Source organism: Pipistrellus hanaki, assembly GCF_964339955.1.
Source record: "Pipistrellus hanaki genome assembly, chromosome: 7".
NCBI classification, from domain to species: Eukaryota; Metazoa; Chordata; class Mammalia; order Chiroptera; family Vespertilionidae; genus Pipistrellus; species Pipistrellus hanaki.
In genome coordinates, this window is record NC_140509.1 from 69,594,718 (window position 1) to 69,725,173 (window position 130,456).

The following is a 130,456-nucleotide window of genomic DNA, read 5'->3' on the forward strand; positions in this document are numbered from 1 at the left end:
CTGTATAAATTACATGATTACATTATTTGGTCACCCTTTTTGCTCCTTTTTTTTAAAAAAAAATAATAATCAGGTTATTACAATGGCATCAGTACTACTTAATCTTATTTTAAAAATTGTATTAAGAGCAAATTAAAAGGTGAACAGATCCCGCTTAATGATTCCAATATGACATTTATATTCTTCTTTTTAAAAATCCTCCTTGAGCTCAGTGGAACAGAGCAAAGAGAAAGTGGCTTTTTTTGTTGGATGAATCATTATCTGTAAACAAAAGAAATCTCAGTTCCTTGCTTTCAAGACTTTTTTGTTGTTATTATTGTTAATCCTCACTGAGGATATTTTTCTATTGATTTAAAAAAATTTTTTTTAGAGAGAGACTGGAAGATAGGGCGAGAGACAGAGCGAAACATCAATGTGAGAAAGACACATTGATTGGTTGCCTCCCACATGCAGCAGGAATTGAGCTTTGAATTTGGAACCCTTCACTCTAACCACTGAGAGAAACTGGCTAGGGCAAAATACTTTTTGTTTCTCTGCTTAAGATTATTTCCAAATTATCTAATTTAATGGTGTAATTGTCTTTTATATAAGGACAATACTATTTCGAAGGCATTATTCTTTTTTATTTTATTTTCTACTCAAACAATTATTGAGGAGAAACAACACACAGGGACACACACAGGCAAACACACTACAGTGGCACAATTTTATCTGTTGAATAGCATTCAAGTCCCTGCTTTTACGTGAGTCCTCAATTATACCAAGTTCTCCAGACACTTAGCTTCTTTGCCCTTGTAATTTCTTCGAACTAATGAGGGCTGTTAAGAAAGTAGTTAACAGGAAGAGGATAAGTAGGTTTCTTTTCTTACAAATAGCTTTCCAATAGCAATATTTTAAGGGAATAAAGCTAAGTAGTTGTCTCCACTTAAATTATAATACACAATGAGAGGATCTCAAAAAGAATGAGAACACTATAATTGAATAGTTTATACTGACATTCTCTCACCCATTCCCCTAGGCCACTCCCTTTGACCAGCAAAGAGGCAGTTCTCTTTTATTAAGATTCTCTTGTGGGTAGTCACTTCAATTCCACACTGAAACCATCAGGGGAACAGACCTTGCTTCTTTCTCCTCATAATAACCATCATACTGTAAAAAAAAAAAAAAAAAAAAAAAAAAAAAAAAAATTGCATTGGGCAGGTTAAATAGCAGAAACATCTCAAAATCTAGAAAAATAATGTGATGATAATGATGATGACGATGACAATAATGATCGGCCTAATACCTCGCTAACAATTTTTTTTCCTATATTTTTGCGCTGCACACATTTAGATTATAAAACAATCTTGTATTTTTTTTTCTCTAGAAAGACTAGAAATATAATTAAATATTCCCTCTATCATGATAGATGGAAATGGAGGGATCAGAAAGCTTTCTTGCAATTTCATCCTACATTACTGGGTGATGATACATTGGAATCTTACTCAGGCAGTGATCAGGAAAATCCTGGGAAACTCCAGCCTGTTGCTAACACTGGGTATGGACTCTCATGGCTCCAGCCACAGCAGATGGTCCACTTTGTTAGGTCTTTGCTGTCCCTCCTTCCCTCTGGGAAGTAGTAATTGAGATTGTGGACAGAAAATTAATCTTAAATCCTGGGTCATAGTGGCCCGCAGTAAAGGAGATATCTCCTTGGTCTTTCTCCTTGTGGTCATAGTTAGGCTCCAAGAATCTGAAGTTGTATCTGAGGGCCTAGAACGATATGAAAGTATTGCTGGCAGCTTGCTAGTCCCACTGCAGTCCCAGTACCACCCCCAGATTGTAGAGGGTGGCCACAAGCTAGGCAGTACTTCCTGCCTCCTGCTCATAGACACAGCCACTTCTTCTTCCCTAGCTACTCGGAGAACACAGCAAGCCTTAGAATAGGAGCAAGCGAAAGCCCCTAAAGATTAAGCTTCATTAACAACATGGTAATTCATAAGCCCTCCTCTGACCACAGCTGACATCTTTTTGAAGGGTGTCTATGTACATTGCCAAACAGACCATGAAAGCATCTCTGTCATAGAATGTAAGAAGGCAATTAGCATAACATCCCTATAAATGAGCTTGAAATCAGTTCAGAGTTTTGGTATCGTCAAAAGGAGATATGCCAATGGGCAGACTGAAAAGGGTGAGCAGGATTGTAAATGTAGAAATGAAGACAATTTTTTTTGGGGGGGGAAATCCCCGGCAATAACTCAACAGTCTGACAGACTCATCAACAGGGCTTCAGTGGTTTATGTTAGAACAGGAGGTTGCACTGGAAAGGAAAGGGAAGACCAGCATGCACTGCCACCGGGCTATTGGTCTGCTGTGAAAACTTCTCTTTGGAAGCTGGACACAGAGAGGACAATGCTTTCTAATTGGCTGAGAAAGAAGTCGATGCTGGGGGTGGGGCAGCATATTGCACAGTGAGGATCTCAGGCAGGGGACAGCAGAAATGAGAGCATGTAAGGTGTTTCAGGGAGCACAGGCCAAGTCCTGATCAGTAGGGCCATGGGCATACCTTAGGTGAGGCAGCCAGCACCGTTTAAAGTCCAGGGACCTGGGACAGGAAGGAAGAGCTCTGGCAGCTCAAGAGAGAAAATGGGCCCCAGGAGAGCACACTGGAGTCACTGTCAACCCAGGGTCTCCTGGCATGCCCGTGGCATGTGTTTAAGATGCTAGGGAGGCAATTGCTTTCCTTGAAGGCAGAACATCTGTTGGTGCAAAGTGACCAGAGGCTTTGCTTGTGCAACACACTGTTTCCTGGAATAATCCAGACAGACACAAGAAAGAAAGAGATTTTCTCACTTGATAAATGGAAGCTATCAATCTACCTAAAAATAAAAATCACCATACCTAAGATACCATTGGTGGGATTTAGGGGAGCATCAGGTGACATGTTCTGAACTGTCTCTGTATCTATTTATAGAATTCTCCAGGAAAAACTACCTACACTAAGAGTCACCTGGTTCCCTTCAGACTAAGAAATGACCAGCAATATGGTCCTCATTCTGCAACCAACAGCTTCTAAAGGTGGTATGCTATTGTTCTGTTCCCCACCAGAGTCAATGTTGTTTCCTTGCTCTCTTGGTCAGCCAGCAGAGGGAGTAAGAATGATAAAGTTTATACCTTCTAAACAAAAATGTAAATTAAATAACCCCTAGGCTAAGATTTTATAACAATACACAAAAATAATGATCGTGAAAATACCTTTATTAATTTTCAGGTGCATAAAGATAGCCCATTCTTAATTTTAAACAATGTAAAAATATAGAAAATAGACAACTGAAGGTTTCCAGTTATCCCTATCCCAATAGATATTGTTTAACAGTTTGACTTATATCCTCCCTCAATTTTTTCTATCCTACATAATAAAAGCCCAGTGACCAAACAGCAGAATGACCAGAATGACTGGTCGGCCAGTTGCTATGATGCTCACTGACCACCCGGGGGCTGATGCTCAATGTATCAATAAGAGTTGCCCCCTGGTGGTCAGTGTATTCCCACAGCGGGGGCACCACTCAGCACAACGGTGGTGGAGGGAGCCTCTCCCGCCTCTGTGGCACTGCTCTGAGCAGTGAGCTGAGTGGTAAGAAGTAGCAAACAGGCAGGCATTAAGGAGCAAGGGATCTGGACTACAAGAGGGATGTCTGACTGCCGACTTAGGCCAGATCTCTGTGGGGAATAGGCCTAAGCTGGCAGGCAAACATCCCCTAAAAAGTCCTGGACTGTGAGAATCTTCCCTGCCCACTTCCCTCCCCTCCCCCCAGTGCATGAATTTTATGCCCCTGACCTTTAGTATAGATATAAACATCTATAGCTATACCTATGCAACTCAAATTTTCCAGTTTTTCAGGATATTTGGGCCATGTTTTACATTAATATCCAAGAAAAATAGCTTGAATCCCCATTCTATGTAGATGGAGAGACATTTCATGTTTATGAGCTGGAAGACTCAATATTAGGATGGCAATTCTCTCCAAATTCTCTATTACTATTGCAGAAGACTTGCAGAAATTGACAAACTTGCCCTAAAATATGTATGTTCCAGGAAGCTTTCACAATTTAAATGAATTGCTTAGAAAGACTTCATGTTCAGAAATGGCTACATTCAAGACAGGCTGTTGGTTGACCATTGGCAGGGAGAGTTATGCATCCCAAGAGTGATCCTGTGGTGTCATCATAGACAATGGAACCACCTTTCTGGGCCACACCAAGAGGCTCCATTTCTCTTGATATCAAAGGAAATTACTAGCCTCTTCTTGGTAACTATAAATAAAAACACAGACTTTTTTTTTTTTCTTGCTACACATTTTACTTATCCATTTATTTTATTTTTTTGAGAGTAGCTATCAAAAAGTGATCTAGTAAATCTAACAATTAAGGATCAATAAACATAACCCAAGACATTCACTTTTTAAATTTCCAAAATTAATGACCAGTTCCAAATGACTCCTTAGGGCCATAGACTTGTGCTTCAACTTGCGTACAGATGGGGCAGTCATCTCAGAACTCTTTCAGATTTCCCCATTAGGTCAGGGGGCAACGTGAGGCAGCGAATGCTTTGCCAGTGATGTCAAAGCCTTGGGGGTAGTCTGCAAGTCTGAGAGGGGCTTTATTCATGCAAGCCAAACTCAAGTCACCACTCAAGGAGACAAGGGAATGAAAGGTCTGTGTCTCATTTCAGTGCGCTCCTTGATCCCCAAGAGTAACTGCCTGTAACTGTACTTGCAGGCGTGTCTGCCAGAGTTGGTGAAAATGTACACTTAGGGTTAAAGCTGCTGGTTTGGCTCGTCTGCTGGAAAATGATGTTAAACCCAGCTCATCCAGGAAGGGTGGGTGGGGCCCCTTTACCCCATCGCACTCTCCCTTGGCCTTTGATGTTATTTGTCCTGGCCTCTGCACCTCTGTGTTTACGGTTAGCGACATGCTGGATGGAGTAGACTACTTCTCTCATGGGAGTCAGCCGAGACCAACAGGACTCTGTATGCTTCTCATTACAGAAGCATGTTTTAAGATGTTTTTGTCTGCTTTCCTGTATGTCACTCGTAGTCACTTTTTTACTTTTCTTCCCTTCCCTTCCACTTCTCTGCTGATAGCTACTTTCAGAAACAACCCTGCCTTTTATTAATGACAAATGGAATGTAAACAATGGGTACAGTTTGGAATTTTTATCTGCAAATGTGAACTAAATGGACAAAAGGAATCAATTTCAATTTCCTGGAATAGAATATATTTGCTGTGCAGGAACAGGTGGCTAGACTGATTCCCATGGTTATGTTCTAGAGGAGTTATTTTTAGGAGTGAAGTGCAGTTTTACCTTTAGGTTTTTATTTATCTTGTTTAGTATGCACTTATATGGCACATCCTGACCGTTGTAAGTATAAGTTCATGTAATCATAACAATCCTAGAACTATTAATTTTATCCACATTTTATAAGCGATGAAACAATGAGGCACAAAGTTAGCTAACTCTCCTGAGTTTTCATAGCTGGCAAATGGCAGGGTTGAGATTCAACTCCTGGTCATTCACTGCTCCAAAATCAATGTCGCAACTTTAAAAAACAATTGAACCTGTATCTTGTTACCTATTGGTATAATCTGCACGTAGCAATTAAACAGGAAGGAAGGGGGAGAGTGAGAGAAAGAGAGGGAGGGAGGGAGGAAAGGAGGAAGAGAGAGAGAGAGAGAAAGAGAGAGAGAGAGAACAAATAATTGTGATAATTGTGTGTGAAGCAAATGGAGTAAATATAAAACAGGAGGAGATGAAAATTTTATATAACAAAGCTAACTCAAAAGGTCATACCCAACATTCATTTGAATGATTGAAAATTTGCTTCCTAATAAATTAACATAATAATTTAAAACCTATGCTTCAGGGAATCACAACAAAATGCATCAGCATTTCAGACCTTTGTGAACATTAAACTCTAGTCCTGCTTAGAATGAGACATCTCCCTTAGTTTTGTTTTTTACTCAATAATGTTGTACATGCTTTTATTATTTCCCCCCCATTTGTTTCTTTAGTGCTTGGACACATTATTTCTTTATGATGGTTTAAACTTTGTGTCTTGGCTTTGCTGAAAGTGTCTTGATGCAGTTCTCTCTTATATAAATACTCTTCCCTCAAATTTTTGCTTTGTTTTAGTTACTCTCCATGTTCTGATAATTCTTACCACATGGAGCAAAACATTTCAACACTATTTATTTAGGCAGATGTAGGCCCTTATTGTGCTCTTTCTTTTGAAAGAACTCAAAATAAGAAAGTAATAATATTTCAAAAATGGTTTTATATTGAAGAAAAATGTGTCCTAAGACCAATTCAAAAGGAAAAACAAAAACAAAAAAACGTGCCAGGTTTTGAGTACCTATAATTTGATTCTTTATCTAATACTTCTTGAGTTACTTAAATCACTAAAATTCAAGGTCCATGATAGAAAATATATTTTTTTAATGAGTTTTGTTCAGCAAGATATCCCCAGTGTCTAGAAATATGGACACAGAATAGGTTATCAAAAGGACTTGTGAATAAATGAATAAAATAACATCCTGGAAAGCAATTTAAATGTAAATACAAATTTCAAGCAAAGATATTTAAAGGGATTAATATTTATTGGGCTGTGTAAACATGATGGTTTCTTAGAAAGGTTTGGCTTCAGAATACATGTCAAATTGTTTTCTGTTTACTTGTTTAGAAGCTTTCATGAAAATCAACTGCTCTTATAATTATTGGTTAAAATATAGAAGCTTGTAAATACTGCTAGCTACTCACAAAAGGCTGAATAAATATATTCATTATAGAATGTATACTGCAAACATTTCTATTAATTTACTCAATTTGCTTCACATACAAATATTTCTATTAATTGTAAACTGGTCTTTTCTATAAAAATTACAAGTTTCTTAGATTTTCTGATTTTAAAGTTCTGCTGTTCCCCAACCTAAAAATTTTCCCAAAGATGCTGATCTTTCTTCTTACTTTAAAAAAATATATATATAGCCAGCACCGGTTTGGCTCAGTGGATAGAGCGTCGGCCTGGGGACTGAAAGGTCCCGGGTTCGATTCCGGTCAAGGGCATGTACCTTGGTTGCGGGCACATCCCCAGTAGGGGGTGTGCAAGAGGCAGCTGGTCGATGACTCTCTCTCATCGATGTTTCTAACTCTCTATCCCTCTCTCTTCCTCTCTGTGAAAAATCAATAAAATATATTTAAAAAAAAAATATATATATATATATTATATCAATTATATATATATATATATATATATATATATATATATATATATATATATACATACATACATACATATACACACAGTATATATATATTATTGATTTCAGACAGGAAGGGAGAGTAAGATAGAGAGATAGAAACATCGCTGATGAGAATCATTGAGTGGCTGCCTCCTGCACGCCCCCCACTGGGGACCGAGCCCGCAACCCGGGTATGTGCCCTTGGCAAGAATGAACTCAGGACCCTTCAGTCTACAGGCCAATGCTCTATCCACTGACCCAAATCAGCTAGGGCCTGACTTTCTTCAAACCAAAATTGCACAGAGGGTGCCTTACATATCAAATATCATGTCTCACATATGCATTAAAATTTTATTCTAATCGTTAACTTTCCTTTTCAGGCTGGATCTTAGGTAAACTCTACTATATCATCTCTTTGTACTAGCTTGTCTTCCTTCTCATATCTATGTTAGTTGTGTAGAGCTGTCTTGGTTAATCTATTTAAGTCTCTGTTTTCTGTTGGAACATCCCAAGCTTCTGCTCTCTTGATTTCAAAATTCTATTGTGAAACACCAAAAATGAGCAAAGTTAAGGCGATGGCCATAAGCAATGGAGAGTTTCCTTGAACACAGATGTCTGGAAAAGGGGGAGATGCTGTGGGTTGAGGCCATGTACTTGATGTTGACAGGATTCTGACAGCCTGCTGTCACCCTTGTCTCTCTCATTTTTACACATCTCCCACTCTTCTGACTCATTCAGTGGGGTTCAATCTGTTGCTTCTTCCTAGTTCTCTCTTTTTTCATTCTTGGCCACCAAAGGAACATACAGAATCCACACTAATTTAGACAGCTTGAAATTGTTTTAAATAATTTAAAATGTAAAAATTCTATTCAAATATTTCATAGAAAATGTTCACAGCTAATATTCTATAATGGAAAAGTTTGCTTTATCCAGCCTTTTGTGAAGAACTACCAGTATTTTCAAGCTTCTGTATTTTTACCAGAGGCCCGGTGCATGAATTTGTGCACCAGTGGGGTCCTTCGGCCTGGCCTGCGGGATTGGGTCGAAACCGGCTCTCCGACATTTCCCGAGAGGTCCCAGATTGTGAGAGGGCGCAGGCCAGGCCAAGGGACCCCACCAGTGCAAGATCAAGACCAGAGAGGGATGCCGGAGGTTGGCCAGCCAGGAAGGGCCCAGAAGAAGGCTCCAAGGCATGTCCAGCCCTCTTGCTTGGTCCTGATTGGCCAGATTCCAGCTTAAGCTAACCTACTGAGTGTCTGCCCCATGGTAGTCAGTGCACATCATAGCAACTGGTCAATCAGTCGACTGTCTGACCCTTGGTGGTCAGTGCATGTCGAGTGAGCAGTTGAGCATATCATTAGCATATTATGCTTTGATTGGTTGAATGGCTGACCAGACAACCAGACACTTAGCATATTAGGCTTTTATTATATAGGATTAGAGGCCTGTTGCACAAAGAGATTTGTGCAATAGGCCTTTCTTTCCTTGGCTTCCAGCACCAGTTTTCCTCTGGCACCCGTGACCCAGGCCTTCCCTCCGGCCAGAGTCTGCCATTTTTGTCTTTGATGAAGACTCAGGTTGGAGTCTGCCATCTTCATCTTCGCTGCAGACTCCAGAGTCTGCAGTCTTATCTTCACTGTGGCACTCCACTCCTGTAGATCCCTTTGTCCCCCACCCACCCTCTCATAGTCCTGCCCTGCCTGACCACTCGTGCTTGGAGCAGCTGGGCAGCCACCATCTTTGGCCTTCTAATTTGAATACTCACTCTGATTGGCTATGAGCATAGCAGAGGTATGGTCAATTTACATGTTTGTCTATTATTAGGTAAGATGCCTAACATGTTTAAGGTAAGTTCTTCATATTAGAGGGGTCATAGATCATTCAGAATTGACACTAAATACCCTATATAATAAAAGGGTAATATGCAAATTGACCCTAACTGCTGAATGATCAGGGATGACTGGTCACTATGATGTGCACTGACCACCAGGGGGCAGACACTCAACATAGGAGTTGCCCCCTGGTGGTCAGTGCACTGGCTAGAGCAGCTGCAGTGGCGGGAGCCTCTCCCACCTCTGCAGCAGTACTAAGGATGTCCAACTAACAACTTAGGCCCACATGGGGAGTAGGCCTAAGCAATTAGTTGGACATCCCCTGAAGGCTCCTGGGCTGCCAGAGGGAAGTCTGACTGCGGGCTTGGCCCAATTCGTAAGTTGAACATTCCTCGAGGGATTTCAGATTATGAGAAGGTTCAGGCCAGGCTGAGGGACCTCCCTCCCCCACAAGTGCATGAATTTTTGTGCACCAGGCCTCTAGTACTTTAAGAAATCATTACCAAGTGACTTGTCAATTTGCCTAACTTTGCTGCCCTCAAATAACATGCATTTCAACACAGTGAATTAGGGAATGAAAATTAATGTTCTTTACTCAGTATTGCTTATTATTTCCTTGGCAAATGTATTGATCCAGGAATTTCTGCAAGACTGAATTAAGGCATCATTATTAAAGAGGAAGGAAGAACAGAGCAGCAGATGGTTCTGATTTCCTGACTCCTCTTTGTGGGAGGCAAAGTGATCCCTAGGTTAGGCCAGTCCCTTTCTCCTATATGGATAATCTTACCTCATGAGATTATTTTTGAAATATTTTCAAACCAATACATTCTTTATGCTAGTCAAAAAAGCTAATAGCAGTATTGAAGTCACAGAAATGTTTTGATTTCTCTGGTTTATAACCCAAATCATGATGTTTTACTAGTAGTCTCTTAGATTTTTTTTAGATTAGTCCTGTGATGTAAGTAGCAACAATAAATCATTATTTGCCTATTTTTTAAGAACATGTTTCCTGTTTAAAATTAGGTTTTCAAAATATTTTATATCCACTTACTGGTTAATACTGTAGTCACAGGGTGAATTATCTAGATGGTTTCACTCTGTAATTTCACTAGGAGTAACATAATAAACCTGCAGTCTGAATAAATATGATCCTGGCAATATTCTCCATAACTTTATTCTGCTGGGAATGCTCAGCACTGATTATACACTTAAGAAAGGGAGCTAATTACTTATTTTTTTCCTTATAAGACATCTCTCATTTTATTTTGCATGAAGTTTAAATTTTCAACATGTCTAGCTCTCCTTTCCTTCCCATCTGAAAGAAGAATGGAATAATAATTACTATTCCCCTTAATGAGAATAATTCACTAACTTTGATGTGTGTGTGTGTGTGTGTGTGTGTGTGTGTGTGTGTGGAGAGAGAGAGAGAGAGAGAGAGAGAGAGAGAGAGAGAGAGAGAGAGAGAGAGAGAGAATAACAGAAACATTTTTTAAAAAGATGACTCATGGGAGACAACCAAGATGGCAGTATAGGTAACTACTTGCTGCCTCTCACAACCACATTAAAACTACAACTAAAAGATAAAACAAATATCTGGAACCATGGGAAAGCTGGCTAAGTGGAAGTTCTACAACTAAAAGAAAAGAAAAAAGCACATTAAGACTACCTAAAATCTAATAAATTGCAGCTGGGTCAGAGAGCTCCAAAGCTTCCAAAAGAAGGCCCAAGTCCCAGCAGCAGCAGCCTGCATTGCTTCAGAGCTGGGCCTCACCTGGGCACTTCCAAACCCCAAACAAAGAGGAGGAATCTGCAGATCTCTCTGTAGTTCCTGCGGTGGCCTCAGGCAGTGGCTGACTTTGCACCTCCTTGGAGATCCAAGAGCCAGTGTACTCAGTGGTGAGTGTGAGACCATACCAGATTACAACTCTTCCCATCCAGAAGTGACACACTTAATGGACAGATTCAGTGAGCACCAAAGCCCCACTGAATTAAGTCCTGCCCCATAAGGTTGTCTCCAGCACAGCAGTTCTCCCATTGTAGATACAGCTTGTCCTCATAGCCAATTGGCCTGGAGGTCAATTCCTCTCAGTGATACCAACAGCAATCAAGGCTTAACTACAACAAGATTGTGCACCCAGCCCACAAAGGGGTACACCAAGAGTGTCCACCTCAGGTGATTGGGGAGGCTGAGCCACTGGGCTCTATAGGACACCTAGCACACAAAGCCACTCTACCAACACAGGGAAACAGCCAAAATGTGGAGACAAAGAAACAGATCACAAATGAATTAAATGGAGGAAAGAAAACTATTGGATATAGAGTTCAAAACCACGGTTATAAGGTTACTCAAGAATCTTCTAGAAACCTTCAAGAAATTTAGTGAGACCCTCAAGGATATGAACAGGACCAATCAGAAATTAAGCATACACTGACTGAAATAAAGAATAATATACAAAGATCCAAAAGCAGACTAGAGGAACCAAAGAATCAAATCAAAGATTTGAAATACACCCTACCAGAAAAGCAAAAAGAAAAAAGAACCCAAAAATATGAAGATAGTGTAAGGAGCCTCTGGGACAACTTCAAGCGTACCAACATCCGAATTAAGGGGGTGCCAGAAGAGAGAGAGTAAGATATTGAAAACCTATTTGAAGAAATAATGACAGAAAACTTTCCCTATCTGGCAAAAGAAATAGACTTACAATTCCAGGAAGTGCACAGAACCCCAAACAAGAGGAATTCAAAGAGGACCACACCAAGACACATCATAATTAAAATGCCCAGGGTAAAAGACAAAGAGAGAATATTAAAAGCAGCAAGAGAAAAACAGTTACTTACAAGGGAGAACCCATATGACTGTCAGCTGATTTCTCAACAGAAATTATGCAAGCCAGAAAGGAGTGGCAAGAAATATTCAAAGTGATGAATAGCAAGAACCTACAACCAAGATTACCCAGCAAAGGTATCATTTAGAATTGAAGGTCAGATAAAGAGCTTCACAGATAATAAAAAACTAAAGGAGTTCATCACCACCAAATCAGTATTATATGAAATGCTGAAGGGTATTCTTTAAGAAGAGGAAAAAGAAGAAAATGGTAAATATAAAGATTATGAACAAACAAAGTGACAACAAATACATATCTATCAACAAGTGAATCTAAAAGGCAAGTGGATAAAAAATCTGATGTACAGAATAAACTGGTGAATATAATAGAATCAGGGGCATAGAAAGGGAGTGGACTGACAATTCTCTGGGAAAAGGGGATGTAGGGAGTGCAGGAAGGGATTGGACAAAAATCATACACCTAAGGAGGACAGTAGAGGGAGGGTAAGGAATTTTTGGGGACAAAAAGAGGAACAACTATAATAATCTGAACAATAAAGATTTATTTAAAAAGATGACTCACTTTATTCAATTTCACTCAAACCCATTTCCCCTCTTCACATGAAATCCCCATCATAACCTTTTGACATTAAATTTTTATGTCCCATTGCCATAGGACCACTTTAGTATATAGCTTCTCTATGGAAACTCAGTAACCACATACAATTTTTGATATTTGTATCAAGAAAAGGTCCAAACTTCTGTAGCAATTTGGCTTTCTGTGTTTTTGTTTGTTTATTTACTTGATTTTAATAAAAATACTACAGAGTTGCTTGATAGGAGATGTAAAATTATTTTCCAAAATATATGTTTATGGTGTTAATAATTTAATATTACAAGAAATTTCTTCCTTCATAGTTGAGAGAAGATCCTGCTGCTTTTGCTCTTATATAGTTGAAAAGCAATTGTTCCTCCAAATGAAGAGAAGATGCCACTGGCCTCATAAAGTTTTATAAAGATTAAATTCATGTTATATACCTTCCATACTCAATAAATATATTATTATTCTGATTATCATTATAATTATGATTTCTTACTCCTAAGATAAGCAATATCTATCTTCTAGTATATCCAGTTATTCTTTATTCCTCTGGTGTCTCAAAAGCTCACCATTAGAATTGGTTTTATCAAATATTGACTTCAATAAACATGTTGGAAAAAGGAGTGAAGAAGAAGAAAAAATACAGTGATATTCTCCCCCAAATTCAGGGCTCCGTAGAAATTACCCACCTGTCATGCTCCTGTATTATTATTATTGATAGTTTTAGTCCTAAGGCTAATTTTATAATAGCCTGGGGTTTTGACAGACTGTTTGGGCAAACTACTGTAAGAGAGGTGACAGCTATTGTCTGGTTAATTTTAGCAGTGGCAGTCAATCTAATTATTTAGTTTAAAATTTAGTCTTTTGTTTAATTATCTAGAGTAAGGTAAAAGATGCCTTTTAAAAACCAAATTGCATTTATGTAAGGCTAGTTTAATTAGTCTTTAATTTCTAATTTGGATTTTTAAATGTGGAAATTTTCAGAGTTGAGACTAGAGTGTAGATTTTAAAATGAGAGGAAATAAAATCTTGCAGCATAAGAAACAAGCACACTCGTTTTTTTTCCTTATCCTAATATTGATTAGAAAGTTCCATTGCCCTTTTTAACACTTATTCTCAGACTATGTCTTATTATATTTGCCAGTTTCTATATGGAAAAACAATTGCTAATTATTCCAGTTTTCCACTTAAGGGAACCTCTTTTCATTATGCATTATGCCTAGTAATAATTGTAATGACTTTAACTATGTTTTGGGTAATTAAATTTTTATATTTATAGTTCTAATTTTTATGTGTGTTTTTTAAAATTATAGTACATAATTACTTTAAATTTTTCCAAAACCACTTGTGGAATATTAGAATCAGGTAAGTGTGGAGCTAAATTTGTATTCAGTTCTGATGGTGGTTGCTCATTTCAACTAAGCACATGGACTTTTCTTTAAATTGATAACCATCTATAATAATAAAAGCATAATTAGAACCGATGTCCTTCCAGACAAAGCCAGGGCTGTGAGGGAAGCCCAGGTCCAAGGTGCTGGAGGGAAGCTGGTGCCAGCAGCTGGGGGAAGGAAGGCCTACTCTTGCACAATTTTATGTGTCGACCTCTAGTAGAAGTATAAATTCATTGAAGCAAATCTAGTTAAATGCCAAATCAACTTCATAACCAGAATGGTAATGTGTAGGGAGTCTTATGCTTGGGGAGAATATCACTGCATTCACAATGCCTTCTTCCACTCTGTCTTTCTCCCAAAATGTTTATGTAAGCTAAAACTTGCTTTCACCAAATACCAGTGGTGAACAAGAGACATCCAAAAGAATAAATGTTAAGAGGAGAAAATGGAAGGAGCCAGACATTGTTGTCAATTGCGCTAGGCAAACCACCCTTGTTCCTTGTATCTATTTACAAACTATAATAATCTTGAACAATTCACCTCTCTCCAGGACTTGCTTTCCTCATCTGCAAGATGAAAGCATGGACTAGAGAGAGGGTCCCTACGACTCCCTTTAAGGCTGACATTTGCTGGGACCAACTCAGCACTATTATATCACTCCTCACTTCTTCTCCCAGAATCACTGACAGCTTCATTCCCATAGAAGAGAAATTTGTCAAAATGTTGGGGACCTGGTTATTTTTCATAAACATCACTCTGATAAAGAGCACAATGCTGCTAGGGCCTATTGCTCTCATCAATACCCAAGCAATTTTATAAACATGGATTTACAATAATATAGGCTGACTACTACTCTATGTCAGTTTCTTTCCTACCACGTTATCCATATACATCATGGCTCCTTAAAAAAGAAAATTCTTACAAATGATCATTAGTGATTTAAAAAAGTATTATTTTTTTTCTTCCCATACTTAATTTAAGTTCAAACAGCTTTATTTCAGAATATATCTTACAGATAATACAAAAGTATAGCTTTTGCACAGAGAAAGTGGTTTGCATAAGAAATAAGCACACACGTTTGCTTGCTGTTATTTAAATATATATATATATATATATATATATATATATATATATATATATATATATTTCTTTATTGATTTCAGAGAGGAAGGGAGAGAGAAAGAGAGAGAAACATCAATGATGATAGAGAATCATTGATCGGCTGCCTCCTGCATGCCCCCACCCCTGGGGATCAAGACCACAACCCAGGCATGTGCCCTTAGACAGAATCAAACCTGGGACCCTTCGGTTTGCAGGCTGATGCTCTATCCAGTGAGCCAAACGGCTAGGGAACTTGCTGTTATTTTCATACTAGTGGCCCGCACATGAATCTATGCAGGAGTAGCTCGCTTGCCTCACCTGGCTGCCCCACCCTGCCCACTGCCACTCATAGCTCTCTGCCACTCGTAGTTCGCTGCCCCCCTCTCCTGTTAATCAGTCATTTAGTGATGTCGTCATGACTAATTTGCATATTACCCTATTATAAGTATACATGAAAGAGACTAAGAGTGATTTTCAATGACAACTGGCATTCAATTTCAGAATAATTTCAAGAACTCAGTTAAGCCCACCTCACTTTTTGGCTAATAAACATCAATGTACAATAGATAGCATCACCTTTATCCACACCATCATCATCATTAGTATCATCCATTATTAAAATGAAGAATATAACATTGGGTTACTAGTGGATCATAGCATCTTGCTCATGTGAAAAAAATCAGCCCTATTGAAAGAATGTTTCATGGTGATGACCTGGTGGCTTTAAAATTTATATATTTTTTATTGGAGTTGAGGTGAGAGCTAGAGAAATATGCAGTTTAAAAAAAAAAAAAAAAAAGGAAAGAAACCAAACTTCTATTTTTGGCTTTTCTGCCACTGACTCATAGCATTAACTTGAACCAGTCACCTATCCACACAAGAAGCAGTTAAAAGAGGAGAAAGTGAGAAAATGCCTCAGCTTTCCTATTTTAATGTTGGAGACCTGCTGAGCTCACTTATATAAATATTTCTCTTTGAGCTGCCTAGAAGACAGGAACTTTATAAATATTTAGTATTATTGTTGCACCTTAGGTACAAGTAGACAGAAAATTATGATACTCCCCTATTTACACAAGTAACTTATTTCAGACAATCTTAGTTCATTCATACCAAGCAACTGTGCATTGGCTTGTTACTGTCTGCTGGACTTTCTCCCCCCCACCCCCACCCCAACCCCCCAAGTTGATGACTGTGGAAACATAAATAAACCAAGGGGAAGAAGCTCAGCATGGGCGCAGTCACACTGGCTGATTCAAAGCTGTGCATCAGAATGGGTGAAGATTCAAAATAAACATTACATTCAAAGTTCCTGATCGAAAAGTGTGAGAAAATGATTCATTTTAAGAATGAGTAATTGAGTTGAATGTTTGGAATTTAAATAAAAGCTCACTGAATATCTAGTTTTGCCTACTCTGTTTCTTTTTTAGATACACATGGAGAGAAAAAAAAATCCACAAAGATATTGCAACTGGAATTGTAACTCCACTCTGTTTCAAGTGGAATCTTAAAAAATTAATTCGCCTGTTTCATTACAAATCATTGTCCAATAGACTGTTCCTTCAAGGCTTTGATGCACCTAGGTTCTCGAAGGATGTTTTCAGAATATACTCAGTTATTCTTGGATGGTGGAATTTAAGGTGATTTTTTTTTTTTTAGTTTACTTTTTTATTCATACTTAAAAATCAATTTCTTTAACAAGCAGCAATGTTTGTTAAAAAAAAAAAAATTGAAAACCCTTACCACTGATTTCTTTTCTCTGCTATATACTCCAAGCTTTTTTTAAAAAAAGTTTTTTATTATTGAAATTATTACACCTGTCTCCCTTTTCCCCCTCATTGTACCCAAAGCTTTTAATGGATCTATGCTTTCTTTACAGATTTAAGACAAAGCAGTTATATGGAAATTAACTTCAAATTGGGAAACTGAGACCACCATGCAATTGAGTGGGGAGTTGGTTTTGACCTAGGGAAGCCAGGCTGCTTATAAAGCATATTTGGAAAACATGTTCTTTTGTTTTCATTTACTGAGGTAATTTAAACCAAAACAGAGTGTGTCTCTTGAGTATGAATTATGCTAATAATAGTCTGTTTGTTGACCAGTTCTTAAAACGATTATATAATTTTAATATTTCTTGAGCACTCAGGGTATTTTAGATGCAATTCCAGTCATAGAATAACAAAAGACAATCCCTTCACGCTCAACGACCTAATTTTTCCTAAAGAAAGAATAAAAACCATCACAACTTTCTCTTTTGTAACTTTATATATCATCTTCTTTCATATTTTTTGCCTCATACAAATGCAGAAAAGAATATTCAATCATATCTGGGAGCCAAGATTTCTCTCCATAACCCTCTTCTTCCAGAAGGTTCAGGAAATGCATTCAGTCTTCCTACAACTGTTATTAAGCCTCTCTTGCATACTGGTCCCTGGTCTTGACAAAGGGTTTAAAACACAGAACCGGAAGCTGTTCCTGACCTAAAGAGTCTACTGGAGGGAAAGGAGCACACAGACAGACACTGAAGACAGACCCTTCCACAGGAGCCACCTGGAAGGGTGTGAGGAGGAAGGGAAAATACTTCAAAGAACAGAGGGGAGAAGAGGCAGTCCTGACAGAGAGCACAATCTGAAAAGGCGCAGTGATGGGAATGAAAGAGCAGGACCCTCCTTTAAGAATTCTCAAAGTAGTTGTCATGCTCTGGAGGGCAATGGGTGAAGGACATAAGAAGGCGAAACTTGAACAGTAAATGAGGGTAGAGTCTAGATGTAAATTTGGGATTCGCATAAGGAGCCCCGGGAAGCAGATCTGGCCATGTGTTCCAGGCTACTCTGCTAAGAACAAAAGTAGGGTCACAAAACAAGAAGTTCACCTTTGACCACTTCGGAGTAACTTAATTCCCTAAAATCCTGCTCTCCCCCCGACCCCCCCTCCATGGTGAGCATTCTTCTTGACCTCCATGTCCACCATTTGTTTCTCTCTCTTTATTCTTTTCTTCATGGCTGGAGCCAGCAATAGAGTCCCTGGAACCTGCAGACACTCAGTTCTAAGGTTGTAGCTCTTAGGTTGCAGCAATTGATGCTGCTGTCCTAATGTCTGTCCAGTGGGCCCGGTGGGTTATTGATAGTTCATATTCTCAATGCCTCCATTCTTTCAAGGCTTCCCAGACTCTTGTTTCTTGCCCTTTCCCAAGATTTCAACATCACTCTTCTCTGATGTTGGCCTATTGTCCCTGGCTAAAACTAAACCCCTTGGTAACTCTTGGAACTTCCTGGTAAGCAGATCCACTTGATTGTTGTCTTCCAGACACTCAAATATGCTGGAATCTTTGGGATAACACAGTGTTAATCCATGCTGGGAAAGTTATGGGGTGGGGGAAAAAATGGAAACAGAAAACAAGAGAGAGAGAAAGAGAGAGAGAGAGAGAGAAAAAAAAAAAGAATCCACTGAAAGATGTCTTGAAGAAAATGAAAAGTATAGGTGGTGTGTGTGGAGCCTCTGAGCCCAGAGTAAATGGTGCATATTTGCAGTATTCTTCTTGCCCACATTTTTTTTTTCATCTATCCTCTCATATTATTTTTCCATTTTGTATATTGTATTTTTGTAAGCCACTTTGGGACTATTTTGGAAACATGGCAGAGTATAAGTAGAGGTAATTGATGCTTACCACGTTGAGCAATTAGCCTTCTGAAGACAGGACCGCTGTGGTCAAAGGTAGAGGCAAAAACACTTTTTTTGATAAACACCACGAAGGCCAGAACTTGAAACAGCAGGAAAGAGAAATTTCAAATTAACATCTAACTGCCAAATGGTGCTTTAATCACGACCTACTCTGCAGATGGCAAAGTAGTCAGGCAGAATAACCCATCCACCGAACCCGGGTGGAACGCAAGCATCAGGATGCTGAGCACTGAGGTCAAGAACAAGACTTTCCTGGGACATGGGGCCCCAGCAGGGTGAAAGGGCGAGGGAAATGAACTGGAGGCGAGTCCTGTCCCTCCTCTGGGTAGGGTCACCTTGGCTGGGTACAATGGCTCCTGAAAGTCAACAGCAATGGATAGAAAGGCGTTCAATAGGGACACCCCCTCCTCCTCTCCCTTGGCCCCACGTCCCTGAGCGAGCATTACCTCCTCCTCTCCCTCTGCCTCCTCCTCTCCTTCCAGGACGCCCGCGCTTTCCCTTCCCACCAAATCCAGACCTCGGGGACCCCATCATCGGGGTACGGGGCTGCAGGTGGCCTGGTGGCCAGGGAGAGACAAGGCGAGAGCCGGCAGGACCCGGCCCGACGGCCGGGAGGGAGCGCGGGTGCTGCCCCTCCCCGGGCGGGGGGCGGGGGGCGCGGGCGGAGGGCGGTCCCAGGCCGGGCGCACGGCGGCCGCCACCCTCCCGCCTCCTCCGCCCGTTCGCCAGTCGGCGGAGCCCAGGTGCCTGCAGGACGGAGCGCGGAGGATGTGCGGCCGGTGGCTACTCCTGCTGTGGGCGCTGCTCCCCGGCGCGGCCGCGGGGGGCTCGGGCCGGACCTTCCCGCACCTCACGGCCCTGGACTCGGAGGGCAAGTACTGGCTGAGCTGGGGCCCGCGGGACGCCCGGCTCGCCTTCCGCCTCGAGGTGCGCACGGCCGGCTACGTGGGTTTCGGCTTCTCGCCCACCGGGGCCATGGCCGCGGCAGACATCGTGGTGGGCGGGGTGGCCCAGGGGCGACCCTACCTCCAGGTAAGCGCCCCTTCCTTCCCCAGCCCCGCCGGGTCAGCGCGCCTCCCGATCCCCGTCCCGTCCCGTCCCAACCCCAGAGCGGGCGCGGGTGCCAGGACCCACCACCACCGGCCACCGGGACGGCCGCGCAGCCCCACGCACGCTCTCCGTGGCCATCAGCTCCCGCACCCGCACCCCGGAGCCCAAGCCCGCGCCCCGCGCCCCCTCGCGCCCCGCGCCCCGGTGCCCGCGCCCCGCTCCCAGCTTTCGCCCCGCGAAGCTGAGCACAGGTTGCTCCAGGCAGTTCTCGGCTTCTGAACACCTCCCTGTCCTCAGCACCCAGCGGAGTGGACCTGCTCTTGCCACCTGCCACCTGCCGCGGTCCCCCTCTAGGAGAGGGGACCCGGCGTTGGGGACTTAACTGACGGCTCTCAGGGTTGGGGGGGCAGAGAGTTTGAAGCCCTTGGCTGGCTTGCTGCCTGGGGGTCGGGGTGTCTGAGAGAACTTCCCAAATCGGGGCTATTTGGGAAATCCCAGGCGAGGTGCCAGCTACTTCTTCAGAGGGATGATCCCTTAGGATATTGCTAGTCTGAGAGCTGCTTCTAAAGATCTGCAGAACCTAGAGCCCCAGGCAAAATCCCCTGTGAAGAGGCAGAACTTTTTCGCTTACTTAAGTAGCTAATAGAGCTAATTTGACAACTGGCTGATTGTTTCCAAAGAGCCTCAGGGGAGCCGTTGTCTATTCATTGATGTCTTTATAAACAAGAGGAGAGAACTGTGAGATGACCAGAGTGAGGACGCAGTGAGAGGTTCTCTGGAAATCTTTGTTTATTTAATCTTGACCAACATTTGGACATTTTTCGATGGTGACCTAACAGCGTAGTGGAAATACACCCGTTGTTACTTATCAAAGTTTATCCAGAGAGCCTGCCCTTTTGCTAAAAGTTCCTTGATTCGGATAAAAACTCCAGATTGTGTTGGCATTGTTTTAGGCTTTGAGGATGTTAAAATTCAACGCACCACATAAATTTCAATGTGCATTTCTCAAGAATCGTTTTCCTGGCTTCTAAGTTTGATTTCTGCAATGTTCTGAAGGACATGCCATCAAATGTGAACCCTAATTCTGGCACTGAGATACTCACATTGGCCGGAAATAAAGAAAATGATAGCAATTAAAACTTCATAACCACCCTCTTCTCTAAATTTCCCCCCATAAATTAATTCTTTCTCCCCAAACTAAGTACTCTACAACTCCAATAAAATAAAGTTTTATGAGGACTGCACTCTGTTGAAGTCATTGATGTATAAATTTTCTTCTGCTGCAGCATCTCAGACATTAAATTTGTAAACCACAAATTTGACCCCAAACACAGACCTCACTAGCTGAATAACTTAACTCTCTTATAATGGGAGTAGATAGATAGTACCCGATATAAAGAGCTTTATGTTGTGTTGTTTTTTCAGGGCGGTAAGGGTTAAATGCCCCTTAATTATTCTTGCATCCAGGGGGACATAGTAAATCTTACTAAGTTAATATCATAAAACAGGGTGTGCTATCAAAGATAACTTGATATTGTTTTTCTCAAATGAGTAGCATTTCTAGAAAACCCACTCAATTAGATATTAAACACCAGGCCAGGAGTAGAATCCTGTTTCAACATGCCATAATGGGCCCACCACAAGCGTAGACTTTGTTAAACTAAAGAGTATTTTCACACTGCTGGTGGTTCTTTTATAAAGATTGCATAAGAATTAATTAAGTGCTATTTAGGTTGATTTTGAACCATAGAACTTTACTTAAAATAATTAGTGAATACTTATCACTATGAGATAAACCTTAAAATGAACACTTTTCCAATATATTTAATGAGCAAGAAATAGGATTTTCCCCTCCATTTTTATTCCTAAGAGGGGGAAAAAATCCTTATTTTCATGAATAAAGATAATTTTGTTAGTTGCCTGACATTTTTTACTATTTCATTTTCTTAAACAACCTAATCATTTTAGGACATATAAGTTACAACAAAATTATGCTAATCAATTAAATTCAAAGACAATTTTATTAAAAACTTGTAATAAAATTAAAGACATTAAAGACCAAGCTGGGTGATTCCATTTTCCAACAGTTGGCATTAAATCTACTCTGTATAAATTATTTGAGAGTCTTCATGCATGTGATAAGGGTATTCTCTGTGACTATACCCGAGGTGAATAGTGTTCCTAATCATAATATATGCGATTCCAATAGTAGACTTTGGATTTTGTGTAATATTACTTCCAGGAAGAACAGACTTTATGTGAAACAATGATACTAAAGCACCAGCTTTTGGGGCATCTTTGCGTGTGCAGCAGCTCCTGGTAGTGGGAGATGGTAGCAGGCTGTATGATAACCTAAGATGACATCCCAGTCACCTCCCCTGTGGCTTATTTGATTTTATCCTTAATTTTTTTTAAATATGCTTTTTAAACTTGATGAGAGAGAGAGAGAGAGAGAGACATTGTTAGTTGCTTCCTGTACACACCTTGACCAGGGATTGAATCAGCAATCCGGGGATGTGCCTAACTGGGAATCAAACCAGCAACCTTTTGGTCCATGGAACAACTCGCAACCCATTGAGCAACACAGCCAGGGCCATGCTCTCAAGTTTTACAGACTTGACTTTTAGATTTTGTTTTGTTCTTTTATTATTCTGAATCTTATTTTTCTGATTATTTTAACTTCTTTTCAGTGGAATGGTAACTGCATAAGAATAAGTTCCAACCAACCAGGTAAAGAATTGTTGGCTAACTAGATGTTACAAATCCAAATGCCTATAGAGGTTAGAGAGCAAATGTGGAAGAGTGATGGGCTTGAGTGGAACAAGCAGGATGTAATGCCACAGAGTAGAAGTGATTGAGGAAACCAGAGTTTTTGCAAGTGAATTACTGTTATGTGTGAATGGAAATGAAGTATTGCCAGTTCTACTGGATTTTTTTTTTTTTTTTTTTTTTTGAGACAAGACATAAATTTAACTGTGTGTCTGTGCATTAAAATCGTCTGACTGCTAAATACTGGCCACAATTCAAGTTTGTACAAAGCACCATGCAATGTTCATATGCATACATGATTTCCATTCAGATAGATCCTGTGGACAACTTAGTCTGCGACCACAAGAAAAAGGCTAATATTAATAAAGAATCAGCCTCAATTAGGAGATTCCATGAGAGGCAAAGAGGTGGGTTCCATTTCCTTTCAGGCCAGGTTTATTCTGATCCAAGCACACATTCTGTCCATTATCAGAGGGGCCCTCACCTATTGTTTTGATTATTTACTGGTGTATAACAGACCACCCTAAAATACTGGCTTAATCCAAGGATAACCCTTACTTTGCTCACAGATCTGCAGTGTGAGCACAGGGGCTGGGTCACAAGAGTGAGCATCCCAACAGGCCCTGTGGAAACTCTACAGCCTTTTCAACTTACTCTTTGAGTGCTGTAGAGTGTCTTCTGCTGTAGTCACTGTCCTACAGGATGCAAGAGGGGACCGAGACTCTACCTCAACATCACGTTGTATGGAGATCACATGGGGATGAAACATAGAAGTGTGGCCATCTTTGGGATAGACATTCCCCCACACCCATTCTACAGACTTGCCACCTGTCTACATGCATGGACTCTCTTCACACTGTGGAGATTTGGAGACAATGTTTACTTATTCACTTTCTTTCCTTTGCATATTTCTCTCTCTCTGCCTCTCCCCCGCCTTCCTCCCGCCCACACACTACTCCACTACTATAAGAAATTAGTGGACAGTTGATAATTTCTCCATTGTCCTTCTGTTCCATACCCCTTCGGCTCACCCCACCCCCCAACCCTCAAATGAGTTCTGAATCTCCACAACCCATCTAGTTCCATGGTTGCCAATCACCCAATGAGACTACCTCCAGAGGGCAGTGTGATATTTGTTTGTGGGATGGTGGGATGAAAACCCAGCTTTAGTAAATCCCTTAAAGGGCAATGGACTTAACTATCCCCAGAGAGGAGACATGAGAATTTGCCCTGCCCATTTTGAAACACTCAGATCCTGTCTGGAGATATTTCCTGAAATGGTATATCATAACCCGGTCCTATCAGAATGGGGAAGAGAAGAGAGAAATGTGGTTGTGAAGCGAAGCCTGTCTTAGTGTACACCATCAGATAAATTGTTCTGGAGCAGCTTCCACTTGGGGAAATGTTGCTCCTGGGCTGCTGCTGAGGTCTCTTTCTGCACCATCTTTCACAGAATTGCCAGAGGGGCGGGTTGGGGGAGAAAGCGGACCTTCTTTTGGCACTAGCTCTTGAAAACCTCACGATTTTGTCTCAATGAGTTAACTCAGTGCTCCCTTCCCTGATGGATGGTGTCCTTTCCGTGTACTTTGCCCCTCTTTGACACGGAGCAATCCCACCCACCGGAGCCACTTAGCAACTGCAAGTCCCCATGTGAGGCAAGTGACCTGGGCTGATGAATGCCCAGTTTGTGCGAGTTAGAGAAGAGGGCAGCATTGTCGGATGTGCTATTGAATTTGCACAGAAATTGATTCACTCTTCCTTTGGGGGGGGTGGGGGTTGTACATCGGCATGGAGGCCGAAATATGTGTCATCATTTGTTACAGCCTTGCTTGTTGGCTGCGTCTCACACTGAAGCCTCTCTGTGCTGAGAAGTAAGTCTGCATTCAGCAGCAGGGTAATTGCTGCCCGGCTGTTCACTGAGGGGCTGAGGAAGTGCTTGAAACCGATTTGAAATCACAGACAACAGTGAGCACTCTTTGTGATTAACGGCATGCTTCTTTTAAGTGCGCCCCAGCCAAGGGCAACAAAGAAGTGTTTCGAAAGCAAATTGAAAAGCGGTAGGGAAAGATGAAGAGAGTGTGCAACCCTGCCACAGCTGGGGGGTGGAGGGGTGGGGGGTTGGGGGGGCTTTGTAAAGAGTTACTTTTAAGTCTTTGGATTATGCCCCCCCAAACAGCCAGGTGAGGAAGGGACTTCTCCCATGTCGTGTTTTGTGCATTAGTAATATGGACACATGGCTAGAGTAATGCTTGACACAGGGTGATAGTCTTTAGTGTGTGGTTCTCCCTGGCAGAGCAGATGCTTTCATGCCAGCCCGAGGACACCCCCAGACCTGAGAGCCAAGGGAACAATGCACCTGCATTGACTGGCAGAGTTCAGGGCTTCAGGCAACCAACGGCAATTTTTGAATTCTTGAAAGGAGATGCAAGATTCCACTTCAAAGAAAGTAAATGGTAGTTTATTGATTCATCATTTGTAATAGAGCCCCATTAAAATAAAGTTGCTGGCAAAAGGGACGAATTCATTATACATCATCATGTTTCTGGAAAGGTTTGATCCGTGTGTTAAAAAAACAAAAAACACCTGCATGCAGATGCCACACAATGCTGTTTATTGTAACTTTAAAACAATAATCAATACAGAACATTTAAGAAGAAAAAATTTTTCTCCAAGAAGCCTTTTCCAAACCCATGTCTTTGTAACTTGTTAAATTCTAGAGTCGACAAAAAACACAAAAGCTACTCCTAAGGACGGTATTGCACATTAAGTAGAGAATTTTGCAAAATAATTTCAAGTAGTTGATTTTTGCTAATTCTGAATTTGGAATTATATAGCTGAGTGCTATACAAATAATGAATAGACCAATTTAGTTTACTATTGAAGTCTTCTTATTGATCTAATGTAAGCAAAAATTATGAGAAAACCTTCAAACAGTTCTTGCTTTTACAGGTAAAATATTGATGCTTTATGTATTTACTAGAGGCCTGATGCACAACATTCATGTACTCAGAGTTGGGGCGGGTCCCCCAGCCTGGCCTGTACCCTCTCATAGCGTGCGAACCCTGCAATTGATTGCCCCAAAGAGATAGGCCAGAACAGCCACCAGGCCCCACCTCTGCTTTGTGCACAGCCATCTTGTGACAGCATGAGGGCACCACAGCGTGATGGCGTGAGGACCACCTAGGCTTTTGTTAGTAAGATTCTATGCCTATCAAGAGCTCAGAGTTTGGTTGATTGGAGTTACATCAAATATTACCCTCAAATCTCCCAGTGACCTCCCTCCCATTTTAAAGGTGACAGAACCAAGTTTGGGGAAGCTATTAAGTAAATGGCTTGTTGCCCACTGAGTTCCAGCTTGATGTTTTTACAGCAAGGAAACTGTAGCTGACAAAATAACATATCCCAGTTTTCCTCCTGAATAGTGAAAGAACATGTGTAGTAAAATATATTTTTAAACAGATTGGTTACAAAAATCATAGTATTTTTGATATTTTTGTTTCACTATAAATGTCATAGTGTACATTTCTATGATATGATTTTTCATCATTGAGTTCTTAATGTAACCAACCAAACATGATGGTAAGTCCTTAAAGTATGTTATCTCATGTAATTCTCACAGTAGCCTTGTGATGTCTTATATTTTCTATTCTGTAGATGTATAATCCTTAGCTTCTAGGTCACACAGCTTTGTGCCTTTTGCTATTTCAGTAAAGTACTCACCTATAGACAATGAATGTTGGAATGCTCATTCATTTATTTCATCAATATTTACTGAATGTTTATTGAACAAGTTCTAGGTGCTGTAGACATAGCATTGAGTGAGATGAAGTTAGTGGTATTGTGGAGCTTATATATTGGTAGAGGGTAGGGGTAAACAAATAAATAAATGGGCAACAAAAATATCAGAAAGTAATAAGTGCTGTGCCAAGAATCAGAATAGGGTGATATGTTAAGGGCCAGTGTGGCTATTTCAGATAAGGTGCTTATAAACAAAACATGAAGGAAAATAAGTATCCCAAGTTTTTAAGGTTATTTTCAAGATTAATCATAGTGTTTACAATTCAAAATGCTATATACGATGCAGAAGATTGTCTGGCAATGGCATCAAAGAACTCAGCAGACCTTGAATATAGGAAACTGCCTACCTGGAGGAAATATAATTAATACTTTTCAAATGTGTCTGAACCGCATGAGCTCTCTTTTTCTATTTCTGTGGCATTGTTACACAAATGTTTAGTAAGCTCAGCGAGAGTCTTCCAAGCTTTGATCTAGAGACTTGGTGATTTTATAGACGTTTTTAATACTAGGTGTGAATGTTTTTCTCTTCTACCCTGTGTTCTTTCTCATCTTCCATAATCTTAGAGAGCTTATAGATTTTGAGACGCTAGACCAACAAAACCACATGTGTCTGGGGGAAGATTTCCATCTTTGAGGCAGTTGTTAAACTAAAATTTTCAAATATTAGTTTCTTAGATAAAAATAAATTGCTAGTTTTTTCCCCCCTCCCCTGGCAAAGTCCATGCACTGAAACTCACTCATACAAGGAAACTCATGGTAGATAAAACTCTATAGAAGCTAGGCCTCCTGGTACTTTGGATACCTTTGGTCAAGGCCAACGCAGATTGATGCTGTGGCAGATTAAAGTCTGGTGATGGGTAGTCAGAGCTAACGGTGAACTGATAACTGGGAAAAACTGATAACTGATAACTTTCTATGTCAGGCATTCTGAAATCTGTCTTCACATTAGAATCACTTGGTGTCTTTCTAACTTTTTTAATGTCTGGAAAATCCTTTCTCTTCCCCATGCCAATTAAATCACAATCTCTTGGTGCGGGGGAGGACACAGACATTAATATATTTGTAAGTTTCTCCAATGATTCTAGTGTACATACAAGTCCAGGAACTACTGACCTTGTGTGGTCAGGCTCTTTGGTAGGAGTAAGGTGATTCCTTTGTGGGCCACGTGGAGAAGCTTGGAAGATCCCAGGCCTGGGGCACGGAGATCCAAAGCAGGACTCCATGCAAAGCAAGCTAGAGAGACCATGTGATGTTTGAAGCAAGAGCTCACATTTGGTATTTAAGATTATTTTGTAAAAACAAAAATAAAGTGGTTTCCCTGGAATGGAAATAATTGTGAGATGAGTTTAATGAATTGATTGATAATTCTACATAAATGAGTAGCGATGGAAGAGCTGTGGATAGTGATGTATTTCAAAATAGGCTGAACCAGAAATTTCTCTCCTCCTCCCAGCCCTCTACCATTCTTGCACACCTTTAGTCAGTTGTGCTGCTGACTATCTAAGCAACAGGAATATTGCCTACACCAAGGCTAAAATATATGTCATATATGATCACAAGGTATCAGTGGAACATTAACAAAGGGATGTCCCAGATAATTCTCAGCCTGTATTTGAGCCAAGAAAAGTGTTCTGCTCTAAAATCTTTTATTAGAATTAACAATAACAAAATGGACTCCATTTGTATTTGGGGGGAAAAAATTCTCAAGTGTTTCACCAGTTATATAAACACCTAGCCTTTCCCTTCCCACATTCTCTAAAGGTTAGTAATAAGCAGTGAAGTGCCCACAGCTATAGTTGCAGGAGGGAGAAAGAGGCAAAACAGCAGAAGCGGCATGTAATTAGTATTTTTTTACAAGTTGATGGCTGCCACATCTTCCGAGGTACCAGGAACAAGTCCATGTGCTTGGTAGGTCCCCCCCAAACACCTGCTGGATAACTGCTAAGCGGTTAAAAGCAGGAGGTCCTTGTTGAAATCCCAGCACAGCGTGCTGCTCATTCATTATGTTGCTCTCAGCAAATTCCTTAACCTCGCTAAGTTTCCTTTATGAAGAAGGGAATCATGATATCTAATGCATGGTTTTGTTGTTTTAAACTTGACCCTCTTGCCCGTTTTACTTACTTACTTATTAAAGTGTAGTTGACATACAATGTTATATTAGTTTCAGGTGTACAACATAGTAATTCAACACATATATTCCTTATGATGCAATCACCAAAGATCTAAAAGCTATCAATGACCAAAGTTATTACAATAATATTGACTATATTCCCTGTGTAGTTCCAGTTATACAATAACTGGAGAGATAATGTAACATCATGCATGGGGGTTTTGTGAGGAATAAATAAAATAAAATAAATGAAATATTGGCACATTGAAAGTACTCAATAAATACAAGATACGATATAATGAATCCCTTAGTAAAATGTTGTCAGAAGATTACATGTCCTCAGAAGTGTTCCAGCTTTTCAACACGGGAAAAGGTGTCTGTTAAATGTATAGATGGGGGAGATTGATAGAAATTTGGGGGGAAATTTGAGGACAAACTTTAAGCAATTGGTTTGTGAGCACTTTGCAATCTCTAACAACTAGAGAGTTTCAGTAATCATAGGTTATACTGACAAGATTGCACTTTCTTTTGCATTTGATTTGCGGGGCCAATCATTTGGGTAGTAAATAAATGATGCATCTAATGATAGGTAATTATCAGGGTTTCTTATTATGTCCTTATAGAAGATGGACTAATAAAGTTGAATTAGTTACAATCATAGGTATTTAAACATGCATACCCAAAATATGTTGATAACAACTTGGCTACATTAGGCTACAGAATGAGGACTAAAAAAGAAAATAATATTTGAAAATAATGAAAGGAAACTAGGTTAAAAGTTCAATGAGAACTTAAACCGGTTTGGCTCAGTGGATAGAGCGTCGGTCTGCGGATTGAAGGGTCCCAGGTTTGATTCCGGTCAGGGGCATATACCTTGGTTGCGGGCACATCCCCAGTGCGGGGTGTGCGGGAGGCAGCTGATCGATGATTCTCTCTCATCGATGTTTCTAGCTCTCTATCTCTCTCTCTTCCTCTCTGTAAAAAATCAATAGAATATATTAAAAAAAAAGTTCAATGAGAATTCAAATAAAATTAAATATTTGGTTTAAAATGGTTGTGTATGCACAAAAAGTGTAAAATTGGACTTAATTTGAATTCATTTTTATATGAAAAAGAAATAGCTATTAGTTCATTTTAAAGTCAAAAGATATGCTTTGTAAACCCAGAGATGAAATATTAGCCTGCAAACTCTACTTCTTATATCAAGGGAAGTAATATTGATATTATAATACTGATAATATTGATTCTGTACCAGGTTAATCACACTAGAAGAAACCTTCTAGAATAACATTTTTAAAGGATGTGTGTGTGAACAGGAGATGTCTATACAGGGGTTACCAGGGTGGTTGAAATATCTGGAAATTAGGTACAAGAGTAATGGGAAAAGGCTGGTAATGTTGTACCTGGAGAAATGACAATTAGGAAAAACACGATGATTGTTTGAAAGAGTGGACAGTCTTCCCCAAGCCTAGAAGGAAGAAAAAAGACCCAGTTAATATACATAAATGGGTAGAAGATATTAGCTTTATATGAGAAATACATTTCTGACTTAAAGGATTTGCTTTGTGAGAGTGTAGGTTTATAAGCTTTGTCACTGAAGGCATTAAGTACTTTGATCATCTCTTCCTAGCCCTTCCTCTCGGTAAACAAACAATAAAATATATATTTAAAAAAAAGAAATGTTTTTGAGAGAAATCCTCCTTTGGTGGGAACTAGGATTTAGGTAGCCTTCAGGTTATCTTCCAACTTGAGTGTGATGCTGAAAATAATCTTACTCCACATTCATGCTTTTAGGTTATTCAATAAATTTATAGAAGGGAAGACATTAGAAGCTGTGAAACTGTCTTGTTTTTAACCTGCACGCTCCCCCGACTGAATAATACGTTTTATTATGGTAGGGACTTTGTCTACTATACTGTACAATCATGCCTTTAGCCTTACAAAACAGGCTGAGGAATAGTAGTCACTCAATAAAATATGTGTTGGAAGAAAGAAGAGGGACGGAGTGATGAAGGAAGAAAAGAGCTTTCTTCTCAAAAATTTATTCCTTGCGTAAACTGGTCATAGACAATTAAGAGATGTCATCTAAAATTTTCTAAAAATTATGGTGATGGGATAGGACAAAGGTATTTCAATAGTAAGGTCTGAAGTTACTTTTTTATTGAACTTTACTGTTAAAGAGTCAAATTTTAATTTTTCACTGTGTGTCTGATACTTCTATAATTTTAGAACAGTATCAAGTTATAATAAAATGAAGATGAGATGATTGTGGGAGAGAATTAAGGACGGGTATTTTCAAAGGTGGCACTTACAGAACAAATAGATTGCTCAGGTGGGCCCCTGCAGGGCACACACGCTAACAGTGCTCAGATTTTGGCATTCTGAGAGCTGTTTAACTGATCAGTTTTATTAGAAGTGGTTTTAGGAGGCAAACCCCTTCCATTCTGACATTTTGTTCACATTTCTAAGATTAGGGAATAAATAACTTATTCAAACCAGTTGCTCTTGACATTCTGAAGATTGTTTACTGGTATCTAGTTTGTTTACAGTTTTATAATATTTTAGGACCAAAGATTCCCTCTACCACAAAAATATTTATCACTTTACTATCAATATTATGTAATCACCATGATACTTATAGAAATTGCTATTACAAGCAAATGTTTGAAGGAACAGGCTTTTGAGAGGCAGAAAAAGAAGAAAAACTGCAAGCACCTGTTGAAGAAAATGATGACAGATGGCAACATTTTTCTCAAGGTTTTCCCCGCAGCTGTGCTTACATTCAGTTCTCTGGGCTGACCAGCAGTTTATTCCTATCTTTTATTACACCATTGAGTTTTCACTTTATCCTGTTTAACATAGCACCAGTCAAAGCTCTCTTCTGTTACAGAGATTGTATTCAAGAGAGAGAAAAAAAGACTGACAATGAGTGAGAATCATTTAACATCTGTGCAGTCATGTTTTTTTTAACAAGAGGTCATAGCAATCTTGTAGAATATAAAAGCTAGCTTTTGGGGGGCTGTTGTGTTAGCTGGAAAGTGGCAGCCAGCAGTAGGGCTCTCATGCTTAATGATAAATGCCAGCTTCTGCTAATGCCGACTTTACAGTTGCCACCCAGCAGTTTGAAACCTTAATGATATATTTCATAATTTTTTCAAAGCATGAAATGTTCAAAAGAAAAAAAAATATCCTGTGAGAACATGTTTCAGGAGTAAAAATTTTTTATGACATAACTATAGACTAACTTTATTGCCAGATTTTAATTATTAACTCAGATTTTCAAGGGTAATAGGTAATAGTTTATCTTTAAAAAGTACAAACAGTATTTATACTTTTTAATTGATGTGATAATCCATAATAACAACAAAACTATCTTAATGATGATTCATACTGAAGCTGATCTTAATGCAGATATTTGTATTGGAATGATTGACCTCCACATAAAAGCCATTGATCTCGGGTAATATTACTTCACATTCCACTTCACAGAACATTACAACTGAATAAGTACAAAGAAGAAGGGATTCTATGTACCAGCTTTTATATTTACATAATTAACGTATCTTCATATTTTTATTCTTAAACTCTTACAAACCCCCTACAGAATCATGACTTTCCAACTCCTCCTCAATGCTCTTGCCTTCAGAGTTTGTTTTTAATGACACTTTATTGGATCCTACTTTTATTTGTCAGTGTTTTATGTGATATTTATAAAATATACAATAGATTTAATAGATATATCATTCAATTGGATTTTTATAATAGCTGTTGTGTCATGACAATGAGAGTTCACTGTGATCAAGTTCCTATTTTTATTTGAAAAGTCCTGGAGTGTCAAGCACTATCGGAAGCTAGCAGAGGAATGGCCTTCACCATGGGTTTACAGTAGAGATGCATCTGGGTCCATTCGCTAAATGGGACTGAAAGTAGGGGTGAGAGACACCATTCAGTTCTAAGTCTAAAGGTGAAAATCAGTAAAAATGACTTGGGAAATTAAAAAATATATATTTTATAAGTACCAGTATGGTTTTGTGAATATAAATTTATAGGTGATGTTATCAATATTCAAACTCTTAGTTGGTTGATGTTGTATAGTCAATGCATTCTCTATTTTTTCATCTTACAGGATGTTAGTTACAAATAACTATTCCACTTAATGATTTATTTGACTAACTTTATCCCTTTGTCACACTGTCAGGAAACTCTTAACTCACTAAACATCTTTTGAAGGTTTAGCCAGTTTGCATGAGGATTTTCAAGATTGACAGGTCTTTGAGTAACTTATTTTCTTTTCCTCTTTCTTTTCCCTTCTTCCCCTCCTTCTCCTACTTCTTTTCTTCCTCCAAGCAATAATAGTTGAATGATAAGAAATTTGGGACCTGGCTTTTTTTCTCTTTTCTTGCCTCACTTAATTTTTCTTCTAAGGTTTGCCAATATGCCATTTTTTATTGTATAATATGAACTTCCTTAAGACTGTGTTTGATTGTAGACCATGTATTAATATTTTATTAATACAGAGTGAAGGAAGAAAAGAGGTGCTACTGGGGAACATTTTGCTCCCACCAAGCTCTACCTTTATCACAAAGATGTGAATATTGGAAGATGGTGCTTATTTTTTATTTTCATTTAGAATTAGCAAAAAGAAAGGCAGGATACTCCTTTTAAAATCAAGCATATTGAATGAACCTCTGCTCTGTGCAAGTCACTCTGTTAGGCACTGAGGATATAAATTAACATTAGAAAACATTCTAAAACATGGTTGTCTCTCTCTCAGATCTATTTTTCCTTTACAATCAGTAGGGAATGCCATTCAGTGTAAAAGGATTTCAAAGACTGTTTGCATGCATGAACTTTTTTATTCCTAAGTGCTGATGTCAGTCTCATAAGATTCATGTCCATTTAGGGCCTAAAAGGTTGTAACAAGATCCCCAGAGTTCAGTGCCAGATGTGTTTGCATGGCAGATCATGCAGACCCAAACTCAATCTAGCATCTGGTTAAACACATTCCACTTCAGATCTTAACCATATGTAAATATAATTGAAAGCAAGTGAAAAAATAATCTGTTTTCTCCCTCTTTTTGTTCTATTTACAATGTAAACAACTACTCTAAAGTTACAAATTAGTAACTGTGTTAACAAGATTAGGTATCTATTTCTGGGTAGTTGTCTCATGGCTGAGAAGATAGTGCTGTGTCTAGAATATATTGCATCCTACTTGGGAGTGCAGGTAGAAGAATAAAGATTCAGAGAAGGAATGGTCACTTCCAGTTGGAATGACCAAAGAAAACTTTATAGAGGAGATAGTCATGGGTCTCAATAGAAGCAAGTACTCCAGTGGGTGGAGTTAATGGAGAGCAATCTCAGTGGGGTGAGGAGAGCAGGAAAGAGAGAGAGGAACAATGTGAACAAAAACAAAGAGCTGAGGAAAGGCAGAGTATTTAAGGGGAATAAAAAATAGATAATAAAGATCCTGTGGTAAGATTAGTGATAGTCATCCTGGAAAATCAGGTGAGACTAAATTTTAGAGAAACTCCATCTAAGTTATAGAACTTTGTATTATATACTGTTGAATTAGATCTACTGACACCCTGAGAATGAATTTGAAGAAAGAACCTGACAGAAATATGTGTATGGTAGAGTCTGAACTAAGACAGGAGAAGCTGTAATGGAGTGGAAGTAAAAGGTGGGTTATTTTTTTCAAAGTAAGGCATGATAGGAGCAGGGGCTATCTGTGAAATTGTAGAGGAAGAAGTTAAAGAAGACTGTAGTTTTGAATTTGGGATGGATGGGAGAAGAGCAGTATAAGTAAAGAAAATAACCTTACAGATTGAAGGTGAATATAATTTTGAATATATTGCATTTGAGATGACAATAAGATTTCCAGATGAAGGTATCTAATAGACTTTTGGAAATGTGATACTAAATAAAGGTGATGATTGGAAACTCTTGGAGTAGATGAATTTCCTAAAGAAAAAAAAAATGAAGACAGAGAGTATAATGTCAAAGAGAGAACTTTAATGTCCAAGTTAGGGAATGGGAATGACATAGATAAATATCAGAGGTGGGCAATCAACAGTAGAGGCTTCTAGAAGTGGAGAATGTGGACATTCTTACCTTGTTCCTAGGATTTACTTGTCCCAAGTTTAGAGGGGGAAGAATTCAGTCTTTCATCATTAAGTATGATGCTAGCTATAAGGTTTTTATAGATGTCCTGTAGAAGTTTAAGGGCATCTATAAGTTTAAACTACCTTCTATTGGTAGTTTACTGAGAGATTTAACCATGGATGAATGTTTCAAATGGCTTTTCTGCATTATCAAAATGATTATACAGTTTTCTTTTTTAGACTTTTGATACAATGAATTGCATTGATTAATTTTCTAATGTTGAACCAACTCTGCATGGTCATGATATGTATCTTTTTTTTTTAATATAACTATTTGCTAATATACATTTTTTAAAAAATGTGTCGGTAGGCTCATGAAAGAAAGTGATCTCTAAATTTTCTTATAACACCTTTGTTCTGGTATCAGGGTAATGCTAGCATCAAAAATTGAGTTGGGAAGTGCCCTTTCCTTTTTATTTCCTAAAAGAGTTTGTGAAGGATTGACATTATCTCTTCCTTAAATAATAATTGGTTAAAATATAAAGTAAAAGCACTTTGGCTTAGAATGTTCTTTATAGGAAGGTTTTTTACCCATGAGTAGATTATAGGACTATTTAGAGTATCTCTTTTTCTGACTAAGTTGCTGGTTTGCATCTTTGCTGAGTTTATCTGTTTCTCATCTAAATTATCCAAGTTTTATGTATCAAGGTGTGCATAATATTATTAACTTTTTAATGTATGTAGGATCTATTTTAATGTTTCTTTTTCATTTCATTTACATATATTTGTTTTCTAGTTTTCCCATCTGCTCCTTGTTTTTATTTTCTCTATTTGGGATTTCTTTTCTTCTTCTTATTTTTAAAAATGCATTTTTATTGGTTTCAGAGAGAAAGGTAGAAACATCAATGATGAGAGCAAATCATTGATCAGCTCCCTTCTGCAGGCCCCACACTGGGGACCAAGTCCACAACCTGGGCATACGCCTTTATTATTGGGAATTGAACCGTGACCTCCTGGTTCATAGATTCTTTGTCAACCACTGAACCAAGTCAGTTGGGCAGGATTTCATTTAGATTAAGTATGTTTTATGATTTCATAAAGTAGATATTAGGATAGAAAGAAGGCACGCTGTGTGTTCTCACTGAAATTCTCTCAATAAAATGAGATATATGATCATAAACTTAGGGTGGGGAAGTGTTGGTATCTTGTACGTATAGAGAAGGTTTATGATGTTTGTCTTGGGCGGTTTCATGAGAAAACAGCAAGAGAGTAACATGGATTTCCGCATTAATAAGGGCCCCGCTGAAGTAGATATGTAACTAATAATTCTAGTTGGACAGCTAATCTGAAGATATGTTTCCAAATAAACCTTAAATTTTGAAAAATGGGAACAAAATTGTAATGGAATGTATTGCATTTCAATTTTAGTGTTAATCAAATCCATTCATGTTTTCCCTCATGAAGGTTGGAGATATTAGCTCTTTTAGACAATCACATTTTTCCAGGATCTGGGATCTTGATATAATTGGCAGCTGTCTTCTCTATATATTGAACATTTACAAAAAATATAAACTTAGCAGTTTACACAGGGCAGATGAACCATAGGATTTTTAGTGAGACCTGAGGGAAGTTTCTTCCATTTTCTTTCTTTCTCAGAGGTAGGTTATCTGAAAAGCCAGAAAAAGTAGAATAGCTGAAAGGAATTGGTATTGGTGAATGGAAATAGAACAAATGGAGAACTGGCAAGCCAGCTGGATAGTTAGAGAGACTAATGGTTTTGGAAACATGTTTGTAAGACTAGGGTAATTATTCTACTCCTTGAGCTGATTACATTTTGTACTGTATTCTCTTTGTTTGCAAAACTGTGATTGCTTGATTCATGTAATGAAATGTGAGCTTAGTATAAAGCACAGTTCGTTTATCTAAATTCCCTGTTTCCTATTGACACTGTTGTTTCATTTACATATTGAAAATCTGTGTAATTAAAATTGGGAAAAATCACTTTTATAGGAATATTTCATTTGAATTACTTTCACAGTTACAACTAGTTCTCAATATATATATATATATATATATATATATATATATATATATATATATATTTACAAACTCCAACTTTAACAGTAGGAAAAGTAAGATTTTATGTGGAAAACCTGATGTATACATTTTTTTCATAGAAAAATTAACTAAGTCATACTTTTCCTAAAGTGGTTACTTCAGTTAGAGCAGGCTGCCTGCATCCTGGGCAAGATGCTTAACCTCTTTGTGCTTTATTATCTTTGTTTGTGAAATAGAGTTTTATATTATATACTTGATATGAAGATTAAATGAGTTAATACATGGAAAATGCTTAAAGTGGGCTTAGGGCATAGTATGGTCTCAATAAATTGTAGTTGTTACTAGAGTGAAAAAATTAGGCTCTGAGCATTGCCAATAATGTGGGGTTTGAACAATGTCTAGATCTGGGATCCTGGATGTCAAATTTACACACACATAATATTAAGGTACTAGGGATAAAAGTTCAAAAATGTCATCCATTTGAGTATGACATTCGTTGATGATTTAAGGTGTGTTTTTTTCTTGTATACTGTATCTTCTCTCCCAAACATAGCAATTGTTTCTTCAAATGTAATTTTAGTGTTCATAAAGGTTAGTATAATTTTGTTTTAGTATGTATATTCTAAAAAAATTCTTTGCGATTTACCAAAAGTAAAGAATCATTCTGTACTGAAAAACCATAATAGTTAAGGCAAAATTTGTGTCTATTAGTGATGAAAATTAACAACATGATCTTTATAACTCTCAATATAGTAAGCTAATGCTAAAAGACATAGGGAAATATTTTGGAAAAATTACAGTTTCCTTCGGGAAGGAAATGTCATTAAGTGAGCTAACCGTGGTAGCATTCACACCCCCCCCCATATGCTATTTCATTTATTTATCTTTCAAAATCCATAAAGCAGGGTATATTCTATATTATCCCAATTTTACTAATGTTAGAATAAAAGCTCCCAGTTTGAATTCAACAGTTCTTCAGGGCATTTAGGGGAGGGCTGGAGTCAAAGTTCATGCCCTCTCTGATGCATCTGTCTGCCTCCTGGAAGTGAACTGTATACCACTGAAGAAGTTTAGTACAGAAGTTACAGCTGATCCACAAAAGTTTAGTACAGAAGTTACAGCTGATCCACAAAAACAAAACTTCCCTAGTTTTTCAATATCTTATAATTCATATAGTTTCTTTCCTTACTTTTTTATTATATTTCATTTTAATAAGCATATACCGTTAAAGCTCATACTAAAACACTGTAAGGATGGGTCTCCTTGCTTAAGTGCAGAAGGGACACTCTATCCAGGAAAATAGTGGGGCTAGTTCTTGCTTTTCCAAGAACTAGTTATTTCACTTTGAGGCAAACAATTTCACACTTAGTGATCTCAAATGTTCCATCTCTTTTGATGCTTTATGGTATTATACATCCACACTGTCTTTTCCTGAAGGTCCAGAAGCTGAAAATGGGCCAATTTCCTGGGGAATTGATTCTCTTAACTGGGATCCCGCAGACCCTTAGAAAATTCCAGGGCTTACAAAATGACTAGAGATACAGGTTTATGTACTAAGCAAACCCAGAATCAGATATATATATATATAGATAGATAGATAGATAGATAGATAGATAGATAGATAGTAATATCACAGGAAGGTCGTGGGTATCCTGCCACCCGTGAGGAGTAAGCCCAAGTTGCTGTTGGATGTGTTCACAGAATCAGTTTTTTTAAGGTCCTCTTAATCTAAACTCATTTCCTTCTGAATTTAGGATATACTGACTCTCCCCCATATTTTTCTACAGGATTATTTTACAAATGAAAATAGAGAATTGAAAAAAGATGCACAACAAGATTACCACCTAGACTATGCCATGGAAAATAGCACACACACAGTCATCGAATTTACCAGAGAACTGCATACATGTGACGTCAATGACAGGACAATAACGGTAAGGAATGCATGCATGAATAAATTGCACAGTTACAGTTGTAAAACCCTTTACAGAATTAAAGGAACAAATATTTAAAAATTATATTTGGTAACAAAGTCACATAGTCTTTGGGGAAATATTCTTGAATTCTCTTTCTGAGCCACAAAAAAATCTAAGACTATAAATATCAATAAAGGCAATTTTTGTGTGAATTGCACTTTGAAGAGCTGTATAAAGAGTGTATTGACTTTTCAAGAGTTTTTGCTTTGAAAATAGACAATAGGTAAAGATTGTGAGAAATATATTACAGGAGAGAGAAGTATGATCCTGAATATAATTTCTCTGATTTGTAACTGGTTCATCTTAGTAAACTTCTAAAGTCAAAATAAATAGTAAAGTGATTAAAATTGTCTATCAACATATTATACCAGATTTCTTATTGGCAGACCTCATGCAAAAAAGTAATATGCCTATGAGAGGAAAAACTCTGACCTGGAAAATAATTTTAATTTCCATTCTACTTATTTATTTTCCCTAAAATGTCTGCGGCATCAAAACAGATTTCAATTTTCTAAAATCTCTGCTGGTTAACAAGAATTTTTGCTGGGTAACTACCAGTTGCTGGTTTGGAGGTTTAGCATGACAATGATTTGTTGTTTTTGAATGCCTGAAAGCATACCTATTTGTCAGTTGTCCTTCACCATGCTTTGGAACACATAATCATGCCTGTTCAGAGAGACAATTTCTGCCCCACCCCCCAACACACACACACACACACACACACACACACACACACACACACGTCTATTTGGATACTTAATGATCAAATCAGATTTACACAATTGATGTTAGAGCATTCCAGATGTTATTGCTCTCTTTTCTTCACTTCTCTGGAGATAATTGTGTTCATGTCCCATCACCAGGAGAGCACCGTGAAAGTGATCTGGGCCTACCACCATGAAGACGTGGGAGAAGACGGTCCCAAGTACCACAACTCCAATCGTGGCACCAAGAGCCTGCGGCTGCTGAACCCTGAGAAAGCCAATGTGTTGCCTACAGCCGTACCGTACTTTGAGCTGGTAAATCAGAACGTAAGTTTCTTCAGGTTTTAGGACTGTAGGAGTGGGATTATTGAAAGTGTATGAGTTTTTACTTAACCTCTTGTCAAGAGAATGTGACTTTGTGTTCTCCTTCCCTTTTTATTAAGACAGGTCCCCGTCCCAAACAAAGGTACAACGTATTGGTGCCAAATGTTTAAGATTCCTGTGTTTCAGGAAAAGCATCATGTAATAAAGGTATGTGACTCACTCATAGGCTAAACTTAATTTGTTTGAATGGAGTAGAACTTGTTCTAAAAATGAAAATGGTAAAATATGCCTAGAAATGATATGGAAGTTATTTAGAGAACAAAGAACTGGCTTAACCTGACACACATACTGTCTTGAGAGACATCAAATTTAAGGAGGATTTAAGTAGCTAGTCTTCTGGATTTTTGTCCCTAGTTTTAAATGTTAATGATAAAGTTTTGGGATGTATTTGAACAGCTCTAGTTTATCTTAGACCACACTTCTGAAATTTGAATTGTTGGAATTAGAATTTAAAATTATATATATATGCATTGGTAAATTGTATCCAGGAAGGTTACAATCCCTACCAAAATTGTTTGAGAATATCTGTCATTGAAAATACTGAATATTCTCAGAAAGATAATAGTTATAGTATTTTTGAAAGTAGGAAAACAAGAAAATTTGTGAATTTATACAAAAGATAAAAAATACAGAATTGTGTAGTACATAAGCCCAGTTTGCCTGTGGCATATAATTCTCCCCTCCCCCCCACTCCCTCAGGGATAGCTCTCCCAAAACTTTTGCCTGTAGTTGGTGAATGAACAAGTATTTAAAAACCCTCACAGGTCCGTGGCTCTGTGCTAGGTAACTATTTGGCTGTTCCACGGTGGCTGAAGATATCCATGGTCTCAACCCAACTGAGATTGTAGGAGTCAGGACCAAGACATAGGAAGGACTAAGATAGAATGAAATAGTGCATATCAAACACTGTAAACATTTGGGAGGCCAGACATTGCCAACTTTTTGCCAGCCCTCAGACTGGGTAATGAAATAGTGTGGATGTGAGAAAGGACCAAACTTGTCGATTCTGGAATCTAGAGGGAAATATATAGGTAGGATTCACAGGTTGACTCTTTAATTAACCGTGTCTCAGGTAATTGGCTCTGAGGTAATGTGCGTTGTAGGATCTGATTTCTTCACCTGCAAAAGGTGGTCAGTCCTAACACTTTCCCTACCAACCTCAAAGCATTTTTGGTAGAAATGGAAATACTGAGTGTATTTTAAGAAATGACATAAATTTGTCATTTTCTGATATATTGGTCCAGTGGCACATACCTGCTTTTCGTTTACAGAATGATTCGTAACTACTTAGAGAAGCAAGAAGAGCAGGTTGAGAAATGTTTACTGAATTAGTAAGTTGATCTAAATATTTGTAGAATATTTTTGCAATCAGGAGACAGCATTAATAGGACTGCAGATGAGTCACTTACCTCTGTGCAATGTAATTTTCTGTTTCTTACTTGTAAAAAAGAAATGCAGATTCTACCTTTACATACTAATACAGTGCCTAAGTTCAATAAAAAGTTTTCTCAGAAAAAAGATTGCTATAGTTATACAGTGTGGGGCAAAAGTAGACTTACAGTTGTGAATATGCAAAACACAGAACGTATTATTTATTAATTATTGTGCTATTTTCCATACGAATGACTATAAACTTACTTTTGTCCCACTCTTTATAAACTGTGAGCATATACTACTGTGTGTCAATTGCAGTAAATTTAATTGTTTTTTAAATATAACCTATAAAAAACAATAGGTTCATAAATAAGAACAAATGTTTCACACAATAGGTCCTTGATTCAATTGATAGGATGAAAAGCCCTTAATCACTTATACTAATTCATTTTTATCCTTTCATTATTAATGCTAATGATTAAGTTGAATGAAATAAGAATAATTCTCTACATTTCAGGGAGCATGTATATTCTGACCATCCACGTAGGACATTTGCTTGGGATCTCATCTAAGAATTTTTAGTAGATTTCCCTTGACAAGCACTCCTAGTAATACTCAGATCTGTAGGTTTCTCAATCAAAGGGTGTGCTTAGAATTAAGTGTTTTTTGGTCTACATTGCTGTCTTTACTAGATATCAAGAGGTCTCGCAGTGACTTGAGAGGCTTTGGAGCATCTTTTGCAGTGTTTGGAAGTCTATAAAAGGGCAGAAGTTCTTTACCCCAGCAAAGGGGACTTGAAGGAAGGGTAACAGGTCAGAGACGAGCTTTCATTTTTGCAGGGCAGAGGGTTGGTGGCCAGATTTTAAAATTTTGCTATTATCCCAATACTACTTATAATAAATTCCTGAGCTTGTTCAACCCTAAAATATCTTAAAGTTCATTAAGTATTATGAAACATTTAATTTAAAAATGAATTAAAGTAGGATAATATACAAAAAGACCAAGAAGGTTTACTGGGAAAGTAAATTCCAACATTTAGGTTGTATAACTTTTGAGTTTTAACTTGTAGCCTATGGTAGTTGACAATAATTTTAATGAATTTCTATAGTAAAATTCATAGACTCAGGACTTATCTTAAGAACTTATCTCATTTTCATTCCCTTTTCCTTAGCAGAGATGCTCTCTAAAATATAAGAAAAGTTCATCTTTTTCATAGAATCAAAAACTCCTGTTTTGAAAAGCCATTTGCTAAATTTTAATTATTCCATAGCTTATGTCTTACAAACAGCTATATCCAAAAGTCTCCATCCTTCCCTGCTACAAACCAAGGTACTTTCTCAGAAAAAAGAATATACGGTAGTTTTCATATTGTATTATGTTGTATGTCATTTGAAGTGAGTTGTAAGTACATATTCATGTGAGAAATTAGTTTTATTGTCTGCACTCTATTTCAAACCAAAGAAAAGTTTGTAATTGCAGTTTAATATTGATAGTACACTTTGTGGTTGTGATAATAATTATAAAGATAAGTAGATTTAAAAAATCAGTGTCTTGCTCATGAATATATTTAATGAAATCACTAAAATTCAAAATATTCATTCATTACATTACTAATTTAAATTTTAATCATGTAATGATATAAATATTTACTACTAAAAGTATGATATATAGTAAATATTATCTAAAATTACAAAATGACAAATATAAATACTTACATCTTCACTAAAGATGGTATTATAATAAAAATCATTAGTGGTTTCTATTTACTTGTGATTCCAGTTTTTGATTTGTATTTTGATCTTGTACAAATGTTTAAAATTGTGACTTGAAAATGTTTGTATCGTCAGATGACAGAACAGACCACTTGCACACAGATGTAGATATAAAAAAGAAAATTCTTGGTAATTTATATTAAAACCACACTTATCATAAGAGCTCATCTGTGTCTCTCTATCTTGAGATCCACTATGCAGCTGATCTCTTCAGACGCAATAAACATGGCCCAAGTTACTTTTGCCAAATAGGGGACTTTATCCTAAATTTAAAATTTTGGGGGGAGGTGATTATTTCCACTTTCTTTAGTAATTATTATTATCACCTGCCAGTAAGGATTGGGTATACTCTGATAGAAGCTGGAGTTATCAATTTGTTTAACACACTCCTTTTTTTGAAGATAATTGTCAGGAAATTCTCATAGATAAATTAAACACCCAACTCATCTGTTTAAACATATGTCCTACTTAATAATAATAAATAGCTGTTCATGGCCTATGATGTTAAAGAGGGCAAAAGGAAAAATAGCCAGACTGAATCATCATTTCTTAGTCATTTCTTCCTAACGGACCAGATTCATAGTAAGTAGGTGGGTTCTTCATCCCAAAGGGCCAGGTTTGAATCCTTTTCTTTATTAGTTGTTTAACTGTGGAAAGGTAACTGTCATCCACAGCTTAACTTTGTCATTTAAATGGTAATGGTACCTTCCTTACATGATTGTTTATACTGAAGAATAAGCATCAGTTATTTTCTCTCTCTCTCTCTCTTTTTTTTTTTTTTTTTTTTTTTTTTTTTAATAAATTGTTAACACTAAGCACAGTATCTAACACATAGAAAGCTCTTAATAAGTCCAACTATTATTATTAGGACATTTGTTTCCAGTGTTGCATGCTGAATGATTTTTCATTGAGAACTGTTATTTAGTGAGGAGGCCCAGAAGAGGATAGAGCATTGTGCAAAAAGGTTGACCATTACTGAGTTTTTAGACAGGGTTACTTTTGTCTGTTGTGCTCTCGGGAAAATTATTTATTTTCCTGAACCTCAGTTTTTCTCATCTGGAAAATGGGCATAATAGTTCTTACCCAATAGAGTTCTTATGACTACTAAGTGAATCAAAGGAGTTTAATGTTGTAAGTATTTAGAACAGTGTCTGGTACGCAGTGTTTGTTAAATAAGGTAATTAAATAAATTTATGTAAATCACTAACAATACACAATTGTTAATCTGTTGATCATCTTGTTGGGTCTCTGGTTGCTGAGGAATTTCAAACAAGCCAATACTTTTCAGACAATCAGAGTTTTAAATAAAACCTAGTATGTCACTCATTTCATGTAGGGAGATCATCTTGAGAATGACCTGTTGTGGAGAAATCTGAAGTTGAGGTGAACAAATACTGTCAATCATCCTCATCAATAGATGCAGGAAGGAAAGAAATTGCAGGAAGGAAAAAAAAATTGCTATGCTTTCTACTTTCTACTGAGCAGAACATTTTTCTTGCCACTAAATTAGATACTACTATTCTTTTCTGTTGGTGACATTCATAAATCTGAATGATTTAATTGGGGAATGGTTCCTAGAACAAGGAAATCTAAGCATTATTGTCATTGAATAACCATGAAATGTCCTTAAAGCAGGGTACTGTATATCCATGAAATAGTCATTCAAAAATTGATTTTCCTATGCTAGACTCATAGTATGAACAGTTGACTTATATGCTTATGTTAAATGGGCATTGCAGCCTTGCCCAGTTTCTCTACTTTTTACTAAATTGACACCATCAAGTGCCAAATTTTGACATTGACACATTCTGAAATGTCAAGTATGTGAGAGGGTTTCTATTTCTGAAAATGTGTAAGATTTCAGGGTTAAACTTAGTAAGTTGTGGGAATTCTAAATTTCAGACTACATGATTTGACAACTGTTAGAATTTTCTCTTTTCTGTCAGTATATCTTCTTCCTGTCCACCCCCACGAAACATTGCAAAATACATTTTAATTGATGTGCTTTTCCCCTGACGAAAATAGCTTTTTGGCCTGTCATCAGAATGCATTTCTACAGACTCTCCTCTTTAGTTCTCATTGTTTTTTCATGTGTTCACCTTCTGTTTCACTTCGTTATGTGGCAGATTACTAGGGGTTTTCTATTGACTATTGACTGAGTGCTTGGTTGTATTTTTACCCATTTCCATTCTAACTTTATATAACGTTTTTTTGGCTTACTGACATTTCCTCTCTGTCTTTTACTAATTTAGTATTTCCTAAAGGCAAATCTGTGAATCTTTAGGCAGGTTTATTTAGTTTGAAAGAAATTAACTTTCAAAGAGGCCCCATGTGAAAATACTTTCCACTCCTTTAAAGCATTTTGTAACACTCTATTTGGTAATTGAATTCTTAATACCAGTTCATCACTACTGGCTCCTGTGATTTTGTAATTCTTGACCTCTAGGAAAATTTATGCTGTAAATGCAAAAGAATCCTCTTCTTTGGGAATTTGTCATCCACAGTTTATAAAAACAAAAATAATTATACCCTATCCAAGTGTGTATGAAGTTTTATATTTGTTTTATCTGCTAGAGAAGAGATGAACATATTTGAACATTTACATGGCTGACACTATAACTTTGGGTCTGACTCAAATTAGCACATTTTAAAAATTGTTAACTTAGCTTGCTCAGTTTTGTAAAGTTCTTTTCAGATCCTCTTGGGTTACATCTACTTCACAGAAATGCTGGAGATTGTCTAGCTACATGGGTGTTCTTAATAACCACTTGAGGGCACAAGGTAATTGAATTCACTTTGAAAGCATGTCTTTTCATGGAAGTGATTTATTGTTAACTCTGTCACTAATTATCTTTCTGACCCGAGAGAAAGTGCTTAACCTCACACTGGGTCTCAAATTGCCTGTCTGTAAAATAAAGGGCCTGGGCCAGATGATTTCCATTGGCTCTTTTTACTTGTAAATATTTATGGCTTGCTACAAACCAGAAGTGAAATCTCTGCTGGGGTTTGGATGCCCTGTAGTCTGAGTTCCCGATATGCTTGCTTTTCACTGTCCCTGGGCATGGGAGGGTGAAACACATAGGACCCCACTGCCTCCCTTGAGTTAGAAGGCCCCCTTTTTCAGTCTCTTGGGCATGGGCTTTCGTAGCTTATGTTCTGAGGCTTTTGTTTCCACCTGTAAATGGGAATAATAATAATAGTCACAACTTATCTCAACTTGTGGCAGTTATTAAATGAGATACCTTCTAGAGTTCTGTTTGACATATGTTATTAGATAGCTCAGTAGGTACTAGCCATATTCCCAATTATGTTGGCTTCATGTACCTCTAAATCTTGGAAATAATTTAAATAACATAAATCTAAATAAATAAGTCAACAATTTAAATCTTCAAAATAATGTAGTTTTAATTGGATAGAAATTAAGGGTGCCAAGGTGAGCAAGGCTTACAGTGTCCAGGATGGGCCCTGAGATACAATAGATAGGGGTTGTAGTCTAACTCTGCTTTCTATTAGCGCAGCTACCCTGGGCAAGCTAAATTCTCAGAGTTTGTGTGTTCCTTTGTGAAGTATGAAAAATAATTTCCAGTGAAGATGAAATGAATACAAGTGAAAACACCTGTCACATAATAGGCTTGTAATTGCTTGTTTTCTTCTCTGGGTGGGGATTATAGAGATGGACAACTTAAACTCCATCTAGTATTTTCTCAGACTTCAAGTAGAACTGCACTGAAACTATGGTAGGCAGGAAGTTTTTATTTTATTTTGAAGAAACGATTCCCTGGGAATTAGATTTCATAGCTTGCGTCCATTGTTATAAACCAAATGAAATTTAAGCTAATTTCCTCCTGTTCTTGTCTAAGTGAGGATAAAACCCAGCTGGTGACTATCCTCTGGGAAATATTCTTTTTCATTCCAAGCTCACCCATTAGCTTTCCATTCTATGGCCTTCCATAATGCCGTTTTTAACAGACATAAAAATATATTTACTTTTATTTGTTCTTCTTTTACCACGAACTCTCTCCCTAATTTAGTACATCTTTTTAAAGTAGTCCAAAGGTTGGATGACAAGATTGAAAAGTATTAGCACATTTATTAATAATTATTAAGTATAAAAATTGGTAAATAATTTTATTGAAAGAGTGCTAAGACATTTATGTTGAATTCTAGATGTTGATGTTGTAATAAGATTGAGAAGTTTGGTAATATTAAGATATGAATGACTTTTACTTTCGAACAGGGAAGTATGTAGTTAAAATACCCATTTTTTGCTACTTTAATACAATATCTTGTTAGATTTTCACAGCTTTCTATGAGGTCAGTTGAATTACCACCACTTTCCAGATGCACACACTGAGACACGGCATGAGTAAGTGAATTGCTTAATATTACACAAATTATATGAAGCAGAGTTAAGAGAGGACACATCTTCTTAGAAAAATTGCTGGACCTTTCTCTATACAATTTCTACAAGCTCAAGCCTTATGATTTTTCCAGATGATATATACTACAATGAAAAATAATTTGTGAGAAATGTCTGATAAGTTACTAGTATATGCTTTGAATATGCTTCTCAGAATCCAGGCTACTGTGTGTCCATCACATAGATCAATGGCTACATGAACAGATCCTTGCAGAGGTATATTCAATTCAGAGATACTGGGAATTAAACTTAAATCTAGTCAGATGGCATCTGAGTACACAGAGACCTGCTGTTTTCACTCTTGGGGATAGAAAATGCTTGTTAACAAGGAATGATACATACTGTTTCATTTGTGATTTAGAAAGTCAGTTAAATAAAATTAGAATTGGGATGATTAGACAAAAAATTATACATATTGCTACAAAATGTTAAATCTCAAAGAAGACATGAAGGAGAAAGGATTTGGAAATAATTTCAGTGGCAAGAAGGTAGCCTATACCTACTAAGGACATGTCTTGTATTGGACATGTCATTGGAAACAATCCATAGCCTTCTATTTAAACTGAAGTATAATCCTCTTTGGAGTTAAGTGAAAATAAAAGTCATGACCTATTTTGTTCCCCTTCACCATAAGGGTCTATAAAAAGGGAATATTGAAAAGACATTGGAAGTTAATTTTTGGCAAAATTCCTGAGAAAGTACCATAAAAACAAGATCTATGTTGTTGGAAAGGGAACTAGAAGAATTGGAATCTCAGAGTGGCCAAAAAACCCGACTGAGGGTGCGGGTTCTAATCTTACACTGACCATTGGTCTGCCCAATATGAATGTGGCCCCTCCACAGCGCTTCTCGGGAGATTGAATTCAATTCATGTTAACAACACAGTTCAGACTATAAATCTGCATAACAGAGAGGCTGTTCTAAGTGATCTTTAACCCTTAAAATTTCATGACTTTAGTTAAGTATAAGAAATGACAAAACTTGCTGAAACCGGTTTGGCTCAGTGGATAGAGCGTCAGCCTGTGGACTGAAAGGTCCCAGGTTCAATTCTGGTCAAGGGCATGTACCTTGGTTGCGGGCACATCCCCAGTGGGGGGTGTGCAGGAGGCAACTGCTCGATGTTTCTTTCTCATCGATGTTTCTAATTCTCTATCCTCTCTCTTCCTCTCTGTAAAAAATCAATAAAATATATTTTAAAAAAAGAAATGACAAAACTTGAAATTTATAACATTTATAAAATAAATTACAATAAAAGGTTATTCTAAAAAGTTGTAAGAGAAATGAAGATAACTTTTGTGTGTGTTCCCATCTACACTAATAAAAGAGTCATTGTATTTTTCTTGATTCTTTTTTTAATACATTTTTATTGTTTTCAGATAGGAAGGGAGAGGGAGAGAGATAGAAACATCAATGATGAGAGAAATTGACCAGCTGCCTCCTGCATGCCCCCTACTGGGGATGGAGTGCAACCAGGATTGTGCCCTGATCGGGAATCAAACCAAGACCTTTTGGTTCATAGGCCAATGTTCAACCACTGAGCCATGCCGGCCAGGCTATTTTTCTTGATTCTTAACCTAGGGTGCACATCACACTCATATGAAAAGAATCTTTAGATGTGAGGTCAAAGCCCTTCTCTTGGTGTTGGTTGTTGCTGTCTTTGGGAAAAGTTCCCCAAGTGATTTTATTACAAACTCCCTGGTTGAGATTCACTGTTTTATATTTACTAAAATTTCCCAGGATACTGTATTTAAATTCTATTTTATAGCATCTAGCAAAACACCCTTTATATTTTTAGTAGCATGAATACACATTTTTGAGTAAAACATTTTTTTTAACAAATATTGTAAAATTGAATATCGACCATAAGATGCACTGTTAGTTGTCTACACTTGAAGAAGATTTAAGCAATTTATGGTTTTGAGACAGTTTGTTCCTTGATGCATTGCATATTTCTTTGTGGAAGTGAAGAGGCAAAACACCAGCTGTTTCCTGGAGCTGCAGCTGACTTTCATTATAAAATTTCACCATGAACTAATTCAGATATAAGGGATACTTTCTTTCATGAAGGGAAAAAGATTTGTGTTCTGGTGAAATGTATACATCAAAGTTAACTCTATACGTTAATGCTTATACTGTAATGGACCCATTTTAGAAATTGTATACTGAAGGCCACCTTGCTCGCTTTAAATGCATTCCATTACCAACAAAGAGTCTCACTGAATCACTCTATGTGGAATGTCAAATATTAAGTGAAGGAAAAAACCATGTCAATCACTGTTAATCAGAATATAAATGCTATCCATAGCCTCTCAGCCTTTAGCTTAGCGTGAGGAAATCCTGAGAATATAGGAAAAGCAACTTGCTTTGTGGTATGTTTCAGAAAACAGATGTACACTTAATACACTAGTGAGCTAAAGCTGCTGGAAATACCCCCTCACACTACCTCTACCTCCAAATTACAAGGAAGAATGAATCAGTGTCTAGTGAGTCCCTGCTTTGGAGAGTGCTCAGTGCTATGTCTTCTGTCATATATAAGGCAATATAAGACATAGTCTTTCACCCCCCAGGACCTTCCCATCTAGATGGGGAGAAGAGGTACACCAAACAACAGAGAAACCCTAATGCTAGAGAGGAGACATTGGCATGAAAGTACATAGAATAGGCAAAAAGAAAGGAGAGAACAGTGAAAGGCAATCCCGTGCCACGTGGAAAAAATAACTTGGGGAAAGTACCACTAGATGGATCCGTAGCATGTGGTGAGGGTTGGCGAGGAGGCAACCTCTCTTTTTATGCGCTTAAATGCAAAAGTAAAATTACATGATAAGACGTTTATTGAGAGTCCTGTACGTTTTGTGCACCGTCGATCTTGATAAAACCCGCAGAAAGCAGGCGGTGTTATCCTCACTTTGCAGACAAGGACAACTAAAGCCCAGGGAGGTTAAGCCACTTGCCCAATGTTGATACTTTCTTGTTTGTATACTTTTCCCCAAGGAATGTTGTGTATTTAAAAAATAAACACGGATGAGCATGTTTTCTTGCTTAACCCTCAATATGTGACCTTTAGGTATGTGGAAAACATGAAGAAAAAAAAAAGGAATCTGGTTTCTTAAAGTTCGGAAGTATTACACATTGGTGTGTGCGGGAGCTCCATCTGGTCGCACATGTGGCAAAGAATACTTGATGCTACGACCAGCATCTGCTCGTGCTAGAGCCAGCTAGCAGCTGCCGGCTGGACTTGAAATCCACAGTCTAGTTATGTCAGAATGCAGAATCCCTGCAGTGACTTGTTGTCAGGGCAACTGCATTTTTTGATGGGAGAATGCCTTATCCACACCAAAGCCCCTAGTGTGAAATATTGAAAGGGACTGCAGACTGTGGCGTTTAGTACCTAAATGGGGTCACTGATTTTATCTTGAATGATACCATTGTGTAGCTTTATCCCTAGACATGAACTTACCAGTTTTCCTTCACGTTAATACTCTGGCAAGTTGCGTCATCCTGTCCGAAATAGAAATCCAGGCTACCTCTTAATGGCACACATATGTATGTATCCATTTAGTTCCTTAAAGAAAAGCTGCAAGCAGTTCCTCTGAAGAGAGAGATGGCCTCATAGTCCTGGTGGCAATGAAGGTGTCTTCTCTAGAAGTGATTTGACTGTTGAGTTTGTTGGACGTCCATTCCCATTGTCAATATCAATCATATTTTCTTAATAGTTTAAATATGTGTAATGGATGTGGGATTCTTTATAGAAGAGGTTTGTATCATTTAGCTTTTTGGTTTATTGAATCATGGGCCTAATAAAGATTTATTGCAAGATATCATTTATTTATTTATGGCCCAAGATTTGGGGGAAAAAATGCTGCTTTAAAACCACCCTCCAAAGGTCTATGCTTTTTGTAATTACAAAACAATTCCTAGGTTTTCTAAAACCATCTTTATTAATGAAATCAAGCCTCTTCTCCATAATAGCCAATTTTGACTTCAAGGCAAAAATCCGTTCTTTTGGGTGGAAACTGAACACAGGGTTTTGATAATAACAATAGGCACATTCAATAACAGGTCATAGTATTGATAGTTGTGATCTTGGTATCAGCATATATCCAAATAAATTGGAAATAACAAAATCATTCTGAAAGTTCTTTAAAAGTTCGAATTTTAGAAAGCAAATATTTGCTGATTGCTCATCACGTATGTGCTTTATTCACTACTAATGCCATTTCGCAGATGAGGAAACGGAGGCTCAGAAAATTAAGTCTTTCCTCATGTCACAGAGGATTTAGTATTATAAAACATCACTGACTTAGTATAGCAGGACTTGCACAACTTACTTAACTTCCATGAGCCTAAATTTGGAGAGCTCTGTCTTTCTGGTCACTTAGAGCTGGTTTTACCAGTAAATCCCGGCTCTATCATTTACCATGTATGTGACCTTGAGCATCTTAAATACTCAGTAGAACTTGGATTCTCCATTTTCTTATTGGCAAAATGGAGATACTACCTGTTCCATTCATAATATTACTGTGAAAATTATTTGAAAATGGTTATAAGGCACTGAGGCAAGATAGATGTGAAATATTATCATTCAAAAGTAACTTTTTTATTTTTTATTGGATACTCTAAACCTTCTGTTTGTTTTTGTCAACTTGATTCCATTGCTACAGAAAATGAGGGCTATTGAAAAAACTGCCCCTTTTATCCAGTTAATGAATTGAAAATGGGATTCAAGTTTAGGTCATAAATTCCAAGTTGCTGTTACCTGTCTGTATCTCTCTTATAACATATGAAATGTAAAGCAGTATCAAGACAAATAACTTACACAAACTTCATATCCATTTCTACTCTGCCATCTTCTAATAATCTACAATGAAAGAATGTTTAGAGTTTTGTAATTATCTAGTAATTTAAAGCAGTTGTGAAACTCACTTTGATTTCATTGATTTTTTTTTTTTTTAGACATTAAAGAGAGGGAAACATTGCAATATATTTGTTTACATACAACTGGATTTTATATGCCATAATAGTTCCTTTATAACTTTAACTATTTTCACTACCTTAGCTTTTAATTTCTATAATTAAAGGCCAGGTGCATGAAAATTCATGCACTGGATGAGGGGTCAGCCCGGCCTGCCCTCTCTCACAGTGCAGGAGCCCTTAGGGGAGGGAGATTACCTGGCAATCAGGGGAAGGCAACGCCTCCAGTCTTCGCCAGCCCTGGTTACCTGGGCCTCGGGCAGCCCTGGGCAGCTGGGCAGCCACCATCCAAGGCTTGCCTATGCCTTGGGCTTTGGCTGGGCAGCTGCCATCTGAGGCTTACCTGTGCCTAGGGCTGGCCCTGGGCAGCTGGCACATGTGTCAAACACAAGGCCCGTGGGCCAAATCCAGCCTGCCAGGCCTTGCAATGTGGCCCGCACCGCGCTGTCATCACTGCACTCCGCTGTTAGTTTATGACATTGTCAGTTTATGACTGTTCAGTAAACCATTCGGCCCGCGATTTAGGCTGGATTTTAGATTTTGGCCCCTTCTCTGATTGAGTTCAACACCCCTAGGGGACTGGAGGACTCTGCATGCCTGCCACCCCAGTGGGGCTGAGGAGACTGGGTGCTGCCATCTTGTGGCTGTAGGAACCGCCATCTTTGAGGGTGTGGCAGTCATTAACATATTCCCTTCTTATTGGCTGTGGGCTATAAGAAGCTATCTTTGTAAGGACATGAAAGTCAATTAGCATATTCCCTCTTAATTAGATAAGATTCACCTTTAAGATAAAGCTTAGTTCTTTTAAGCTGGCCTGCCAAATGTGTCTTATTTGTTCTGTAAGGCAAGCTCTCATTGCAAGATGTCATAAATTTATAGGGTTAGAGAACTAAGTTCTTTTTTTATGATAAACAGGAAATGTTAGTTGAGTAATATTTTCCATTCATATAGCAGATTAAATTTTCCAACAGATTGTTGGTTTGGTCACATAATTTTAAAGTATATTTATTCCAAGTGCTAAAAATTATTTTATGTAATAATTCATTTCTTCTTCAGCTTGAATTAATAATCATATGAAATTCATATGTGATATGATAGGCTCCTGGCTTGGCTTTCAATTATCTTTCAAAGAGATCACAGTGGTTACATTTGTCTGTCTCATCATTTGAGAGATTAAGGAATTTGTTCTGAACACTGTTTCTCAAGAGAACATTTATTTTTTCCCTCCTTTTCTTAAGAGAACGCTTATTTCCCCCCCCTCCTTTTCTTTGCTCTATTTTGTATGATGTGTGTGATTTGACATAACATTTAAAAACTGTTTAATCAAGTGGTTGATATTCTTATTTTTATTTTATTTAAAAGGCTGGGATTTCTTAAAAAGCTCTTGGTAACATGTGTTTTTCTTTAATTTTTCAAAGTAATGGGTACTTGCTACAAGAAAAAAAGTGAAAAGTGTATAAAATAAATTATGGCATCCTCCTTCCTCCAAATTTTACTTCCCTGAGGTAACCAATGTCAACAGATGTATTTATAATCTTTTATAACTTTATGCTCAAGAAATCATTTATAAAATTATATAGGATTTTATTGAGTAAATCTCCCTTCTTTTTTAAAAAACAAAAGTAAGATCACTACCACTACATATATTACTTTTTTCAAATTATCACTCCTATCAATATGTCAAAACATAATAACATATTTAGGTTTTTTAAATATATATTTTATTGATTTTTTACAGAGAGGAAGGGAGAGGGAGAGAGGGTTAGAAATATTGATGAGAGGGAAACATTGATCAGCTGCCTCCTGCACACTTCCTACTGGGGATGTGCTTGCAACCAAGGTACATGCCCTTGATCAGAATTGAACCTGGGACTCTTCAGTCCTCAGACCGATGCTCTATCCACTGTGCCAAACCGGTTAGGGCAACACATTTATTTATTTATTTATTTTTGGTTTTTTTTTGTTTTTTTTTAAAATATATTTTATTGATTTTTTTACAGAGAGGAAGGGAGAGAGATAGAGAGCCAGAAACGTCGATGAGAGAGAAACATCGACCAGCTGCCTCTTGCACGCCCCCTACTGGGGATGTGCCCGCAACCAATGTACATGCCCTTGACCGGAATCGAACCCGGGACCTTTCAGTCTGCAGACCGACGCTCTACCACTGAGCCAAATCGGTTTCGGCTTATTTTAATATTTACATAATTAAATCCCTTATTATGTATAAAAAGTACAATTTTTTTGCAGCCATCCACACTGATACACATATTGGTGATTTTATTTTTTTGCTGCTATAAACAGTAAATATTCTTGTATGTATGCTCTAATGTATTAGTGGTTTCATTTCTATAGGATAGATTCATAAATGCATTGAATAAAGGTTATATACATTCCAAACTTTAATATATTCATCAGATCACTTTCTAAAATTCACACTCTAGCAAATGTGTACATATTTCCTCATTCCCTCTCAAATACTGAATATTTCAGTCTTTTCAACTTATTACTAACTGATGGATGAAACAAATATTTAAAGTAGTTTTGTTTTGGTTTTTGCAGACTGCCAGTAAGTCTGGGGCTCTTTTCATTATATTTTTTTCTTTGGGGAATTTACTGTTAATCCTTTACCAATTCATTTAAAAAAATCCTTTTATTAATTTTGCCAGTTATGAATTTTAAATAGAGAGACCCAGACAGTAGTGCTCTTTTGTGTGCATTTTCATCTTTGTATAGTGATTATACCATAATTTTTTATTCATTTATATCAGTGAGTTATTGCTATGTACTAAACTACCCCAAATTTATAGGCTTTAAGTAAATGCACATGTATTATAATTTACAGATTGGCCAGGGGGTTCTGTTTATTGCTTTGCTTACTCATACTATATAATAAAAGCCCAATGACCGAAATGGCTAAACGACCAGAGACCAGAATGACCACAGCTCCTCATCCCAGCCAGCAGCCTCCCAGCGAGCGGTTAGGGGCGATTAGGGAAGCAGGCAGAGTGCTTGGGAGCAATTAGGCAGGCTGAGGCTATTAGGGGAAATCAGGCAGGCAGAGGCATTTAGGGGTGATCAGGCAGGCAGAGTGCTTATGGACGATCAGGCAGGCAGGTGAGCAGTTAGGGGCCAGTGTCCCAGATTGTGAGAGGGATGACCGATTGTGCGTTTAGGCCCAATCTGCAGGGATCCTGCAAAATTCAGCCTAAACCAGCAGTCAGACATCCCCCAAGGGGTCCTGGATTTCAAGAGGGTGCAGGTCAGGCTGACAGATGTCCCCCTACACTATGCATGAATTTCATGCACCTGGCCTCTTGGAGATCTATAATCAGCTTGGATTGTGTAGGCAGTTCTTTACTGATGGCTGAGCTCTGTCATATGGTTGGGAGTCAACCCTTTGTGAACTGGTCTAGGAGGCCTCCCTGGGAAGTGGGGTCTCCTGTATAATATCTCATTTTTCAGAAGCCTAGATTGAGCTCGTTTAAATGGTTCCAAATGAGAGGATAGAAACTATGAGGCCAATTGCGGCCTGGTCTTGGGATTGGTTCAAGAAACAGTTCAAGACCAGAAACAATAGAGTTTTCCAACAGTTTGAGTTGCCCTGTCCTTGATATTATCAGTATTTTATATTTTAGCCGTTAAAGGGAGCATAGTGTTATTATACAGTGTTATTTTTTAACAGTTTTGTTAAAGTATATGGATTACAAATTGTACATATTTAAATGTATAATTGATAAGTTCTGAGCTATGTGTCCATTCTGAAATTATCATCACACTAAAAATGTAAGCTTGTCCCCCAAATTTCACCATGGCTCTATAATCTCTCTCATTCCTTCTCTCCCTCTATTCCCACACAAACATATATCTGCTTTCTGTCACTATAGATTAGTTTTGTATAATTTTATATAATAGAATCATAATGTACTTTGTCTAGTTTGCTTCCTTTTACTCAGTATAATTGTTTTGAGGTTTATTCAAAACAATGTAACAGCATGCTCATTTGTTTTAATAATTTAGTCTTTTATTGTTGAGTAGCATTCCATTATATGGATATAGCACAATCTATTTATCCATTCACTTGATGGATACTTATGTAGTTTTTACTTTGGAGCTATTATAATAAAGCTGCTGTGAACATTTGTGTACAAGTCTATGACTATATGCTTTCTTTTCTCTTGGGCATATACCTAGGAATAGAACTGCTGAGTCATAGGGTATTCAATTTTTAACATTTTTAAAAACTGCCAAACTGTTTTTCCAAAGTAGTTGCACCATTTTACAGTCCTCAGCAATGAGGTAGGGTTGTTTCAGATGCTTTTGTTCTCCTGGAATAGTCAATCTTTTAAAATTTTAGCCATTCTGCTAGTTGTATTGTCTTGGAGAACTTTGAGGTCAGAATGCTACTTTCATATTCACTAATTCTTCCTGAAATTGCTTTTAATATGATATTAAACTCAGAGTTTTACATTTCAATTATTTTGTATTTCTAGAAATTATATTCTGTTTTTTAAATTTGCTGTCAGTCTTCATATTTCTTGCTTATCTTTCCAAATCCATCTTTTTAAAACATTTAAAGAAAAGAATATTTATAATATATACATAGTTATTGTCTATTTTATGTTTGATAATTTCAATAACCCAAGTCCTTGGGAATTTAAATATGTTGTAGATAGTCTCCTGTTTCCCCAAGTGCTTGATACATTTTACCGAATTAAGCTAATTTATGGGGATCACAAGGCACTGGACTGAGGTCGCTTCTTTCAGGAAATATTATATTTGTATATGCTTTTGCCAGAAGGCAGGGGAGGTAACCCATGAGGGATTCTTTATTTTCTTGGGTTGAATTTCCCTAACCATTCAGGCCTATGAATTCAAATCCTACTGTCACATAGGGTGGATCTATGTTTACATATACCCAGGGGAGAATTTTGTTATTTTTTTTTTTTCTACCCAGCTCTTAGTCAGCTTGGTTACCATAACAAAATACCATAGATGGGTAAACAACAGAAAATATATCTTACTATTCTGTAGGCTAGACAGAATTTTATTTAAAAAATGAAATCATATTGGGGAGGGTGGGGGGCATAAATATTCAGTCCACAGTAACTGAGAACTGTGACAGAGACAGAATCTTTTCATTGGCTACCTTTACTAGCAGTTGTGTGTTTTGTTGTTGTTGTTGTTGTGTTTCAGTCCACCATTTCACTGTAGTTGTATCAACTTGGAGGACCCAGGTTCTATGTGTAAATGAAGGGTGTAGGGAGAATGGATGTGTGTCAAGTTAAGCCCCTACCCCCCCATTAACCTAACCTTTTGACTAATAGATACACATTCTCACAGGAGTCTTATTAGTTTCTGTTTTGTTTATCACTTTGATTTCAATTTTATATATTTTTTAATTTTTAGTTCGGGAAATTTTTCTTACTTTCTTACTGAACTGATCAATACATTTCAAGGCATATCTGCTTTAAGTTTTGAGAATCCGGATGTTTTCCAAGTAAGGGGCATTCAGAACATCTAGCTATCTTTCTGATGACAGCTCAAGTTCTGATACAGTTTAGTTTTGCCACATTCAGACCTGAGAAGCCTGGAATTCCATGATCAAAGGCACAGAGAACAGATACTCTTGGTAATTTGTTGTGTGTTGAGGTGGGGAGGGGTCTTATGACAGGATTGCTGAGAGCATGGAGAGTAGGCCAAGAAGTAAGTTTCTCTTGAGGCACAGTAGAACTGTTGGGTTTTGTGGGAGGAATGGCATGATTCATTATAGAGTTAAGGGTACAGAAAATTAGAGCCAAGATGTTAGCCAGAACATATTAGGACCGTATATGAGAGGAAAAGGCAGTCTCAACTAGAACAGTGGCCTTGGAAGAAAGGAGATAATGCACACAGGGTTGTTTCTGGAGGTAGAAGTTTAAACACTTGGCAAACATTTGATTTTAGGGTTTAGGACTTTAATAAAAACCTAAAAGAAGTAATGGTTCACGGAGTAGAGAAGATGATGAGGTCTCTTTTGAAACCATTTCATAACTCAATTTATCAGATCATCTGTAGGTTTCTTCTTTCAACTGCCAAGAAAAGAGATTGGCCACATTTTGGAAACTGCAAATTTCCCTTTGAATACCTACGAAGGTTGTAAATTAGAAAGTTTAGATTGAGTGTAGCTTTTATCTGATGGAGAAAAATCTGAAATAAATCATCCCATGTTTTTTATGCATCCTTCATAAGTAAATCCATTTTCAGTGTGATTTCTGTGACTGCAGACCTGAGAATATTTAAACTCTGATAAAAAAAAATATTAATCACAGAAGTCATTTGAAGGTGATGGCTGACATATTTAGGGAAAAACAATAACAGATTAAATCTATTTAGACTAATGACCCCTGAGTTTGTCCTTGAGACCCACCTTCATGTAGGAGTTTGGCGATTCTGGTCACCATTGAGTACTTAGTGGGAACAGAGAAATGTGCTGGGTTAGTGGGGGCAAAGTTGAAAAACAGAGTAAAAAGGACAAGATGCTAATTAATTCTGTGTAGTTGATATATGGTGTTATGTTATTTTCTCTGGCTATGGATTTTTCAAATTAAATCGAAAGCAAACAAATAACCCAAAAGCTTAAAAAGACATTTGCTTTGTTCTCTAGAAACCTACATCTAGAGAAGACTTACTTATTCAAATAGCTGGAAGGCAGCAGGAGACTAGGGGTTAGAAAGGTGAATTAGATGTGAACATGTTTATGAAGCCAAGCAAAGGCTTCCTTGATTGGGGTTATCCACCGATAATGAGATTCACCCACAGAAGACCAGGGTTTAACTCAGTCATAGCCTCAGACAGAGTTCAGTTTGTTGTTTGCACTTTTTCATGGAATTGCCTTACAAATGAGGACTTTTTTTTTAAGGAGGCCTTATCTATGTATATAAAAAGCCAGTGACCATAACACCTTAACGACTGGAACAACCGGTCCCTATGATGCCCACTGTGGCCAGCAAACAGGCCTGATCAGGGGATGGGGCTGGCCAGCCAACCTCCCATTGTCCCTCCCCATGGCCTGCCCACCTATGATCAGACTCTCCCACTCCGATCAAGGGCCGGGCCAGTCAGCCCTGGCCATCCCCCCTCACCCCAATAGGGGGCAGGGCCAGTCAGCCAACCTCCTGCAGCTCCTCCCCATCTGGCCCCACCTCAGATCAGCCACCCCACCCCAATCAGGGACAGGGCTAGCTGGCCAACCACCCATGGCCCCTCTAACATGCCACTGGCCTCGATTGATACTTCCCACTCCATTCAGGGGAGGGGCTGGCTGGCCTACTGCCCACAGCCCCTCCCCGTGGCCAGCCCTGTCCCAAATTGTCCCCCAACCCCAATTGGGGGTGGGGCCTTTTGGCCCATTGCCCTCGGCCCCTCCTCCCAGTCAGCCCAGCCCTAAGCTGTCAGGGCAGGCCAGTAGGCCAATCTCCCGCCATCTCCTCCTCCCAACAGGCCTAGCCTGATCTGTCCTGATTGAGGCTGGGCCGGCTGGACCCCACCCATGCCACTAGTGTTTAAATATACAGATAAAAAGAGTGAAGATAGAATTACAAAAGCCATCTACTAGTATTCATTGATTTGTTTAACTTTCCTGAAGTATAAAAGACATTATTTATTTATATATATATATATATATATATAAATTTTTAAAAATATATTTTTATTGATTTCAGAGAGGAAGGGAGAAGGAAAGAGAGAAATATCAATGATGAGAGAGAATCATTGATCAGCTGCCTCCTGCAAATCCCACACTGGAGATTGAGCCTGCAACCCGGTCATGTGCCCTAACTGGGAATTGAACCATTGGTCGACGCTCAACCACTGAGCCATGTGGGTAGCACTAAAGACAGTACTTCTTAATTGGAGTAACAAATTCTGTGAGATCAAGTATAGTTTTTTCTCATCTCTTTATTGTTCCTTTTCCAACCAGAGGGCAAAACTCCCATAAAAACACTATAACAAAGTGCCAAGTTATTTTGAGCCTTATTCCAATCCTTTTTTAATCGTACCTCCCATCTTTACACTCCCACTGTAGCCAGTACAGATAAGAAAGTGGCCCAGAAGATGGGACTGAAGCCAGTTAGCCTTAAGTGCAAATTCAAGTCTGCTACTCAGCAGCTGTGTGAGTATGCTCAGTGTACTTAACTGTGTTTCAATTTTCTTGTCTGAAAAGAAGGCAGTGATACCTGCCTTAGGAGTGTATAAAGATGAGATGAAATGAAATGAAATGTGATAGCATGTGTAATGGGCATGGTACATTATATATATATACAAATGGTAGCTATTATTGATACCATAGCACCCATACATTTTCCATGGGACTCATCTTTCTACCTGACCATGAAACTTAAGCCCCCTGACACTTGGGTCTCTCTCAGCCTTGGGTCTTCAGCCATGGACACAGTTCCTAACAGTGCTGCTTACTGAATGTTTGTTGAATGAATGACTCAAATCTAGACTCAGGTCAATGATGGTGAGTTGTAGACAATGTTCAGTAATATCTAACTTATCCCTGGGACAAATGAACATTGAACTTGTGGCACTGTGGATTAGGTGTCTAATTCAAGGGTTGAACAGAATAGTTTCGCTGTGCTACTTGTAGACACTTCATAGAAGGTTACAGAATTCAGTGAAGTAAATTATGATTTGAAGACCTGGATTTATTAACAGTTCTAAAGCAACACTATGTTGTGGCTTAGAGAATGATTATTTTCCTTCTCTCAGAAGAAAAAAGAAGATGGCCTATTTATTAAATTCCATCAGGAAATACAATCCTTAAATTATGATGAATAAATGCTAAAATAACATGCTTTGTTTTAAGCTGCCAAAATTATTATGACAAATTATATGTAAACACAGACACTAGAAGTTTCAGGATGTGAAAATAAGTTTTATAAAGTTAGTTTTAAAATATGCAAGATTAAATTGGCTATTTTTATATGTAAGTGGTATTGGGCTAAATTAAAAACTATTTTTTTCTTTCCTCGAATTTGGGGCTGTGGAGTTTTATCATGAGGATCATCTGTTAGTAATTGAGTTTCTGTCCTTTCATAGATGGAATTATTAGGCCTTTAAACCATAAAAAAAAAAAAGAAGAAGAACCTCATACACAACAACAACAAAAGTGGACTGTAACTTCAAAGGAGACCAAAAAAAGCAAAAACGATCCAGAGAGAGAAAATGTTTGATGCAGAACCAAGGAAAGGTCTGGGTGTCATTGCTGGGACCCTCCCAGCAGGAGCTGTGTCTGCTCAGGGGTAAAGCCACACGTGGTGACATTGCCATTGGCTGTGAAGTCTTGAGAGCAGTTTGGGAAGAAAACGTTTAAAATTATTCTAATGGCTTAAAAACTCAAAGGATATAATTGAGTTTTCAGAGTAACAACATCTTCTGGAAACCTAGTCCCAAATCCATCATGGTCAATGATTGCCCTAAATAACAAATTTTAATTTAAAATATTATGAAACAAAAGAGATCATGTTATATAGGGAAATAAAAATTTTCAAAGGTTTTGGAGACTGTATTATAAAATTAAGTATGATAGCATACATGTAACATCATTCTAGATAGGAAATAGAAGGACTATATTTGATGAATGCTTCATATATACCATGCACTGTTCGGGGTTTTCCAATATCTCATGTAATTCTCATGATGACATTGTGAGGTAGGAAATAGAGACTCAAATGTTTATTTAACTTGTCAGGGGCCAGTCAACTAGTAAGTGATGAAACCAGAATTTAAAAATATACTCTAAAATTAATATTTTTTCCACTGTAAAAAAATTCAAATATAGACAGCCACAAAGTGAAAAGCAAATATCTCTAACTAACAGCACTCACATTTCACTTCCCATAAACATATTTTTTTTCTGAAATTTTCTCTCTCTCTCTCTCTCTCTCTCTCTCTCTCTCTCTCTCTCTCTATATATATATATATATATATATATATATATATATGCAATCATACCTTTATGTCTATGTCTATTTATTTCTTGTTTGGTTTTTAGACTCTAATGGGATTACACTATATATTTTGATACTTCCTTTTACTTAGCAGTATCTCTTGGAAAATGTTCTACTTCATTATGTATAGATCTATCTTATTCTTTTATGATTGTGTGGTAGTCCATTATCTGAATGTAAACATAATTTAATCAGCACCCCTTAATTTAAAGTTTTATGCCAATACATACTTTCTCTCTATTTAGTTTGCTTAGGCTGCCATAACAAACCCCAAAGGCTAGGTGGCTTTGAACAGCAGACATTTATTTCCCATGGTTTTGGAGGCTGGGAAGTCCACGCTCAAGGTGCCAGTAAGATACATTTCATTTTGAGGTCTCTTCTCTTGGCTTGTCAATGGTTGGGGCTTCAATATATTAATTTGGGGAATACAACCTTCAGCCCATAACAAGCTCCAACATTGCCTATTAACAAACCTTTAAAATGTTGTCAATCTGATAAGTGGAAAAACGCAAGTCCTTTTCATTTATTTGAGTATGAATGACTTTTAACATCCTTTTCTCTGTAATCCTTTTGCTATGAGCTTTTTGTTCATGTTCTTTGTCCATTTTCACTGCTGTTTTTTTTTTTTTTTTTTGTAGTAAGGGTATTAGCCCTCTGTTTGAGAAAAACATTGCAAATATTTTCTCCACTGTTTTGGTAATTTAGTATTTACTTTTCTTAGATCGGCAGAGTGTTGCTTCTAATTATTTTCTCTATTAACTTTTATATCACTTCTCTAGGATAGGAGAATGGGTCACATAAAATGAAGTTGAAGTGTGCAGGCATTTTACTGCACAGTCTGTCTTGCCTGTTATTCTGAGATGTGGAACAATAATCCTGTAAGATGTTTTCCACTTCTGCAGTTTTTATTCTCCATAAAACATGTTGGTCCATGCAATCTCTATACCTTGCATAGGACTGGCAGAAATCCAGATATACTCACACCTTTGAGATAGGTGTTGTTGGATTAAAGAGCATATGACCAATAAAACTATTGGGGAAATTCTCTGAACCATTTCTCTGCAGTATGAGACAGCAAAGTCATGCCTACTTTATATGTTTTGAACTGTATGTACTTCTAATGCCACGAGTTGCCAGATTTTGAAATGCGAGAGAGAACCATTGATTAATTGTCTACTGATTGAGTCTGCAACCCAGGCATATGCCCTGACCAGGAATCAAACTTTGACCTTTTGGTTCTTAGGTTGACGCTCACCCACTGAGCCACAGAGGTTGGCAAAAATAATTCAATTTGTAATTTAAAAAGAGCTTGCACCTATAAAGATGCAAGCAATAGCATGCCAAAGAATAACGAGCAAGATCTAGTCTTGATATTCTATATTCCTAATTATAACACACAAATAATAAAGGCTTTGAAAAAGTCTGCTTCATATAATGAGTTGTCAGCAAGTGGTGAAACAATGAGTTGCTATTCCAATTAAGGAGAAAAAAATTCACATATGAAATAATTGCATTCAATAAAAAATATATATGTGCTAACTTGTATAGAGCTGAGTATAGTTTTCAACTGCTTACTATAAATTATTATATGCTGGACACATTTTTCTCCTTTATTTTTTATAATAGATTTAGTTGGTTTGTATTTCCATCTTATAACTTTTAAAGAACAATGGAGTTTCAGTAAGGTTAAGTAATTTGCCTCAGGTCACACAGCTTGTGAGCACCAGAGGTTGGATTCCAAACCAAGTCTGTGGTTTCAAGCTACCACATAGTACTGCTTCCTGAAAGAATTTCAGAGAAGCAAGGCAAATGTGAGCCAAAATAATCAGAGAGGGCATCCAGTGAAAACAAAACCTGGGCTTTCAAGAATGAGTAGGATTTTAATAAGCAAAGTTGAATAAGAGGATGTATTGGGTGGAGAAACAGTGTGAAAGAAATCATGGAGGTCAGACTGAACATGGTGTATAAAGGGAAGGGATCCCCATGACTGAGAATTCATGCTATGGGACTGTGTAGGTTACACACAGCCAGTGGCAGGGGGCCTGGAGTCTCAGAAAAAAAGTATGAACTTGATCAACTACAGGATGTGTGGTGTGGAGCCATTGCATATTGCCAGTCAGATTAGCAAGGTGAAAAGTGCTGATTTGGGGAAGTTGTCTGCTTGGAATACAGAGTATTGTCCAGAAGCATTGTCCAAATGGAATATCTAAACACCCAAAAGATAAGCAGGTGGCTCTTAATATGATGCAGATAGGATGAATAAGACGTGTGGCCTAGTTGATTGCTATGACTGGAGAGTAACCTGAGGACATTTTGAAGGTGAAAACTATGAAACAGAATGAGTCATATTGCTTTGGCATGTTCTAAATAGTTAGTGTTCTCAAGAAAAAAAAAATTCGGTTTTCAAACACATTATAGAACTTAGGTATTTTTTCTTTTGGGAATTCCTTTTTATATTATTTTCAGAAGTTTGAAATAACAAAGCTTCTAACATAATCCAAACTTGGGTACTTATCTCAGTTTTCATTATTTGTCTAAAGAGAGGAAAGAAACAAAAGATGACTAAAGAAGATAATTGTTGGTAATTACTATTGGCATCAAATCCATTTTTATTTCACCTGAGTGTTGCTTGGGTTTATTTCAAACAAATCCATTTGTCCAGAGGTTTACATATTTCAAGAGCTGCAAGTTCATTGTCAGCTTTGCCCTTAACATTGTGTTTTCTTCACTATTAATTTGTCTTCTCTCACGGTAGAGAAATGGCAGCCCCAACTCTCTTTCACATGAGATCACTGGACATTAAAAAAAAAAATCACTGGACATTCTCTGACATAAGATCAGGGTCCAGGAGAGGACAGCTCTCCAATGAGCCACCACGTAAAAGTCCTGTGATTGGACCAATTTAAGTTCATGTCAAGAATGGACTCACATCTATGGGTTTAGGCCAATCAGGACAAGGGGGAATCATGCTTAGTCAAATGATATGACTAAGAAATTCGGGATCCTGGTAGGAAGGCTTTCTAGGGGAATTGACGCTGAAAGGCAATCAGAAACAGCTTTTCTACTCTTCTAGAGTATGAACTGTATGACTGTCAGATAAGTGGTGGATGCATTTTTGTTTCCTCCCTTGGCACCTAACAAAGAACACATTGTAGGTAGATATATAGGTGTTACTGTTTGTTTTGTTTTTTGTTTGTTAGTTGAGTGCATGAATGAATGGCATTTACTGAGAGAGAAGATTTTCAGATCAAAATGTTAAGGAGAGTTTATATTTAGAATTGTACACACACACAAGAAGTGTCAATGTAGCTACATTTCTTTTTGAGAAAGGGTCATATTTCAGGAAAAGATCTTTAGGGAAAATACATCTCAGTCTTATACATACAAATTTGAAAATCAAATCTGAAATAAATTGACATGCCGCACATAAATATCTATTTCATATTTGGCAATAAAGCATTTGATCATGGCAATATTTTTGGTCTGAATGTAACATTCACACCTTAAAATTAGATTTTTAAACACTGGAACTTGTGAATGGATTACTTGTCTAGACATGTTTGTTATCTATATACACACAGTGTTACAAAAATGTATTAATAAATCCAGAATCCAACTTGTAATAAAAATATTTGCAGATATATTTGTTGAGAACATATAAATGCTTACATGAGTGAGTGAATGAATTAATGAAAAGGAGCAAGAGTGAAACCCAAGAAAATGTGATTTTAAAAATGCTTTTTTCATGAAGTTACTTATCTCAGGTTGGGTTCCCATATACAGTCCCTAGAGACAAGGATTTATGTACAAATGGTTGATAAAGGAGGTGCCAGGAGAAAATACTTGTGGGGCGGGAAATGCCAGGGAAGGAAAGAATGTAGAGCAAGGGAGTCATCACTGTAGTTTAGGCTTCAATCTAATCTCATTGTCTTCGTTTGTTCAGGCTGCTAACACTGAGTAGGACAGACTTGGCTTATAAACAACAGAAATGGATTTATTTCTCAGAGTTCTGGAGACTGGGGTCCAAAATCAAGGCACCTGCAGATTTGGTGTTAAGTGAGGACTGCTTCCTCATCCATGGCTATCTTCTCACCGGGTCCTCACATGGTAGAAGGGGTGAGGGAGCTCTCCTGACTCTCTTTTGTAAAGACACTGATCCCACTTGTGAGGGATCTGCCTTCATGCTCTACCACTGGCTTCATCTTCGAATACCGTCACCTTTGAGGGTTAGAATTTCAATACAGATTTTTTAGGGTGGACACAAATACTCAGTCCGTAGCACCCATGAGAACATAAAATGTGTTTAGAATTTGCTTCTTCTGACATAAGATCACTGGACATTCATACTCCCTTACCTTTCCTCTTCCCCAGAGGAATATACATTTTCTAGTACTTCTTACTCTCTGCAAGGTAAGCTCAAGATCGGGCCTCTGAGGTGAGTCACAGGTCCAAGTGATTAGAAATAAGGGTACACAGAAAAGTTTAAAGGGACCTGAAGTGATCTTGGTAGAGCACTGGCACTGCCCCACCTACGATCCTGTCCGTAAAGATCCGCCTGTGTCAGTGTGTGGCTAGGAGCACTGACTCCCGAGCCAGTGCCAACAGAGGCCAGAATCTGGCCTCTGACACTTGGGCAAGTTCCTTAACTTACATGTGTTTAATTTTCTGCACATCTAAAATGTATAATAAGTAAGTTTATAAGGTTGTTTGGAGGATTAGAGACTGATGGGAAGTAAGAGCTGGTGGGATGGGACTTGCTAGAGGTCACATCACATAGCTGGTTAGTGACACAGCTAAGAAGTGAATGAGGTCTCCTGACTGCCTGGTCTTTGCACTACTCCTTTCTGGCCATATAGGTGTTAATTTAAAATTTCTTAAGAGTATCTAAGTGATCTCCAGTTTACTGAATATCTCAGTTAACTGAAAAGTAATGTGTATGTTAAAATAATCACAGAAGCTACCTTAGAGTTCACGAGTAGTCTGTTAAAAATTCAAAGAACAATATATACAGTAAGCATACTGGGTTATACACCTTCAATAACTTCATTTGCTGTTCTGTTTGTTTTATATTCTTGATGTGTTCAGCAAAAGAACCTAGTTAATTTACATTTCAAATAAGTGACTTTAACTCATGTTTTTCCTTTCTTGACTGTCATTGCGTATTTGTAAAGAAAATAGCATTAATACTATGTATCTATAATGGAACTTCAGGAATCTCTAAGCCAGGGAGAAAGACGTTTGTGTGGGTGAAAGGGGGTGATTTCCCACCTCGCCCCAAATTGCTCTTCAAGGGCATTTATTGAAGTAATGTTGTTACTAACTCATCCAGATCCAATTAAGATGGACGGGTAAAACAAAAGCTGTTTTATATGGCAAATTTTCCTGAGGGGAAAAAAAGGGTAATTTCAGATCGCACATACAGCTTGATAAATTGATTAGATAGTTACCCATGTTTGGGTATTAGTGAGGGCTCTTGGTTGAAAGTAACAGAAACCCAACCTAATCTACCTTAGGGCTTAGAAAGTGATGTATTGATGAATAAAATAAGAGGAAAGATTGATTAAATAAGTAGAATGGCAGATGCAGTTGGCTTCTGAGACAACTTATGTTCCCCAACCCTTCTAGAACTGTCTTGTCTTGTCTTTGGAAATTTTCTGTGTGCTGTCTTGTATGTCACTACACACTGGCTTATATAGTCTCCAGCTTCTGGAGGGTGATTTTTTTGTTTTGCTGTATTTTTGTTTTCATAGTTTGAAAATCCCAAGGAAAGATCCTTGTGCTGGGCACCCATCCCTGATCTGGTCAATAGTGGCTGGCAGGGCCTGCTCATGCTTATGGATGGTACCTCCCCAGAAGACTCAGGGTTTTGGCAGGGGGTTAATTATTTCTCCGCATAATAAACTCTCTCCCGGTTCTCCCCGTTTCTTCATTCATTTTCTTCATTTCTATCCCACTTGTCCATCAATCATATCCTGAGCTGTAGCTGCCAAATCCACTCAAGCTGTGGCCCCTGTCAGCAAGTCAGATTTTACTTGGAACCTGACCTTTTCCAGAGTGGATTAGGTGTGGGACACTCATTCTTTCACTCAATTTGATTGCTTCTTATAAGTTGGATACCCCTACCCTGCTACGCATCAGCATGGTCTTATAATCACCTGTCTACACTGCTAGTTCAGGCTGAAATGTCTCCGAGGCAGCATCTCTCTATGAGCCAGCTGCTCTTTGGATAACCTCTGTCAGAGATGGTTTACTGGCTCTTAGTTGGATAGCAGCCTGTGCCTCAGGTGACTGTGCAAAGCCTGATGCCAAGAACAAGAACAGGCAGGAATAAAAGTGATGGGAATTTACAAAATTTCCAGCTCATTACAGAGTCCACCCATCACTTCTCTCCTTTTTGTTTTAATTTTAAGTTATTGGATTCCAAGATGTTTGTGGAGAGCTATGTTCCACTCATGTCTCAACAAGCAGCATCTTAAATGGGTAGACCTGGGAAAATAAGTATGGGGAAATTATTTGTAAGACCTCTAATAACCTCCTGTTTTTCTCACACAGAGCTTAGTGTATTTAAATAAGTCAAGAAGGGGACTTTCCCCTTTTGAGCTCCACAAAATAAAAACAAAAGCAGAATACTAGTACGCATGTATTTAGCTATAGATAACGAAACCTACTTCATCTCAATCATTTAAAGGGGAGCATGGATATTTGTGATAAGTTCATGTCACAAACAAATGGAGGGAAAATTATGATCTAGATATAAAATGTACGTATTTGGCACTGGCTGGTTTGGCTCAGTGTTTAGAGCATTGGCCTGCAGACCCAACTAGCCTCATGTAGCTAGGGTAGATAGACATTTCTTCCTCTCTCACCAAAATAATTGAGTCATTTACTAGAAGCTGATTAGGGAGTATGTACAGACTTTTAAAGGCTTGCAATGGGATCAGAGTTCTTCCATTCCCTGGAAATTGTAGCCTGCACCAAACAGGTTATGCCCATTCACAGCCAAGGATCAGAATGTAGAGCAGAAGAAAGAAAGACTGATGCATGGAGGCAAAGGTGCAAGTCAGGAATTTTGAGGTCTTATATGAATGGCTGGGAAAGTATTCCTTCAGTATCCCTTCAGAAGGGGCGGATTACAGGATTGATTGGCAATTGTGAGCACCCAGGTCAATTGTGAGGCCCTGGTTAGTAAGTACTTCAAGTTGTTTCCTGGGAAAAAGTGGTGGGTTGAGTGACTGGAAGGGGTGAAAGAACTAAAAGAACAGTGAAGTGGAATGGAAAGGGAATTTCAGACGGAGTGTAGCTCCAGGTGGGACAGTGACAGTGGGATTGCTGAAGTGTAACGCAGGGTCAGTCTAAGAAATTGAGACAATCAAGAAATGAATTAATTTGAATTTGATGAGTCGGCCTATTGAAGACTTCAGAGAAATGGGATTATTCACTCACTTCCATTCAATAAACAGTTATTAAGCAGGGTTTGTGTTGCAGGGAGTGTGCTAGACACATTCAACCTGGATAAAGAGGGTAAGAGAAGAGGACCAGTCACATGGAACAGTATATATATATTGGAGCTTTTCACTTTCCAGGCTCAGTTTTATGGTCCATGTTAATTTCCACCTTGGCCGTGGCTATGCTTAGCAGCTCTTCTTTTCTCTCCTTCCATCTGTGTTTTGGTTCCTGGGCTGTTCCTTTATTATGCACCGAGGGTAATAGCTAATCTTCAGCCATCATGTCATCCTTGTCTGGCATCTACTGCATTGAAGGTGGGTCTGTCAATCCCACTTACGTGATCAAGAACACAGTGATGAGTGACCTGCTTTAATATGTCATCAGGTGTTTGTGTCATTGTCACCCACTTCCACATGCACTGCTCTATATTCATTTTTTTTTTATTTCTTCTGCAATTCTAGAGGCAGCCTAAAACAAAATTTAAATGTGCACTTCAGCCTCAGAAAGACCAGTTTATCTATGTGTACATACTTTATGTTGCCATACCTTCTTTGACAATTTCTGTAAATTTAGTATTTTTTTAAATGGAGACCACCCTTGGCAGTCTCACTAGCTTGTGATAATAATGTGACATCTGCGAAGTGAGCAAAATAGGGCAACCTTTTGAAGTGCTGCTCCTTATGGCACAGATTCGTTGCAGCCTTATTTTTCTCAGAAATATTTTTAATACAAAAATGCATAGCTGTGCCATTGTTTCAAACATCACAGTGATGCGAAAGGAAAAGTCTGTTTCCCACAGACAGTTACTGAATAGGCAAGAAATAATAGTGTTTAACACCTGCAAGCAGCCAACGAGTAGGATGTGTTGGGGAGCACGTGTGTGCCAACCTCTCCTTCCTCAGACAGCGCTCAACGTTACTTGAGCTGAAGAAGAATATCACGCAGGGCCAGGACTGCTTCCGATATTTATAAAACTGGCTGAGGAAGCAGAGGTAACTAGCAGCCATCAGTTGGGGACTGGGAGTGATCCACTGGCATTCCCAGACTGTGGGCATGAAAGAAAGCTCTGTGGGATTGTATGCCTCTTATTTAATTAAGGTTATTTCTGCCTTTACTTTTAATGGAACTTTTCAAAGAAACTCTTTTATATGCAATCTGGTTGATTTAGTCCACATGTGTCAAACACAAGGCCTGCGGGCCAAATCCAGCCCGCCAGGCCTTGCAATGTGGCCCGCACCACGCTGTCATCACTGCACTCCACTGTCAGTTTATGACATTGTCAGTTTATGACTGTTCAGTAAACCATTCGGCCCGCGATTTAGGCTGGATTTTAGATTTTGGCCCCTTCTCTGATTGAGTTCGACACCCCTAATTTAGTCCATTATGTTGGTACTTAGCGAAAGCTTCTTTTTCTCCCCTTTTCCCCCTGGAAATCACCACACTGTTATTCATGTCCATGAATTTTCTCTTTTTTTTCCTCTTTCTCTCTGCTTGCCTGCCCCCACACCCCAAGAGCTGTCACCCTGTCTTCTATGAGTCTGTCACTGTTTGTCTTCTTAGTCCATTTTGTTCATTAGACTTATATCATATTAGATATAATATGAGTGAAATTATATGGTACTTGTCTTTCTCTCACTGGCTTATTTCACTTAGCATAACACTTTCCAGGTCCATCCATGCTGTTGCAAAGGGTAAGATTTCTTTCTTTTTGGGGCCAAGTAGTATTTCACTGTGCAAGTGTACCATAGCTTTTTTATTCACTCATCTGCTGATGGGTGCTTCCAAATCTTGGTTATTGTAGATAACACTACAATAAACATAGGAATGCATACATTAATTCGAATTAGTGTTTTGAGTTTCTTAAGGATAAATTTCCAGTAGTGGAATTGTTGGGTCATACGGTGGTTCCATTTTTTTATTTTTGGGGGTAACTTTTTACCGCTTTCCACAGTGGCTACACCAATCTGCATTCCCACCAACAGTGCACAAGGGTTCCCTTTTCTCCACATTCTCGCCAGTACTTGTTGTTGGTTGATTTATTGATGGTAGCCACTCTGACAGGTATGAGGTAGAATCTCATTGTGCTTTAAGTTTGCATTTCTCTGATGATTAGTGACATTGAGCATCTTTTCATATGCCTATTGGCCATCTGTAAGTCCTCTTTAGAGAAGTGCCTATTCAGGTTCCTCGCCCATGTTTTAAGCACGTTAATGCCAGGCAACACCCATCCTCACATTTCTGCATGCACACTCTTAGCTCTTTGCTATGCTTCAATGAAGGCTACTAGTTTCTGTGGGTGCCTTGGCAACAGCCAGCTATTTTGTCCTAACAACTCCTTTCTAAGACCTACTTTGTAGAGCTCAGTATAACCTACCAGTTCTTCCTGAAGTTATGAGAGACTTAGCAAAAAGCTTGCATGTGCCTAAATACTTTACTGTGTACTATTAGCAGTGCCCTGTCCCCCTTTGAGTACTGAGATTCCCAAATAAACCAAGTCTTACAAGAAAGCTTAAACTACATGTGGAAACTAAAATCTAATAGACATTCTGGGTTACCCTTTGTGTAATCATTGTATATTATGCAACCATGCTTGAATCATAACTGTTATTTCCAAGCAAAAAAAAAAAAATTGTTTCTGCCTTCAGGGCACACAGTGTTTTAAAGACAAGTGCAGACAAAGCCATGCGCAGTGTCATTTCTGTGTATGTGATGTTAAAAATGTGCATATGGTAAGGAAGGCATGAGTCACTTGCAACACAAAATAAAGTTGGATTTAAAAATCTGACTGCCTATTCAGATCTCTACCTACTATGTGCCATTTCCCTCTTCTGCTGCTTAGATTTTACCATTTTTTAAAAATGGTAAAATTTTGTAAAAATAAAAATGGAAAACCTTAATAGCTTAAAATAGTTGAAAACACTTCATCTTTGCATGCATATCTGATGCAGAGAACAAGCAAGAGTTTCAAAATGCATTACCTGCATTTGAGTAGTGGAGGCTAAAAAGCATAAATGTGGATGAGCCTAACACAGCTAACCTTTTGGAAATTTAGGAGCACATCAGGATTTCTGTGTCAAATAAACAGAAGGTTTAAAGAACCATGTGACCAATGGCAACACCAGTGACCAAGCTAGGCTAAGTTACAGGGTCACGCAATTGCTCTGAATATAAGACTCTTTGTGATGTGAGGATACGTTTAGCTCTCTCTGAGCTCCTGGACTGCAGTAGAAGAGTGTTATGAAGGTAACTCAAAGAATGGAGGAGGGAAGGAGCCTGCTCTCATGGACTACCTTCACTGCTTATTCTATTTTCATTGGTTCCTACCTCCCCTCTTCTATTTTGAGAGGTGTCACAGGAGCACATCACTACAATGTTTTCTTTTTCCTTTCTCCCAAATTCTAAATTTACTATTAGAGAAAATAAAATTTGTTTCTAAGTCCTAAAATAAAAATATCTATTATTGAGCTTTACTTTGTGTCCAGCTCGATGCTCAGCATCAGAAAGATAGATAAATAAATAGATGAATGAGATATCATCTACAGGGGTCCTCAAACTTTTTAAAGTCAGAAAGATAGATAAATAAATAGATGAATGAGATATCATCTACAGGGGTCCTCAAACTTTTTAAAGTGGGGGCCAGATCACGGTCCCTCAGAGAGCTGGAGGGCAGGACTATATGAACTACTAATTCCTACTGTAACACCTCGGCTGCACTCACTGCCCAAAAAACCTGGCGGGCCGGATTAGACTCCTCTGCGGGCCGCATGTGGCCCGCTGGCCGTAGTTTGAAGACCCCTGATTCCAGTAAGGATTAGTGAAGACAACTTTTTGAGGTGAAAGAGAGGAAGGCTGAGGGAGTTTATGCCTATAGAGCCTTGATTTTTTTTTTTTTTTCTACTTGGAAAAAAAAGAGGGAAGAAGAGCCAGGAAAAAGTATAATCTAGAAGAGGGAAAGCAAGTTTTGAAACATCTGCTATGCAGAATGGCAAGGGAGACAAAAGTGAGTTAAAGAACAACAGATGAATCAAGTCCTATGATTCTTGGATAAACGGTTATCTCCTCTGTGCTGTTGCCATGGTTGTCATCATCATTATCATTGTCATCATCATCTTCACAACAAATTATACCTGAACCACGTAACCTTTACATGCTTGAGAAAACCATTTCTTGAAAACTGATAATCATTTATGCTAGTTTGATGTTTGTGTGGTGTGGTAGGCAGGTTTATTTATTTATTTTTTGCTTTATTTCTTAGAGCTTAGGTTTACAGAAAATTACACAGAAAGTACAGAGAGTTTCCATATACTTCTTATTTATTTATTATTTTTTAATTATTTTTTTTATTGATTAAGGTATTACATATGTGTCCTTATCCCTCCATTGCCCCCCCACCCCACCCCACTCATGCCCTTACCTTCCAAGTGTCTGTGCCCATTGGTTAGGCTTATATGCATGCATACCAGTCCTTTGGTTGATCTCTCCCCATTACCCCCACCCTCCCCTACCTTCCCTCTGAGGTTTGATGGTCTGGTTGATGCTTCTCTGTCTCTGGATCTGTTTTTGTTCATCAGTTTCTGTTGTTCATTATATTCCACAAATGAGTGAGATCATGTGATATTTATCTTTCTCTGACTGGCTTATTTCACTTAACATAATGCTCTCCAGTTCCATCCATGCTGTTGCAAATGGTATATACTTTTTACTGTTGGTAGTATTACGGATTTAACTCATCCCATCCTCCCTCTGCTTTGTGCATGTGTAGGTTGAGCCCGTGATACAGAGAGGCCATGAGAGCCTGGTCCATCACATCCTGCTCTATCAGTGCAACAGCAACTTGAACGACAGCGTGCTGGACTACAGCCATGAGTGCTACCACCCGAACATGCCCGATGCCTTCCACACCTGCGAGACCGTGATTTTTGCCTGGGCCATTGGTGGAGAGGTGGGGTTAATGATTAGTGAGATGTAACACACTTAAGTGATCATTTTTCCCCCTATGATTCCAATATGTACTTATAAGTAAAGCTTTATACACTATTATTTTTAAAATATATATTTTTATTGATTTCAGAGAGGAAGGGAGAAGGGGAGAGACATAGAAACATTAATAATGAGAGAGAATCATTGATCGACTGTCTCCTGGACATTCCCTACTGGGGATCAAGCCCTCCACTCTGTACATGTGTCCTTGGCCAGAATCAAACCCGGGACCCTTCAGTCTGCAGGCTGATGCTCTATCCCCTGAGCAAAACTGGCCAGGGCTCTATACACTATTTTTGATATGAGGGTGGCTTATTTTTCTTTCCAAGGAAAGTAATTTTTTTCTTAAGTCGTTTTTTTTTTTTTTTTTTTTTTTAATCAACTATAGATTGCTGGAGTTTCGGTATGTTGAAATCTCTTTGAGAATGGTTGACTTTTTAGAAGAGTAGAACTGTCAGGGACTTTCTCAGGGCACTGTCTCATGAAATTTTCCTAATTTAGGCTTTTTCCTATCCACCTCATGTTGGGTTGTCCCTTGGCACTCCGTTAGATCCTCGTTATGTGCTCCTGGAAGTTCATTTTGATAATCCAACATATGTGGAAGGTGAGTTTACTTTTTTATTCTACCTATGGTTTTTACAAAGTTTTGTAACTTCTGTCTTAAGTTGAAATAAAATAGCATCCTTTGTTAAGAAGAATTAACTTGCATGTTTGTGATTCCAATTAGCATACTTTTTAGAGTAAAAGGGGGTACTATTAATAATTAAACTACAACAGTAGTCATTACTAGTGATGAACAAGGCAGATGGGCCTTGTGGTCACTAATCTTAAAAAATAATTTTCATACTACATACCAGGAAGTAGAAGAATAGACTGTAACCACTTTGTCATGTAAATTAGCTCCAAATACAAGATGCTTATGAAACATTTTCTAACTATACATATGTAAAACTACCATTTATCAGACTAGAAAATAGTACTTTGTTATGTGATAGGAAACCTAAGTGTACTCAAAAAGTAATTATACAGAAATACTGTCTGATAGCATATCAAAATGAAGAGCAGTAATTATTTACATCTGATTTCTGAATTCATTTATGTAATATTCCAAAACCAAAAATTGAAATATAATAAAGTTTTCATTTTACATTGATTCAGCAATTATTCAGACTATGTGCTGGGTCTGTGTTTAATGATATGATGTTTGTGAAAACCAGACACTGTTTTCATTTGTGGAAATTATAGTATAAAGAAAATAATAAAATAATCAATATATATATATGCTAATTTGATCCAAAGGGTCAATTTAGTACTCATAGGAAGGTAAATTCCCACTACAGGAAGGGGTCAACTAATTTCAAAATTAGTGGAACAGATTTATGAGGTTTGGGACTCATAATTTCCCTCCTTATAAATATGTCATAGCAAGGAATGTGCATTATTCATCTTTCATTCCACAATGCTTATCATAGTGCTTTTTACATAATGAAGTCTTTATTAATATTGATTGAATAACTTAAATTATGACACACTATAAAGAAAGTTAGCAATCAACAGTTTTCTCCATCAGCTGATGGCTTCTGGATCAAGAGATTTTCACCTTTATGTAAATATCACTGAGCTGTACCTGAAAACAATATAAGACTTTTATTGAGTTCTTCCACATTTTAATGAATGACTATAGGATTCTGTCTTCATGTTAGATATTTGTGGAATATGTCAGCTAGACAACACAAACATTTCTCCTGTGGTATGCAGGCAATATGGCAACTTGACTTTCAACTTCCATTTGTGAAGCTGAATGTTGTCTTCAATCAATCTTTGCTTATATTCCTTTTCCTAGTGAGATTTTTAGGGAAAATGAATGAACCACTTCAACTGAATGTAGGGACTTATTTTTAAGGACGAAAACTCACTTTTATTTATTTGCTCTTGTTCTAGGCTTAATCGATAATTCTGGACTGAGGTTTTTTCACACAACAGACATAAGGAAATATGATGCCGGGGTGATAGAGGCTGGCCTCTGGGTAAGCCTCTTCCACACCATCCCACCCGGCATGCCCGAGTTCCAGTCCGAGGGTCACTGCACTCTGGAATGCCTGGGAGAGGTATGCTTCATCTCCATCGATGTGCTGCTATTTACAGATTAATTGGTGCTCTTAGAAAACTGGAAAATTCCATGCTTGTTCATTATTAATGTTTTTCTTGTTGTCACACTGTAACACCACTTACCATTCCAGCAAGACCTTTGATTGCTTTTTTTTAATCTTGAAGGCTGCAGGAGTAGAATTCTAAAGACAAGAATGACTTTCAGCATGTTTTCCTTCCTAGCCCCACCTCCTTTGTTTATTTAATATTGGACACTTTATCCTTTAAAGTTTCTTTCTCCATTTGTGTAGTTTCCTTTGTCGTCTTCACCTTTTATCTCTATTTTTTTTCCCATTATCCATTTTCAATTTTTTTCTTCTTTGCTTCATAGTTTTCTTTCCTTCTTTATCCAAAGAGCAAGAATAACTAATATAAAATACATATTGGACACGATAAGTACAACTTTATATGAAAAGCACACCTCGGAAGTTGGACTGACCAGTTCAATTGCTTGCTGTTATATGCATTGACCACCAGGGGGCAGCACGGAATGAAGTGAGGCCCTGGCTGGCACTGGCAGCCGCTAGGGACCCTACCTGTGGACAAATTTCATGCACTGGGCCTCTAAAGTGTAAATATTTAACAATGGTTGCTTCCATCTATAGTTCTTTTAAATGAAAGTGTTTCAAGATGGATCGTATTCTTTATGAACTAAAAACTGGCATGGTTGTAGGGAATGCAGCAGGCTGGTGAAGTGCAAACATGCCCTTCTGAGTTATTTTTACCAGAATTCAGATAGCCATGGCATTATTTACTAGCTGTAGGACTATGGGCAAGTCATGTAATGCCCCTGTCCTGCTTGGTTTTCTTATCTGTTAGTGTGGAATAATTTCGCCTTTTAAGAGTTTGAATTTGCAGGTTACTAATATACTGGTATATTTTTGCCAGGAGCCTTGACTTCCTCTTTACCTCCTAAAAGAAGGAAAAAGAAAGATAACATTTAGGAGTCATCGAGTAAATTCTCATTCAGCATTAGTTCTTTTTGTTATTAAATACTAGAGGCCCGGTGCATAACATTCATGCACTGGGGGCGGGGGGGGGGGGGGGGGGGGCGGGAATTTGGTCCCTCAGCCAGACAGGCATCCTCTTGCAATCCTGGAACCCTATGGAGGGGTCCTTACCTCTGCCATGGAGGTGGGAGAGGTTCCCACCATCCATGAGCCTGGCTTCTGAACTGAACAACACTTCCCCTGTGGGAGCTCACTGACCACCAGGGGGCAGCACCTGTGTTGAACATCTGCTGCCTGCTGGTCAGTGCTCATCATAGAGACTGGTCGTTCCACCATTTGGTCAATTTGCATATTAGCCTTTTATTATATAGGATATTTTTATTGATTTTAGAGAGGGAAAGAGAAATAGAAGCATCAATGATGAGAGAGAATCACTGATGGGCTGCCTCTTGCATGCCCCATACTGGGGATTGAGCCCATTACCTCGACATGTGCCCTGACTGGGAATCGAACTGTGACCTCCTAGTTCATAGGTCAACACTCAACCACTGAGCTATGCCAGCCAGGCAGCTTTACTTTTCTTCCAGCAAATATTGCTTCCTAATGACAATACTGATAGAAATGTCATGAAAAAATCCAAATTCAACATGTTTGGTGGCTCAAGCATTCACTTACATTGTTTTAGCTTTTCTTCTCAGTTGTCCTTCCAAGTCTCGTTGAATGAGAACTGTTTGGATACACACTTGTTTGGGCTAATCAAGTCTTCCACTGTCCCCACTCCTCACTCCCCACCCCATAGGCTCTGGAAGCTGAGAAGCCCAGCGGGATCCACGTGTTTGCTGTTCTGCTCCACGCTCACCTGGCTGGCAGAGGCATCAGGCTCCGTCACTTCCGTAAAGGGGAAGAAATGAAATTACTTGCCTATGATGACAATTTTGACTTCAATTTCCAGGAGTTTCAGTACCTAAAGGAAGAACGAACCATCTTACCAGTATGAATGCTTTTTCTTTTGCACTGGATGTTACAAAAATCATGAGACACATACCTGCTGAGAATTAACAAGGTTTCTAGTGGCGAAATGAATTCTGCATCGTATTCTTAGTCCTAAAGCCTCCCACCACGGGAGTTGCACAACCCAAATGGAATGTGTTTGATCTGTTTTCCAAAATCAAAACTCATTTTTCTTACTATTCCCAGGGGCACTTCCAGTTGATTTTAAAAAAAAGAAAATAAAAATCAGGTTCTGAGCATTGCTCTTTTCTTATTTGACTCCCCAGTTGAATCTTTTGGCTGCAATTATGGTAAAAAGAAAACCAGGGGTTTCCTTACCCCATAGGATATATATATATTTTTAGAATTTTCATTTTAGTAAACATCATCATAAGGATAATTCTTTCATTCGGCAAAGGTGTTTGGACGCTGCTAATTATGCTGTGCTGTGTAATCTGCTTACAATAATATTTGGGGTCATGGCAAGAGGATACAGAAGAAAATTTTATGCCCTACAATAATAAAGGCTTAAAAAAAATTTTTTTTTGCAATCCTTCATTTTTATTTTTTTTTAATTTTTTAACCCATGACCATCAAGGTCGTCATAGAATTTCCTGCCTTTATTTCATTCTTGAAAGTACAGTTCTTATATACTATTTTTGAAATGAAAGATTTCTGCAGGCAAAGATTCCTTGCTACACCCTGAAGACAGAAAAATGCAGCGAGAGAAACACTGATACTATCAGGATCCTACACACTCTTATTGTATTGTTTTGTCTCAGGCTTTCCAACCAGTTTTACTGTGTTATCTCAGAGCTTCCCAAAGGGTGTGCTGGGAGTAGGGTGTAAGTGTGTTGGGATACTGATCCCTGGTCCTTCTGAGGAGCAGGGTATGGAGAGCAGACCTGAGGGCCAGCACAGAGCTAGCTGTGTTTGGTTCATAAATAGCCTGTTCATTTATCTGAGTGGGCGGCCTAAAATATTATTTTTTTGCCATGTGTGCTGAATTGTCTAAAAGATTGAAAAACGCTGGAAAAGTAAATTACTATTAATTTGCCTCATAATTCTGTTGTAAGGAAGTACCTGACTAAAGACTTTTAAAGAAAATAATGTAAATGAAGAGGTAATCACCATAACTAGTAGCTATAGCTACCGTAACATTTATGAAGTGCTTAATCTCTATTAAGAATTAAATGTGTATTTTGTCATTTAATCCCCTTGCAACAGCTGTGCAAAACAAGTGCTATTTTTATTATTATTTTTTAGATAAGTATATTATACCCAGTGACTCATTTCCTGACCCAAGATGCAGCTAGAACATGGGGGAGCCCAGCTTGAACCCAGAGCACCTTGCTTGTTTGCTTGCTTATTATTCTAGAATTTAAAAATCAAGGGTCTTTTTTTGAATCAAATTACTTAATGCATCCCTTCATACAGCAAATTCAACTGTTGGCCTAAAATGTATTAGATAAATGAAACAGCCTAAAACTGCAACCTGAAAGATCATATTTTTATGTTTTAGGGAGATAATCTAATTACCGAATGTCGGTACAACACAAAAGATAGAGCCCGGATGACTTGGGTAAGAAATTTTTTATTATTAAAATTTATCGGTGGAGAGAGAGGGAGGAATAAACTTTGGTTTTAGAAGGAAAAGAGCTAAAAGCATTACCATTGGGAAGCAAAATTCCTGACTGTCTTGAACATAATACATCATAAAAGAGAAATCAGACTTGTTTTAGCATTTTATCAGAATAACTAATGATAGTATGGTAATATTTGTATTGTAATTTATTGATTCTTTCATTAAAAGCTTTCCTCACCAAATATTATTAATAAAATTCCTGTGATTATTAATGACCATCTATATGAGTCTGGACTTAGATGAATCAAGACTTTGAAAGTAAGAACAAATTGCATGACCTTGGGGTTTCTGACACGAAGAGAAATTTCATCCCAACAGATTTACTTCTAAACGTTAAATAATTAGATCATTCATAGTTTACTTATCTTTCCTGGGGAATCATCTCTCACCAACTCATTTTATGAAGTTAGCATAATCTTAAACTTAAACCTAAGATTGGCAGTATGAGGTCAACAAAATACACCTGATGGAAATCTCTTTGACAGAGTATTGTCAAATCCTGCATTATAAAAAAATGTATTATATAAAAATATAACATTAGGACTAATTTGGGTTTTGCTAAGAAATATCAAGTTGTTTTTAAATTAGAAGACATATTAGAGCCATTCTTCAATTAAGATATTGAAGGAAAAAGATGCCTCAGTTTAAAATTTAAGTCAACCATGGGGGAGAGAGGAACATTTAGCAAACCAAGAGTAAAAGAGAATTTTCTTAAGATAAAAATTGGTTATGAAAAATCTATAGCAAATAACAAACTAAATGAAGTATTAGATGAAGTATTTGTTGGAAATCAGGAAGAATAAGAATATTCATTATCACTGTTTCTATTCAAAATTGCACTGAGAAGGAAAAATAAAATGAGAGACAAGGCTAGAAAAGAAGCCAAGAGGCCAAAACACTTTATTCGCAGATATATAATTTTTACATAAAAAATCTCAAACTTAGTAATATCTAAAATTAATTATACTTAAGTATATAAGAAATATGATTAAAAACTCTTTAGTTCTATAGAAATAAAATCTAACATTAGCTATGTTTAATCTCTGTGGAAAAGATTGTAAATCTGTATTGCAAGACATTAAAGAAACACCTAAAGAAACTAAGAGATACTTAACTGTGTTTATGGATAGAAAAACTTAGTAAAATAAAAATAATTCTTTCCCATCCTTGGTGGCTCCGTGGTTGATTGTTGACCTATGAACCAAGAGGTCACGATTCAATTCTTGGTCAGGGCACAGGCCTGGGTTGTGGGCTTGACTCCGAAGGGGTGGAGGGGGCATGCAGGAGGCAGCCAAACAATAGTTCTCTTATCTCTTTTCATCGGTGTTTCTCTCTCTCTCCCTCTCCCTTCCTCTCAGCGGTCAATAAAAAAATATTTTTTTTTAAAGAAAATCATCCTTTTAAAAATAAAAATAATTCTTCTATTTAAATTTGTCTATAAATTTGATATAATTTCAATAAAAAGTTCAGAGAGATTTTATGATTTGGGATTTTGGTCTTAAGAAATCTTCACCTAGCCATAGCGGCAAAGTTATTCTAAAGTTTCATTTTCTAAATATTTTACAATTTTATCTTTTACATGAAGAAAGTTGATTCTAAAATCTACATAGAATAGCAAAGTGTTAATAATAGGCAGGACACTACTAAAACGAACAAGATGAGAAACACACTATTGGAGATGAAGGCTTATTTTATTTTATTATTTTTTAAAAAATATTTTATTGATTTTTCGCAGAGAGGAAGAGAGAGGGATAGAGAGTTAGAAACATCGATGAGAGAGAATCATCGATCAACTGCCTCTTGCACACCCCCTACTGGGGATGTGCCCGCAACCAAGGTACATGCCCTTGACCGGAATCGAACCCAGGACCTTTCAGTCTGCAGGCCGACGCTCTATTCACTGAGCCAAACCAGTCCTGGCAATGAAGGCTTATTTTAAAGCTATGCTGATTCATAATGTGTTTTGGGTCCAGAGTTAGAAGAGTGGAACAGGGTAGGGGTCCTGAAAACAGAACTACAAATCCTTTATATGGAAACTTGGTTTAAAATAGACATGGCATTCAGATAAGTGAAAAAGGATGGCTGTTTCATTAAAGAATACTGACACAATTAGGTACCCAAATGACAAAAGTAAAAATATGTCTTTGTCTTACACAATATTCAGAAAATCAACTCTGGGTAGATTAAAGATATTTAAATATGAAGAACAAAATTTAAAAACCTTTAGGAGAAAAATATGTAACTATATCATTATGACTTTGGTGTAGGTAAGAACTCTTTAACAAAACATAAAAAGCACAAACTATGAATTAAAACATTGATTAATTTGACTACATCAAAGCTTTTGGTTATAAAAAACATGGTTAAATAAGCAAAAATAAGTTTTAAAGTGAAAAAAAATATTTGCAATACATAGATTAAAACAGCATTACTATCCAGCATTTGAAAGAAATTTCATTAATCTGTAACATAAAACAGTTATACAATAGAAAAAGAACAAAAAATAAATAAAATACTAAACAGATAATAAACATATAAAAGGATCCTCTATTTCATTTGAAACCAAGGTCACGCAAATGTAAATCAGAATGAGATATTTTGTATTTACCAGTTTGGCAATATTTAAAATTGTAATTCCAATGTACTGAAACTGGACCCCTCATCTGCTGATGAATATAAATTTATAAAGCCACTTTGAGGAAAAACATGACATTCTCTAGTAAAGTTGAAGATTGATATATGCTCTGACCAGTTCCATTCCTATGTGGACTTAACCTTGAGGTTACTTTTGTGGCAAGTGTTCTAGGAGAGGAATATATAAAATATTCATAGTAACATGCAACAACCCAGGAACAAAAACTAGGGAATAGCCTAGCTATTTATCGAAAGGAAAACAAAGAAATATATTATATGCTTATATAATACATGAATAGTATATAGTTATGAAAATTAATTAATTAAAGCCATTCTGAAGGACCTAATATGCTTGAAAAGAGCAAATTTGCACCAGACTGTTTGTAGTTATGATATCATGTATCTAAAGTTCAAGAACATACAAAAGTAAACATTATATTGTTTGGGATGCATACATTACTGAACTGAATGTAAAGTGTGATGAAAATCAATAAAATAATAAACAAAATATCAAGATGATCATCTTTGTTTAGCACGGGGAAGAGGAGAATTGAAGATTAGCATACAGAAGATATGCCTCGTATATAATTTTGTCTTCATAACATATTTTACTAAGGCTATAATTATTATTATCTTAGTGTATATTTTGGTGCTCTGCTTGGATACACTCCTTTTTCAGGGCCAAGACAGCTACACCTCAGCCACTGAAATTATCAGATGATAACTCATGACTGTATCTCTCATTGGGCCTTGCCCTCGGTATCAGGGAATGCCTCACTTCAAGTTACATTCCCTCCAGTGGGGCGGCCAGCAGCTAATGACTGGTTAATGTGCAGTCACAAAGGCCCAGCTTTCTTCCTAAAAGTTGGTAAAACTCTGAATAGCCACCTCAGCTCAAGAATAATTTAAATATGATATTTACTGAGGCATCAGTTGCAGCCTCCTTTGTAGAATGGCTTTTCCCTTTACTCAATCCTGCCTTGCTCCTAAGTAAGACATTACATTTTTTTTTGCAATTTGTAAAGTCATTAAATAATAACCACTACATTAATTTATAAGTAAATTGCCACTTAGATTATTTTTTAGCTTTAAGATTTCTTACACTTTAACACTGGAAGGAACTGTATGACTTTGGTGGTTTGTGTGCTGCAAGTGTCTAATAGTTGAATATACTTTTCTAAATAAAACATCTCCATTTGCAGGGAGGACTAAGCACCAGGAATGAAATGTGTCTCTCCTACCTTCTTTATTACCCAAGAATTAATCTTGCTCGATGTGCAAGTATTCCAGACATTATGGAGCAACTTCAGTTCATTGGTGTTAAGGAGATCTATAGGCCAGTCATGTAAGTAATAAATGAAGTTCATGGTTGGGGCAATATGACAGGTCAGAACAGGATGACATTATACTATACTGGATCTATCACCACGTTATGGAATTCCCTTACGTGTTGTTCTATTTGAGTATTTTCAACTAGGAAGACCAGGTGAGCTTCTTGGGTGCTTTGTTCAGGATCCCCAAGACTACACTCAGGTTCAGAGATATTTATAGTTATACTCATGGCTAATATTAATTACAGTAAATTGTATAAAGGAAAGTTAACAAACGGAAAAAGGCCTATGGGGCAAAGTCAACAGGAAAACAGGAGCAAGTTCCTAAAAAACTCCCAGTAGAGTCACACAGAATGTGCTTAATTCCACCAGCATCAAATTATGACAACATGGCCTGTGGACTGAAGGGTCCTGGGTTCTATTCTGGTCAAGAGAACGTAATTTGGTTGCAGATTCCCTGGCCCTGGTCAGGATGCATACAGAAGACAACCAACCGATGTGTCTCTCTCACATCGATGTTTCTCTCTGTCTCTTTCTTTCTCTCTTCTATTCTCTCTAAAAAAATCAATGGAAAAATGTCATTGGATGAGGATTAACAAAAAAATTATGACAACATGTATGCTCACTAGAGACTCGGCACTCAGAGTTTTTATTCGGGGCTAGACGCCTTAGCAAATTACCTAAATTCCAGACTCCCAGGAGGAAAATGGGTGGGTAAGAAACTAGCATGTTCAAAGAGCAATGAGAAGGTGGGTTTGGCTAGAGCAGATGAAATATGGTAGGGAAAGAGTGAGGCGGTCTGACAGCAAGTGGGACCAGATCATGTAAGACTTTCTAGGCAACGTAAGAACTTAAGGTCTTAAGTGCAAAACGAAGCCATTGCAGTGTGTTTTTAAAAAGTGAATTTGGCTACTGTGTTGAGAAAAGATTGTAAAGAATAATAACAATCAGGGGACTATTGTGATTGTTCAGGTGAGAGGTATGGCAATAGAGTTAGTGAGAAATGGTTACCTTCAGGTTACCTTTGGAAGGTAGCACTCACTGGAATTGATTGATTGCATCACAAGGAATTGGTTAGAGAAAGAGAAGAGTGAATGAAACATGATGATGTGTGAATGGTGTATTGGTATAGGTGTAGGGAAACTTGTTTGAAGAAAAAATTGAAAATATTGTTTTGGATATATTAAGGTAGATGTAGAAAAAAATAATGGAGAAGAATTGCCCACCTAAAATCATTTAACTACAAGTTAAATATTCTTCAAAAATCTGAGTGAAAAAAAGCCTCTGTTATAAAATACATATTTGGACTTTAAATCAAACTTTCAAGTGTTTTTCATCATCACAGTGATATAAATATTATTGAAGGCCAAACGAACAAGGTACTGGTTAAAAGATCAGAAAGAGGAATGGTCTGGGTGATTTTTCTGTTTTGCTTAAAAGAAAATTGCTAATTTGGTTTCAGGATACAGTACTAAAAAGGAATATCATATAACATGTAACCCCAAATCTTTTATTTTGTGCTTTTAATATAATAATTAGTTAGGTGCCCTATTTCACTTTAAACATTCCATAGCAATCCTAAGATTAGAGGATGACTTATTAGAAAAATAGAGACAACTATATATCCTGTTACAGTATTTGTCTGTTCTGGAGGATGCAGTTTTTCTTTGCCTCCTACAGATCTGGCAAGGCTTAAAGAAGAACCAAAACTTACAAAGATTATTAGATAACAGAATAGATAATGAGTTTATATGAATTCTCTGTTTTCTGCAACACTACACATCCATGCAGTTCCAGGCAAGTTTATGTGGTGGAAAGTTCCTGTCTTATTTGTTCCGTTTCTGTAAAAGAATCGAGAGAGGTGTTTCTCTTTTTCTTTATGGGAAAAATCACTTTATGTTTATAATGTGTAAAAATCACAAATGCTTATTATAAAGAGCTTAGATAATGCAGAAAAACTTTCAAAAAGAAGATAAAGCCATCACCTCAACTTCTGATAGAAAAAACACACACACTAAATACTAACATTAATTGAAAGTTATTGCAGAATCTTTCTTTTTTTTATGTTATGTATATTTTATCACAAAAAATAATAAAAGATATTTATTGGGCCACAATTTTTTTAAAAATCGTGTTTTCAAATTTTTTTTTTTTTTAATGTATCACATATTACCTTTATTTTGTTTTTTTTTTTTTTTTTTTTTTAATATATTTTATTGATTTTTTTTTTTTTGCCCCCCACCCTCCCTCCCACACATCCCCTCCCTCCCCAGAGTTTTGTGTCCATTGGTTATACTTATATGCATGTATAAAAGTCCTTCGGTTGATCTATTATCTCCCCCAGATCTTCCTCCCCTCCCCGCTGTAATTTGACAGTCTACTTGTTGATTTACTGTCTCTATATCTATCTTTTGGTTCATCAGTTTATAATGCTCTTTGTTATCCACAAATGAGTGAGGTCATGTGGTGTTTCTCTTTCATTGATTGGCTTATTTCACTCAGCATGATGTTCTCCAGTTCCATCCAGTTTGCTGCAAATGATGAGAATTCCTTCTTTTTTATGGCCGCATAGTATTCCATTGTGTAGATGTACCAAAGTTTTTGGATCCAATCATCTGCTGACGGACACTTAGGCTGTTTCCAAATTCTGGCTATTGTAGATTGTGCTGCTATGAACATAGGGGTGCATATATCCTTTCTGATTGGTGTTTCTAGTTTCTTGGGATATATTCCTAGAAGTGGGATTACTGGGTCAAATGGGAGTTCCATTTTCAGTTTTTTGAGGAAACTCCACACTGTTCTCCACAGTGGTTGCACCAGTCTACATTCCCACCAGCAGTGCACGAGGGTTCCTTTTTCTCTGCAACCTCGCCAACACTTGTTGTTTGTTGATTTGTTGATGTTGGCCATTCTGACAGGTGTGAGATGGTACCGCATTGTTGTTTTGATTTGCATCTCTCGGACAATTAGTGACTTTGAGCATGTTTTCATGTGCCTTTTGGCCTTCCTTCTGTCTTCTTTTGAAAATGTTCTATTTAGGTCCATTGCCCATTTTTTAATTGGATTATTTATCTTCCTTTTATTTAGTTGTATAAGCTGTTTGTAGATGTTGGAGATTAAACCTTTATCAGTGGTATCATTTGCAAATATGTTCTCCCACACTGTGGGCTTTCTTGTTGTTTTGTTGATGGTTTCTTTTGCTGTAAAAAAGCTTTTTATTTTGATGTAGTCCCATTTGTTTATTTTCTCTTTAGCTTCCATTGCCCTAGGGGTAGTATCAGTGAAGAAGTTCTTTTGGCATACGTCTGAGATTTTGCTGCCTGTGGATGCTTCTAGTATTTTTATGGTTTCCCGTCTGATGTTTAAGTCCTGTATCCATTTTGAGTTTATTTTTGTGAATGGTGTAAGTTGGTGATCTAGTTTCATTCTTTTGCATGTGTCTGTCCAATTTTCCCAACACCATTTATTGAAGAAACTGTCTTGACTCCATTGTATATTCGTGCCTCCTTTGTCAAATATTAGTTGAGCATAGTGATTTGGGTTGATATCTGGGTTCTCAATTCGATTCCATTGATCTATATGTCTGTTCTTGTGCCAGTACCAGGCTGTTTTAAGAACAGTGGCTTTGTAATATAGTTTGAAGTCTGGTATTGAGATCCCTCCTACTTTACTCTTCTTTCTCAGGATTGCTGTGGCTATTCGGGGTCTTTTATTGTTCCAAATGAACTTTTGGAGAGTTCTTTCTAGGTCAGTGAAATATGTCGTTGGTATTTTAATGGGGAGTGCATTGAACCTATAGATTGCTTTAGGAAGTATGGACATTTTGATGATGTTGATCCTACCAATCCATGAACATGGTATGTTCTTCCATCTCCTTACATCTTCCTCTATCTCTTTTTTCAGTGTCGTGTAGTTTTCCCCATATAGGTCCTTTACTTCCTTAGTTAAAGTTATTCCTAGGTATCTTAATTTTTTTGGTGCGATGGTAAATGGAATTGCTTTTTTAGTCTCTGTTTCTGCAGTTTCTCTGTTGGTGTATAGAAAAGCCATGGATTTCTTGGCATTAATTTTGTATCCTGCTACATTACCAAATTCATTTATTAAGTCAATTAGTTTTTTAATGGAGTCTTTTGGGTTTTTTATGTACAATATCATGTCATCGGCAAATAAGGATAACTTTACTTCTTCTTTTCCAATTTGGATGCCTTTTATTTCCTCCTCTTGTCTAATTGCAATGGCTAGTACTTCCAGTACTATGTCAAACAGGAGTGGCGAGAGTGGGCATCCCTGTCTTGTTCCTGTTCTTAGAGGGAATGGTTTTAGTTTTTGCCCATTGAGTATAATGTTGGCTGTGGGTTTATCATATATAGCTTTTATTATGTTGAGGTATGATCCTTGTACTCCCACCTTGTTAAGAGTTTTTATCAGAAAAGGGTGTTGGATTTTATCGAATGCTTTTTCTGCATCAATTGATATGACTATATGATTTTTATCTTTCAATTTGTTTATGTGATGTATCACGTTTATTGATTTGCGGATATTGTACCATCCTTGCATTCCTGGAATAAATCCTACTTGGTCGTGGTGTATGATCTTTGTGATGCTCTTCTGGAGTCGATTTGCTAGAATTTTGTTGAGGATTTTAGCATCTATGTTCATGAGGGATATTGGTCTGTAATTCTCTTTCATTGAGTTGTCTTTATCTGGTTTTGGTATTAGGGTGATGCTGGCTTCATAGAAGGAATTTGGAAGTGTTCCTTCCTCTTGGATTTTTTGGAATAGTCTGAGGAGGATAGTTTTTAGTTCTTCCTTGAATGTTTGGTAAAACTCTCCTGTGAAGCCATCTGGCCCTGGGCTTTTGTTTGCTGGAAGCTTTTTGATGACTGTTTCAATTTCTTCCCAAGTCACTGGTTTATTGAGATTTTTAGATTCTTCCTGATTGAGTTTTGGAAGATTATATTTTTCTAGGAATATGTCCATTTCCTCCAGGTTGTTCAGTTTGTTGGAGTAGAGTTGTTCATAGTATTTTGTAACAATCCGTTGTATTTCGGTGGGGTCTGTTGTTATTTCACCTCTTTCATTTCTGATTTTGTTTATTTGGGTCCTCTCTCTTTGTTTCTTGGTTAGTCTGGCTAGAGGTCCATCTATCTTGTTTATCCTTTCAAAGAACCAGCTCTTGGTTTTGTTGATCTTATGTATTGTTTCTTTGGTCTCTATGTCGTTTATCTGTGCTCTGATTTTTGTTATTTCCTTCCTTCTACTTACACTGGGCTTTTCTTGTTGCTCTTTTTCTAACTCTTTGAGTTGTAGAGTTAGATCATTTGTTACACTTTTTTCTAGTTTTTTGCAATAGGCTTGTAAGGATATGAACTTCCCTCTCAAAACTGCTTTTGCTGTGTCCCATAGATTTTGGATTGTTGTGTTTTCATTGTCATTTGTTTCCAGGATGTTTTTAATTTCTTCCTTGATTTCTCTGGTAACCCAGTCCTTGTTTAATAGCATGCTGTTTAGTCTCCATGTGTTTGATTTCTTTGGATTATTTTTATTGTAGTTAATTTCCAGTTTTATGCCATTATGGTCTGAGAAGATGCTTGATATGATTTCTATCTTCTTGAATTTGAAGAGACTATGCCTATGTCCCAAAATGTGGTCTATCTTTGAGAATGTCCCATGTGCATTTGAGAAGAATGTATATTCTGTGGCTTTGGGGTGGAATGTTCTGAAGATGTCAATTAATTCCATCTGGTCTAGTGAGTCATTTAGGATTGATATTTCTTTGCTGATTTTTTGTTTGGATGATTTGTCGAAGGGTGACAGTGGGGTATTAAAATCTCCTACTATGATTGTATTGCTGTTAATCTCTCCCTTAATGTCCTCCAGCAGTTTTTTTATGTATTTGGGTGCTCCCGTATTGGGTGCATATATATTTACCAGGGTTATTTCTTCTTGTTTGATTGCTCCCTTTAGTATTATGAAGTGGCCTTCATTGTCTCTTGTTATGTCCTTCACTCTGAGATCTAATTTGTCAGATATAAGTATTGCTACCCCAGCTTTCTTTTCATTTCCATTTGCCTGGAAAACCTTTTTCCATCCCTTCACCCTCAGTCTGTGTGCATCTCTTTTTCTGAGGTGGGTTTCTTGTAGACAGCAGATGTATGGGTCTTGTTTTCTTATCCAATCTGTTACCCTATGTCTTTTGATTGGAGCATTTAAACCATTTACATTTAATGTTATTAATGATAGGTACTCATTTGATGCCATTTTTATTCTATACCCCTGTGTTCCTTCTTCGCTTCCTATTTATTTATTTTTACAGTAGACCTTTGAGCATTTCTTGCATTGCTGGTTTGGTGGAGATAAATTCCTTTAGTCTTTTTTTGTCTGTGAAGCTCCTGATTTCCCCTTCAATTTTGATTGATAGTCTTGCTGGGTACAGTATTCTTGGATTCAGACCCTTTCTTTGCATGACTTTGTATATTTCATCCCATTCCCTTCTGGCCTGATAAGTTTCTGTTGAGAAATCAGTTGTTAGTCTGATGGGGGTTCCTTTATATGTAACTTTCTGTTTCTCTCTGGCTGCTTTTAAGATTCTAACTTTGTCATTGGTGTTTGCCAATTTAATTATAATATGTCTTGGCGTCGGTCTTCTGGGATCCATTTTGCTTGGGACTCTGCGTGCATCTTGGATTTGTGTGGGTTTTTTCTTCTCTATCTCAGGAAAATTTTCTGTCATTATATCTTGAAATACATTTTCCATGTCTACCTCGGTTTTCTTTCCTTCCGGAACCCCTATTATTCGAATATTGTTTTGTTTTGCATTGTCCCAAAGCTCCCGTAGGCTCTCCTCCTGCTTTTTAATTTTTTTTTCTAGAAGCTGCTCTAATTGGGTATTTTTTTCCATCTTGTCTTCTAGCTCACTGATGCGATCCTCTGCTTCTTCTAGTCTGCTCTTGATGCTATCTATTGAGTTCTTCATAGTAGCGATGTCATTTTTCATTTCATCTTGAGTCATCTTCATTTCCTCTTGGGTTTTTTTCATTTCCTCTTGGGTCTTACTCAAATTGTCAAATTTGTCTTCCATTCTTTTTAGCCATCTTAAGATCGTTACTCTGAATTCTTGCTCTGGTAGGTTGCTTGCCTCTATATCGTTTACTTCCTTTTCTGGTGAAGCCTGCTTTTCTTTCATATGTGGGCTGTTTTTTGGTCTCCCCATGATCTATGATGTCTGGTTGTGTAGTTCTCTCTCTCCTGCTTTGATTTAAAGGCACAAAATACAACACAACCAGGTACAACACACAAGGCACTGAATCGAAATGTGTTTGCGATATTAATAACCACCAATAAGGGTGACTAGAACCCAGCTAACAAAAGCATGCAATCAAACAAAAAGCATAGGCAAATCAATCTTATAAAAGAAAAGCATACAACTTCAGTAAAGTTAACATTCAACATACAACTTCAGAGTTAGAGAGTAAGACTGTTTTGTTTTTTTTGTTTTTTTGTTTGTTTTTAGGACAACTGCGAGGGAGGTGTGAATGGGTTTAGAGCAGGTAGTTGGAAATTAGATATATACAAGTAGGGTGAAATTTTAGGAGGGGGTAGACAGATGGAATGGGGGAAATCTAGAGCAGGAAAGGGTTAAGATAAACAGGGTATCAAAGGAAAAGATTGGAAAGAGGGTGAGGGCATAAAGGTAGGGTTGAGATAGAATAAAGCGTTGGAGAAAGAAGGATAGATAAAGACTGTAGAACAGTAATCCTGAAATTAAAAAATAAAAAAAATAAAATATATATATATATATATATATATATATATAATCAAATGGAATAAAAATAATAAAAATAAACAAAAGAAAATAAGATGAAAAAGGTAAATTAGTAGTAGTAATAATGTTGATTACATATACAATGTAATAATTATCAAGATAAAATCAAGTGAGGAAAAAGAAAAAAAATAGTTTCTTGAGTAAACGTTGCAAATAATGAAAACAAAAGTAAAAAACAAAAATTTAAAAATTAAAAAAAAATAATAATAAAATTTTAAAAATTTAATTAAAATTAGCAGTAATGAAGGTCATTCGCTTCCTCTATTGTTATGATCCAGTCCTGATTTTTAGGCAGGTTTTGCTTTGTTTTTATTACACTAGAGTCAATTTGTGAATTAGCCTCTGGGGGCAGTGTTTCTAGGTTGACTTCCCAGACTCTAAAGCCTCTCCAGCTTTTTTTTTTTTTTCCGTCCTCTCTGAAGCTGGAACTATGGAGGGGGGGAGGGGGCAGGTCCGAGCAACTGCGATCTCCCGCAACTCTCCGATATCCCTCCGAGCCGGATCCAAATGTGTTGCTCTTTAGATATCTCCCCTGTTAGGAGCCCCGTCCACTTTCAAGGGTGACAACCGCCCAACAGCGGGGGCTTCTACTTGTAATCACCACCCCTGTCCTCCAGCTTCCGGGAGCGCGCTCTGTGCGCACAGGCTTTTTGTTTTCGCCGCGAGCGCTCTCCACCCTCTCCCCGCGAAATCTGACCTTTTCGCTGAGCAGTGGGGCAATCCTGTGAGGGCAAGTGTTCGCGCCGCTTGGGATCCGCGTTCTGGGGGTCACAGATGCTTGGTGGTCGCTGCGGCTGTGGATATTCAGGCCTCTGACACGATCCTATCTTCCTCTCAAGATGGCGAGGTTTCCCCGTCCAAGCCGGTAGGTAGCTCCGGGCAGGGAGACAGCCCGCGTGGGTGCTTCCCTGTGAGGGGCACCTCTGTCAGCAGCCCCCCAGCAGTTTCTTCTGGTGTTCGCTGTCTCCCAGCTTGCCAATAAACACTCACAGCACAAGACCCTCAGTTGCTCTCTCTTTCTGCTTCGGGAGAGGGCTCAGAATCCGCCCATCTATTCTTCCGCCATCTTACCTCCTCATATTCCCCAGAATCTTTCTATGTAGGTACTGATATAAAGATGAGTACATTATTATTATTATTATAAAGATTATAACTTTTTCAGTGTTTTAAACAAAAACATTAACATTTAATTTTATTTTAATGTCTTAGAAGAAAAAAAAATACTGAATAGTTGTTGAACTTCAAATAAATGTTGCTGTTGTTTTCAACCACAAGAGGCAGTATTTAATAAATGAGCTCACAAATGTTGAGAAAATAGATTGTAAAAAAAACATTAAAATGTCACACTTTTTAAAAACTACATGATTGGGTCTTTTGGCATCCCCCCCCCCCCCTTATGTTTACATTTTGGGTTTTGTTGTTATTGTTATTGATTATTTTCTTACATTTGTTTGTTATTCTTTTCTTTTTCTTTCTCTCCCCCTCCCCCAAAGTACATGCTTTAACTGTAGATCATAACAAATAAGGACACTCATACTTTAACATTGTCTCCGAACACCCTTTTCTACAACTCCAAATATTTGTTATTCATATTATAATTTTTGTATTTTCAAGATTTTTAATTTTCACATTTAACTTTAAAAGCCAATTCTAACAACATTTAAGGCACTATATTTTAAAGATAGATTCAGTGATAATTCAAAACCTTTATATCATTTCTATCTACATTTATGAGTTCTTTAATTTGATTCATCATATTTTCTTCTCAAGTTGTTTAATCAAGAAGGGTTTTCAGGTGCTTTGTGCCCTGAGTTCTTTTGCATTTTTTTGAATTCCTGCACTTATATTTAGACAGCATTTGGGTGGAGATATTTTGGGTTCACTTCTCTCCCTCTCCTCGCCCCTTACAAGACCTCTTGGAATGAATGGGAGCATTCGTCCTTTACCTGTAGAACATGTGAGTTCACTTGGACATGTTCCAGTGAGGGCATCTGAATCAAATTTTCCTGAGACACAAAGTGTTCTTTCAGTACATACATTCACTCCCCACTCCCCCACCCCCACCCCCACCCCACCCCCCATTTTTTTTTTTTTTTGCATTTCAGGGAAGTTTTAGTGTAGCTAACACATTTTTTTTTTTTTCTAATCTACTTTAGATTTTTTTTTCAAGGATTTTATAATTTTTCAGAAGTGATCTTTTGCATCTTGCTTTTTAAAAATGTATTTTCTGTTCAAGTTGTTTTGTCCTAAATTGATTTCCTTTGTTGTGCTATCTTCGTGTTCATCTCACTCTGTTGTTTCATCATCTTTTATTTGAGCTCTTGTTTAATCGAATTCATGTTCTTGTTAAATGAGCTAATAACATGAAACACGTGTGGGAATTCTCTCCAGCATAATTGGTTTATATTTTCTTCTAGTGTCAGTTTTCCCCCCCCATCTCTTTACATGAAGAGTGAAATACTTTCCTTTTCTCCCTGTGTTTGCATGGTTATGTCACTTCTTACTTCTGAGGAGTCAGTTTTTCCTAAAACTTGTCTTTGACACAACGTAGGTGAATTCTTGACTTTCTTCTAAGAAAATCTGAGTAGCTTCCTTTCTTGCCACACCAGGAGATGTATTTTATGTGCCTACTTTTATATATTTTGATGGTAAAGGGCTGTGGGTATACTCTATATTACAATGCATGGGTTCACCCTCCCTCAGATTTTGTTAAAAATCTTTCAAGGAAGTTTTCTAACTGGTAAGGACTGCATCCCTCCCCCTGGAGGAGTGTCCCAGGCCTTCCATCATGTCAAAGCGGCTGCAGCCCCAAAGTCTTTAGTACTTCTTATTACTCTGTTTCCCCGAAAATAAGACAGTGTCTTTTATTAACTTTTGCTCCCACAGATGCTCTAGGTCTTATTTTCAGGGGATGTCTTAATTTTCTATGAAGAAGAATATGGTACACATTTATTGTTAAATGAAAATAAAGGAAATTTATTACCTGTATACGGTACGGTAGTACGGTAGTTGTCAACACAAACCAGACAAACTGTGAATCCTACAGTATCAAGAATTTACTCATTTATTCAATGACAATCATGTCATCATCTTCTGGAACATCATCATAACAATCCAATTCCTGAATTTCCTGGTGAATTTCTTGTGACTCCATTTCTTTCAGAATCAGTGGACCAAATCTCTCATGTTTAGCCTAGGGGGGGCCTTATTTTTGGGGGGATGCCTTATATTTATTTCACTCAGAAGGAAACCTGTAAGTAGGTCTTATTTTCAGAGGATGTCTTATTTTCGGGGAAACACGGTAGGGAGACTGCCTCAAGGTGTACTTCCAACACCCACTTCCCTAGAGAGTGACAAGAGGGTTAGGACTTGAACCTTGTTCAGTGGAATTTCCTGGCTGCATTCTTTCACAGTTAGATTGTGAAGTTTGTGGCATTATGTTGTATCCTTTTTCATTTGCTTGCTGGTATATTCTTATTTGTTTTTTATTCTTTATTTTAAAAGTCAAATTGCTTGGAGCAGAACTTACATGCATTTTTGTTAGGAAGTTTTCCAGCGGTGTACACCTCTGTAACCCCATCACAAATAAGATGTAATGATTTCCATCAACCCCATCGGTTCTCCTAGACCCATCTGGAGACAATCCCATGGAACTGTGAATATGCTTTATGTCACTATACTAGTTTGATCTTTTCTAGATTTTATAAAAATGTGATCATAGAGTATGTGCTCTTTTATGCCTGTTTTTTGTTTGTTTGTTGTTGTTTTGACCTAGAGGTTTCTGAGATTCATCTATGCTGGCACATGAATCAGCAGTCCATTCCTTTTTATTGCTGAGCAGTGTTCCCCTGTGTGGATACACCCAAGTTTGTTTATCAGTTCACCAGTTAAAAGACATTTGTATTGTGTTCTGTTTTTATGTGGTTATTATGAAGAAAGCTGCTGTGAACATTATTGTATACATCTTTGCATGGACATATGTCTTCAATTTTCTGAGTTAATACCTAGTGGTGGAACCACTGGATTGTATGCAAAGTTCACACTTATTTAATAAGACTTTCATCATTTTCTCTAAAATGGTGGACCTTTTTACATTCTCACCAGTAATACAAGAACTCCTATGGCTTAACATTCTTTCAATGTTTTATATTTACAATATTTTAAATTTCATCTGTTTTAATGTGTATGTAGTGTGATATCTTATTGTGGTTTTATTTTCCATTTCCCTCGTGACTAACAATGTTGAGCCTCTTTTCACATGACTATTGATCTGTTGTATATGATCCTCTTTAATTTTTCAAATTTTTGTCTATTGTTTAGTAGGGCTATTTATTTCATTATTGACTTGTAAGAATTTTTTATATTTTTCAAGATTCCTTTATACTTTGGATATAAGTCTTTTGTGAGATATATTTTTATAAGCAATATCCCCCATTTTGTGGCTTGATTTTCCTTCTTTTAGCTCTATTTTTGAAGTCAATTTAATCATTTATGGTTTGTTTTGTGCTTTTGCTGTCCTGTGTAAGAAATCTTTGCCTACCCAAGGTCATGAAGATTTTCTCCTGTGTTTTATTTCCCTAAGAAGTTTATAGTTTTAGGTTTTACATTTTGGTTGATGATATATTTTAAATAAATATCTGTGTGTGGTATGAGTTAAATGCTGAGGTTTATTGTTTTTCCTATGAATATCAAGTTGTTTAAGAACCATTTGATGAAAAAACCCACCCGTTTCCCATTGAATTGCACTGGAATGTTTGTTGAAAAATCATTTGACCATGAACTGACTATTTCTGGACTCTGAATTCTGTATCATGGTTGTACATGTTTAGCCTTAATATAACACCACATTCAATTATTATAGTTTTATAATAGTATATCATTAAATAAGAAGGTGTAAATCCCTAAACATTGTCATTTTTTTTCTTCCTCCAAATTGTTATGGACAGTCTAAGTTTATTTCTTTTTTGTATATCTTTTTTAATCAACTTATCAATTAGATTAAACTTACAAAGAAAAATACTCATTATCACACAATATTTATTTTTATCAATTACAGTAATATATAAATAATACCCTTTTAAAAATGTTTATCTGGGTAGACATTTGCAGTATGCCTAGATGTGTAGAAATGTAATTGTTTTAATTTCTAGAACATTCCTAGTCTTCCTAAGGAATTCCTAGTCCCAGTGATAGCAGAAGAACTTGCTACTTCAAGGTCAACTATTTCTGGCTTAAAGCTTAGTCTTATAAAGAAAAGTACTCAAGATAAATGTTCGTTTTTCCAGGATTTCTCCTCTTTCTGTTTTGTCCTCTTTTCTCCAGAGGTAATCTGAAAGTGTGGTGTAGGATAGGCTGAAAGTGACCGAGTGGTGTTGTCATAGAGTAGGGGCCTGAACACAGTTAGTAGGAATAGAAAGGAGACAGTGAACATGAACCAGGGATGCCATCTCAGAGAGGTGGGTGACTCTATGCCCAGGTTACTCAGTCAGGCTATGTTGTTTCTCACATATGAACCATGGGGCTTTTCCTTTAAAACCCTTTCCACTTATTAATAGTAAGTTAACAAATGTGTTTATACCTCATGTAAAATAATACTAGCTTACTGATATAGTCTAGCAGCAAAGCTTTTTAAGATTTTATCTACATACAATAATATAGTATTCACTCTCATCAGCAAGTCTGCTGAAAACTCAGAGGGTTTAGGCCACCTCAGATCGTTAGCAGAGATTCCAGCGCCACCTTGTGTTAGGTGGCCACAGGCTAATGATTCCCTCCTTCCCCCCAGTATTTCCCTGGCTATGGAGGTGATTTTCTTTTTTTCCAGCTAGATACCTTACTTTTCTGAAAAGTAAATTGCATTTCCAGTATTTGATTTAAAAATTATTATGTATTTATTAAAACCTATATGAAGCTTTTATTGTATTTAAAAGGACATTGTACATAAACATAATAGGCACCTTTCAAGTCAAGTTTTTACTTTATACTGATTCTGAATTGCATCTCTACAAATCTTCACAACATGTTAATATTAAAATGTGACGGATTCTAAGTCATTGATAGATATGCTTAATGTACAGTGATGCTGACTGCTTTTCCTTTATAGCATTTAACCTTAGAGTCTCTACAAAATAGTGTATTTAAAACTCAACAAAGATATGTTGACTTTAATTAAAGATAGAAAGGAAGTTAGGACTGAAGAATAGAAACATCATAGTATGGAATGCGTTGTTTTTTATTGTATAATTTACTAGGGTATGGAGGAAATAATTTTAATTTAGACATTAAGAATTTATCTTTATAAATCCAAAAAATAAATAAAGGATGTTTAATTTACTTAATAAAAGAATATTCAATGTGCCTGAATAGGTTATGTTTTTAAAAGAAGAAATTGTGAAGATAAATTATGAAAATATAGATTCCTCAGCTGGAGGTTAATTATTTGGTAATTATTGGAACATCTTGGTGTCTCAGGGGAGCCAGGTACCTGATGGTTACCATGATAATCTACTGGAAGGCCCATGGATTCATCTATGCAAATTTTTTAAAAATATATTTTTATTGATTTTTTTACAGAGAGGAAGAGAGAGGGATAGAGTGTTAGAAACATCGATGAGAGAGAATCATCGATCAGCTGCCTCTTGCACACCCCCCACTGGGGATGTGCCCACAACCAAGGTACACGCCCCTGACTGGAATTGAACCTGGGGCCCCCCAGTCTGCAGGCCGACGCTCCATCCACTGAGCCAAACCGGTTTCGGCTATGTAAATTTTTATATCTCTCAGCACTTATACTTTTCCTTCTTTCAGGAATCAATGATATATTTAACAGAAGAGTAACTTTCAAGCAGGTCTTATCATTCTTCTGTGATTTTTTTCTTTCTTCCTTGGACATTTAACAGGTTTGTTTTTTTTAGAGAAGCAAGTAGAAGCAAAGCTCATAGTCTGAAGAATATTTCTTTTCTCAGTAAAATTGTAAAAACGTTTCAATTTCAAATCTTTTGAATTTATTTCCATGTCAGCAAGCCAGAATAGGGCGGCCACTAGGGGTCAGGCTTCTCAACTGTATGAAACTGAAATGTCCATCTCAGTGTCAGGACTTTTTAAGGTCCTACACATTTCTTTTTTAAAAAATATATTTCTATTGATTTCAGAGAGAAAGGCAGAGGGAGAGAGATATAGGAACATCAATGATGAGAGAGAATCACTGATAGGCTGTCTCCTGCACAGCCCCCACAAGTCCGGCCTGTACCCTGACAAGGAATCAAACAGTGACCTCCCGGTTCATAGGTTAACATTCAATCACTGAGCCATGCTGGCCGGGCCCAACACATTTCTTTATTTCACTATTAGCATTTCAATATTTAGAACTGTTGGCTTAGCAGTTGTATTGTTAACTAGAGCCAAAACAAATAAATGAGGAATTGTGAGATTCTGGGGAAGCTTTCAGAGCTAAAATTGCCTAAAAGTAATACCCATCTGCTAATAAAACAAGGAATTTCTTTTTTTTTTAAATGTCATCCTCCTTATTTGGTATGTATTTCCTCCAGTAACTGCTGATGAGTTCATCAATGCGTTGCATTAGGTCATCATTGTTTTGTAAAAATGAACAATATGATGTCTGCTGAAAAGTAATGGAAACATGTAATGCCTCTATTCTGAATATTACTAATTGCATTTTTATTTTTCTATTTTTAATTCAGGACCTGGCCTTTCATTATCAAAAGCCCCAAGCAATATAAAAACCTTTCCTTCATGGACGCGATGAATAAGTTTAAGTGGACTAAAAAGGAAGGTCTGTCCTTCAACAAGCTTGTCCTGGGCCTGCCAGTCAACGTGAGATGCTCCAAGACCGACAATGCTGAGTGGTCGGTAAGCCCTGCTTGGTTTTAACCTTTCGGGGTAACCAGATATCACATGTCACCTGAATCCACAACAGGTGAAATCTAGAGAACAGATGAATACCCATCCATCCAGGGACCCATCCGGTAATTTGTTTAATGATTACCTGGGGCTGACCAAACACTCCTGATTGCTTTCCTTTGAAAGAGGAGATTTATTCTAAAACTAAAGTTGTAGTGAAGCAGAAATAGGCTGAGATGAGAATTTCAAAACGCAGTGGAGCCTGTTTTGTTTGTCCTCCCCTGTCCCGGAGGCTGCCTGGCCCTCTTCCCCACTTCCCTCGCAATCCTTGAGCTTGTGACTGTCCCCTTTTTTGACTACCTCAGCAGCCATCTGTGCCCCCTGGTGCAGGGACTGGGCAAGCGTGGCCACGATCTGCTCTTTGATCGCACACTCACCCTGTGTTGTCTGCTCTTTCACTCTCAGATCCAAGGGATGACGGCCTTGCCTCCAGACATAGAAAGACCGTACAAAGCAGAGCCCTTGATGTGCCCCTCTCCTGCCTCTTCTCTGCACAGAAGCCTCTCTCTCCAGCTGCTGGTGTGCGTCGCAGTCCTGGGCAGCATCCTGAGCAGCCTGCGCTCCTGGTCCTAGCTCTGTTGTCCTCGGTGACGATGTTTTCTGTGATTGGAAACTCGTTGAGTGTGCAGGTTAAAGACACTTTGGGCATGAGGAGTGTGAAGATGGCGGAGACTCCCCTTTTATGTACTCCCTCCCTCCCCACTCTCCCAGTCTCCCTGAGAGATGGCATGGGTTCTCTTCTGTTCCTCAGAAATGGCTGATAAAAATGTATCAATTACCAAATAAAGCAAAACTGACCTGACTTAGAACCCTTATCAAAATGTGGACCAAGTCAAATGGAAGGAAAAGGATTCTTTATTTCGTTCTGCATTACATTTTATTTAAACACGTGTCATTGCTATTTTAATGTTTAGATGTTGGCTTGGCTTCTAAATTCCTTTTAAAAACTGCTTTCCTCGTAGAGATGTCAAAGGAAGTACTCCCTACTCCAGTTTTCTTCCTCTTCATTGCTCTTTGGGTGTGACTTCCCACGCATAAACAACGGTCCCCCACCTTTCATTTCTGTCTTTTTCTGTGAATTCCCGAGGGTCCCGTACCTCTGTGCTTTCTGATGATGCCCATTTTCATCTCTTCATTTATCTGAGTCTATTGGTATAACCCCTAACCCAGTTGTGGGCAAAATCATTAGTCAGCAAAGCCAAATATCAATAGTACAACGATTGAAATTTCTTTTGAGAGCCAAATTTTTTAAACTTAAACTTCTTCTAATGCCACTTCTTCAAAATAGACTCACCCAGGCTGTGGTATTTTGTGGAAGAGCCACATTCAAGGGGCCAAAGAGCTGCATGTGGCTCGAGAGCCGTAGTTTGCCGACCACGGCCCTAACCCATCTCAGAGTACTTCTGCACCCTGCTTAGCCCTGGCCAGGTGAGTGTTTTCATGAGCTCTGGTACTAAAAAGAAAGAAAAGAATGAGGCTATGGGAAACAGAGAAATGGTACCTAACTGATGGTAGTTTGGGGGGGAAAATTTAGTTGGCCGCAACCCTGTGCTGTCAGGGGCCCTTTTTGGGGTTCCAGGTCAAAGGCCAGACAGTATGAGCCACCCGAGGAGGGTGTGAGGTCCACATAGCAGTCGGGGTCACACGTGTTGCCTACTGGCTCCATTGGAGTCACACTTGCTATTGTAGATTTATTTTTATATTAAGTAACAGACTAACTTTCCATAATGCAATTGCTACCAAATGAAATCTTGTGAGTTTTTGGGTTCTCTTTGTACAGTTCCACTAAATCTTGTTAAGTGTCCTTTCCTCATTTCTTAAGTTTGGGTCATATGCATAAGCCAAATGAAAGTAAATGTGTGGCATCTTGTACACTCCTTGAGAGAAGTGATTCTGTACTGATGTTTCCAGTTCAGTCCACTCAGCACTTTGCATCTTCTATCCTGTGTTTAAGCCCTTCCTCCCCATCAAACAATGTCTTCAATACTAACTATATTGTCTTTTAAATAAATGCTATGTTTTGGTGTGTTTCTTTCCTGATTCTAAGAATTTTGTCCACATAATGAGGTGTCTGTAATATTTATGAGGCATACATTACAGTTAGCTTTTCTTCTTTTTATTTCATAACTGCTATATTAGACTTTATTATTTTTCCATACAAATATTTATATAAGAAATATGATAATCCCAGACATTCCTTATCTGAAATTTTGTGTTTATTTTTCCTTCAGGACATCTGAATCTGAGATGTCAAAGTAAAATGATTTCCTTTGGAAATGATGTAATGTAATCTGTTTTCATTGTTCTTGGTGAGGAGGGTAAACATACTGGCTTAAAAAGGATCCACAGCTTTTGGAGGCTTGCATTTTTAGAGAAACGGGAATCTTAATTTTTTTTTCAGTTGATGTTACTAAGAATAAAGCTGACATTGTTCTGCTACAAATTATTTATGAATATATATATATCAATATATATATATATATATATATATATATATATAATTTTGAGAAATTGACGCTATTTGAAATTGGGATAGGTTATCTATTGAAGACTTGGTAGGATTCTGATTATATTCTACGTTAGTTTGCTCTTATATCGAAAGACCTTCCTGAACAGCCCGGGTTTGTCATTGCTGCCCCGGATCAAGTCACATTATCTGTCCTGGGCTGGGAGTGCCCGGGTCCTGAGGGGAAATGGGGTCTCCTTGGACAATGGTTCACAGTGTGATTGTTAAAGCAGGTAGGGTGGGAGAGACCTATATGTGATGAAACCAATATTCTTCAAGGCCCTGTGAAGTTGAGGGTGTCTTGAGTGATCAGTTTCTCTGAAAAGTATCAACCAGGATCAAAGGAGTCCTGGGAGTGGGAGGAGTGGTACAGTCAACAGCCGCAGACGTATTCGGGGTTTTGAACTGTCTCCTAATGGCTATAACGGCCAATGAGGAGTGGCAGACAGGAGGATGTTTACAAGCAGTATCTAGTTGCCTGATACAATTTGCTCAACCAAATGCTTATTATTGGCTATACTGGCCAATTCCAGTTTTTCAATGTCATAGACATTGCTCTGATTAACATTCTTATAATTACGACTGTTTCATACCTATAAATGGCTCCTCACAATAAGTTAACATAAGTGGAATTACAGATGTAATAACTGTATATTTTTTAGAATTTTTATTTAATAATTATAAACATTTGAGAATTTTGATGAATATTGTTAGATGTCTTCAACTTGTTCAAACTATTCTCAAAGAGTTTAGAAAAAAATTCAATCTATATCTATTGTCTGTCTATAGAGAGAGTATAATAATTAAAATATGGTAAAATGATAACAATTGAGGACTCTGAATGAAGGATATAGGAGTTTGTTTGTTTTTAAAATATTATTCTTGCAACCTTTCAGCTAAGGAAAAGCTTATTCTTTTTATTTTTTAATTTTTTAATTTAATATATTTTATTGATTTTTTTTGCCCCCCTCCCTCCCTCCCATACAAACCCTCCCTCTCCAGAGTTTTATGTCCATTGGTTGTACTTATATGCATGTATACAAGTCCTTCGGTTGATCTATTATCTCCCCCAGATCTCCCTCCCCTCCCTGCTGTAATTTGACAGTCTGCTTGTTGAAAAGCTTATTCTTCATCATGGACCATCACTTCTCCATAGACTATTTGGACCAGGAAACCTTCTTATATGTTAGTTTGATCATCTTAGCCCTGCAAGACCTTGATCAACGTTGTATCCAAATCCAGCAGAGTCAAACTGGCAACTTATGAGCAGAAAATGGTCCATTGCATAGACTCATGGCAGCATTCCTAACTCCCTTGGCCAGAGCTGTGTTCCATGAAAAATATAAAGAGACGTGGAAAACTGTTACAGAGTATAGCAGGCTTACCATAGAACTTCTCATTCTTTAATATACTGGTATACAAGTGCATTTGAAAGTCCAAGAGGAGTTAGGTAGTGTGAAGCATTACCCAGACTCATTGACCACTGAACCTATGTTGTGGTGGAGGAACATTCCCCAAGGAGCAAGCTTTGGAGCAAACAACTTTCTCAGCAAAGCATGTCTAGGCGTCTCTCTCTCTCTCTCTCTCTCTCTCTCTCTCTCTCTCTCTCTCTCTCTCTCTTTTCCTCCTTCCTTCCCTCCCTTCCTTCCACTCTTGCTAAATGTCAGTGGAAAAAATACCCTCAGGTGAGGATTAACAAAAAAGAAGCTCATCAATATTGTTAAGTCATACCAGTCTCCATTTCTTATAAAATCCCATTCTCACCCATCCTGCTTCTTTCTGCTTCCTGAAGGGGAGAATATGTCACCCTAATGTGACCAAAAGAAACCACGGTTCCTGGTCTTGCAATCCAGCCCAGAAATGCCTCGAGCTTGAGAACTTTAATATGGTCTGTGCAAGTCAAAAGGCAAAATGAGATCTTATGAGTGAGAAAAGCAACCAGCTAAATTTAGCATAATTTAAAACCTAGCTGCAACACTAAGTAATGAAACCACATTCCTCAAAATAGAATTTATCTTTTTCATGGTTTTCCTGGATAAATTGTTACTGATTATTTAAAATAAGAATTTCTGTCAGTTTTTTGAGAGAGTTTGAATTGAGCACCGAAAATGAGAGACACGTGAGACTCAGAATTACCTACGTTAATGAACCTCTGACCAGGCACTGGTGCAAATTCCTTAGACATAGTAAAGATTGTCTCTATTGCACTGTTAACAGAAACATATTCTCTAAAGATAAAAAAAAATTTCATAGTTAGATGAAAAAAAACTTTAAAATTTTCTTAATAAAGCTTTTAGTTATCAGAAATATTATTTTTCAAAATGACAGTCAAGACAAAGTTATTTTTAAAAATTTACAGCTGACTCTGTCAGCACAGCTATTATTAAGGAAGAGGTGCCACCTTGTGGACGAGTGAGAAATTACTTGATGTTCTGACAAACCAATAGCTCTCATTACATTTGTTTCCTTGCTTTTGGTGGAAGAATTGAGCTAATGAGGCTTCTGTTCCATCTTTGTCCAAGTACAATAGACACGTGCAGACGTTCCTTTTGCAACATCTGGAATCTGCAGTAAGCCAGGACAGAATGTTTCTAATTTTAGCCTCTTTTGCAGTGAATTGGGAGTACAGTGCCCTCTTGTGGTAGATTTGTCACATTACAAAGAGAATGCTAATTTTCTCTGGAAGGATTCCAAAGTACAGTATTTAGCAGGCTCTAAATACATTTTTAATATAATTATCTTTTCAAGTATATTAAAATATAAAATTAATTTATACAGCTTTCATTACCTAACTCATCAGTTTCATGAGAAGGATTATGCAGACAGGTAATATAATGTGAAGCTTTCTATTCATTCAATGAAACCAATATTATTATGCCAGACACCTGCTAATTATTCAGGTTTTAGTGATAGAAAATTTGAATTTAGCAGGATTTCTCTTAAATGAACACATTAACAATAAATTTGGAGATGCTTCATTATTTGTTAAACCAGTGGCCCAGTGCATGAAATTCATGCACATTAAAAGGGAATTAATTAGAGGAAATATTTTAATATTGCTATTTGCCCTTTCTCTATAATAGAAGTGTCAGAGATGGAAGAAAATTAGTAAAATGTATATGAAAATCTTCCTCCTGTCAGAGTCTGGGGCTTGTTGAGGGACACAGAGTCCAGTCCCTGCCCACCGGTGCACAAAAAATCACTTGAGATGAGACCTGGCCTGCCCCACCCTCATTGGGCAAGATCCAGACCAGGCCGGCTCTACCCCTGTCAAGTCCCACCAGGCAGGGGCACAGCCTAAGGTACCCTGTCAAGCCCCACTGGGCAGGGCGTGCACCCTAAGATCCCTTGACCCGGCATCAGGGTGGGGGAGGGGGGAGTGTCCTGAGGTCCCCCAGCCCAGGGCGAAGGGCACAGTCTGAGGTCCCTTTGGCCAGCACCGGGGGGGGGGGGGGGGGGGGGGGGGGCGCACCTTGAGCTCCCCCAGCAAGCCCCATCAGGCAGGGGGAGTGGCCTCAGGACCTCTGCCCCAACCCGGTGCCAAGCAGCCTCAGGTCCCTGCTGATTTCTTGTTATGGGAACCCTGCCTCTGCTGTGGGTGCAGCCATCTTGTGATGGCATGAGGGTTAATTTGCATTTTAACCCTTTATTTTATAGGGTTGTTTCCATTTGAAGTGGCTAGAAACATTTGGTAACATCATTATGTTCCATAGATTCCACTAGTGTACAGAAGACAAGGGACTGTGAAGGAAAACAGTATTTGGGGTCAAAACCAATACTTTATAACAAATGTCTTTTCAAAGGCTACATTAAGTCTTTTGTTCTTCTTGCATAACAATAATAGAAAATACGAAATTCTATTAGGGTTGCATTAAAATTTTATGCAGATCCTCAAATGTCCACCAGGCCATTTGAAAATATTCAAATCCTTTTTTAAATTCTTACTGTACATTAGTGTCAGATACAGTGCTGCATACAAGCTGTCTGGAGAAAAAGATAAGTTCTTACTTTAAAAGCACACTCACTAATGAAACAAATAACTTTTTTTCATTACTTTTTAAATTTTATTTTACATTTTTTAAAATGAATTTTTAGCCCTAACTGGTTTGGCTCAGTCAATAGAGCTCGGGCCTGCAGACTCAAGGGTCCCAGGTTCAATTCTCTCAGATATAACAGGTTTTCTTTTTCATATAATTATCTTAACACAACCTGTTCAGAAAAAAGTAGGTGACACTGATTTATGCCTTAGCAGCTGTGGTTGAGCATTCTGCAGCTTTTCCGAAACTACTGAAGGCCTGGGAATTAGCAGACTGGGAAGATAGGATGCTGCACCATAACACAGTCATTGGATTTCCCCCCTCAGTTTGGGGACTCTGCGGTTGAATTCTACACAACAATACGTTAATGCAGGGAGAATTAAGTATGTCAAGAGGTATGTTTGCTCTTTTGAGAATTTCTCTCACGGGGGTGTGATCGGAAACCTGCCAGGCTACTACTCCCTTCGGACACTCTCCTACACGGTCAGCACCATCTAGGTGTTACAGAAAACCAAAGAAGAACCAAGCAATACTTAGAGAGATGGAGTTAAATTTATTACACGTGGGTCCAGAGGAAAATATTTCTCAAATTCTGGGCCCCAACATCCAGGAATTCTCCCTATTTATATGATTTTACCTTCTTTGTCTCCCAAATATGTTTCTGGCCCTTTTTGCAAGTTCTTAAAGAGTCCATATGCACTGGGGCCTTGAGCCAGCACTGATAACCTTGTCTGAGGAAGTGCCGGAAACCAATCATTGTCTCACTAATAGAAAGAGGCTGGTCAACCTTGAAGCTCTGAAAGGTCAGAGCCAACCGAACCCTATCTAATTGAGACAATGGTAACTGAGGCAACTTCCCCATCTTGTAATCATGTAAATCCTTACTGATATGATAATCTGCTTATTACCTGCCTAAGGGTACTGGGTGTTTCCCAAAGCTGCTTAAGGGTAATGGGTGTAGCCCATAGCAGCCTCAATAAAAGGGATAGCAAGGCCAGAGCCTAGACTCGCACATATGTCAAACACAAGGCCCGCGGGCCAAATCCAGCCCGCCAGGCCTTGCAATGTGGCCCGCACCGCGCTGTCATCACTGCACTCCGCTGTCAGTTTATGACATTGTCAGTTTATGACTGTTCAGTAAACCATTCGGCCCGCGATTTAGGCTGGATTTTAGATTTTGGCCCCTTCTCTGATTGAGTTCGACACCCCTAGAGAGAGTCTTCCCACTAGAGGATGACTCCCGCCTGGCCCCCCGTTTGTCCCAAATTAACTCTTTTCTAGTCTCTCTCTCCATTTTAGTGTGTGGCCTCCACCAGAAACCGGACCCTGAGTGGGCCCTAATCCTGCGGGTCGTGTTAAGGGTTCCCACAAGGAAGGTTATAGTGGCTTCTCTGAAGTGGGAGTAGTCTTAGCAAGCAATAATTTATAGAAGCCAAGTAGCAGGGCTAAAATTTCAAACAGCAGTTTTTATATGAGATGGATGCTTCAGCAAAGGGAGCTCTATGGTCAAATACGTTTGGGAAACACTTGGTTCAACATTTAAAATATTTTGTTTTTCTTTAAATTTCAGTTCTCACTGTCATTAAGTAGTCACCGTCCGAGTAGTAATATTGATAGTAACATTCCCTGTTGGCAGATATTGGGCACATATGCCATGCCAAGTATTTTGCTAAGTGTTTACTATATGGCACCTTATTTCATGCCCAAAAATAATAGGAGGAAGAGACTATTACTGGCCGCATCTTGTGGGTGAGAAGGTAGGCAGAGCTGCGTGCAGGAACTCTGCACTCATAAACCTCCACGTGTCCTCGGGGAAGCTTCCATCCACAGCATTCCCAGGTATATTTGAACTTGGAACGCATTTTGATGTGAGATCAAATCATGAGATTACATGCTGGCCAATGCCGCTGCGATAATAAAAACGACTAGCATAAGGTCAGGGGGCAGGTGAGTCCAGGGCCCCCAGGCTGGGTTGTCATCCCAGCATCCCGGCTCCCGCCCAGCACACCTCGCTTCCGGCCCCCTTGTTTGCAAGGTGTCTCTCCCCTCACATACGGCCCTCCCCCCCCCCCCCCCCCCCCCCCCTCGCCTCCTGCTTCCTGGGAGGCTGGCTCTGGACTTGATGTTTCCAGAAAGACAGCAGAGATCTGGGGAGAAAGGACCCCGGAGCACTGGTGCGTGTTGTCAGCAGGAAGGCGGCTGGTAATGGTGAGGCGAGCGCATTGCTGGGGTGAAGTCACTGGGGCCAACGCGGGGAGCTAGAGGAGGGGGTGGCGGTGGGGACCAAAGTCAGATGCTTGGGCTGGGGCTTGGGGCCAGCGCCCGCTGGTAGTCTTACGGGTCCTTGACAACCTCTGTGAGCACAGGGACCCAGGGACTTTCCCTTGGAGGGTTGGGGAGCTGGTGGCCCCACGACTGCTCCCACGGGGCGCAGGCTTTGAGCTGGCCTCGGAGCATCAGGCCCCTGCACCCCCACTCCCTCAGACGGCTGCTTGGCGAGGAGGCAGCGGTGCCCAGAAGAGCAGGAGGCGGGGGAGACCAGGGAGAGGACAGACTGAGCGCTGGGACCTTGCACCTCATTGGGAAGCTTCCTGGGACTCAGGCTGCAAAGCCCGGGGGGATCCGTGCAAGAAGAAGCCGGAGAAAGGGTCTCTCTGTCTGCAGCTCCTGGCTGGGGTGAACAGCGCAACAAAGCCCCATTCACGACTTGGTCATTGCTAGAGAGCTCGGAGCTCAGAGACACAACAGTTATAAGTCCTCCCGGTGCCAAGGATAACTGGCTCCTGAGCCCTGAGGAAGCCAGCGTGCGGAGCAGGGGAGAGGAGGAGGGCAGGGGAGCACGTGGAGCCTCTGCTTGAAGCCAGCCCCCTCCAGGAGGAAGCCACGGCGGGGGGCACCTGTCCCGGGAGCCCTGTTCTTACTCTGTCTGTCTGGCTGATCAAGACAGGGAACAGACTGTGCTGCTTCCACAGCTGCAGAGACCTCCTGTCCTGGCACCAGCTGCCCTGGAGCAGGTCTTGCCCAGTGCTATTAATATTCTGGAAAGTTCTCTGGCTCATACATCTGGAGAGGTCACACACACACACACACACACACAAACACACACACACACACACACACACACACACACACCTTTCCCCCCTTTCTATTATAGATCTGCGGGAAAGCAGTAGCTGCCATGTTTCCCATCCTGGCCCCCATGAACCCCAGAGTGAACGTGATAGATGAGAGACACAGAGACAAGACACTGAGGGGCTTCAAAGGGCTGCAGCGGCTTCCTCCAGCTCTGGAACCCATTCAAGAGATTGGTTGGGGGGTGGGGGTGGAGGGCTTCCTATTCGGCAGGGTTGAGTCTAATCTAGTCTCTGCAGGAGAAAGCAGCTTGCTTAATGAGTGATGCCTGCTGAGGGAGCTGGGTCGCGGAGTGATGTCACCTGTGCTGTAGAGCAAACCTAGTCGGATAGCAGCCTACGGAACAAAGGTAGACTTCTCGGTGATAGGAATGGGCCCTTACATGATCATATGACTCCGAACACACACTCCCGCCACGTTTCTAAGAAGAAATATGAATAGGAGAGCAACGATGAAGAGATTTTGACAGTTATTCCCATATGATATAGGAAACAGGAAACACAACGCTAATAAGTTGTCTAGATCAGTGTTTCCCAACCTTCTCTCATGATGAGAATCACCTGGTGGAGTTGTTAAAACACGGATTCCTGAATCCCAACTAGGAAGTGCTAAACTAGAATTTTTGGGCACATATAGGTAAAATTGTATACTTAACTAGTGCTCTAAGACAGATTTTATATACAGAGCACTAAGTTAGGTATGCAATTTTACCTATATGTTCTCAAAAATTCTAGTTTAGCACTTCCTAGTTGGGATTCAGGAATCCGTGTTTTAACAACTCCACCAGGTGATTCTCATCATGAGAGAAGGTTGGGAAACACTGGTCTAGATGATGGTGTGGTAGGAATTTTATTCAAAAGCATTTACACCCACGCATTTTTTTTTCACAGTTTGATATGCAGTGACAGTTACATGCATTATAGTGTACAAGATTTGTTCAAAATAGAAAGATTTTTAACAGTCGTATTTCATCCACCAAATATGATTCACATCCGAACAGTATGTAAATGTCTTCAGGGAAGCAGGTGTTTATCATCAGTGGCAAAATGTTGTAACAAAGTTGGAATTCTGCTTTAGGGAGCAGCTTAGCTTCATTCTGGCTGACCTCCTTTACTGGTACTAGAAACTTATCATTTATGAAAAAATGACATATATCCAAAGTTATGATACAGTGTGATTTTTTGGAAGCTGATACACCTGATACTTTTTACCTTAAAAAATATACACTAAAAAAACAAACCAACTTTCTCTCCCCAACTCCTCCTTCCATTCCAAAAACAAACAAGAGAAACAAAGAAATAAACAAACAAAACAGGTTTCCTGCACCTGTGTGTGTGTGCGCGCGCGCGCGTGTGTGTGTGTGTGTGTGTGTGTGTGTGTGTGTGTGTCTGCATTAGAAGAACACCAGGAAGAATTAGAAGAATTCCCATTCACTGTTCGGAGCAAAAAGATGGGTAAGCCTGTGAGTGGGAACTTTGAGACATGCCAAACGAGTAATATCATCTTAGAAACAATATTTTATGTCAATTTTTAAATGGCTGACAGGTATTGCATTTATTACCTAACACCCTGCTCTACCTGGTGTTCTGGCAAGAGCCACAGGTGGGCAGCTTCCGGTGAGCAGGGAGGGAAAGGAGAGGGCTGAGTGAGGAAGGGAGGACTAGTGGCTACTGGGAAGGAGGACCAGTGGCTACCGGTCAGCTGTGGTCAGCCACACCAAGCTCATCAATACCTCCCAGGCCATGTCTCCTGACTCTGGGGAGTTGCCAGGTGCATGTGAATAAAGGAAAACTCAGAGACCCGGGAAGAAGAAAGACCAATATTTGCTCTTGGTATCTGGCTGCGAAAACAATCTACGCAGATCACAGTGGGCGAAGAAGGAGAGGCCGATGGGCTGAGCAGCAGCTTAGGAGGGGAACTGTCTCAAGACCCGGAGGGAGCGTTCACATCCTGTTAAACTTGAGGCTAGCGCTCGTTTCTGCAGTAAAGCGATGGAAAATACTGGAAGATTTGGGCAGGCAGTTTGAAAACAAAAAAGTGTGCTCCTTGTAATCGTGTGCCAGCCTCTTTGCCAGAGGAGGGGAACCAGCCCAGCTGAAGATCATTTCCTCTGGCTCCGATGCCCATGGGCTATGATTGATTCTTAAAGGTCACGGGTGGCTCGCCAGCACCGTTTTGCCCGGGGGGCCCAACTTTCTGTTTGAACGTTAGTCAGATACGCATGTGGCACCTGAGCAGCCAGGAGGAGGTTGGGGAGAACAGATTTTCTTTTGGCTCAATCACTGTCAGTCTGGAAACTCTTTAATTTTGAGTACTTTGTTGGGCCTGCTATTCCCAATCCCATAAAAAATACCTTTTGTAATATTTTTATACCACAGTCTTAAATAGTTACCCTTTTCCCCACCCACGTACTGTTATAGTTCTCCTTCTCCTTCATTCCATTTCCTTCTTCTTCCCTCAAACTGTTTCTTGCCCCTGGATATCAATATGGTTCAGCGGCTAGAGATTTATTCAGACAGAATAGTCTTGGCATGAGGGTGTTCACAGTTTCTTTTTTTATGTTTATTTTTAGATAAAAAAATACTTTTGTTGATTTTAGAGAGGATGGGAAAAGAAGAAAGATAGAAACATCAATGATAAGAGAGAAACATTAATTTGTCTGCCTCCTGCACACCCCATGCTGGGGATCAAGCACACAACCCAGGCATGTCGCCTTGACCAGTACTGAACCTGGGACCCTTCAGTCCACAGGCTGATGCTCTATCTACTGAGCCAAACCAGCTAGGGCAGGATGTTTAGAGTTTAGTGGAGAGTTGGAAAAAATTAGTAGCAGTTCAACCTTACAGATGCCACAAGGAAGCATATGTACCAAGTGTGTCTGGAAATACCCTGCAAAATGTTACAAGTCCTCAACTGCTACTCAAATACAATTCATTTTGGTATCATCTTTCTGTCTAATTAGCATACAGTTACTGAAAATTCTTTGCTCCTGTGTACCACAGTCTCACCGGGCGCTTGTACCTGCTGCCAGCACCAGCCCTGATCACACCTGCTACCTGTACCAGAGCCCCTGCTCATACCGTTGTGGGCACGCCGGACTGGTCCAGATCACTTGATGCCATCAGTGGGTGTGAGCGGCAGCTGCTGGCCCCAATAGCCCCTAGGGCTTCTCCACCTCCCCCTGCTCCTGAGGGGCGATTGGGACAGCAGCTGCAGATCACACTCACTGCTGACACTGGCCCCAATCACTCTACGCTGTCAGTGGGTGAGAGTGGGGCCAGCGCAGTCAGAATGTGGGAGTGGTGGTTGTGGGAGTGGGGTTGCCAGCAGAGCGGGGACTGGGGGTGCTGTGGTGGGAGGGATTGGGCGGAGGCATGGAGGATGGTCCAAGACCCACCCCGGTGCCCACAGTTCCTTTCAAGACTCAGATAGAATTTGTGCACTGGGCCCCTAGTTTTTAATAATTATCATCTCTATGAATTATACTTGACTCTTGAATTCATGCTTTCCTAGGTATCATATATTAGTACAAGAGGCCTGGTGCACAAATTTGTGCACATCGAAAGTAAATTACTCAGAAGGTGGCAGGCAGGGTAGGACTGGGCAAGATGGGCTGGTCATGCCCTGGAGCCAACCTCTCATGGTCCCTCCCAAGGTGGCCACACTTGGGGTGGTGCTAGGGCTCAAATAGTGTCTGCAGAGTGAGTGGGGTCCCTCTGGCAAGTGGAGTCCCTCAGCCTGGTCTGTGGGGATTGGGCTGAACCTGATAGTCTGACATCCCCCACGGGGCCCCAGAGTGTGAGAGGGCATTCTGCAAAGTTGCTGTTGCCCAGCAGCTCCTGCATTAAGCATTTGTCCCCTGGTGGTCAATGTGCATCATTCCTACCAGCCGGTCAGCCAGTTGCTTAGGCTCTTATATATATATATATATATATATATATATATATATATATATATCTCAATATTACTATCGTAATTAGCTAGTTTATTAATATGAATATAGGAAGAGAGCAAAAGGGAGGCCAGACATCAGCATGGTCATCTGAGCAGCTTCTCCAGGAAGCTCAGCTTCACTCTCCACAGGGAACCACCAGTCCATTCCCTGTAGATCACTGGGAGAAGGGGTCCAACAAAGGGAGATGGGCACATGCACAGTGAGGTCAAGAGGTCAAGAGCTGTAGGAGGGTGGAGCTCCTGGGAAAAGGATCATTGGATAGGAGGGTGGAGCTCCTGTGAGTGTGAAATCTAGAAAAGGCAAACTCCTCAGACAAAGTGTTTCCCCTCTTGCCCTTGTCTCTCTCTTGCTCCATGACTCACATTCACCTGACATGTGGTCTGAAGCAGCTGCAAGGCCCATTGCAATGGACTGCACCTGGGAACACACGCTAACCCAGCTGGATTGGACTATGCTTTAATATGGAGCAGAAATTCAGGGCAGTGGCCTTAACCCTGGCTTCTGAAGACAAGATTGGACTTCTTCCATGGCAAAATGGACAGGGATGGGATCTCAAAGGAAACCCCCCTTAATTTTATATCATCAATAAAGCTTTCCAAGAAACGCTATCCTCCCATGGGAGCCTCAGGAAATTATTTTCCACCCAAGAAACTCCACTTCCACTGATAACAGTATCAGTTCTTATTTATCTGTAACTCCTTATACCACATATTACATGATGTCACATCCCTTCAATAGATCATTATATCACATTCCCCACAATAAAACTGTGTACCCAACCTGAATATGACATGTTTGTCATATATAATTTTCCTGCCAAGCTCCCCTTAATCCTAAACAGAAAAACTGAAGAGAGCAATGGAGTCTGTGGGGGCTAAAATAATACTTTTCCTCCCACCTTCTAAATCCTTCTAGCTGGGCTAATAAAAATAATTAAACCAACAGAGACAGATTAACAGGAGAAAATAAAATTGTAATACTTATGAATAGGGAATTCCCAGAAGTATGAAAATTTCCTAAAACAGTGAGAGAGAAAATTGGGTAAGTCATTTTGGACAAAGGAAAAAAGGAGGTACTGGTTCTTATAATTTAAAAGTAAAAATTGACAGTGCACAGGTAATTGAGGAAGAGCGAAACACACATGGCAGGCAAATTCTTGATTCAATGGGACACAAAGGGTGATGTGGTTACCAGGACCCTGTCTGGAGCCTTCCTATCTACCTTAATTATTTTAATTTAGGCTAAGGCAGGCATCCTAGGATTCCTTCCTGGATGGAAGGGGTAGGGTAAAAAGTTTTATCTGAGTCTTTTGTTTCTTAATAACCAGCTTTGATTCAGTATCCCAAAAGGGCAGTTTTAGGGTGGTAAAACTTTAGTCCCCTTCAAGTTTTTAAATATATATATATTTTTTATTGATTTTAGAAAGGAAGGGAAAGGGAGAGAGAGAGAAAGAAACATCAGTGATGAGAGAGCATCATTGATTGGCTGCCTCCTTTACACCCGCTACTGGGAATTAAGCTCACACCCAGTCATATGCCTGACTGGGAATCATCAAACCAAGACCTCCTGGTTCAAAGTTTGATGCTCAACCACTGAGCCACGCTGGCCAGGGTCCTTCAAGTCTTTTGGGGCTAATGTTTTCTAGATTTTAAGACCAGTCTTGACTGTAAGACTCAGTGAAAATAAGGGACCAAATACAAAATAAAGTAAGTGAGTTAATAGTAGGGGCATACGTGTTTGAAGGGGCTGAGATCTAAACTGGATAGCTTATCATTGGTTAAGTTATATAATTACAACAACGGATTTTGCTGTTGCCTTTGTTTTTTAGTGACTGCACTTAAGAAACCCAATTGTTTTTAAGTTCTGGGAAGAAGCAGGCCAAGTACATTTTTAGAGCATCTGTGTTTTCTGACCTTTTCCTAAATTTCCTCTTTGAAGGTGGAGAAACTATTACTTTCTGAGAAAAGGTATGTTCTTGGAACAACTGCATAAAGCTAAAAATAGTGGGAATTGAACGTAAGAATGCCTGGAGAGAGGAGAGCCAAACTGTAGATTTGGGTTGCTATGTTCTACTTAAAATGTCTCCAAAAAAGGAAGAAAACAAAATTCTAATAGGTGATATTAAACATCCAGTTAAAAATATTTGAAAAACAGCTGTCTTTTATGGTGTAAGAATTACTTCTTTTAAAATAACTCCTTTCATTTCATTTATTTTTCTGAGAACCTAGATTCAGTTCAGTTGGCTTAGGATACTAGACATTATTGGCTGGATAACTAAAAATCATAGAATAACTAGAAATCATAGAATAAAAGTCAGGACATTCTACCATGAAGTGTAGATTAACTTTCTTCACAATTTTTAAAGAATGCTAGATTTTCTTTCAGTTAAAAAATGTAAATTTCTGCGCCAAAACCGGGTTGTCTCAGTGGATAGAGCATCCGCCTGCGGACTGAAAGGTCCCAGGTTCGATTCTGGTCAGGGGCATGTACCTTGGTTGCGGGCGCATCCCCAGTAGGAGGTGTGCAAGAGGCAGCTGGTCGATGATTCTCTCTCATAGATGTTTCTAACTCTCTATCCCTCTCTCTTCCTCTCTGAAAAAATCAATAAAATATATTTTTAAAAAAGTAAATTTCTTTACAAAGCAATTAAGGTTTCAAATGAAGATGTGAGAGTTGTCAACTGAAAATGGCTAAATGGCCCACCTAAAAACCCTGTGTCATGCCCCTTTAAAACCTCTATAGCATATAGTTTCCAAGTTACTGAATCTTTGGGAACAAAGGGGCTGGAAAATACTAATTATTTATAGAGCTTTTATAGAAAAGGATGAAACAATACAAGGCCTATGATTATAGTAGACTTTTTGAAGAATCTTTTGCTTAGGAAAACAGGAGAGCAGCTAATTTTCTTGTGTTTCCGGTGACATGTATAGTTCTGAAGCCATCAGAAGGCCGTAGAAAGCCCAGTAAATGATTTTTTTCTCCACCTCTTTCTTACATTACCATTTTGTTATTATTATTGCTTATATTTCATATTTTTGCTGATTCCATGGCAGTTCTGCTTTAAGTTTTTTCAACAGAAAAATAAGTTTACATTATAAAAGTATATTGCTAATCAGAAGCCTAAAACTAAGAATACACCAATACGAAAGGTGATAAGGCATCCTTAACAGCCTGTGGTACTGAAGTACAAAGTGGTATTCTAAAAATATATATATATTTTTTTTTACAGAGAGGAAGGGAGAGGGATAGAGAGTTAGAAACATCAATGAGAGAGAAACATCGATCAGCTGCCTCTTGCACACTCCCCACTGGGGTTGTGCCCACAACCAAGGTACATGCCCCTGACCGGAATCAAACCTGAGACCTTTTGGTCTGTAGGCCAATGCTCTATCCACTGAGCCAAACTGGTTTCGGCACAAAGTGGTATTTGTTACAGTGTTTAATAGTACGGAAAGAAAGTTTTAATTACCTTTAGTAATTAGAAAAGGGAGAGCTATGTGAAGGCTTTGGGAATCTTCCTGAGCAAAAGGAACAAAACAGTCCCGTATTAAAAGGTGTTTAGATATCACCACAAGGGGGAGCAAAGAGACCAGTCTAGCTTGGTTGTCTGGTAGCCAGGAGAGGAGGGTGGGGAAGGTTAGAAGGACAAGTGCCTCCTCATAGGTACAGCAGGGAGGGAGAGCAGCTGGGCGGGGCGGGGAAGGGCATGTCTGCAAATCAAGACACCAGGTGCATGCAGGTCGTACTTCCTTCAGAGGCCAAGTTCCTCCCTCTCCTCAACACAGCGATGCCTCTCTTCCCACCTGCTCCTCTCTCCCTCTCTCTAAATTTCCCTCAAAAACAACATTTTGTCTTTAGAAGTGACCACACAAAGCATACACCCCACAGGGGGCAACTTTCCTTCTTCATTCATAACCCATTTTTGAGTGGAGTCCATCAATAGTTTAATAGAACATGAACCATCTGAGTACGATAACCTATAAGCCATGATTCAAACAGACCAGTTACCACTGATCAAGTGTTATGCATTTCAATCCACATCCTTCCCCAAACTTGAGAGACTTGAAAGGGCATGAAAAAGGGTAGGGATATCAAAGATATTCCAGAGGCCTCAGCTTGCTGTGGTTGGAAGAGCACCCTTATAAAAGTTTCAACATTTTCCATCTGGGCTGTCTGCGCATGCTGCCAGAGCAGGGCAGCATGGGAGGAGATCCACCTGGAAAATCCCCTGCAGGGACTGATTTTCCTTTTCTCAGAGAAAGGTCTGGGCGTGAGAGGAAAAATCCTGAAGGTATTACTGAAAGTCACAGTCTTTGGGGTGGCTGCTTTCTCTCCTGACTTGTAGGCCTGAAATTTAACAGCCACAATAAGCACTTATAAAACTGTATTTTTCTGTTAAATATGACTCACTCCCAGGACAAGTTTTTCTCTGTAAGATGATCATTAAGAAGGGATGTTCCTCAAGATGTGATTTGTACATATACCTTTTGAGTAAAAGAGCTGCTTAATACATAAACATATGTCTACTCTCAATTCACAACTAGTTTTTAATTGGTCTTAAATGTGGGTGTTTTAGGTCGTGGTGATCAATACTATAGTTCTTGCCCTCTATAGAGCTTTTTTCCTTGACTGTAATTGGATAAACACGAAAAGTAGATAAAAGTTTCCTGATTAAAGAAAGGGTAATCCCTAGCTGGTTTGGCTCAGTGGATAGAGTGTCAGCCTGCAGACTGAAGGGTCCCAGGTTTGATTATGGTCAGGGCACATGCCTGGGTTATGGGTTTGATCTCCATTGGGGGGTTGTGCAGAAGGCAGCCAATCAATGATTCTATCTCATCATTGATGTTTCTCTCTCTCTTTCCCTCTCCCTTCCTCTCTGAAATCTTTTTTTTAAAGAGAGGGTCAATTACATTTGTAAAAGGTCTTTTCAGGAAGTAGAATTCAGATGAACCTTGGATATTGATCACCTTATTGATTTAACACACAGGATCCACAATTCTAGGTTTGCAATAACAATTTAATAAAAGCTAAAATTCATGGAGTGCCTAGTTTGTGCCAGGCAAGGTGCTATGAACTCTACGTATTGAATCTTCACATTGGCCCCATGGGTTAGGTACTATCCTTACCTCTGTTTTATAGATGAGACAACCATGGCACGGAAAGGTTAAACAACTTGCCTGAAGTCACAAAGCTGCTAAGTGGTTAAGAAAGCAGTCAGGCCAGTTTACAGAGCTCAGCCTTTTACCCACTACACAGATCCAAGCTCTGCTTGAAATGTGCAGGTGAGCATGATTGTACAGGTGCAAGATAAATGACTCATTATTTCAGCACCTGGTCCATTAAGGAACTCATCTACTTGGCAACCTCATATATTTGGAATACAATTCAGACCAGGAACAGTGGCCCTTGGAAATTAATACAATAGCTGAACGCTTTAGAAGTATTTGATTTAAGAAAATCTTTAATAAAGTCTTCATAACCCTGTTCTAAACCATCCTAATCAAGGGTCTAAAAACTCTTCCTCCCTGTTTTCCTGTCAGATTCTCTTTGTTATTACCATTCCACCTGTGGAACAACTGTAGACATTGAGTTTTTAGATGTAAGTCAATGGTGGAATACAAAATTATGGATTGTTCTCTGTGTAGTACCAAAATTACTTTATAATGCTGTAATTCTTCCACCTTAACTCCTGGTGTTCCCAATGCGCATATTATAGATTCTTCAGATCCCTAATACTTTCCCATATTAATATCTTTCCACACGCTAGAACGACCCATTAAACTTCCCACCCCATCCAAACCTGGTAAATCTTATCCATCAGTCAAGAGTCAACTAACGTTCTCTTCTAAGGAAAAGTTTCCTGACACCCCACTTTCCAAAGTGACTTAGATGTAGACTTCTTATTTCCATAGCACATTAAGCACATCTTCTAAATTACATTATATAGCACTGCATCTTAATTGTTGGTTTAAAAAAGAAAGCCCTATCTTTCTGACTGGTATTTCCTGTGTCCCCAGCAAAATGAGCTGCTCATTAACCTTTCTTAGATATGTGACTGAGTATACAATTAATGAGGAAAGCAGAATGCAGACTACTTCTGGAAAGACACAAGTGTAAGTTATTAACATGAGGAAAATTGATGAAGCTCTCTTTGGTACACGCAGAACGTAGATCTACCTTTTCTACCTGTTATTTATGATAATTACTGTTGTGTTTTCTGTCTGAGTTATAAATATCATCAATGAATTGGCCATTCAAATCCCTTAGCCTCTGTTGACACAGCTGGCCTTGATCTATGCTATTAACTTTATGCCAGTTGGTTTGAAAACACTCAAAACACCGATTGCAACAACCTTTCATGAATGAATCCAAGTTTCACAGTAAAAACAGGATCTTCCTGAGTTGCACTGCTGGAAACAGGCGAGCTGCACCTGGGAAACACAGGGAGGAAAACACCCAGCGTCCGCTCCTGTTTCACCCCAGAGAAATGCCAGCGAGAAGGAGCGCTGTGGCGGCGGCGGAGTGCATTTAGATGCTTCCTCCCCAAAGCTGACCCTGCATTCCCAGTGAGGGCAGAGCAGAGGAAGCAGGAGGATATCTGATTTGGGATGGGACTGCCAAGCAAGGGGAGGCGAGGAGAAACCAGAGACACATGAGGTTGGGTCCCAGAGGAACCACCAAGGCCCTCCCTTCACGTCTCTCTCCCGTGTATATTTTCATAGCTTCTCGGTTTCAGTTCACTGGCAGCCCCCGGGAATGCATGCCAAGCGGGAAGATGTAACTGGGTGAAGAACTCTGTGAAAAACGAAATGCCTCGGGCACGCCGTTTGAACCTACGAGGCAACTTCACTCACTTCCAAAGCCCACAGGCACGCACTGCGTGGCCCCCTCCAAGCTTGGGCAGCGGGAGGAACCTGGGATGAGCCAGTGCCTCCTCATCAAAAGGCAAAGGAGAGGAGCTGGCCGTCGTCAATCAAACGAGGAAGCTCCAACCAAGATTCCTACCTGAACTAAAGGACTGTTCTCTGGAGCAGGGGTGGACCTGGGGACAGAGAATTTCTTTCCGAGACAGCTTTGAAGCCATCCCTTAGTAAACATGCCTCCTCCCCAAGCTGTGCACACACACACACTGAGCTACCACCCACACTCCTGCTCCTGCCACCCAGGAGAAACCCCAGGGGGATGGCTCCCTCCCTCTGAGGATGAGGCAGAGAACCGCGGGGATGCCCATGACCTGCCGGTATTGGGCACTGGGGACTGCGGTCCTGGCTTCCACTGCCACAGAGAGCTGGTGTTGGAAGGGTATGCACTGAGTTATTAGAACTGGCATATTTCTAAAGCTTTTTTTTTTTTTTTTTTTTTTTTTTTTTTTTTTTTTTTAAGGAATATTTATGACAGGAAATCAGGTTAGACATTCCTGAAGCTAGCAAGGGCTTATGAACACGCTGTCCTATCCTCCCTGGACATGGAAGTGCAGTTAATTTTTTTTTTTTGAAAGAAGGCCCAGATACCCTCGTTCCTTTATACATTTAACCCCAGCCGTTGGAAGAATGCAAACATTGATGCGAGGCCAGGCCTCTGGTAAAGGACTGCCATGTGCGGGCCACGCAAGGAAATTCCTCCTGGCCGCCAGAATTTATGCTGCAGCGCGAGCTATGAATAGAAAGGTTGTGCATGGTTATGAATATGGATAAAATACATCACTCACGGCCAGGGAATGACAAGCAAAATTGAAAACACATATTTTGGATCGCACGCTATTTTCACAAATATACTTAAAAGAAAATAAACACAGATTGTGTGTGTTCATTTACTGCTTGAAGGACCTTTGGGGAAAAGAGACATCAACAACTTTTCTTTCCAAACCCTTTGCTTTTCCTGGTGCTTTTTAGCACAGGGCTGGACCCTCTGGGAAGGAACGGGGTCTCGCAGAGTGCACGGTAAGTAGTTTTACTGGCAGGCATACATCCCCTTCCTGGAGAAGACAAGGATCCGAGTCTTCGACCGTGTCCAGGAAGAACTGTGTGGCTTGGGGAGATGTGTGTTAGGTTCATTCCTATTAGTATTTGTTTATTGCCCCTCTAGTCTTGGAACGATCCTGGTGGCTTATGTGTTTTATGCTTGCATTCCATTCCTTGCTTCATTATCCATGAATGTTAAGACCATATCTGTGTTGTTAAGCATCCAGGTAAAAGTGGAAATTTTGCCATTTCATGTCACACACATAGAGGTCTGGCTTTTGGCAAAATCAAGAAAGAGGAAAGGGTGGTTTTTATATCCATCCCACTCTGACAGCCGCTCTCCATGAGAGTAAGCCTCTTCTCTGTCTAATGGTGCCCCGCCTGCTGTCTTGTTCTTATATGCCCAAAGAATCACTCATTTACTTACCATCCAAACATGCCCCTCTGGACTGAGTAGCTTACTTAATTTCTGCTCCTCTCTTTTATTCTCCTTCCTTCCAATTGATAGTTCCTGCTCTTTCCCATCACCTTGAGATCCTGCACCGTAGGATAGCTAACTAATCTGACAATTTAGTGGATTATCCTGTGGTTGACTCCAGGTGGCATATTTCCACTTAATATGAATACTCACATTTTAAAAAAATATGTTTTTATTGATTCCCCAGAGAGGAAGGGAGAGGGAGAGATGGAAACATCAGTGATGAGAGAGAATCATCAATAGGCTGCCTTCTACATGCCCCCTACTGGGGATCAAGCTCAACACTTGGCCATATGCCCTGACAGGGAATCAAACCAGTGTCCTCTTGGTGCATGGAATGATGTTCAACTACTGAGCCACACTGGCCAAGATGGATACTCACATTTTGCATTTCCTTTCCTACTTACTACCTCATCTTAAGAAAATCCCTTGTTCATAGCACTTAGCTGCAGCCACATGAATCATATAGGATACACTTCTCCCAAACAAGTACTAACCAGGCCTGACCCTACTTAGCTTCTGAGACCAAAGGAGACTGGGTGCATTCAGGGTGGTATGGCTGTAGATAGGGAACACTTCTATAGCTAATTTGCATTATGCATTAACATGTGACTTAAGGAACAGTAATTTATTGCCTGATACAAAAGACCTGCACAAATAGAAATGTATTATGTCGATTTCATTATTTCTTGAGAATTTTAAATAAGTCCACCTATTATTACTGTGTAATTTACAAGGTCATAATATGGAGCATAGATTAATGGCCATGAGTAAGAAGGTGTAGGGTTTCCATTACTCAGGTTCAGTTCACATGAGACCTAGCTATACTTTTTCATGATGCCCTCTCACTGTACTGGAACTTTTTTGGCAGGCACGACAACATTGACAAGAACAATAAGGATCTCCTGGGGATGGGCCTTAATCCCAGGAAGGAGACTGCCTTGCCAACTTTGGATGTCAAAGGCTTACCTAAGAGCTCTTGGAAGTGAGTAAAGGGAAGACATCGGAGCAACTGTCTGCCTTAAAAGAATCTGTTCCTTTTTTGGTGAAAACTTGAAGAAGTCCATTTGTGACTTATGGAATGAGAGGCAATCTATAGAGCACTTCCACTTCCTTTTATAATTGTGGGCTCACATTCAATAATACCAATTGTTGATTAGAAATTAACTTTGCAAAACTACTAGTTGTTCCTTTTTTTGACTTATTTCATCTGCATCAAATACCTCCAGAGTGCAGAGATAGTATCATTTACCTTGCTTTGTGTAGTACTTGGCCATAGGTTACTCCTATGGGTGTTGAATAAAATATATTTTTTAATTGATTTCAGAGAGGAATGGAGAGAGAGATACAAACATCATTGATGAAAGATAATCATTGACTGGCTGCCTTCTGCATGCCCCTCCCTGGGAATTGAGTTCACAACTCGGGCATGTGCCCTGATCAGGAATTGAACTGTGACCTCCAGGTTCACAAGTCGAGCCTCAACCACAGAGCCACACTGGTTAATAAATATGTAATTTTAACATGCTAAGGCCATTGCTAATGTGATGATGAAGTCAATAAGCTTTAAAATTAAGATGTGTCACCTGAAGTTTTAGCACTACCTGATATTTTATTATGCTCACTTTCTACAGGACAATTAGTGCCATGAAGACAGACACTGTTTGTTACTGCTGCATCCCAAATGCCAAGAGCAATGTCTTTTTCCTTTTTAAAAAATTGATTTTAACAGCTTTATCGAAGTATAATTAAAATACAAAGAACTGCACATATTTAATGTATACAATTTGATGAGTTTGGACCTTTGCAAACTTTCCTGAAACCATTGCCATTATAAGGTAATAGACATATCCAACTCTTCCCAAAGTTTCCTTGTGTTCGTGTGTGTGTGTATGTGTGTGTGTGTGTGTGTGTGTGTGTGTTGTAGTAAGAACAATTTGACATGAGAGTTACTCTTTTAACACATTTTAAAGTGCACAATACAGGTATTGCTAACTTTAGGCACTGTGTTGTACAGCAGATCTCTAGAACTTATTCATCTACCACAACCGAAACTCGATACCCATTGAACAGCTCCCCATTTCCCCTACTGCCTAGTCCCGGTGTCTTTCATGTAGTTGACACTTAACAAACATTTGTTGAATGAATGAATGCTTAGATTAAAAAAAAAATACTTAAAGAGGAAGCAATTTCCTCTTTCATATCCAACTTTAGTGACTGCTCTACTGCAGACAGAGTGCTTTTCTCTGTGCTGTGCCAGACCTACTTTTTTTTTTTTTTTTTCATTAGTCTGTGATTGCTGTTACTCCAGACTTTAATGAATGGTTGACCTAGTTGGTGTGATACTGTTTTTTTTGATAATGTGGTATTTTTGGAAGATACAAACCTGATAATATTTCTTATCCTTGACACTGATGTGGTAACTAAAAAAATACACCACAAATATATGCGCTTGTTGCTAAGTAATTTGCCAATGTTTGACTAGGCAGCAAAGGAGGATGTTTTGATAGTATTTAGGAGTAGAGACAGCAAAATAAACTGTCCGTTTTTCTCTCTCAGATCTGCCTTGTTCTTCTATAAATAAATATGTATATACAGATATATACACATACACAAATATACATGCAAATGTATACATATAGTGTATATAAACAAATAATTAGAAAAAACTGAGGTACGCTCTTCAGCTTAAGAAGGTTAACATTTTGACAAAACTCTTAGGAAAACTAATTAAGAGAGGAATATCCTCCAAATTGCTTCAAGGTTACTTGGAAAGTTATCTCCATATGAAAAATGGCTTAAATTCGAGTCAATTTTCTATGAATGTTGTTTTTACAGGAGAGAAAAAACAGTCCAGGGGTAATTCATTTTCTGTCTTACTGTAGTTTTTACCAGAGGGAGCATTTTTTGAGAACTATTTACATTTCTAAAACTTAGTAGATTTTACTTATTTTGCAGTAAAGATCCCAGAAAAGAAATAAGAGTGTATACCTTTAGGGTTATGGCAAATCATCACTTATTGAACATCATTGTTTCCTTCCATTGTTTGGAAGAGAATTGGGAAGCAAGAGGAACAGCATTATTTGAGGCTGGGAAAAAGAAGATTCATAAGTGCGAGAGAATCATTTAAATGATTTCACTTGTTTGTACAATGGACACAGACATTATGAATCTCCTGAAAATATTTGCAGCATGGATTTTATCATCTTTGAGGCTAGAATATCTATGGTGATCTTATGACCCGCTCACAGCATGAAAAGGCATCAATACTTTATCAACTGTGACAAATTCTTGCTAAATGTTACGCTTCCTCTATGTAGGTAAGAAATAATATTTTCTCAAAAATAAAGAAAGCCACAACATCCTGTTTGAAAGTACATTATACAGAAAACGAGGTTCATGGCTTTGCCTTTGGACCTCTCTCATTTCATGAGAACCGTGTTTAGCATATGAAAGAAATGGCCACCTCACAGGTTACCTATAATCACCTACCCAATTTATTATTATTAAATTCATAGTGTTATTTCTCATGTTATTTTCATGTATTCTATGTACATTTTCCCCCAGTTAAGTTCTGTCCTGCATTTGTAAATGGGTGTTAATCAAACTATCACTAAGAAAATGTAAGTAGGAAGTTGCAAAGAAAGTAATCATTTAAAAAATTTTCAAGACAATAATAAAATAATTTTATTTGGTATTTAAATAAAATAATACCAATGCTTCTTGTTTAATCACTAGGCTCACTAGGACCATAACACCATAGTGTCAGGAACAATGGGAATCTTGTTGACTATGGAATACCAAGGACCTGGAATAGTGCCTGGCACACAAGAGTTGACCAACAAATACTTGTTGACAGACTGGAACACAAGGAATATGTTCCGATAGGAAAGTTCAGGGATGTACTTTAGCCAAAGAGAAGTGAAGCACAGGCAGTACTAACTAGAAGTACCCTTCAAGGAAATGACCAAAACCATCTGTAATTAAGAGAAGTAAAACACCTCCAAAAATTTTAATAGAGTTTTCTATATCCAATAACATTGGAAGAATTTTAAAAAATCAGAAATCAGTATAAACCCAGAGCCTGAGTAACTATTTCCAGCCTTTCAAATGCGCAAAATACATTTTTCTTTTTTAGCTTTCAGGAGAGATCTGCAGAATCAGTGTCATTTCAGGAATTGTTTTCATGGCCTTATTCTCAAGGAATAGACAGAAGCATGCCAAGAAACACAACAATAACAACAATAACAACAAAGCTAAATACACAGATGGAGGGATCAGATTTAAAGAGCCAAGTTTTATGTAAACCAGTCCAAAATAGAACAGTTTTGAGTCACCAACCTCTAATCTTAATTGGTATGGGCCTACTCCCTTTTTTTTTCTTTTACAATGAAAAAATTGTAATGAAAATCAAGTGGATAGAAAGTGAAAGATAAGACGAAACAGGCAGGGGCTGGAGGATCGATAGTGTATGATGACAGACTCAGATGGCAAAACTTTAAATGTAGAACAACAGTGATCCCTTGGGATGGACATGATAAGGTACATTTTGAGGGGTTTGAGAAGAGATGCAGGGAAAATTCTCCCATGATCTCTATCCCCCTGTTCAAAAAAAGAACATTACCCATTACCTCAGAAGGCCTCTTTCAGAGTATTGGCTTACCTTTCCTCCTTAACCAGAAGTAGCTACTGACCCGTATTTATGCCTGTTGTTACTTAAGTCTGGGCAGGAGCTTGTGAAAACGCCAATCAACAAAGTATATAGAAATGGTGCTATGTGACTACTGAGGCTAGGTCATATAGAAATGGTGACTACTGAAGCTAGGTCATAAAGGAGAGTGGCTTTGGCCCAGCATTTCTTTACAAGACACTTACTCTGGGAACCAAATCTCCATTTGTGAAAAAGTCAGGCAGATGTTCTGGTTGACCACTTCAGCTAAGCTTCTGGAGAGCACCAGCTGTTGTCACCAGCAGACTCACCAACGGGAGTGAAAGAGGCTCTGGATAATTTCACTTCCAACCTTTTGTTTTTTCAGAGGAGGCCCCCAACACCTCAAAATGGAGATAAGCTGTCCCTCTACTCCCTGCGCAAACTCATGACCACAGAAATGGCAAGAGCTGATAAATAAACACTCTTGATTTACATCAAGTTGTTTTGGGGAATTTTGTCACGCAGTAATAGATAACTGATGCACCAGTTACTGTATTCCATAGACTTTGTCTGTAAGATCCTCACAGATGCACATGTTTAGATCCTGTTCGACTCATTTGCAAGATAGAGGTTTATTTTGAGCCCTGAAACCAGCATTCACTTATGACAGCATTTGCTTTAATGGCTAATTCTATAACAAAAAGGGCTTTCATGTGTTGAAGTCAATATTTAAATTACAGAAAAATGTGTGTACATGCTATAAATAGATTTATATACTAGTATAGATGTGTATGTACTATAAATAGATATATATTTAGCCCAGATAAATTACTTATCTTTTCATTTCATAAAAAGTAAATGTAATCTGCCTTTGAATAAACTAATAGGATATATTTAAAATAAATTTGAAAGTTTGTTGGGTCAAGCAGTGAGTGTGCCAACTTGCATATATGATTAAACATGTGTGGTATGATTTTATAAAGGCTTTCATATCATAGGATAGTCAGTGTTTTTCTTATACACTATGCTTTGCTAATAAAGGAACTTCAGTCAAAACCTTTTATCTTCTGAATTTGGTTTTGCCAATCCTGTGTGTCATCATCAATAAGTTACAAAACAGTTTTTAAAAAAATATATATTTTATTGATTTTATACAAAGAGGAAGGGAGAGAGATAGAGAGTTAGAAACATTGATGAGAGAGAAACATCGATCAGCTGCCTCTTGCACACCCCCCACAGGAGATGTGCCCGCAATCAAGATACATGCCCTTGACCGGAATCAAACCCGGGACCCTTCAGTCTGTAGGCCGACGCTCTATCCACTGAGCCAAACTGGTTTTGGCACAAAACAGTTTTTATATGCTAACTACTGATGAAATACTTAATGTGTAAAATCTGAAAAGTACACTTAGGGTATTGGTGCTCACTCACTATGAAATACTGTAATTGAACAAGTCCTATGAGTTTTACCTCACGATTGTGTTTCTGCTTCTACACCTACATTTCTTTCCACTAAGTGTTGTATTTAAACTTAGAAAACAGAACTGGTAAGTGAAACACTACAACTTAGGGATCAGAAGAGCCAATTAATGGCCTGTTAAACCCACATTATTCTCTTGCGGGCCATTTCATTCAGTGAAATGGTCAAAAATAGCTCTTTAATGCCAGTTCATGCTGAGGAGGTTTTCTACGCTGAGGACCACGCTAAATGGAGTGAAAACAAAAGATTTCCCTTTGTAGCCATAGTGAAACTCCAATGCCATCTCTTCTGTAAGGTCTTCTCCAATTACTTCTGATTTTCCTTTCCCCCCAGATTCCCTGTGTATAGCTGCTCTGCAGTAGTCATTCTCTCATATAAAAAGCATTCGTTCTCTGACTCATGAATGCATTGCAATGTCTCCGCCTCTGCCAGCTCTCTGAGTGCGAGAGCTGCCTCTCACTTCCTTCTGTTCTTCACGATATCAAGTGAGAGACTTCAAATATATCAGGTCATGAGAGCGATACTTGCTTTTGGTTGTAAAACGTGACCAAATAAAAATGCTCTTATAATCAGGTGATTATAATAATGATAGTTGTATTGCTGATAACAATTTATTGTTCTTCATTTAACTTCAAAGTATTTTCTCACTGGTGTGACCATATGTATGCATCAGAATGAACAGGTTACATAGGCCCAGAACCTTTTATTTTATTTATTTATTTAAATATATTTTATTGATTTTTCACAGAGAGGAAGAGAGAGGGATAGAGAGTTAGAAACATCTATGAGAGAGAATCATCGACCAGCTGCCTCTTGCACACCCCCTACTGGGGATGTGCCCGCAACCAAGGTACATGCCCTTGACCAGAATCGAACCCGGGACCTTTCAGTCCATAGGCCAACACTCTATCCACTGAGCCAAACCGGTCCCGGCAGCCTTTTAAAACGAAATGTACTCAGAGTTGTTAGAGAATGGTAGGTAAATTCATGAATATATTTTAAAAATGTTACACAGTAAGCATTTTGTTGAGTGGTTAGGAATTATTGAGCTGCGAGCAAGGCATGTTTTAGATGGAAAAAATTTTGGATTAATGAATCTCTGTGATCTTTTCCAGCTCTTAATATGCTCTTATTTGACAGCAAGAGAAAAATCTCAGGTCCTGCTGATGAGTACCTTTAAATTAAATATATTTGCTTATATCTGTGGGTCTATAAAACCCATGCTCAACAGCAAAGAGGCATTCAAAATGCCAACTTCCCTGACTTCCTTAAAGCAGCCCACAGCAGCCCGGGCAGAGGAAGGCTCCGGTATGTCTTCATTTTTCACTGATGAAGAACCGTCTGAAAAATGGTGTTTACAAAAACATTCCTTTGCTGATTGTCTGCATCCCTGCAGAGTTCAAGTGAGGGGTCTGAGAATCTGGGGAGGGCAAAGGCAGTGATGGGTGAATGAGTCCTTTCTCGCCATTCTCGAGGTCATCATCTCCAATAAGGCCACTCTTATGTGGGCAGTGGAAAGGAATATGATGGTGCCTGTTTGTTTTGGCAGCCGGGGCCCTGAAGATGTGCACATCCAGAGGGTGACAGAGACTCATTTTTCCTGGCCAATCCTAGCTTGTGTTTCCATAACACTGTGGGAAGCTGCAAATGTAAGCCACACAGGCCTGTCCCCAATATGTGAACTAGCAGCCCTCTGCTTTCTGAGATACCTTCCCAAAGTCACCTTTCAGCATCAAAGATTCATTTTAAAAACTAAGGAAAGAAAATACTAGAGAAGATCTGTTTTTATCCCAGTGAACAAGGTTATTAAGGAGGTAAAGACTTTCTTCATCATTATTATCACCATCCATAAAAGTAGAGGCAACAAATAGCAACTGAACATCCAGAAAAGTGTGTCTCTTTATTAGACTCTTTATTGCTGTCCTTGACTTTCATGAACTTCTTGTTTTGAAAACTTGATCCAAATGGCTCACCAACTTAGTTTTCTACTCAGCAACAAGTATAATAGTGTTTTGTTAACATAAATCATTTGTTCAAAGCATGAAGTGTATGTGAAACAGTGCCTGGCACATAGTAAGCCCTCAATAAGTGTTAGAGATTAGCTGATACCTACTTATACACATCTAATTTTATGGGTATAAGCGTGTATATGAGTGTGTTGTGTAATTCATAAACTCAATAAATAAATTACTGCAATGGC

At 38.6% G+C, this 130,456-nt stretch overlaps 1 protein-coding gene across 1 annotated transcript; it reads left to right on the plus strand.

Annotated features, from left to right (window-relative positions):
* The first annotated feature begins 19,442 nt into the window (after nucleotides 1–19,442).
* Nucleotides 19,443–102,086, plus strand: MOXD1 (monooxygenase DBH like 1). The gene is made up of 12 exons (XM_084889583.1): nucleotides 19,443–19,737; nucleotides 38,382–38,528; nucleotides 39,434–39,601; nucleotides 39,722–39,805; nucleotides 74,396–74,575; nucleotides 75,115–75,217; nucleotides 76,555–76,721; nucleotides 78,511–78,702; nucleotides 80,224–80,283; nucleotides 84,183–84,325; nucleotides 99,837–100,005; nucleotides 100,462–102,086. Exons 1-12 carry the CDS (start codon nucleotides 19,474–19,476, stop codon nucleotides 100,627–100,629), a joined length of 1,845 nt encoding a protein of 614 aa, XP_084745709.1. The 5' UTR covers nucleotides 19,443–19,473; the 3' UTR covers nucleotides 100,630–102,086.
* Nucleotides 102,087–130,456: the final 28,370 nt, after the last annotated feature.

What these genes read in the sequence shown, in the direction of transcription:
- MOXD1 (XM_084889583.1), top strand. Translation starts at nt 19,474, where the DNA reads ATGTGCGGCCGGTGGCTACTCCTGCTGTGGGCGCTGCTCCCCGGCGCG. An exon ending in TCAATGACAGGACAATAACG is followed by an intron (nt 38,529 to 39,433) that starts GTAAGGAATGCA and finishes TCCCATCACCAG; the next exon opens with GAGAGCACCGTGAAAGTGAT. An exon ending in ATAGAGCCCGGATGACTTGG is followed by an intron (nt 80,284 to 84,182) that starts GTAAGAAATTTT and finishes CTCCATTTGCAG; the next exon opens with GGAGGACTAAGCACCAGGAA.